The following is a 138,351-nucleotide window of genomic DNA, read 5'->3' on the forward strand; positions in this document are numbered from 1 at the left end:
TCATAGTGCTTCTGGTGCTCCGTAGAAGTGCTTAAACGGCTTGAGGTGTACAGACCATGAAAAACGTGTCCCCTGTATCCCATAATTATCTTTAGAGCAGTCTGTGAACCCTTTTCAGTACGCTCCAAGGAGCCTTTGTGGCAGACCACCAACCACCTTCTGGTCTTGAAATGCAAGGGGCCTTCCAGCCTATTAACAGTGCAAGAACTGGTGGTTTTCTTATTGTTACATGATGGCCACTAGATGGCAGCAGAATATTAGCATAGATTACAAGTGATGTAGTGCAGCTTTATGGGCTCAAAGGCTTCCAAAGAGATGAGCTTTTTGAATGCTACAAAACTCCTTAAGACAAAAATAACTATTGCAGAAAAAAAAGGGGGGGTAAAGTAAGGTCCTGAATGCTAAGATTTGGCTTGCACAAGGAAGGGAAAATACAGGCAGCTTAATAGGGTTATTGTTGAGCTAAAAGGGCATGAGATTTTGATGGCTTCTGCATTGCTCTTGTGTAAGGTATTGCTGTTTGTTCTTTACAAGGGCTGGTCCACACATGAGGCTGGCTGAGACAGTTGCCCCAAGCATTTGACACAACACAACACCCCTCTGTTCAACATGTCCTCTTTCACTCTGCTTTTCACTCTTTTTAAATCCAGGGAACAAGACAAAGAGGCAGCCCTTAGTTGATTTGCCCTGGCAAAATCACACTCAAGCCTGCAGGGAAGAAGAAAACTATACCTGCCTCAGGATTTTATGCTTCCCCCCCCCCCTGGCATTTTGCATCCTCTTCCTCTACACCCGTGGTTCTCAAACTTTTTAGCACCAAGAGCCACTTTTTAGAATGAAAAATTGGTCAGGACTCACAGGAAGTGATGTCATTCACCTGAAAGGGATGTCATGGCTGGCAGTGACATCATCAAGCAGGAAAATTTTTAACAGTCCCATTAGACAAAATCAAATCTAAGTTCAAAATTTACAATAAATCCAAGTTTAAAATGTATTTTAAATAAATAAGCCTCCCAAGCAGTTGCTGTTCAGTTTAAAAAAAAAATCCCCAAACATCCAAAGACTGCAATCCTGTCCACACTTACCCAGGAGGAAGCCCCATTGACTGTCATTGTTAAAAGAATATACATAGTAACCTCTTAAAAGTACAGATCTGTAACATTTTCCCAAATGCAGTCACATACCATCACGTACCATCAAGTCTAATAAGCATATTAAACGTAAAATACGCCTTGAAATGAATGTGGACCCGTCTAAATTGGCTTGCACCCCAACTCACAGTTTGAGAAACACTGCTCTAGGCATCTCATGCTCTGCATGAGATTATCAGGGCGGCTTGCCCTGTTTTTTAACCTGAAAGTGAAATTACCTGAAATAAGAAGGTGAGGATTTTCCAGATAATCCCCCATCACACACCCTACAGTTGTTTGTAATGAGGGTACTATCTGTGAACAAGGAGTAATATAAACAAAAGAGATCCCTGCCCCAAAGAGCATACAATCTAAATTTTAGGCCAGGCAGTAGTAAATGAGGAATTAATGTAAGAAAGAGCTGCCATCTATACTATGAGAAGTAAATTCAAGACTGGGAACAAAAAAAGTGGGATTGGCTGTATGCGTCTGGACAAAAGTCTTCTGTTTTTGGATTCCAGGGCAGCTGATTTTTTTTTTTTTAAACCATCTTACTGTCCAGTCCTGCTTTATTTACTTCTCAAAACTGATTTATTTTTTTTTTGTAGCTGCAGCAGTGAAAGGAGGGTGGTGGAGATCATGGGGCCTGGTGTGAATCACAAGACTTGGCAGCCTTCTGGGAAAGACAAATTTAAAGGCCCTTAGGAGGGTTTCCATTTATTTTGGTGGAGGTCTGTTTTAGTCTAATTGTGAGCTCTCTTAAGACGTATCAGGATAGGGCCCCTTCAGGCAGTGTGTATTAAAAGCATCTTGCATATCTGCTTCTACTTTATAACATGAAAGGTAGCTGTATAGGTCTCTGAGGAGAAGCCTGCCCCCCCCCAATGCTCTCTGCAAAAGGAGTTGGAAAGCTGTGGTGCTGTTCCCAAGAAGGCCCTGCTTTTTGTATCCCCCAAACAGATCTCACGTGGGAGCAGGCCAGGGTGCCAAGTCTCCAGGGCTGATCTCGAAACCCTGGCAGCTATTTAGAAGAAGTCAGGTTTCTGCAGGAAGCAAAGCAAGTGGCTGTGGATTCCTCTTGTTGAACTTGACTGGGTGATCTTGTTCCCATAGCAACCGGCGGCAACTTTTTGAGGAAGTGAAGGTTGCCACCTGGCTCATTGAAACCAGCACGCCTCTGTTGTTGAGCTTTTGAGCGCCAGCTGAATTAACAAGCTCAGCTGTAGGTCACTTGAAGCCTGTCTGGTTCTCTGAATCAGGAGGCATTTTGCAGAGCTGGGAGCATAGCCCCTTCCTGCACCCCCTTGGCCAGCGGTGAGTGAGAGGTCATTCTTTGCCTAGGCAATCAGGCCTGCACCTTTCCTCCCTTGGCCAAATGAGGCTGGAAGTGGCGCTCAGGCTGCCTGCAGGAAAGATACATAGGTTTATTTCATGAATTGCACACAGATGCCGCTCCTCTTGGGATGCTGCCGGCCGGGGAGAAAGCCGTTGCAAAGGCTCACGGGGGGGGGGGCGGGGGAGGCCTCGCTGTTCCCTTGATGGCTTGCTTTGTGGCGTGGCACATTAGAATTGGAGATGCTTGATGTTGCCTGCAGTGACGGCTGTGCCCTTGGAGACAGACGGAGCTGCCGTTCTGCTGGCGCGCTGGGGGCACGGCTCCAGAAGGTGGCTGTCGGCTGAGCAAGGGCTGGCCCTCCTGTGAAGTGGGGACAGCAGGTTGCTGCAGGCCACAGTGACAGCTCGCAGGCCAGATCTCAGCAGCGGGCCCACAACTGCAACTGGTCCCCCCGTCCTCACTGCAGCTGGCCTGAAAAACGGCACCACACTCTTTTCTCCCTTTGTAACAGAAAAGGGTCTGATCTGAAAGAAGGGAGAGAATTTGAGTCTGAGTTGAACAGAAAAAAAGGCAAAGGAGGCCGGGTGCAGCTTGACACTTCATGCATCAAAATGCCAGTGGCTGGGACTGGACAGAGCAAATGCAGCTGTGGAGGATGGAACTTGGCAGGTGCCAGGCTTGTGGGCTAGAGAACCTCTAGCCCAGCCAGTTTCAACCACTGTGCCATGGCACACTGGTGGGCCGGGAGTTGTCCACAGGTGTGCCACAGGAATTTAGGGGAAGGTCATTTATTAGTAGGGCCAATGGGAGATGTGAGCCCCCCCCCCACTGGCAGCAGAGTGTGCCTTGTCAATTGTCAAAAACCTGGTGGAGTGCCTTGTCAGTGTGCCGTGAGATGAAAAAGGTTGAAAATCGCTGCTCTAGCCACTCAGAGCCAGGTGCAAAACAGTAGCTTGGGGGGGCAGCTGTGGTGGACCTAGAATGAAGGATGAGGGTGTCAGAGCTGAACTCACCACCTTTCATGCAAAGATCCAGTCCTGGTTTCCCACACTCTTGCTTGGTTTTAGCAGCCTAATTGAGAAAGAAAACAAGATGGGCATTTTGGGGTCACGCTTTTCTGCATTATGGGAAGTCACCTGGGAAATTCAGATCTCCCTTTTGCCTGTCAGGCACGAAGACAGACTCGGTGGCTGCCTCTGAAGCACACTAAACAAGCTGCAGCTGCCATCAACCTGCAAGATGGCATCTGTCTTAATTACAGCCTCAAGTTTTAAGGTGGCCCAGGTTTGTCTTTTGAGTTATCCATAAGTGTTCATGCTGCATCCTCCAATGGAAGTATGACTCTTTCTCCCACGGAGGTGGAAGGGGCTCATAACAGCCTCTGATGGGGCACCGATTTTGATCAAGGCTTGATGCCAAGCCAAAATGTCTTTGACTTGTAATTGGCTGTAGTTGACATTGAAAGCATTCAGGGGCCAATGGAGGCTCAGGGACTCCCCAATTTGAGTCACACCTCTGCCACTGACTCCTTAGGTGGCCTTAGGCAAGCGATTCCTTCTTGGTCTCTGTCTTCCCCAGTTGAGTTATGAGGATAATACCTTACAGGGTTGTTTTGACTTGAGGTTACTTGAAGCACTAGGCTGGTGCTAAGTATTCATACTGCCCCCTGCTTTGACCAGCAGATGACAGGACTCTACTTTGTGAAGGAGGAACTGCCCTCCTACGCTCTAGGTAATGCATCAAATGTAGCTCCAGTGGACTTCAGCCTAGTGCCTTCATCTTCCACTTATGTGGGGAGATGAAATTAACCTCCTTGCCATGCATGTCCCTGATCTGTGCCTTGGAGGAAACTTGTGTCTTGGAGTCCGGAACTCAAACGGTGTGGACTTCAAGACACTGTATCTCCAACTTGTGAGATAGGAGGTTTCTGTCCCTTTTTGCCTACTTTGTCCAAATAGTCCTGTTGATGTGTTGAAACTGCCTTAGACCTTTCAGAGGCCGATTTTAAAATCTGCAAAACTCCATCTTGCAGATTTTCCAGTTCTTACAATGGGGGTTGGGGGGGGGACCTCCACCAACACATGCCTTCCTTTCTCCTCTCCATCCATTTGTTTACCATCTGCCTGCTGAAGAACTCTCTCAAATTCAAATGCTTTCTTTTGTGACATGGGGTCTAAAGCATCACCTGACCTGGGATACAGGCAGAAAGTGATCTGTGAGATGGCGGATGGAGGCAAGAATTCAGGTCCAGAAGAGCCCTCCTGCGTGGCTGAGACTTGTCAGTTGTGCCAGGTGTGTCCACGGCTCGGCTGACTGCAACCCGCCAGGGATTCAGACACCCTTAAGGCGCCTTTATTAATGAGTGCAGCGGGCCGAGGACAAGAAAAGGCAGTGCGGTCGCCCTGCTGTCACCATAGCAACAGCACTAGATCCAGCCTGCAGAAAGGCAAAGGATGCTTGGACTTCTACGGAGACCATCCTCGCCCCGTTAAACCGTCTCCCAGCCAAAATGGGTCTGTGCAACCCAGCCTGCCTGTAAACCACCAGGGCTAAGCAGGATCTGTCTCCTTGTTTATCGGCTGGCTCTTTCACTGTTTGCCTTTCTGACACTGCTTTTTTGGAAGGATCGAAAGGTCTTAATACAGACCTCACCTTGCCTGCCTTCATGCTAATGGAATTGCTCTGCGTGTACAGGTGGGAGGCTAACTGCAATCCTAGGCATGCCTACTCAGGAGAAAGCCTCACTAAGATTAATGGCACTTACTCACTGGTAAATGTGTATCAGATTGCAGACTAAGGCTGGGAGTGTAGTGTACCCCCCTTCCCCGGTTGGCTTGTCAAACTAGAAGTGGCTTTCTGATGCCTCCGGCAACTCTGTGAAGCCCTCTGCAGGCATCAGAACACCTCCAATCTCAACTAGAAGGCACTTCCAGTTGCATCCAGAGGTCCTCTGAGGGCCCTCCCCCAGATCACAATATCCATGGGTTTGATATCCACAAAGAGTCCAGGAAAGGATCTTCTGCGGATACCAGGATCCAACCTGTATTCCTCTCCTGAGGCCCAGGTAGGGCCAATCCAAGACCTCCAGGTGTTTGAGGAGGCCCATCAGATGCTCTTCCTCTCTCAGCCTTTCCTTCCCTTACAGCACAATCCTATACATGTATACTCAGAAGCAAGTTCCATTTTTTTTTCAATGGCAGTTACTTCCAGATAAGTATGTTTAGGATCCCAGCCTTTGTAGGTCTAACTGTGAATTCTCCTGTTTGGGTGTTGCGTGCGGAGTGTTTTGGATTGGCAAGTATAAAAGCTTAAAAGTATAAGCTTTTAAAAAAACAAAATCATGGTGCAAAGCCAGCCACTTCCCCCACTGACTCACAGCTTGTGGCAGTGACTCATAGATACCGTAATGACTCGTAGATACTCGAGTCAGGATGACTCGTGTTTTTTGTGCTTGTGACTCAGTTTTGTGTCTCTGTGTGCTTGCTAACTTTTTTTGCGCCACTTTTGCTTCTTGTGAAAGACTTCGTGGGGCAGTCCAGAAGCCAGCATTGAGACTGATGCAAGCAGCAGGCGAGATGGAAGGAGGGTAGGTTGGCTCCAGGAGGCAGGAGCTGGTGGGGAGGAGGAGGGCTTAACAAGCTTAAGGGGAGGAACCAGAAGAAGGTGAGAGCAGCCAGGACGGGGAGGGAGCGGGAGCGGGGGGGGGGAGCAGAGCCCATCTAGGACAGGGGTTTCCAAACTTTTTGGCCAGAGGGCTGCATCAAATATCTGGTGTGGCGCGGAGGGCCGGAAAAACAATTTAAATATAAAATTTAAATAAATAAATTAGAGACAGAACTCAGATGAGTGAATAAATGAATCAATGGGCTCATTCATTCAACCTCTCTGGCCCTCAAAACACCCTCCAGACACAATCAGAGCACAGTTCTAGTCATGATCATTTGAGTGGGCCAGAGGCTTTCAGGGGACAAGAGGTTGGCTACAGGCCAGAAAGAGACTTGCTACGGGCCGCATCTGGGCCCCGGGCCGGGGTTTGGAGACCCCTGATCTAGGTTGGTTGGCAACCTTCAGTCTCGAAAGACTATGGTAGAAGCCTACAGCACCCGGTATTCCCAGGCGGTCTCCCATCCAAGTACTAACCAGGCCTGACTCTGCTTAGCTTTCGAAATCAGACAAGATCGGGCATGTGTTTTTCGAGACTGAAGGTTGCCAACCAACCTGATCTAGGATGTCATGGGCAATCCATTGGACGAAGGATGGATGACCTGATTTTTTTTTTCTGGATGAGGCAGGGGAGAGGGAGCTGCCCAATTGGGGGAGGGGGGATTCTTGCAATTGGAAAGTAGGCAAACGCGTGGGAAGGCGTTTCTTATCAATAAAAGAGGAGGAGGAAAACCCCATTGACCACAATGGGATGTTTGAGCAGAGCTGCAAAGGATTGGGTTGTAAGACTCCTGGCTGCTGTGGGCAACCCTCCCTCCCACCTGTCGCTTCTGTCCCCTCCCGCCTTGCCAACCTTGGACACCTTCTGGTTGGCCTGTGGTGTGCTGTTTGGTGCTCCTTCTGAAGGTAGAATAAGGAGTAATGATGTGAATGGGGGGGTCGTTGCAGGGGTTCTTAAGGATCTGATCACTTTTTGTCCTGCTGCACTCACCGGAATAACAGCAGAGCTTTTGTTTACATAAATGAAATGAAAATGGTGGTGGAAATGAAGGGCTTCAACACACTGCTGCTGGCAGGTGGGATAGAAACATCAGGGCCATGTTAAATGGGAACTCTGAGACACGCACACCCCACCACAGCTAGGTACCTGGAGCCCAGGGTAAAGTTAAAAATGATGTCACACCTGCAAGTGATGTCACTTCTGGGCGTGACGCCACACCCATGGGTATCTTTCTTTTTTAACTGGAAAATTAAAAAAGCTGTTGCCTCCCCCACCTCAGCCCCCTCCTGCTTGCTCCCAAGCCCCTCCCCCATTGCCCCCAGAGCAAGGGGGGCAAGTGGCCAGAGACTGTGATTCCTGCTGCCCCTCTTGCAAAGAGTGCCGTTTTTTTTGGCATCTTTTGCAAGAGGCACAAGCAGCTAACATGGGAGGGGGGATGCAGTTGCGCATGCAGGCAGCCAGACTGTTGCCCCCAGGCAACCTGCAGCCCGCTGCAATCGCTACCCCTACACCCCCCTCTAGCTATGCCACTGCCCTACCAGCACCTCTTTTTTTCTGGGGAGCCATGCCTGACTCGTGTCTTGACTCATAAGACTCAGACTCGAGTCAATATGACTCTTAAAAAGGCTCAGGGCAAGCCACAATGGCTGCCCATCATGACTCTTGAGTCGAGTCAAGGGGGAAGAGACTTGCATCCTTGCCAGCTGGCTCAGGGAGGCTGCTGTTCACCATGTGTCGCGGAAACATGAGTGTGGACCTTCCCCACAGCCTGCATGTGGGCTGAGGGAGCGATTTCTCATCCAGCCCTCCAAGTAGTTAATTTTCTGTTTTCTCAAGCGGAACTAGTTAATGTCCAGCAGCAGGAGCTGGCAGAATCACAGCGGTGGTAATTAAAACCCATCGGGCATGAAAATGGTTGCTCCCCTCACCACCCATGGCCCATGAGCCTCCTTGGACACTGAGAACGGTCCCCCAGTGCATTATTACTAATGCGTGGTAATGTAAACAGCCACTTCCTGGGGTGCGATGCTTACAGTGTTGCAACAAGGCCATTAACAGGACAATGGGAATTGTGAGGGACAAATGGGGTGGAGTGCAAAGTACCTGAACTCGGCCCTCTGCAGAGCAGATAATTTTTCAGACAGCTTCTGGCTTGAAGGCTATTATGGATGGGAGGCATGACTCAGGAGTCCTGTTTCCCCCCAGCAAATCTGGACGAAACCAGGACTCCTTGCTGATCATGAAGAAAGCCACAAAATAACTTGTGATCTTTCAAGACTAATCCATTGTTGTTTTTTTATGGTGTAAGCTCTGGAGAACTGGCATCTGCTTCATCAGACATTCCGCTTGGAAGTTTGTGCCACTGCAGAATCTGCTAGACCTCAGTGTGCCTTACAGAGCAATCCTAGCTCATTCCTTCCACTGGGTCCCAAGTGTGGCAAGCGTGCCATAAAGCATATTTGTAGCTACTCGGGAGCAGGTGAAGCCCACGTGAGGATGTGGTAAGTTTGTGCTGCACTGGGTAGGCTGGCGCTGGGGGTGGGAGTGGGTGGCGGAAGGGTGGAATGGAGGGGGCATTTTGGGGCCAGGGCAGGCAGATTAAGGGGGGGTGGGACCAGCTGTTAACAGTGCAGGCTGGATTCTAGCCCTGGCCCTACCAGCATTACATGGACTGCTCAGATGTGTACCTGCAAAATCACGGGTTCAGATCTAAATAGCCCTATAGGGCTGGCTGGTGCGCAACACGGGAAAAGGGGACAAAAATCCCTTTACTCCAAGTTGCACTCCAGCCCGTATCCACTTTGCGTTGGATACAGCACAGGCAACTCGGCCTATCCATTTCAGCGCAAGTTAGGACCGTGCCCTTAGCTGTTTTTGCTGCAACAGACTGCCAAACAGCTACCCTTCTGGAACTGGCCTTGTGCTAACATGGGAACTTGGCACAGAATTTTAGGATGAGTCTGAAACCTTTCTGTGCCGAAAGTAGTAAACCAGGCCCTTGAGAAGTTGCAAGCAGTCGACTAAGACGGTGTTGGATATTGAACTCCACTGCTTCAAAATTTGCAAGCAGACGTGAGATGCACATGGATGTGCCCGCACCAGTTTTTCATTTGAGCCTATGGGTTCCAGTTAGTACAGCAGAGTGGTTGAGAGACTGAGCTGCAGATTGGAATGTGGTTGCTTCTGCAATTAGGTGGCCTTAGGGAAGTCACTCTTTCTTGCCTCGGTTTTCCTCATCTGCACAATGGGGATAATAACTCTTACCTTACAGGGTTGCGATAAGGATTGCCTCATGATAATTAATGTGAAGACCTTTGCACATTCAGATGCACTAGACCAGTGTTTCTCAGTGGGTTGGAACCCACTAGGTGGGTCACAAACCAATTTCAGGTGGGTTCCCATTCATTTCAATATTTTATTTTTAATATGTTAGACTTGATGCTATCATGGTATGTGACTGCATTTGGGAAAATGTTACAGATCTGTACTTTAACAGGCTACTCTGTATTTGCTAGTCAATGATAGTTAATGGGGCTTACTCCTGGGTAAGCGTAGGTAGGATTGCAGCCTAGGATTGTTGAAAATTTTCCTGCTTGATGATGTCACTTCCGGTCATGACATCACTTCCGGCGGGTCCTGACAGATTCTCATTCTAAAAAGTGGATCCCAGTGCTAAATGTGTGAGAACCACTGCACTAGACAAATGCTAAACAGTACTGCCTGTAAACCTGTGGCAAGCGGCTGGTGCTCGTAAAGTTTTAACCCTTTGTGGTCACAGTGGAGCCTTTGCAAGAGGTCATACTGATGGTTCACAAAGGCTCTTTGAGCATTCACAAATGTTCGCTTGGAGCACACACCAAACCTTGGCTCGATTTTGAATGGGGCACTCCTGTATCCCTGATTTCCACAGGAGGTTGGTAGTGTTTTGAACAAGCAATTTTAGTTGCATCCAGTAGAGGTCAGCATTTTTTGCATTTGCCCACTTACATCTGACTAGGCACCATCTGAACCCACCCATACCTGACAATTTTTGAAATCCCAAACAAGAGAGACCCTCCAGTTGTGGTCCCCATCATGGCAATAAAGACACAAAACTGGGAAGGGATAGTTTACGGTCGCTTTACCCTACAGCCATATTCCTAAGCATTTACTGAAAACTATCAAAATGTTAAAAGTGTCACAATGCCAGCTTACTTATAGCTGCTACTCTCTTTGTAACTTTGAATCCAGTGGTCTCCTGTGGAGCAATCAGAGAGCCAAAGGAGAGAAAAGAAACTCTGCTGACATTAAGCTGCAAAGTAGCTCAGATCTCACATCCTACAGGATCTGCTTGCAATCAGGCTGCTTGCAAGACTTTCAGCTGCAATCGGGCTGCCCACACAATCTTGCAGGCTAGCTTAGCTGGGGTGTGTATGTGTTGTTTTGCATTAATCAAGCAGCACACGGTCCCTCTTTTTTTTCTCTCTGAATGGGGCTTTGTTGTTGTAACAGGTGCATGACATGGCATGCAAGAATTTAAAAAGTCTAGCTTTCGCAGGCCTGCAGAAGAAGGAATGAGGAATGCTGCACCTGCTGGCTTTCTGCCTGCCATGCAGTTCTTAAAGGCACCCAGTGACTATTAGAGAAGTGTTTCTCAAAGTGTACTACTAGGAGCCCTAAGGTTCCCTTGAGGAGGTCCCTGAGTACACCGTAGGGAGTCTCTGGGCCTCCCTAAGACTCCTTGCATGCACCGGTGGGGCTCCTCAAGACTCTGTTTAGGAGTGTAAAGGGCTCCAGAGACCACAAAAAGTTCGAGAACTGCTGTGTTAAGAGGAAACCAGAAGGAATTCCATGGTACCTTCAAAAACTAACACATTTAATTCAGGGAATTTAATTAATCCCCTGGGGGCTGGGGATAAGAACAGGCCCTCAGTTTGGCTGTACTTGTAGTAAGAGGCGACTAAACAGCCACCGGGTAGATGGGACTCCTTAGTCTGGGAAGGCAGCTCATCTGAGAGAAGGAAAACTCTGATCCCAAAGCTCCACTGCCTTGTGGCTACATCCAGTTATGGAAAAGGCTTCAGGAATCAACCTCGAGGCAAAATCCGGAGCCGGAGTCCCTGAGGCAGTTCGCACCTGTATACAGTCACGCGCTGGCAACTCCTGCGACGCCGCTGGAACCAACCGTATTGGCCTCTGCCTTTCCATTGGACCATTTCAGCGACGTGGAGAGGGGAGATTTGCTGCATGGGTAACAGCCTATCCTCTATACCTGCTTTACCCAGGCTTCGCGCACTGGAGAGGACACTCTGTTCCAGAGCCACCATTCGGAGCGCGATGCCATGGTCTTCCGAGACTGATGGATGCCAACAACAATAATTCAGCATGAGTTTTCTTGGACTACAGTTCTCTTCATCATGAGAGGAGAGAGAGAGAGATAGAGAAAATGCGTTTCCCTGGAGGAAGCATGGGTTGCAACTATAAATACATACAATGATTTAGTCGCATGTTCAAAGATGGCTTTGTTTTATGCCTACCCAATTGGCCTTAGTCCAGGTAAATTTATCTCAGCACTAACTACTGTACTATACTTTCTCTTAAAGAGTTGGGGGGGGGGGGTTGGTACAGGAGGTGACACCATTGAGTACAACATCAAAATAATAGTTGTTTATTGTAGCATGTGAGAGATGGAATTCTTTTTTTATTTTATTTTATTAGTGCAACCTGCAGAGGTTCCTGGAACTTTAAAAATGTCCCTTTTCTCACCACATGCCTCATTTCCTACCAAGAGACACAGGAAGGACACCCAAGCTTATAAGATTATGACCACACTGTTTATGACTAGCCACTTTTTGTCCTATTCAAATTCCTGTGCCTTCAGCAGTTGAATCTTCCCTTTCATCTCCATGCTAGAGAATACTACACCTGTGAAATTTCATCCTGCCACATAGGAGGCTGGCCCAATAAAAGATGGTAGCCTTATTCTTGACAAAATGTATTAAGGCAGAAAACTGCATGCTACCAAGAGCATCTGGAAATCTGTTTTTTAATTCCCTTTAAAAAAAAAAAAAGCAACTTTCCAGTGTTGTCCAGGAAAAAAAGTACTCTGGTAATTCATTTTCTAAAGTCTTAGAGCCAATTTGGCTCCGAGGCAAAAAGTCTACACCAGTGCTGTGTCTATAAGGTAGTGTCGCTCCATGAACAAGCTCCAGGTGCATGCATTTGATTGCCATAACCATTTGGTATTTCAAGACAATGATTTACGGTGCTTTATGGTGCTGGCATTGCAAACAGGGTTTGCAGACAGACATTGCAAAACAGTCAGGGTGAACTTGCATGGCGAAAGCAAGACTGGCCAAAGACCTGCTGGAGCCTGGTGCTCCAGGGCACTAAATGCGGCCCCACACACACCTGGCAGCACCCCAGTGGCCACCTCTACTGCTCCTCCTTCCTCTCCCTGAGTTTGAGAAGAAAAAAAGAAAAGAGTGGAAGTGTGGCAGAGAGGAGGCTAGAGAGTTTCCACTGTTCCAGTCCACCACTCTCCTCCACACATTCTCTTCTTCTCCATTGCCCTCTTCCTTTTCAAATCAGAAGGAAGGAGGAGGAAGCACAGGCAGGCAAGTGGACACTCCACCCAACCTATTGCCCGAGGTGACTACCTAACTTGGGGCACAATCCTAACCAGATCTACTCAGAAGTAAGTCCTATTTTGTTCAAAGGGACTTACTCTCAGGAAAGTGTGGTTAGGATTGCAGCCTTGGTCTCATGGAGGGTCCAACCCTGAGTAAATAGCTTAGAGCAGTGGTATTCAAACTGGGGTGTCGCGACGCCCCAGCCTGTGGGTCCTGGCCTCTGCCCCTTTAAGGGGCAGGGGCAGCCAGGAGACAGGGGGAAGGCAGCGGTGCTTCCACAGGATCATGCCGCTCAGGGGGGCTGCAGGGGCTTGGGTGCACTTGCCCAAGCCTCTTGCAGCCACCCGGGGTGCGGGAAGCCCTGCGCAACCTTCAGCAGGGCTCCCCAGGTCAGGAAATGTGAAAGCGGAGTGATCGAACCCTGCTCCGCAAAATCAGAAGCGGAGCAGGATTGCTCCACTTTCCCTTCTGATGGTGTTGCAGGGACTGGAGTGCACCCTCCAGTCCCTGCAGCAGCCGTCCCTGTGTGCGGGGAGCCCTGCGCTAGCACCTGCAGAGCTCCCTGGGTCAGGGAAAGGGAGAGTGGGGCGATTGCGCTCCGCTTCCTGGGGATCGCTTCGCTGCCTTCACCCTGCCCCTGCTGCCTCCCCCCCACCCCCACAAAGACTTACTGCAGGTCTCAAACTCCTGGAGAGTTTGAAAACCGCAGGCTTAGAGCCAGGAGGGTGTAGTGGTTCCGGTGTTGGATTTAGACCTGGAAGATCCAGGTTCAAGTCCCCACTCAGCAATGAAGCTTCCTGGATGACCTTGGGCCAGTCACGTTCTCTCAGCCTTACCTACTTCGCAGGGTTGTTGTAGGGACAAAAGGAACTATGTATACCTCCCTGAGTTCCTTGGCGGAGGGTCAGTGTAAAAATGTAAAAAATTAAAAAAAAGATAATAAGGCCATATTTCGGGCCTGGCGTGGAGCTGCCACAGGAATGCAACCCCCACCCAGGACAGCCAGTGGCCTTTGCCCAATGCTGACATATGTGTCACAGTCATGACTGACTCAAGGCCGGTCCAGACTGGGCGAGACTACAGGGGCCCCAGTCAGTTTCCCCCAGCTGTCTGGTTTCAGTTCTACGTTCCTGGGACTGTCTTCCCTTCTCTCTGTGAGCTCTTGGCCCAAAGCCTGCCATACACAAACTTGGCTGAGTGGGCAGGTCTGTTATCTCAGCCTTGTGGCCAAAATGGAAGGCGCTTCTTTGGAAAATGTTGACCGTTATTGGGCTAGGACCCTGAACAGGAAATGAAAGGTCTCTCCCCCCCCCTCCCTGCACTAGGACTGTATCTCTTGGATGCTTCCTGTCTTGCAGGGAGGAGAGAGCGTCTTCTAGCCTTGCCTGGGGAAGGGTGATGGGTTTTGATCAGCTGTAGTCATAAGATGAACCATGAAAAACAGTGCTTTCCCAAGAGGTAGCAGAAGAGAAGCACTGAAGGCAAAGAGAAAGTTTTGGAAAAATGCACCCTCATCCTGATGATGTTCCTTGTCCGACTTTATCAGCTGATTGGCATTGGTTAGCTTGCTGGTTTCCTCCATTTGACTTCATGAAAAATAGGGAGTCTTTTTCTCCCCCCTAGTGCCCAGTAAGCCAGGACATGGTGGGACACTGGCTGCCTGCTTCTGTAGTGTCTCTCCACCATCCTCCGTGATGCCAGCTAGGACCTGATGGAGAGGCTTGTGTAAGAAGAGCCCTATAAGAACATAAGAACAGCCCCACTGGATCAGGCCATAGGCCCATCTAGTCCAGCTTCCTGTATCTCACAGCGGCCCACCAAATGCCCCAGGGAGCACACCAGATAACAAGAGACTGAGGTGCCCTCATCCTGGTGCCCTCCCTTGCATCTGGCCTTCTGACATAACCCATTTCTAGAATCAGGAGGTTGTGCATACACATCATGGCTTGTAACCCATAATGGATTTTTCCTCCAGAAACTTGTCCAATCCCCTTTTAAAGGCGTCCAGGCTAGACGCCATCACCACATCGTGTGGCAAGGAGTTCCGCAGACCAACCACACGCTGAGTAAAGAAATATTTTCTTTTGTCTGTTCGAACTCTCCCAACACTCAATTTTAGTGGATGTCCCCTGGTTCTGGTCCCGCTGGATCAGGCCAAAGGGCTATCTAGTCCAGCTTCCAATATTGCATAGCAGCCCACCAGATGTCTCGGGGTCCTCACAAGACAACAAGATCCCTGCATCCTGGTGCCACCTGGTATTCCAAGGTTACCTACTTCTAAAACCAGGAGGTGGCACATACCCTTCATGACTTGGAACTTATGATGGACCTTTCCCCCAGAAATCTGTTTTCCAAGGCATCATGTCACATCCTGAAGTTGGAGATGTTACTGCTTTAATATGTGTATGAAACATGCACAATTTTCAACAGATGCTAGTGTCATGTATACAGGCCTTTGCAAGTACATTCTCAGCAAAGGATGTCTATTGGCAGTTACTAGCCACAAGAGCTCAGTTGAGCCTCCCTGTTCAGGGGCAGTGTACCACTGAATGCCAGTTGATTGGGAGCGAAAAGGAAAAGGAGAGAAAAAAGAAGTTATTGGTGGTGGTTGTATAGACAAGCAGGGCCTGGGTAAACTGCTTCTATATAGGGATGAGCTGCTGCATTTCCAAATGTCTCATGATGCAGTTGATTTTAATTGCACTTTTGCAGTCAGAGGTGGAATGCACTGCCCCAGCACATTGACATAATGATGATGTCATTGTGATGTCACTTCTCCCTGGAGGAGGGAGCACTCATTATGGTCGCTTTGTGGTCCCCATTCCTTCTCCTGTGGAGGCTCAAATTTGAAGGAGAAGGACGGGGGTGTGTGTGTGTGTGTGTGAAGTTGCTAGCATCTCGGCCCTCACTAAGGCTGAGTCAGAGGGGCAGTTACGTGCCTTCTCTTGTCATAGCAGCCGGAAAAGGTGCTCCTCCAGCTCTGCCCTAGTTCTGCCTCTGATTGCAGTAGGATCCATCTCCGGGCTACCAGGTGGGACTGCACAATTGGAAAAACGGAGTCGAGTGGCACCGTCCCCCTGGAGACCCAGGCCTGACAATAGTCTCTATGAGATCTTGTTCTTTGTCATGCTTCACGCTGTGATGAATCTGCTCTGTTGGGATCCTGGGAGGCTGCCTTCGTGCCTTCCCATTGCTTCCTCATCCCGCCCACCTGTGTGGCAGAAGGTGTGTTCTTGGCGAGCTGCTGAGTAACATTCTCTGACATACGTGGAGAAGGTCATCCAAGGAGAACAAAGCGGCTTGCTTCACTCTGGCTTCCCTGGGGAACAAAGGGGAAGGCCCAGCCCAGCCTGGCTCCTGGCCAGAAGCCAATGCTGCTCAGAGCCACCCTGGCCTCATGAGCAGGGGCTCTGGTGTCACATAGGAAAGGGGCCAGGTTTGAATACAAGAGCTGCGGGAGGTGCAGACGGAGCACATTCCTGTTCTTGCTGGTGCAGCCCCACCTGGAGGCGGTTGCAAGGAGCAGCCTCTGATGAAGAACACCCTCTGGGGAGGCTGGTGAAGGAGCCGAAGGGATAGGCCGCTGAACATCAGGCTCAAATGCTTTCATTAAAATTAGTGATTGAGAGCAAGAACATGTACGTATAACCCAAAGGCAAAAAAGCCATAAAAACAATCTTGCATTTGGGGGGAGCCAGAATGGGCACAAATCAAGCTGGTGTCACCTCTCTGAAACCCACCTTGGTTCACGCCTTTGCTCTGGGGTTGCTGCCCCTCCAGGCAGTGTGTCTTGCAGGAAAACGAGAGCCCTGTGCTGTATATGTAAAAGAAGGTCATTGTTAGGTGAGAATTATACAAAACCACTTCTCTGGACCTGTCTTTGCAGCAGGCTGGCCCAAGCAGTCAGGAATGGGCATGGTTTTGGACCCTCCCCAGCAGTGCTAGAGTTACAGAGTCAATGAAATCCATAAGCCTCCCCCCCCCCCAATTTTTAGTTAAAGTGGGTATTCTGGAAACTGAGAAAATACTCAGAGCCCTATACTGCTCCGGGCCAGGCTATCTTAGAGATTGCCTACTCCCGTACAATCCGGCTCGTCCTCTCAGGTCATCAGAGAAGGCCTTTTTACAAGTGCCGCCACCTAAGGAGGTACGTGGGGCGGCGGCAAGAAATAGGGCCTTCTCAGTAGTGGCACCAACGTTGTGGAACTCCCTTCCCCTTGACTTGAGAATGGCTCCCTCTCTGGAGACTTTTCGGCGAGGCCTGAAGACCTTGTTGTTTAATCAAGCCTTCTGACTTCATGGCCTTTTTAACATCTTTTATACATCTTTTAGTTGCTTTCTACAGGCTTGATTCCTCTAAGTACTGCTGTTTTATGCTCTTTTATTCTGACTTTTATCTGACTACTGTTTTTAGGGGTTCTGCTAATGTGTTTTTTAATGTGTTTTTATGTGTTGTGAAATTATGTTTTAATCTGTTTTATATGTTGTTAGCCGCCCTGGGTCCCTTTGGGGAGAAGGGCGGGATAGAAATAAAGTTTTATTATTATTATTATTAGAATGGGGTCCTTTCTGCCTCCCTGTAATTTAGCATTATTCCCCCTGCAGGCAAGGGCCCTGATCCTCTCCTCCACACTTGCCCTCCTACTCTACCCCCTCTTCTTCTTCCAATCCCTGATGCTCTCTGGCCACCACTGTCCTCTCCTCCACATTCCTCTTCTGATCCCTTCCCTTTCTTTCTTTTCCAATCAAGGGAGGAGAAGAGGGAGCAGTGATAGCAAGCAGGCAGATGGAGGTGGGTATCCTTCCCCCACCAGTGTGATTCCTGAGGCAACCATCTCAGGTGCCCTCAAGGGTGGGCCAGCCCTGTGTGTATCTGCCTGTCTGTCTCACTCTTCTCTCAAGGGCCTAAGCTCATTCAGGATCTACTGGTAGAGTTCTGGATGACTGATAATAGCTTGGCAAAGATCACCGCACCTGTATGAAACTATCTGATGGAAGAACTGCCTGCACTGAGTTCTAGGAATTATTTATTTCCTGATAGGGATCAGTGGTCATCTTTTCATCTTACTGGGTGGCTGACAAGAGGTGGATGCAAACACAGTGGCCATTGGTTCCCGAATATTCAAGCTTTTGTAGGCATGTGGTCTGAGACACAATGCAGACCCAGGAAAGGTAATCTGCATTTCTTCTGATTTGCACTGAGTGTATCATATGGCACCACCTTCTCCCTGGAGCTCTGTCTACACAGGGTGGGGTCCCACCAGTGAATGGAAGCCACTCGATTAAGAGGCCATTCCTCTTGCCTCAACCAGTTTTTCTGGAAATAGAAAAACCCTGGTCATGAGCTAGTTGCCAGTGAGGCTTGGCAATAATAACAATGAGCATTCGCCTAGTATTTTCTGCATGTGAAAAGCACCGCTCATGTCTATCTGCATGGAATCCCTGGATGGGACACTGGCATGGCAGAGAATCTTGAACCAGCCCTAGTTTGAAGCATCTCTAAGGCTGCAATCCGATATACACTTTCCTGGGAAAAAGCCTCCTTGAACACAAGGGGATGTGCTTCTGAATAGGCATGCATAGGACTATGTTGCTGGTGTACTCCAAGTTTGGGGCATTGGAGCCTATACCAATCCTACCCTAGGCAGAATTTTGTCAGCTAAGGGGGGGGGGGGGGTCAAGGGAATACAGTGTCCCAGGAACCATGCCTTGAGGGGGTGTCTTAGAGGCACTAAAAACTGGAAGTGTCTTTCATAGGCATCTAAGACATCCACTCAAACCTTGGTACCCCTCAAGGTGTGGGTGTTAAAAATTTGGAGAGTGTTATGGGGAGTATAGGGGTGTTAAAAATGTTTGTGCCCCCCAGGTGCCAGATGCCTTAGTTATGCCACTGAATTTTGCCCTTGCCTTGTTCTTTTCTCTCTAATTCCTTCTGACCCTCTGCATATGTCCATAAGCTGGGTGTGTGTGTGTTGTGTTTGATCAAAGACAGCAAAGCCTCCAGAGCAATCGTCCCCTCTGTTCTAAAAAAAAATACCAGCAAAGACTGCTCTGAATCTGTTACCTCCTGGGCAAATGTGAGCAAGCTAAGAAGATATGTCACCTCCCAATGGCGTTTCAAGGGACCTGCTGCTTTGGTCTGGTCTCGCAAATCAGAGACGCTCTTTGGGCTTGTTTACACCTGCTCCCCTGGAGACATCCTGACTGTTCCTTGCATTTGTTGAGAACCAATATCACTTGTGAGCCAAGTCATCACACATATGGTTACAGCCATTGCCGCTGTAAGGAGGGCTGGAAAATTGCTGCGTGGGCCACTTCACGCCTTGCCCCTGGGAGGCCCTGGCCAAGGAAGATCAACAGTTCTCAGGTGGAACAGAAAAAAACATATTTTCAGGTGGACTGGTTGGCTGTGACCACCTGGGCTGCTGCAGGGGTCCTTTGGTTGAAAACTCCACCATTTCGGAGAACGATACTCAGGTAGGGAGTCTTTCCTAAGACTTCAGCGCACTTAGGAAGCAAAGAAGGGGGAAACAAGATCTAATCACTTCTTCAGCAAGTGACGGCGACTGCCATCTGCAAACAGCACAGAAGAGAGCCAATTATTTATAATAGTAAAAATAATAGTTCAGAAGTCAACACAGCCGTAGATTCAGCATTCCTTCTGCAGTTAGAAAGTGTGCATGGACACAGCCCTCAAGCCATCCATTTTGGCAAGTGTATTGGTTGGCATCTGTCTATGACAGGGGTGTCCAAACTTTTTGGCAGGAGGGCCACATCACCCCTCTGACACTGTTGGGGGCCAGAAAAAAAAAAGAATTGATTTACATTTCAAATTTGAATAAATTTACATAAATGAGTGTATTAGAGATGGAACTTATATGAATGAACGAAGGTCTTGCAATAGCTCAAGGCCTATAAAAAGCCTTTCACAAAGCAAGGCCGCCCTTTCCTTTGCTGCCACTGCTGTATCAACAGATGTGAAACAGCAAGCAGTCTAGGGAGCCCTCCTCCCACAGCTCATGCAAGAGCTCCCTTCATGCTGAGAGCAGTTCTGTCAGGCCAGTGCGGGCTCCAGCAAGTCATTGGAGACTCCCCAAGGACCAGATTGGGAGTCCTCAAGGGCTGCAAGTGGTCCCAGGGCCGGGGTTTGAGCACCCCTGCTCTATGATGGTGAAGACAGAGGCAACACAAATGTGTATTTGGGGCTTTTGGACATTGTTGTTTCAGTACTATTAAGAGTACTTTGCATTTGTACTTCACCTTTGCTCAGTGGCATTGCGAGCATTTGCGACACCCTCATGATGGACCTCCTCCCATGTAGTAGTGGACGGGGCAACGGCCTGGGCGATAGGCATAGTGATGGACCACTGCCCTGCCCCTCTGGTTTTTTTGGCTATAACTTTTGATAGAATAGAGCTATTTCAGTGTGGTTTATTTCATTGTACCCTGCATGAAATTGCACATAGAATGATATGTAACATAATGGTATTATTCAAAAGTACCAGGTTAAAGTTATAGGCGCTCTGTTCCACTTTGTATCTATGTGGTGTTTCAAGTAAAGACTGCTTTCTGTAGCTGGTGTGTAGTTATCTTGTTTACACCTAGAATATTCTGGTGTTTTTCCAAGTTTTATGGTATTGGGCCTAGAAGGCCGACAACATTTGGTACAATTTTAGTCTTTTCCTGCCATAGGCATTAGATTTTAATTTTCAAATCTTGATACTACTACTACTACACAGACCTACACACATTTTATTGTCTTAAAAGCTAGATCTATGTTTAGGTACATTTGGGGTGCGGAAACCAAAAATGGCATTGGTTTTGCCAAACTGGCTCTAATTTTGGGGTTATGGCACAGCCCCCTTATATGCTGATTCAAGCAGCTTCCTCATGAGGAAGCCATGGTGTCAGCTACCTCACAAGGAAGCTGCTTGAATCAGCATATAAGGTGGCTGTGCCATACCCACCAAACTAGAACCAAGTGGGCAAAACCAATACCATTTTTGGATTCAGCACCCCAAAAATATATCAGCATATAAAAAAGGAAAGCGCCCTACAGGTCGACCACAGCTGTGATACAAGGACATCTGCAAGAGGGATCTGAAGGCCTTAGGAGTGGACCTCAACAAGTGGGAAACCTTGGCCTCTGAGCGGCCCACTTGGAGGCAGGCTGTGCAGCATGGCCTCTTCCAGTTTGAAGAGACACTTGGCCAACAGACTGAGGCAAAGAGGTAAAGAAGGAAGGCCCATAGCCAGGGAGACAGACCAGGGACAGACTGCACTTGCTCCCAGTGTGGAAGGGACTGTCACTCCCGAATTGGCCTTTTCAGCCACACTAGACGCTGTTCCAGAACCACCTTTTGGAGCTCAATACCATAGTCTTTCGAGACTGAAGGTTGCCAGCACAACCCCAAAAATAACTTAAATTTGTTCAAACATCCTTGGCAACTAAAAAAGGGTGTTCTGTTTTTGTTTTCTTTTTGTAGGCTTGTGTTATTCCTACTACAGAACTGTTGCTGCTACGTCGACTACTACTACCAAGAATATTTCTATACCATTTTAAAACCCAAAACGTTTTCATAGCAGAGAGATGTAGCCAAAAGAAAGAGATGATGGTTCCCTGCCCACCTCTCAGTGGCTCATGGTCTGAAAAGAAACACAAGGGGGATGCCACCAAACAGATCCTGGAGAAGATTCTATGCTGGGATGAAGGACAGTTGCTTTCCTCTGTCCTGAAGAGAAAGGAGTCATTATTTTAAAACAGGGGTCCCCAAACTCCAACCTGGGGACCAGATGCAGCCCGCGGCAAGCCTCTATCTGGCCCATGGCCAGCCACTGGTCCCGTGAGAGCCACTGGCACACTCAGCTGAACAGGACCAGAGCTGTTGTGAGAATATGTTCTAAAGGCCTAAAAATCACTTCCTAGTTTAAAAAAGACAACAAAGTAACTTTTTGTGCCCTCTGAAGACCTTAGAAGGCTTTCTGAGGGTGGGGGATGCCTCCCTGGCCCTCAGAACATGCTCCTGGTGTCTTCTGTGATGTGCTGGCTCTTAGGTATTTATTCCTGTATATTTAATGCTACTAGGTATTTAATGCTGCTTGGGAGGTGGGGGGGTGCATTTGAGTGTGTGCTTGATTTCTGTGGTGTATGTTGGTGGTTGGGGAAGTCCTGAAAACTTTCCTATGATGTGCTGGTTCTGAGATATTTACTCCTGTATGTTTAAGTAAGCTGCTTGGGGGGGGGGGGGAATGGAATTCCATTTAAGTGTGTGCTTGATTTCTGTGATGTGTGTTGGTGTTTGGAGAAGACCTGGAAATTTGAGCCCATTCATTCATTCATCTAAGTTCCATCTCTAATGTATTTAAATTTTTTATTTAATTTTTCCCCCTGGCTCTGGACACCCTGCCAGACATTTGATGGGGCTCTCCAACCAAAAAGTTTAGAGACTCCTGTTTTAAAAGATGCCCTTTTCATCCAGGGAATGGATGAACTTCCCAAGGGATGGGAAGTTGTATAAAATCATTATCCTTGCTCCCTGGATGAAAAGGGCATCTTTTAAAACAGGAGTCTCTAAACTTTTTGGCTGGAAGGCCCCATCAAATGTCTGGCAGGGTGTTCAGAGCTTTGTCTGCCAGCTCAGACAAAACTATCTTGCAAACAACATAGTTTTTTGCAAGTACCCTTTTGAAGGAATCAGATAAACTCATCAGTTCATGATGGCCAATAAGCACTCCACCCATGCCCCAAATGTCCTTTGTTCCAGCTATACAGGTCTTATCTCCTTGCCCTGCATGTACTATGATGATTAACCTCTTGCATTCAGATCAGCAGCAATCACCAGTCTTGCCCCATTGTCCATTTTGTTCCTGTGGCCCAGGGCAAGGAGAAGTTGTCAGCCTGACTCCTCCTCACTCAGGGATGCCCATCTCTAAACAAGTCTCCAGTGAATGTTTTGTGGAAAATGTTTTACTTTAAGGGTCTGTCAGTAGGAACATGGCCCTTCCATTCCTGGGAAAGGCAGATTTAAGGCAATAGCAACTCTCATCCAGTCAGGAAGCCTGTACTGCATGACCATTTGAAGACCACCACCATTCTTCTTTGCACTTGGCCTCATATCCTGAAACAGAACTTAAAACATCCTCCTTTTCCCTGTGAGCAGGCAAGGCAGAGCCTTCTTGTAATTCACAAATTATATGTAATAAATTATATAGTAACATAGTTTTCAATTTAATAATAAGTAATGTAGTATTTAAATTAACTGAAAGAAATCAATTTTAGCTTTTATTGTGTCGTGCCCTGCATTTTGCTTGGATATCCCCATTTCGGGGTGCCTGGTTCTCTTTGGTGGTTCTGACATCTGGTCACCCAGGCGGGGTGGGAGGTGGGGGAGGAGAAGGAATGGGGGGCCCTGTGGAGGCCTGAGAGGGCACCCCACTTCCAGAGAGGGCACCAGCAGCAGCCTTCTTAATCTGAGATGGTTGCAGCCAAGGCTTGGTGGTGACACCCCCCAATGTAACACACACACAAAACAGGGGCCACTGAGGGTTGGGAACCCCTGTTTTCAGACAGTCGCAGCCAAGGCTTGGTGGTGACACCCCCCAATATAACACACACACCCAAAACAGGGGGCACTGAGGGTTGGGAACCCCTGTTTTCAGACAGTCGCAGCCAAGTCTGGGTGGTGACACCCCCCAATGTAACACACACACAAAACGGGGGGCACTGAGGGTTGGGGACCCCTGTTTTCAGACAGTCGCAGCCAAGGCTGGGTGGTGACACCCCCCAACGTAACACACACACAAAATGGGGGCCACTGTGGGTTGGGGGCCCCTGTTTTCAGACAGTCGCAGCCAAGGCTGGGTGGTGACACCCCCCAACGTAACACACACACAAAACGGGGGCCACTGTGGGTTGGGGGCCCCTGTTTTCAGACAGTCGCAGCCAAGGCTGGGTGGTGACACCCCCCAACGTAACACACACACAAAACGGGGGGCACTGAGGGTTGGGGACCCCTGTTTTCAGACAGTCGCAGCCAAGGCTGGGTGGTGACACCCCCCAACGTAACACACACACAAAACGGGGGCCACTGTGGGTTGGGGGCCCCTGTTTTCAGACAGTCGCAGCCAAGGCTGGGTGGTGACACCCCCCAACGTAACACACACACAAAACGGGGGCCACTGTGGGTTGGGGGCCCCTGTTTTCAGACAGTCGCAGCCAAGGCTGGGTGGTGACACCCCCCAACGTAACACACACACAAAACGGGGGCCACTGTGGGTTGGGGACCCCTGTTTTCAGACAGTCGCAGCCAAGGCTGGGTGGTGACACCCCCCAACGTAACACACACACAAAACGGGGGCCACTGTGGGTTGGGGGCCCCTGTTTTCAGACAGTCGCAGCCAAGGCTGGGTGGTGACACCCCCCAACGTAACACACACACAAAACGGGGGCCACTGTGGGTTGGGGGCCCCTGTTTTCAGACAGTCGCAGCCAAGGCTGGGTGGTGACACCCCCCAACGTAACACACACACAAAACGGGGGCCACTGTGGGTTGGGGGCCCCTGTTTTCAGACAGTCGCAGCCAAGGCTGGGTGGTGACACCCCCCAACGTAACACACACACAAAACGGGGGGCACTGAGGGTTGGGGACCCCTGTTTTCAGACAGTCGCAGCCAAGGCTGGGTGGTGACACCCCCCAACGTAACACACACACAAAACGGGGGCCACTGTGGGTTGGGGGCCCCTGTTTTCAGACAGTCGCAGCCAAGGCTGGGTGGTGACACCCCCCAACGTAACACACACACAAAACGGGGGGCACTGAGGGTTGGGAACCCCTGTTTTCAGACAGTCGCAGCCAAGGCTGGGTGGTGACACCCCCCAACGTAACACACACACAAAACGGGGGGCACTGAGGGTTGGGGACCCCTGTTTTCAGACAGTCGCAGCCAAGGCTGGGTGGTGACACCCCCCAACGCAACACACACACCACAGAAGAACCCCCGAAGGGTGCTCTTGCGCACGCCTCCTCCGGTGGCCATGCCAGCTGGGCCGTGGGAGCCCCCGCCCCACTCCTCTGCTTCCTCCTCCTCCTCCCCCTGGCTACAGCGATTGGAGCTCCATTGCTCTCGCCTGCTGTGGGTGCGCGAGTGCGGCGGGGGAGGGCCGGGCGATGCATATTGATGAGGCTGCCGGGGCTCTATTGTGCAATCGGAGCTGCGAGGCGAGAGCGCAGGCAGGATGGAGGTGGGGAGCTGTGCCGCCGCTGCCGCGATCGTAGGCTTGGGGCTCCACTAGCGGCAGCCGCAGCCCGCCCGCCAGCCCAGGACCAGCCGCAGCCGCCACCTCCTGCCCCGCGGGGCGCTTTGTTCGCCGCCCACCCAGCAGCAGCCCGCGATGGAGCAGCCCGGACGCGGCGCGCAGTGAGCAGGACGCGCAGAGCTCCGGCAGGCGAGCCGGCAAGCAGCCCCAGCCGGGAGGTCGGCTGCCCGGAGCCCTCCCCTCCCGAGCCGGGGACAGCCACCAGCAGAGCGGCGAGAGAGGTACGTGGCTGGCCGAGCCGGCTCTGGCATGGCGCAGGAGGTGGGCGCACGCTGGGCAAGGTGGATCCTCTGCTGTGGATGGGGAGGGAGCCGGGGGGGGATTAGGATGCCCATGTGGGGGGGAGACACAGAGGGGGGCGTGTATGTGAGTGTGCTGGGGGCCCCTTTAACCCCCTTTCCTCCCCCCTCCCCACTGAAAAATGATCTGTGGTTTCTTCTCCTTGGGTGCCCCTGATTTTCCTGGTGGGCATAGGGAGGGTGGGGGGGCCCTCTGCCCCCTCCTTGGGGCACCCACTCCAACCCAGCTGCCATCTTCCATTGTTGCTGCCAGTTGATCCTCCTTATTGGCCATGGGTGGGGTGGGGGGGCCGGCTTTGGCAAAAGGTGTGCCAAAGGAAGGGGGGAGAAGAGAGAGAAAGTGTGTCTCTATGGCAACAGAAGCAGATGCCATGGGAGATGTGGGCACACGGCGTGTGTGGCACTGAAAGCCGTGGGAGGTGTGGGCATCCTTGGGTGGGTGAGTGGGTGGGTCAGGAGGTTGAATGGGCTTGTGGTAGGTTTTGTCTTTGCCTGATGGCCATTTGGTCTCTGGGATGCTGGGCACAATGGGTGCTGAGTTCCTAGGCAAGACTGTGGAATGGGGGTGGCCTGTGCTTTTTTGGCAGGGGTGTGCTTGGGGGAAGGAGATCCCTTCCTGGGTTCCACCAGTGTTTTGGTACCTGCTGTTGCAAGACGCTGGAATGCCAAGGAGCGACCATTTGGCCCTTGCATTTATTTAACCCATAAACCATGCTCCAGAAACATGGCGAGACTAGAGTGTCTGGGCCTTGCACAGGGGCAAGCGGGTGTTTCATCAGGTCACTCCATTTTCAAGTGGGTGAAGGTGATTCCAGCCTGTTCAAGATGCTCTTCAGAAGACTTCCTGAAATTTTGTACTGTGGTGGCCAAAAGGCTAGAGGTTTATAAGCCAATTTGTGTGTGTGTGTGTGTGTGTGTGTGTGTGTGTGTGTGTTCTTATGTGTTCATCACATTTGGGGGAAGGGGGTATAGAGATGCAGTCCAGCTACCTGAGTGTACAGGGGGATGGTAGTGAAATGAGCAAGATGTGAGACAAGAGGGCATTTGGCCAGTGCATCTGCCTGGCCTAGGCTGATAGCCACACAGTTCTTTCCAGTAGCTGGCTGGTATTTTTATACCCAGTAAAACACAACAGGCCAAAAAAAAAAAAAAAAAGTCTTGGTCTGCCTTTGATTTCATCACAAGCCTGGGGTGGGGGTTGCTCTCCTCTGCTGTTGGCATGCAGATTACTGTCTGGGTTTGAAGGGGGGGGGGCTGATCTGGCTGATACCAGATGCCTCCTGTCCCCATTTTTTGCTTTCTGGCCTTTGATTTTATTGGTCTGAGAGCCCAAAAGCGGGGGGGGGGGGGCTTCTCTAGACACAGATCATTTTTTCTCTTGGTTGCCAGTCACTAGGGACTCCTCTTACCTCCTTGGCTTCTCTAGACACTGCTAGTCTGTCTGGGCCAGGCATTTCCCAGGGTGACTCTTAATTGGAATTTGTGCTCATATCCAGCAATCTATCATTGGTGGCCAAGCAAGGACTATCCCAACCTGTCAGGAAAAAAAGGGGTTTTCTACTGTTCATTTATGGAAACACTCATAACCTTCCCGCTGGTCTCCTTGAAACCTCCAAAGTTACTAGCCGCCAAAATAATAATTATAATATTGGGAGGAAGATCCTGGACTCAAGACGTCATTGGACAAAATAAATGGAACTAGAGCAAAATAAAATAGCTGGAGTACTAAATCAGAGAGAGAGAGAGAGATATGTTGATAGTCCTTCTCACTCTCTTCATGTTCAGCCAAGTTCAAAACTTATCTAAAGAGCAGTGTTTTGACCTGGAGGAGGAGAAGGGAGGCCAGAGGATTTCACAGTCCAGGTGCCAGGAGAAAAGAGGCCCCATCTCATCTCCTGCCTCTGCTGCTGCACCTCAGAAGGTAATAGGACACAAGAGCAGGGCCTATTGCCAAGGTAATGTGATGCTGCCCCTTTGCTTCTCTAGTTGCCTTGGGGAGGTGGGGGGGTGTGGAGCGAGGGAAGGCATGTGGTCCCAGGAAGTCGCTTGCTTCTATAAATATACAAGCGCTCAGACCTCACTAGGATTTGAATGAGGAGACAAACCACAGTGTAGGGATCACGCATCCGCAGACATTGGGCTGGTTTGGTGGATCCTGTAGAGCTGGATAGGCCTGTCCCCTGTTCTTTACCTTTGGGTGTATTGTTTCTTTGACCAAGTTGCTGGTTAATTAAGCCAGTGCATGGGCAAGATTTGGGCAGTCCTCCAAATGCATGGATGCCAACCATCTGGGAGAATTTAGGGAGGGGTTGTGACCTTGCGACTTGCTTGCTTCTTCCCAGCTGGCTGTGCTTTCTTTACAGGGCTGTTGTACAGGATTCTCTCAAAACGGGACACGCCGACGTCTTGCACGCCTCAGTGGCATGCTTATAGCCACCCTATCAGGGTCAGTTGGTATTATTGTGTCCACATCGTAGATGCGGAAGACTGAGGCTTGCCTAAGTGAATTTGTGGCAGAGATGTGTTTTGAACCGATGAGTTCTGATTTGCAGCTCAGTCTCTTAACCGCCATGCTTGTCCTGGTTCACTGTATAGATGTGATCCAGTACTGGAGCTCGATTGCAACTTGCGGAAAGGGCCTTATTGGAAAGGGCTGGTGAACAGACATGAAGGATTGTGACTTTTTTATTGAGTTTGAACAAGTAGAATGGCCCCAATGTATTGGTTTCGATCAATAGCGCTGGCACTGATAAGGCAGTGAGTGAAATGTCAGGGAGGAGAGAAGTACTGTTTTGCTTGCCCCTAGTTCATCTCCCTTGCTATCTATTTACTCTGATCGGTAGCAGATCTCTGTGCTTTCAGAAGGAAATCAGTCCCTTCTCTTCACTGAGCTCTTTCTAACTGGGGATGTTTGGGGGCCCCTACACACACAAAACATGTGCCATTGCTACTGTGTCACTATTTCTCAAACTGTGGGTCGGGAGCCTGCAAATATAGGCATATAGTCTAGAGCAGTATTTCTCAAGCTGTGGGTCAGGACCCACTAGGTGGGTCACAAGCCAATTTCAGGTGCGTCCCCATTAATTACAATATTTTGTTTTTAATAGATCAGACTTGGTGCCAACATGATAGGTGACTGCATTCAGAGAGTTCTGTACTTTCAACAAGCTACAATGTATATGCTTTAAACAGTGATACATAGCAGGGCTTTTGGGCTCTCAGGAAGTTGCCATCGCATGGATAACTGTTCAGGTAGTTTCATGTTGTCAAAGATTCATGTCTTTTTTCCACTTTCTTCCCTCTTCCTTGGGTATCTTAAGGACACAAAGAGAAAAGGGAACTAGCAGGCCTATAAGGGGAATTTTTTCACATGGGCTCCACTGGATTTTTTTTGGATGTCATGCAATTAAATATGGAATGTCATGCAATTAAAGCCTGTTCTACTCAGGCCCCGCTTAGTTCAGTGGGACTTAACTCTCATGTAAGTTTATATGTTATAAGTCGGCAAAAAAGAATTAATTTACATTTAAAACTTGAATAAATTTACATATGTTTACATAAATGAATATATTAAAGATGAACTTATATGAATGAAAGTCTTGCAATAGCTCAAGGCCTATAAAAGGCCTTGCACAAAGCAAGGCTGGCCTTTCCTTTGCTGCTGCTACTGCATCACAGAAGTGAAACAATAAGCAGTGGAGGGGAGCCCTCATCCCACAGCTCATCCGAGTGGTCAAACAGTCGCCCTCATGCTGAGAGTTGTTGCGTCAGGCCAGTGTGGGCTCCAACAAATCTCTGGAGGGCCAGAGACTCTTTGGAGACTGGGGGCTCCCTGAGGGCCGCACTGAGAGGCCTTGAGGGTCGCAAGTGGCCCCAGGGCCGGGGTTTGGGCACCCCTGTTATAAGTTTATATGGGACAGCATCCTTATCTTCCTTAAACTCCATAACCTCTGCTACTCTGCAGGTTTTGATTCCTTTAGGGTCTGTGAGTTTGTGTATTGTTAAGTTTGATAATTGGTGGTGTTGCCTTCCCAAGTTTGTGACCTAGCTGAGATACAAAGACTGTCACCCTGCGCACGCTTAATTGGAAGCAAGTTCCACTGATCAAAATGGGAAGTAGTTCTGATAAATACACTTCATTTTACTTTTGGTGTTTGGACTGAGTCGGGCATGCATGTACATTACTTGTCTTTCATCACTCAGTGGTGTAGCTGGGACCAGCCCATCCTAGAGGCCAACTAAAACGCTGGTCTCAGGTGATGGAGTCCACCTCCCTCCCCCTTGACTTGAAAAGGAAGCCAGGGACAGAGCAGAATAGGCAGTGAGGAAGAGACACTCTAGCCCACCAATCTCTTCTCCTCCACACGTCCTCTTCTGCTCCATTCTTCTCCTTTTGGAATCCAGACAGTGGAAGGAGGTGGAATGGTATATAGGCAGTGCTGGGAAATGGGAGAAGATATATTTAGTGTGTGTGCCAGGAAGTCTTGAACCAGTGCTCAGTCAACAGCTGAAGTTATGAACTACTTCTGTTGAAAAGTATTGTTTGTGACATGAAATATCTGATGAACGAAGGCAGCTTTACACACACACACACACACACACACACACACACACACACACACACACACACACACACACACACACACAGGTCCTCATTTGATGTTGTGCAGTGAGTGACTAACATGCAGGACAGGGGACTTACTCTTGACCCTGCAGAGCTGACATGTTCTCCATTCAAAATATGAGCTGAAAGCATTCCGAACCAAAGCCAGTTGGCATCTCGGGAGGACCTCCCTTATGGCTTGGATTGATTGTGGGGTGGAAGGTATCAATTAGGCTTGTTTTTCCTAGACAGAGATTCATGGCTGCAGCATCTTTGATAGCTAGAGTGTCGGCAAAGAAAATTATCTGCATTCAGTATAGCTGGGGAAAGAACAGCCGTTTCCCAACCAGCTCTGGATTGACGAATCTCAGCAGAATGAGTCTCAAAACCATGAGATGAAATTAACTGTGATCAGTAACTATTTGATTTCATAATTTTTGCCCATTTATTTAAATGTTTAGTACAAATGTGTGGAAGTTGAAAGGAAAGAAAAACAGTGAGGGGGAGGCCTTAGCTGAATGTATGTTACTGTTGTGTCTTTTAAACGATTAATTTCTTGTTAATTTTTCTTCCTTGTGACTGATAATGGAGGTAGGACTTATATGAGTGTAGATGGTAGGAGGCTTTCTTTTGAACTACACCAGTGTCCACAGGGTGATCTCCTGACACAGATACTAGGAATCAATTTAAAACAGACACCCTGGCGATGGTGCCAATACCTTTAAAAGTTTCAAGACTCCCAGAGAAAATGCAACCAGGTAGTTGCACAGCAGCTAGGGGAATGTGTATGCAATGAACAGAGTGGGAGGTGTGGCAGTTGCCACTGTGTTTTATGGACCCCCTTCTCTAGTGCCTCTGTTGACACAAAGAACTACAGTTTGTGATGCTTTTGCTGAGATGGGGATAGTTTCATTGGTCATATAAATTTCTGTGGATTGGGCAGCTGTTGTACCAGTAAGCTAGGAGACCACTTTGGCTATGGTCAGGGTTGCCAACTGACCAAAAGAAGCCAGACTCCAGCTGGCTCCTCTCCGCTTTACAGGTCTTCGGAAATCAGCCAACATTAACCTGCTGCTAATTAGTGCAGATCAAACTTGTTAAAGGGACAGCTGCTGGCATTGGCTGAAACCTGCAGCCCTGCCTTGTGCCTGGAAGAATTTGGCAACCTTCACTGAAGTGGTTAAAAAGGCACAAGGATTACATTCCCCCCCCCCCATCTCCCTTTAGGTGTAATCTGATTCTTAGTGATGTTGGAGAGATTGTGAGTGCCTGAACCAGGAGGTGGTAATTATTACAGATTAATTAGTCTTTAGGAAAAGGGAATGATCCTGGATGTAAGACAAAGACATATCCCAGGAGGCTTAAACAGTTGTTTTGTTGTGACATTTTAAAGTTTGTATATAACATTTAAATTCCCCACTCTTGGAATACCACCTAAAAGGAATCCCCTGGGGCAAGGTTGGAAAAACATTGTGGAATTCTAGGCACTAACCACTTACAAAATAATTTGCACAAGCCTCTGTTTACTCAGAAGCAAGTCCCAGTGTGTTCAGTGGGCCTCACTCCTGGGAAATGGTGTCAGCCTTTTTTAAACAAGCACCAGTGCTTTGGGCACCAACAGAAGGGGTGTTTGTTTCCGGTGAGTAAGATAAGCTATAAACCTCAGTCTTAGTGAACGCAATGGGCTTGCTTCTGAGTAAAGTAAATCATGCCCATTTCAAACACTTCTACCCATGAGACAAAGGATATTATTGCAAAGATATAGTTATAATCGACTTTTCAATTTTTTTTTTTTTTTAAAAAGGCCAGGAAGTAGTTTACATAGCAAAACAAATGAAGAGATGGTTTTGTACTCTACTGGGACTTGCAATTGAAGGAAGGCATAAAGGAGACAACAGCAAACAGCCTCTGGAAAAGATGCTGTTTGGGGTGAAGAGGAACAGTTGTGTTCTCCTTGTTAAAAAGAAGAGGGCCATCATTTGAAATGCACCTCTTGGTCCAGTTAGTGGAGCCAGCCCAGTTGGCAGGGTAAGTGCTTGTGATCCCCTCCTTCCCCCTGCCCAGCTACCTCTGTGCAGTCCCATTGTAGTGGAGACTTTATCTGGGTATGTGTGCCAGTTGGTTCAGTGTTTATTTTTCTCTCTGCATCTACTGAGAGTCCGCTCTGGTTTCAATTGCTCTGGGGAGGAGCTTTCTCGAGTTGACCTGTGACTCAAACACTGTGCATGTCGATGTCTCCCCTTCTTCCCCCCTTCCCAGGATGTGAAGCACCTACATGTGGGTTGAAGTCGGCCAGAGCCAGGTCTGCCTGGCTGCTGCCTTCCATCTGGTTGGGATGCTTTTGTTGTGGGGTGTCTCGTCTCCCGGCAGCCCCAGGAACTTCTGACCTCGCTAAGTTCTCCGTTTGCTTGAGACTTTGGACCTCGTACTCTGGTGCTGTTGAGAAACTTTCCTGATCTCGAGGCAGCCTGTGAAAATGTGAGGGACTGTAGCTCAGTGGTGGAGCACATGGTGGGCAAAGAGGCACCTTTTAAAGGGGTGTCCTGTTATATTTAGTAAGGGGAAAGCAATTATCCGTTTTCACCCCAGCATGGTGTCTTTTCTGGTGGCTGTTCCTGGTGTCTCTTCTATATATTTTTTTGTTTTAGATTGTTTAATCTTGCCATGTAAGCTGCTTTGTGAACTACTTTTTGTGGAAAAGTGGTGCAGTTGGACCTCGGAATCCATGGAAGGGGTCAATTCTCAGATCCCCCCATGGATACAGGAACCTACTGATAATTGAATCTGCAGGTGGGGGCCATCTCCGGCATCCTGGAGGCTTTCTGACGCCCAGGAGGCCACTCCCTGGGCCTTAGAAGGCCTCCTGGAGGTCTTGGAAAAGCACTTTCAGTTTCTGTGAAAACTTTCTGAGGCCCAGGGAGACAAAGTTTCCCAGACGCAATTGCTTCTGGTCCCTTCTGGGAGGAAGTTGCTTCTTGTCCCATCTGGGAGGTCAGATGATGCCCTCCAGCATGGGTTCAAAACCCACAGGGAGTCAAATCTGCTGGTTCTGAACCAGCTGATATAGAGGGCCCACCTAGATATAGGTAGGCTCTATATAATAGTTATTATTATAATTATTAATAATAATAAAATCCTCCCCTACACTCCCTTCCCCCATTTTCAGTTACATGGATCTCCAGAACTGGGGTTGAGAGGGATATATGCAAGGGTCTTCTTCTGGGAGACTCTGAGGCTGCAATCCTATGTATACTTACCTGGGAGCTGGTCCCATTCAGCTCAGTGAGACTTACCTCTGAGGAGACATGCATAGGATTGTGCTGTGAGTCTGCACCCATTGTCAGTGGCAGCTCAGGGGTCCACATGATTCCATAGTGGGAATAGAACTTGGGAACTTTTGTATGTAAAGCTCACCCACTAGATTACATCCTACCTGGTACCTTGGAGAGGTTCTTCCAGTTGCCTGGATGAACCAGTGATTTGACCTGATGCAAGGCAGCTTCTCCTGTTAGTGCAAACCCGTCTTTGCACTAAGACAGTCTTTCCCTGTCTTTTGTCAATTGAAGACAGTTTTGTCTCTGTGTCAGATCACCTTCTCTCCACCTGAGAGTGGGTGGAGCTCTTTGGCCTCCTTTAAGGACCTGTGTGATGCAACATAAAGAACAAGTAGGCACACCTTGAACATCCTTTTGATTTCAGAAATGACAGATCCTCTCTAGAAAACTTGGTGGCTGATCTACTGTTCACAGCTGGGTGTGAACATGACAACAGGGCAGGCACAATCACTGCGGTCTCTGAAGCAGTGGGGGACAAAGTCCAGTTGCAGAAAAGACAAGCTGGGGCACCAAAAGTTCAGTCCACTTCAAAGATCTCGAGTAGTAGGGCTGTGGAGTATTTCTGCTTCAGACCTTGGGAGGTGGTATTGGTCAGAGTCAGTGGCACACCTAGGGTGTCTCATACCTGGGCTGGAGCACTCAAAGGTCAGGTAGACCTGACCTCTGCCTCAAGACCCCTGGGGGAGGCTGGGTCTACCAGCTACTCAGTGGTGCATTTGACACCCCAGAAATATTTGACACCTGGGGTAGTCCATTCCCACTCTTGGTACATGTTGAGGTCAGAATTGATGGTATGAGGCTAGATCAGTGCTTGTCAACATTTTTTCTTCTCATGGCACACTGTAGTCTTTGCCTCTTGTGATGTCACTTGCAGCTTCTGGGAGATTCTGCCAGCAGAGCCGGACAGAGGAAGAGGGGCAGACAATTTGTTACCACAGACAGTTGCCCTAAAACAGAGCCACAGAATTTGGAAGAGTTTTTTTCAGTGGTTTTTCCAATCACTGTCTTCCAAACTCTCCCGGCACACCTGCAAATCTTTTGTGGCACACCAGTGTGCCGCAGAGCAGTGGTTGAAAGTCGCTGGGCTAGATGGACAAATGCTCTGAGCCTTTGATGGCAGCATATTCCCATGTCCTTGGAAGCAGGCTTTTGCAACTGACAAGGTTTTCTTGGTGGGAATGACTTCTAGAAGAGTTGTGGGAGAATCTTGTCTGCCTCTCCTTTGTTTTCCTGCAGTCCCACTGTTTTTCCCCGCATTGGTCACGGCCACTTTATTGCTGCTTGACATTGACTTATATTGGAAGACGTAGACTTGCCCTTGCGTGTGGTTCTACCTTGCTTTTCTATAAGGGCAAACCTTTATCTCTTGTCTTGCTCTTCAGGAGCTGTGACTGTTGACTGGCATGGGCTTTCCTGAGGCTTTAGGGGACATTCTAGAGATCCTTCCACTTTCTAAAGAGAGGATTTTTCTGCAGTTGTGTTTACACCGGGTTGACTGGGGAATCCCTCCTGGTCTTCCTTGGAACAGTGAATGCAAAATGCCAAATTTTTTTTTAAAAAAAAGTTAAATGAGACATTGAGAGTCCAATCCTGAGCTTTTTCACCACCAGTGTTGCTGCTCATCACCAGCTCTGGGTGTCATAAGTGTGCTGTAAAGCACGTTTATGGCACTCAGGGAGTAAGGAGCTCCAGGAGGATGGCCAGGCCGTGCTGCAGCACTGACCGGTGGTGTGTGTTTTTGCGGCACACCCAGTTGAAAATCTCTGCGATCATCATGTTTCCCTCGGCTAACTTGCAGAGAGTTGGGGAAGAGGCAGACAGACGTGCAGGAATCCAAGTTCTCGGTCACTGAAGTTTTGAGGTCCCACAAAGTATTTTTCAGGTGTGGTGGTCCTGTCGCATTGTATGTTCCTAGAAGCATGTGCAGAGGGCCTTTCCTTGAACCCTGGCACATTTCGTGTTTTATAGCCCAATAAACAGAAGTGAACCTGCAGTCCTCTCTTTTCCCAGGGAATGATTTGGGGTGGTTCTCTTCTGTCCCCTCCCACTCTGGGTGCGGCACCATCTTACCCTCTGCCCTATGGAGATTGCCAGTTGCACTGGAGCCCTGAAATGGATCACTAGGTAACTAGGTTAAATACTGAGTCATCTGACCCACTTGTTTATGTAACGGGAGGCGGGCTTTGGATGGGCCAGGTGAGTTCCCCTGCAGCCGCTGCCCCCATGCTATGAGGTTGAAGCCGTGGACGTTCTGGTGGATGAGCTGCTTCCCATGACTGCAAAAGGACGGGAAGCAAGCTGAGATAACTGGTGCATTTTTTTTCCCACCCAGGAGCACCTACCTTGCTTTGGGGCCTGCCCACTATTGTATTGGCAAAGCTTACTTGTTATTAACTTGGTTGCCTAGCAAAGCCACCCAGTCTGTTAATTTCAAACCCGGAAACCTTCTCACAGAGTCCTGAGAACAAGTTGCGGTGTGCCAGTGATCGCCCAGCAGGTGCCTGGAATTGGTAGCCCCGTTGACCATGGAAGGAAAGAGAGGCACTGCTGCTCCTAAGGAGATAGTGTGCAATCAAATGTGTTTGCATGCATTTAGTATGTTTAACAGTACACCTTGGAAATGCTGAGGATGAACTAACAAACAGACTCTTGAACCCACCACTCTTAGATGCACTTCCTCTTACCCTGTGACGCCCTGTTCCTCCTTAAATCTATGGAGCAGGAGGAAGAATGGAGGAGGAGGCCAGAGGAAATGGGCACACCCTGTTGCCACTGCCTGAGGCGTCAGGCTCAGTTGACCTCATGAATAAACCAACCCCATCTGTGATACCTAAGAAACTGGGACATGACCAAATTTTCGGTGGCTGTGTACAGTAGATGTGTTGATCCTAATGTTTCCTTGTGTCTCAGTCCAAAAGGGTCCCTTGTGTAGGCTGTTGTGTTAATGAAGTTTGCATCTTTGTAGATGGAGATGTTGTTAGATATTGGTTACAAGTTGTGACGATATACCTATGGTTGCAATCCTGTACACAGTTGCCTGAGAGTAAAACCCACTGAGCACAATAGGGCTTACTTCTGAGTAGACAGACGTGCAAAGAATTATGTTGTAAGAGGACTATTTACGGCACCTGCCCAGAAGCTAACAGAAGTTTCATCCTTGGTATGCACTGGGTGTCGGAGGCATAGCTGGAGGGGGGGGCGGAGCAGCCAGTCCGTATGGCTCCGTTTTGCTCCCCCCGCTGGGAATGGCTCCGAAGGGAAGGGCCGCTTGTCTGCCCCACTGAGCCTCCTCGCTGGATTGGCTGCTCCGCCCCCCCCTCCAGCTGCGCCACGCCGGGTGTGATGGTCTCTGAGACTGAATATCAGGCATGAGAGAAACTGTGTAGGACCCTCAATTCTTTTAGTTTCTACAAGCTTTTGATTCAAATGCTGACATTTTTATAATGAAGCATTTAGTGATATGACGATGTGTTAGCGCAGATGTCTGGTTTAAAAACATGTGTGTGCCCCCATTTCATTATGTTTCCTTTATTCACCTTTGGGGTGGTGGGATTTGTGGTTTCCAATAATCTCTTTCTCACATTTAATTGTACCTTTGTCATCTTATTAAATCCTTTTAGTCTTGTTTTTAAAGGAGAGCCTCTGTGATCTTGCACTTAGAGCAGCAATTTTCAAACACAGCATATTGGTGGGCCATGGCAGTGTGCCGGGGGAGTTTGGAGCACAGTGGTTGACAACTGTGGAAAAACTCTTCCAGGTTCTGTGGCTCTGTTTCTAGGGCAGCTGCCTATTGTAAAAAATTGTCTCCGCTGGCGGAGGAAGTAGGACAGACAATTTGTTACTAGACAGTTGCCCTTCAGACTTAAGATGCAGAACCTGGAACAGTCTCCCGGAAGTGGCATTTGCAATCAGCAAAGAGGTCAGCGTGCCATGAGAAAAGAACCATTGAAAATTGCTGAGTTGGAGGATTGGGGAGGTGAAGATTGAAATCCTCAACCCAGCCCTGAAGCTTGTTTGGTGACTTTGGGACAGGAAGGAAGATTCAATTTCTGAGTCCATTGAAGGAACCCCACATCACTGTTGCCGGAGGTGTTTCCTGCCCCCAACTCATTGCCAGCCCCCCCCCATCTAGACAGAATGTTCTTGCATTCCAAATGGTCAGAATTTTTTCAAGAGCAATTTAGAATAGAATTGTATAACCTGGGACTTTTCTGACAAAGTTGAATTTTCCTCTTAAGAACGTAAGAGCAGCCCCGCAGGATCAGGCCATAGGTCCATCTAGTCCAGCTTCTGCTGGCCCACCAAATGGCACCAGGATTCCCGTGAGCTCCCTGGGGCCAGATCCCGTGCATCTGACTCTCTGACATAGCCCATTTCTAAAATCAAGTTTCGTTTTAAATGCCTAGGTCAAAATGCAGATTTAATTGGACTGTATCATTAGTCTGTGGACTTCGCCACCGCCAGGTGCGGGGAGGGCCTCTTGCTTTAAATGGTTTGAAAGGAGTACCGGACAAATCCGTGCTGGACAGGGCAGGTCCATCAAGAGCCGCTAGTCACCATCTGTTCGTGCCACCAGCGGGACCGTCTATTACATCGAGCTGAACCTGCCCACATGCTCAAAATGTGGCAGAAAGCAATGGGCTTCTGTGTATTAATTGTGGCAGAAGAAGACTTGCTTCTTTGAGCAATTTTGGCATGCTGCTTGCCTGAGTTGTCGCCATTTTTATGCTCAAACTTTTAGGCCTGCGGCGTCAAAGGGAAAACCACAGAGCCTGGCTGCTTTTTGTCCTCCCGGTGCGCATTAAAAGGATTCCACGCCGGTTGGTTAGACATCCTCTCCAGGCACTCCTAGGGTGACCTTAATTGGTTCCTACTGGGCCGGCTGCCCTCATCCTTCAACACAACAATTTTGTTCATTGCTCTTATTCCAATTTGAAATGGACTCCAAATTCTTTTGGTCTGTAGTTTTTGAGCCAACCTCTTGAAGTCACTCCCCAGTTTGTTGTACTGATTGTCATTTTACATGGGATCTGAGGACTTGTGTTTGTATTCTAAACCTGTAGTGAACCACCTCGGGGGTGAGGGTGTGGATATGTCCCTCAAATAGAAAGGCAGGGTATATAAGTACTGTATGTAAATAGACATCTGAAGGGCAGTTGCAAAGCAGCCTCTGCTGATGCATATGGCCTGAGTGGCCTTCCACACCCCAGTGGACCCACAAAGATCCGCCGGAGCACGTTGTAAGCCCACACAGGGGGTTGGAAGAATGGGGTTTAACAGGGGGTGTGCAGAAAGGGGAAGGGAGTGGGCTGAATGGGACAGTGACAGGTGCCAGGAGGAGGGCAGATCAGGCTCAGGAGGGAGGCAGGATTGTCAACGGTGGTGCACACTGAATCCTGACCCCCTTCCCTGACCTAATCTTCCTTCCTGGGTCAGTGTGGACTTGTGCCAGCAATTGAGCTGATGCAGGTCCAAGTTGACCCATAGCAGCTGCTGGGGCTTATCCAGGGGCAGGAGAACAAATTTCTCCTTACCCCAAGGAGACCTCCAGCAGCCAAAAATCCCCCACGGGATACAGCCGTAACTGTGTCAGTGCCACTGCATTGCCATACCGGGATTTAAATAGGATTGGACTGCTCTTCCTCTGTCCTAACATGTAAGCTAAATATTTTCACGTACAACCAGCTCTTAGCTGGACATCATTATGTTAACGGCATTTGGCTTTTCACTTTTGTCTTTGTATTTGATAAAGCTTGAGAATAAAACATGTCAATAATTTATTTTTTAACTACGTGCCACTGAAATTATCTGACAAGCTCTCCTTGTTTTCCTTTCCCTCTCTTGGTTTCTCCTGTTATGACACTATGATTTGTAAGCCCCTTGGGGCAATGGCCTGTTTTTTTCACTCTGAGTCACAAGCAGTCTAACCTCACTTTGTTGGTGGCTCTGGAATAGCCCAAGGGGGTTGGGTTCAGTTGGGAAGCTTTTTTGAAATCACCTTTCCTAAGAAACTGTTCTAGTAGTCAACAATAACTGATGAACTTGCATTTTAAATAAAAGGATGGCATGCTGACTATTTACATTCTTTCCCCTTTATTTGAAGGGGAAGATAGTAATTAAATGTTGGGAAGAGATTAAATCCACTGTCCCAACAAGCATAATGTAGAGTAGATTATATACCTATTGAAAATTGCCCCCCCCCCCACTGTAAATGCCTTAGGCTGCCTATATCAAAATGCTTCATTTCTTACAAGCTGGCAAAAGTGTTATGATATATATTTTTCTCTGAGAGTCAGGACAGGTCTGAACTTTTTCAGAAAAGTGACTTCCTGGTTTCTAATTCAGCCTTGTCTCTGCAGAAACAATCCTTCCATGGGCTTGAAAGGGGAAAGTAAAACCTGTTAGGCGAACGGATTATATGAGTTTCAGTGCACTTAGAGACTCCTTTTGCCGTCTTAGTCCTCTGGATTCTCTTCTCAAAATCTCCTTGAAGATCCGCTTCATTCTCCAACTGTTGTCTCCCTTCTCTGCTTGTGGTCCTTCCTGTGGGGCATCCATCTGATTTCCATACAACTTAACAATGCCACTTTACACCTGGAAGTTGCCCATATACATTGAAAGATGTACATGTATATATGTAACCTACAAAATTTTATTTGACTTGGGAACAGAGTATGCAATGGGCCCTCCCCCCCCCCCCCCACGTGGACCTGGCTACAGCACTGCATTCGTCATCTGGGCTCTGTTCTGCCACCCAAAGAGACATGATTGCAGGGGGTGTGAAACAGGGCCTTTTTGGTGGCAACTCCTCACTTGTTTAACTCCCTCCCCAGTTAGTCCCGACTGGCTCCTCCACTGCCTGTTTTTTTAAAAGGGCAACAAAAACATCTTTTGGTGTTTATGTTTACTTTTCTTTGCTCTTTCTCTGCTGCCTGGACTTATTGCACAGTTCAACATGTGGGTCATGACTCAATGGGGTCATGAAACCCCATTTAGGGGGGGTCGCAGCAACCTTTCAAATCCTGTGCAAGAGATGGATCCAATCCAATAATGGTACTGCCTTATCAAAACTGATACACTGCACGGCCTCTTCTCGCTGTCTTGTCCCGCAGCTCTGAAGGGCGGCTCTGCTCAGATTGCTACCTCACAGGGATGTTGTGAAGCCTCAAGAAGAAGGGGAAACAGGGTGGTGATGGGGGCAGGCATGAGTGGATTGGTCCCTGTAGGTGGATGAGATTGGCAGTGGGTCCCCAGTCTCCCCAGTTATTTATGGAGTTGCGACATGAAAGAGGTTGAAGACCACTGACTTATTGGTTATGGGCTATTGATATTTTGATTGAATGTTACTGCTTTACATGACGACCCTTTAAATGGGGCCGAAAGGTGCCTATAAATCTCAATAAGAACAATTAATCATAATAAGAACAATTATTAATTGTGTAATAATTGTGCAATAAGAACAATTATTGTGCAATAAGAACAATTAATCATTCTTTCTTGTTCAGTGCTGCCCTGCCAGAGTAGCAGGGTAACTTTTCAACCCATGTTGCTGCTTGTGTGGGTGGCAGCAAAGGATGGTAGTTATTCTGGAGTGGGATGATGCTTTTGGAAGCAGCTCAGGCCACAGGCAGGATCTGTGTGGGGAGGAGAGGACAAGAGCCTATCTTGGCTGGCTTTTTGGCTGGGTGTTGTCAGGCCAGCAATAAAATGCACAATGCAGAGGGGAAAGGTCTCCTGGCAAGGCTTAAAGGTCCTTTTCCATGACAAAGGAGCCTCCAGGATTGAAGCTGTCCTTTTTTATAACCAGAGTGGGGCTCCTGCACCTCTTCCAGAGTTGTAAGAGAAACTGGTTTTGGTCCTGAGATTGAATTGTCTTCTCCTAGGGACTGGCTCACACTTTAGGGTGTGGGTATCTCCTTACAGTATAAATTTACATGCCTCTTTGTGAAGTCTGTGCACAAGGAATTAAAACCTGCCTTTTGTTAAATAATTGAGGAGGGTAATAAAAAAAAAAAGGATTTGGGGGTGACTTGCTGCAAGGTATACTAAAGAGGCGGTTTATAGCTTACAGTGTGGCATAGCGGTTAGGGCTTCAGGCGTGGATTCGAATCTATGCTTGCAGGGCCAGCCTATAGGTCTTCCCGTGCCTGAAGTGGCATGTCAGATATCACACCCATCCCTCTTACTGCAGGGTGGCAACTGCCTTCTCTGCTGCTCCGTTTACCTCCAGGAGTCTATGGCAGGGGTATCAAACACAAGGCCCATGGGCCAAATACAGCCCTTGGAAGCAATTTATCCAGCCTCCCCGTTATAATTGGGTTCTCCCAGCTTCATAATTGGGCTCTCTCATGTCTTGAAAATATGAACAAGATTGTTGCATTATCTCTCCTGTCATTTGCAGCTAATGAGTTTCTATGGGAGAACACAGTGCTTATTTCTGGCTATCTGCTGAGTGATGTCACTTACGGCCCTCAGTTGGCACCCTGAATGCTAACTTGGGCCCTCTGTATGAAATGATTTTGACATCCCTGGTCTGTGGAATAGAAGAGGAAGTGGAGAGCAGAGTGGTGGGCTAGAGCAGGGGTGCCCAAACCCCGGCCCTGGGGCCACTTGCGGCCCTCAAGGCTTCTCAATGCGGCCCTCAGGGAGCCCCCAGTCTCCAATGAGCCTCTGGCCCTCCAAAGATTTGTTAGTGCCAGCACTGGCCCGACGCAACTGCTCTCAGCTTGAGGGCGACTGTTTGACCTCTCGCGTGAGCTGTGGGATGAGGGCTCCTCCACAGCTTGCTGTTTCACGTCTATGATGCAGCAGAGGCAGCAAAGGAAAGGCCAGCCTTGCTTTGTGCAAGGCCTTTTATAAGCATTGAGCTATTGCAAGACCTTCATTCATTCATATAAGTTCATCTTCCCCAGGCCCCGACACAGTGTCGGAGAGATGATGTGGCCATCCTGCCAAAAACTTGGACACCCCTGGGCTAGAGCATCAACTGCGCAAATCCAGGGAGGCAGAGGTGGGGCAGCAGGCCCCCCCATGGGCTGCCTGAGGCAACTGTCTCAGTTCCTCCTGCCAGTCAGTCTAAGCTACCTCATAGGGTTGTTGTGAGAATAAAATGTATGCTGCCCTGAACTCCTTGGGAACAACAAGGATTGAAGAAAGAAGAAAAAGATTGTATGCACACTTCATAGTTGAGGTGAAGGGTGTAGGTCAACCTTAACCAGGTATTGCAAAGTTAAGTAGCTTATGGAAGAGATTTGGATGTTGTAAAGAAGGTGGGGTGGGATGTATATGGAAGGAATGGGAGAGGCTTTGCTTCCTGTTTCATTCTTATGTAGAGTATCCAAATCTCTTTGGAAGGCTGCTTCCAGTATTTTTACATTCACTTGGGATGGGCATCTATCTTCATAAAAGGCTTGTGAATGTAACTTTTATATAGTGTCATGGGTACATAGCTTTTAACATAGAGACAAAAGACAGATTCCTGCCCCAAGGTGCTTACAATCTAAATATTGGCGCAAGGGAAACAACAGAGGATGGGAAGGGAGGGATGGAGTCTGGGGTCAAAAGCTGCAAATGTGATCCTTTCAATGGGTTTGTTGCAAAGGATTCATGAGAAAAGGTGAGTTTTAAGAGGGGTTTTGGAGGACCTGAACAGAGGGAAGTGATCCTTTCAAAATGACAAGATTATCTAAAACAATTAGATGTCCTTTTGTTGGAAATGGCTCCAGCTTTCAGGACAAGTACTGATTTAGAAAGCCCCAGTGAATGGTGTGTTCCTATGGCAATGGTGGCTTTTATTTGCATATACTGATTTATTTAAATGTATGCAGTCTGTAAATTGCCCCTTTTCTGGCCTTGCAACTGAATGGCAAATAGGGTGAAAATCCTTTCTCTCTAAACAGACCAACTTGGTACCTGATTTGGCTTCCTTGATGGGAATACCCCAAGCTGGGGGATTCCCAGGGTGAGTGAGTGTTGTCTCACTCCAACAGGCTGTTCTCCACCCACCACCTCTTTTCCTGCTAGGGGAGTGCCCTGCCTATGTTCTTCTAGGGGTAGTACCCAGAATGATGGGGAACTTCTAAGCCTCCAAACTGCTGGTTCATTCTTGACATGGCATAATACAAATTAGACACCCATTTAACCACAAATGTCTTTTGATTTGCCAGTGTGCCACAGATGACTAAGAAGTGTGTGGGGAGGGGGCGGGCGCAAGGGAGGGCACCAGGGTGCAGGTCTCTTGTTATCTGGTGTGCTCCCTGGCGCATTTGGTGGGCCGCTGTGAGATACAGGAAGCTGGACTAGATGGGCCTATGGCCTGATCCAGTGGGGCTGTTCTTATGTTCTTAAGGCTGTTTGAACCAGGCTGCTGAAGGGATCCATTTTGGACCCCCCCCCTCCAGTGCCTGCTTTTGAAGAAACTGGGCTTTCCAACCGGCAACGTGAATAACTGCATTTCACAGCCAGAAAGTTTAGCTTTGCCCTGTCGAATCTGCAGTGATCACAGAGGAGCTGCTGAATGGTGGTTACTGTGAATTAATTAAATGTACAGTTAATTGCTGTTGCAGGTGGAGGGAAGATTGCTCTCTTTTTTGGAGGGTGTTTTTCCCCCTTCCCCCTTGCTGGGGTTTTTGGGGGGGATGGGGGGGTGGATCAATTCTGCACTGAGTATTCCTCAGAAGAGGCTGCCTGTGGGGTGCTCTGTGGCTCGGTAACTCATTCTTTCCCTCCTGTCTTGTCAAAAGCTAACACAATGTGAGGGTTTTAGAAGGAGAAACCAAAAACTAAAATTGGAGGGGGGGGGAGAGAGATTGCTGCAGAGAAGGAGATTGCTGCAGTGCTATGGAGGAGAGGAAGGGGGCTAGGATGAGAAAGAAGAAACTGGAGCTATAGACAAGCTGGGGGGGGGGCATCAGGAACTCCAAGGCCAAGAGGCTGGGCTGGGAGCAGTCCTGGAGAGTAGCATTATCAGATCAGCTGTGGCCTGCCAGGCTTTTGAAAATCTGGGTCAGAGGAGCTCTGGATTCCTTGTGCTGGGGGGATGGGTCCTGCATTCGCTGAGCTGATCACAGCCACTGCCAGCTCTGTGCTTCCCAGCCACAAAAGGGACGAGCAAGCCAATGTTTTTCGCTTGCATCAATCCTAGACAAATTGCTCCGGTCCTTGGGGTGCAGTTTCAACTTGCTCCAGGGAAGGCCGCTCCCCATAACATCACTGGTGTCACTAAGCGGAACAACTGGTTCAACTTAGTGTGGCGTGAATGCCACCTAAGAGTTGATTTACCCATTCTTCAGAAGCGGTGAGATCCAGATATGTGACTTGGTATCTTGGGAAGGTGGAAAGGAGTGATTGCAAAGGAACTGGTGGGAAAAGTGCCACCCCAAAAGGGCACTTGGCTTCCTGCTTAGATGCATAGAGGGTTCTGGAATGCAGGTACACTCCGCGGAATGATATAGCTGGGGAACTCTGGGAATGCGTGACCCAAATCCTGCTGCTGGGTCCTATATGTGGGCCTCATTTTCTGTTTCTTGCAGAGGAGGGATGAGCTGGTAGCCAGGATAGGTTGGGATTGCCATCACGCAATAGAGTGGAGCACTTGTGGTTGGCCGTTGCTACTGGCTCATTGCAGTTTCATTCTTCATGATGTCTTGTATTGTGAGTGGTGGAGCTACACAAAGTTCACTTGTGCAAGGCAAAAAGCATCCCAAGCTAAAAGTGGGGGAACCAGGAATATGTTTATAGCTTCCAGGGATCACATTGAACCTAATCCCACGCATGAAAGATACAGCAAGTTTGCATGTTGTTGTGTCACTTGGTGGCTATGAAACTGAGCTATGAGGCAGGCTGCCCCTGGCTCAAATCTCACCTCTGACACAACCTCACCAAGTGGTCTCAGACAAGCCGCCCCCTCTCGGCCTCGGTCTTCCCCACCTGTATTATGGGGATAATGATACTCTCCACCTTGCAGAGTTGTACTGAGGGCAAAATCATGATAGTACATGTGAAGTATTAACATTAAGGCACAAAATAATCGTAGGCCTGGAGGATGCAAGTTAGAATTCCTGCTCAGCCATGAAGCTTCTTGGGTGACCTTGGGCCAGTCACTATCTCTGCTGCCAAACCTATTGCACAGTGTCCTTTTGAGAAGAGGAAAGCCTGTCTCAGTATAGAAGTAGAATAGTTATATTTAAAAAAAAAAATAAAATTCTAAATTTAAACAAAAGGTGCTAACAGATACGTGACACTCCTTCATTGGGAGAGTTACACTGAATTAAAGCAGCCAAAAATAAATGAAACAGTCTCCCTTTGCCACACCGAAAATATCAAGCACCCGGGGTGGGAGAGCCCTAATTATGCCATCTGGCTTCTGCTCCTGCCATCTGAGGTTTCAGATTTCTCCACCTGGGCTCAGTTGCAGCACTGAGATTCTGTTTTGCATTTGGAAAGAGATCCACATATCAGTGTCAACACAACATCCGTGCATGGGAAGCCCATCATACGTCCTGCATCTTAGACGAATGTAGTGTGGGAGTTTAGTAATGGGTTCCTGAAATGAGGCATTGGGCTTATTCAGTGGAGATTATAAGAACATAAGAAGAGCCCCGCTGGATAGGGCCAAAGGCCCACCAATTATTATTATTATTTTTTATATCCTACCTTTCTCCCTGAAGGGCATCTAGTCCAGCTTCCTGTGTCCAGCAGCCCTCCAGATGCTTCAGGGAGCACCCAAGACAGCAAGATATCTGTTGGCATCCTGTTGCCACTCCCTTGCACCTGGCATTCTGAGGTAGCCTGCTTCTAAAACCAGGAGTTTGCACATGCCCATCATGGCTTGTACATGCGATGGACTTTCCACCATAAATCAGTCCAATCGCCTTTTCAAGGCACCTAGGCCAGACACCATCACTGCATCCTGTGGCAAGGAGATCCACCCATTAAAAATCTCCTAGATCGTGTCTGAGGTTTGGACTGATGCGTGTTTCATGCATAGTTGTTGCTATAATCACCCCCACATCTGGACCGAGAGACCTGTTTGTGATCAGGAGCCCACAAATATGGACTTGGTTTCCTAGCCAGCGATGAGTTGTGGTTTGCCACTGACTCGTTCTCTTACCCTGGGATTTCCAGCATGTGTAGACGGTGGGGTCTTCTCTTGTTTGCATCGAGAGATGGAGAATCAGGAGGAGCCTCTATGTCAGCTCCAAAGGGGACTTGTTGTCTTCCTACAACTTCTCAGATGTGGCAGTGGAAATGAGACATTTTTGTGATGCCTTGAAAAGAGCCCCTTGTTTCACTCCAATCTTGGAGACTGAGACAAGATCTAAATGCAGCTTCCAAGTATGTGTCATCCTTGCAAAAGAGACACATTATTTGGGATGACAGTTCCCTGACATCAGGTGGGAAGGCTATTGTGTCTGAAGCAGCCCTAGCATGATCGGTGGCTAGGAAGTGAACATATCGCCCATCCATGCGTTGCAGAAACTGAATATATATTTATTGATTCCCTGCCATGTGCTGCCTTTATGAATGAAGAGCAACCACCCTGTTCTCTTTCCATGTGCGTTCCCCTTTTTCTTGGGTTCCTGCCTTTCCAAAAGCATTGGCCTTCTCCTGCGCCCCACCTGGCCTTCTCAAACCCCTCTTCTTTTCTCATTTTGTTACTTGCAACACCTGACTGTAGCAAATCGCAAGCGGAGGAGCAAACAGAAGCATTTTTCTGGATGAGCTGTGGCTGCAGAGAAAGGTAGATTGAGCTTGTGGGGCTGTTTGGAAGCTGCCCAAGTGGCTGCCTGGAGAATCGTAGTTTTGAGAGATGGCGGTAAAACCTTTAATTCTTGGCCAGATTCTTTACCAAAGAGGCCAGTTTTTCTCTCCTCCACTGCTCTCCTTCAATTATTCTAAGTCGCACCATATCCTCCTCTGGGGTTTCTATGATTTCTTCTGTTCACACTTATTTTTGCAGGCATGCAGTCTTCAGAGGTGGATTGGAAAGTGGCCGCAATCAAAAAAAAGTCATGAATTGTGATGATACACATCTTTGAGATGTACAAAATTATGCAGGGAATGGAGAGAGTGGATAGAGGGATGTTCTCCCTCTCGCACAACACCAGAACCAGGGGACATCCACTAAGACTGAGTGTCTGGAGAGTTAGAACAGACGAAAGAAAATATTTCTTTACCCAACGTGTGATTAGTCTGTGGAACTCCTTGCCACAGGATGTTAACAAGGTGGGCCTTTGACCTGTTCCAGCGTGGCTCTTCTTATGTCTTAGCCCAGCTTTTGGAGAGATGTTCCAAACACCACCATCTTGCATGTTTAGATTTTGGTGTGCTCCTGCAAATGGAGGTGGTGCAAGGGTTGGTTGGATTGGTCAGTGCTCAAGGGCCAGGCACATCAGAGGTCCAACTCAGCCAACCTGATCCCTGAATCACCACCACCACCACCCCTATATCAGTGCTGTGAGTCGACTCACTTGCTGGTCATTGCACTGCATCTACAAATGGAGGTGACCTCTGCATCATCACCAGACCTGTAAGAGATGGTTCCCTTGCCCCTGGGGAGGTAGAATCCAGTGGCAGCAGTTGTGGCACCTCTTCTCATTGGCAGGCAGTGTCACCTCTTCCCTCCTTTGAAGGGCAGAAGGGGGAGGAGCTTCTTCCAAAGGTTTTCTCCTTCCCTGTTCAATAGTGGGAAGAGTGGGATGAGCGACTGCCTTTCCCATTGCCACGATGGCATCCGTCAGCTGGGGGGGGGGCAGTGCAATGCTTACACTGACATTGAGCAAGCAGCTTGTTGGAGAGGATGTTTTTCATGGTGGTATCAAACGTAAGGCACTTCCTTAGTGATTTTGAGATGTGTGGACCAAGCTGTTGTAGCTGTGAGGGCTTTTGAGGCTATCTTGAATGAGTTAATGAGTTAGTGGATATTGGAATAATGAATAAGAATGATATTGGGTTGTAGCGCTCCATGGAATTGTTTGTTGGTCTCCAAGCTGGCCCAAAACTCCTGTTCTCCTGAGATGGTGTCCCAACTTGGTGATGCATCAACTTCTGTTCCACCTGCTCTCAGGATTGGACAAGGTAGAGGGTGACAGAGCAGGAGAGGAGAGTGGTAGGCTAGAGTGCTGGAGACACTCTAGCCCTCTCTTCTCCTTTCCTCACTTCCCTTTTATCTCTGTCCCCATTCCTTGCCCAAGGAGCAGGAGAAAGAGGGGAGGGGCAGTGGAGGCAAATGAACAGATGGAGGTGGGCACCTCCCACCAACTTCTTGCTTTAGGCAGCTGGCTCAGTTAGACTTATCTTTAAGTGTAAGTTGGCTTTGGTTGGTCTGTTTTGAATTGTGTGCTGCTGTGGGTTGCAAATGTCAAGCCAGCCTGGGGATTCCTTGAATTGAAAGGCGAGATGAAATCATCTTTTAAAAAAATAATAATACTTGAGCAGTAAAAACAGATGTGTCTCAGAAAATGAGCAGGTTTCTAATTATTATGTGCCATCCAAGTACATGACACTTTTTACATAGGGTGAGAAGCAGTCTCTGCCCCAAGGGGCATGCAATCCAGATACTGATGGGAGGGAGAAAACCGAAGGAGGGAAGGGATGATGATGGTGGTGGTGGTCGTGGGTAAAGAGATGAAGATGTGATTGAGCTGCCAACAATCCTTAACTGCCAACTTCCCTGCAGAAACTTAACAGGGACAAGTTACAAAGGTGTGCATCTCTTCACCTGCTACCCAAAATCCAACTAGGAGCCCAATCCTATGCGTGCCTACTTGGAAGTAAGTCTCATTGTAGTCAATGGGATTTACTCTCAGGTAAGTGTGGACAGAATTGCAGCCTAAGGAATGTATGTCAGGAAATGCATCATGAGATTCCCTGGTTGCCTCAAGCTTCTCAAGTGCTTGCATGAGCTGGTAAGATCTGGATTGGAGGCCACCAAGGAGGGGATCTCAGTGTCTCATTACACCTCCCCATCTCTGCAGAATCCTTGAGCTCTCTGCATTTCCTGTTGACCTTGGGAGCCATTGCATGTGCAAACTCAATGGAGGGTGTGGGGGAGATGGCAAGGCTCCTGATTGGAGGATCTCTGTCCTTGTTCAGAAGTTGAGCTGCCCTCATGTTGTTTTGTTTTGAGTATTCTGCCTCTGTAAACCCAACACCCCCACCCTCCTTTGTACAAATATGGCTGGGGTGGGGGAGAGAGATAGTGACAGAATTTCTGTTGTGTTGCAAAGAGAGGCAAGAAAAAGAAGCATGCAGCCTACAACTTTTTGCATTTCAACTTTTTCCCCAGCATGTTTTCAAGAACAGGTTTTCAAGTCCCCTTAATGTACTGTTACCACAATCCCTTTGAACCACCTTGAATGCTCCCAAAACAATTAGACAAAATGATTTTTGTTGTTCTCTGGAACAGAATCCCCATCATCATCTGTGTGGCTGGCTCTGTGGCCTGGCCCCTGTCTTTCATGCAGAGGGTCCAAGGTTAAATCTTCTGCATCCCCAGATAGAACCAGAGAAAGAAACCCCTCCCTGGACCGCTGGAATACCCCGGAACTGTGGTACAACAGGACCTAGATGGACCAGTGACCTGAGTGCATAAGGCTGCTTCTTCCATCCATATGCTCAGATTTAATGGAGCTTTTGCTGCCTGCCCTCCACTTGCAAAAAGTCTTGGCCTCTGGCAAGCCACAATCAGACTATGTACATTTTGACCCACACGCTTTCAAATTCTTCAGCCACTTATTTTCCATGTTTCACACTCATCCCACCATTCCTTGTGAGAAGGAAGAAGAATAAATCTGGGCATGCTGCTTGGAGATCCTTTGGGGGGGGGAAATGGGTAATAAGTGGGGTTAAGGTATTTGAAAGTGCGTGGGTCAAAACTGTAAAGAATTATTTGCGTTCAGGTGCCCGGTTCCTGTGAAAGGGGTTGCGGATCCCCCCTGTTTTGCACTGTTTAGCTTGCAGCCCTGAAATTTGTGGTGGTGTCGCTTCTGACATGCTCCCAAGTGCAGATCAGATTGTCCACCCTTGAGTTTAAAGGGGGGGGCAGGAAAGCTTCAAAGCCCCCACTGATAAGTTTCCCTGCCACTTACAAAGAGTTTATGTATGGTGCATTTATCTGAAATACGCAAGTCACTCCATGCTTGTAGTGAAAGAGGTAAGTCCCTTTTCTCTCCAGGTCCTTCCTTCCTGGGTGAGGTGGGGATACCAGCAGCGGGGGGGGGGGGAAGAGCAGAAAGTGGCTTTTCTCATTCTTGACATTCTTGATGCTGATTAGTGTTGGTCCACTGGGCTGTGTCATCTCCCTCCCCCCCCCCCCGTGTGAGGGCACTGCGGCACCTGGAGAGCTGCTGGGAGTGATGACTCTACTCACAGCAAGATGAACTGGGCTGGAGGCTGCAATCAGCCTGTTCCCCTTTTTATGTCAAATAGCTGAGTGCTACTAGCAAACGGGTGGGTGGTGGGCGTATGCTGTGCTGGGGAAATAAAAAAAACCCAGCCTGGACGCTTTCGGAGGTGTGTGTGTGTTCATGAGAAAAGCAGCAATCTTTTCTCAAATAAAAGGGGTTCAGACGTACCTGGCACATGGTGATGGAAAGGCACTTTGCACATGCTCAGAGGCACCAGGTGACTACAGACAACCAGTTGTCAAGGGGTTGTGTGCGCGCGCGTAAGTGTAACTGTTTGACAACCTGGTGGATTAATTGTATTGCCCCTTCCTACTGATGCCTTCTCTCCTATTTCTCCCCCCGCCCACCTCTGCCCTGTTGGCATCCTTCAGTCTCGGAAGACTATGGTGTCACGCTCTGAATGGTGGTTCTGGAACAGAGTGTCCTCTCCAGTGCGCGAAGCCTGGGTAAAGTAGGTATGGAGGATAGGCTGTTACCCATGCAGCAAATTCCCCCTCTCCACGTCGCTGAAATGGTCCAATGGAAAGGCAGAGGCCAATACGGTTGGTTCCAGCGGCGTTGCAGGAGTTGCCAGAACGTGACTGTGTTCAGCCATGAACTGCCTCAGGGACTCCGGCTCCGGATTTTGCCTCGAGGTTGACTCCTGAAGCCTTTTCCATAACTGGATGTAGCCACAAGGCAGTGGAGGTTTGGGATCAGAGTTTTCCTTCTCTCAGATGAGCTGCCTTCCCAGGCTGACGAGTCCCATCTACCCGGTTTCTGTTTAGTCGCCTCTTACGACAAGTACAGCCAAACTGAGGGCCTATTCTTATCCCCAGCCCCCAGCCCCAACCCCCAACCTCTGCCCTACTCCTAGGTTATCTCTCTCTGCTAGAACCAAGATCCATTGTCCTGTGCAGGTTTGCAGTGATGGTGGAATTCTGGGATGTTAGACTGCAAATGGGGAATTATCTTCTAGAATCCACCCCCCCCCCCGGTGCAAAAAAAAGTCTCATTCTGTGTAATAAACCAGCAAATCAGGGAGACATCTGTGCTAACTGTTTTGCTCTGGCATGCTCATTGACTTACATGCAACGAAGGCTCTTTTTGCATGGGGAAAGATACAACAATATGACCCCCTCCCTGCAGTCTGAAATAGAACAGTCCAGAATTCTGTCACCTCACTCTACCTAATCTGTAGCTTGGGTCTAAGCCTAAATGCATATAACTGATCTAAATATGTGTTCTTTCCCTGTTTATTCATCCTTCTAACTTCCTTCCCTAGCAGTGTTGAACTCCAGGGCCAATTTTTTCATTGTAAGCTTCTTGGGGGAGGAACCCGCCATCGTCTTGTTATTCTGCAGAGTGCCAAGCATGTTAATGACGCTTTGTAGGTGGTATTTAGTATTAAATGGTATGGGGATAATCGGGATGATCTGATTTACTGATGATCTGGTGACAGAAGCATGGTAAGATTATTTCCACCACTTGGCAGCTTGATATATGACCAGTTTACCAAATGGTTATGTACATACTTTGGTCAGTTACCACTTGATAACTGGTTGTTTGTATTTACTACACATGGTTTAACTTCTGGGTGTTAGGTTGTTGTACTGTCCGGGCAGTGGAGAAAACACATTTCCTAATAAACGTTCTCCAAGCTAAGATGTGCTCTGGGACTAAACCCAGGTGAAAATTAAACTGTGTGTGAGATAGTAAACTGGGATAGTACTGGGGGATTTTATGCCCAGATCTACTATAACACCGTGTTCTATGCTTTGACCTGGTTCACACGCAGTCTTTGCCCTTAATTTTACTGTGGGGATAACTATGGGACATGCTTGTTCTTGACGAGTTTGCAGATTGCTGCTTGGGCTGTTTCCGTGATACCTGGGGAAATGTTGCATTAAAGAGAGAACATTGGTGTTTCTGCTGGACGATCCAGCGAGACTTTGGAGGATGTAGTGGAACTAGAAAAGGTGCAGAAGACAGCAACCAAAATGATTACTAGGCTGGGGAATCTCCCTTAGGCTACAGCATTTGGGGCTGTAAGGAAAGGCTACAGCATTTGGCTACAGCATGAGGAAAGGCTACAGCATTTGGGGCTTTTTAGTTTAGAACAGGGGTCTCCAAACCCTGGCCCGGGGGCCAGATGCAGCCTGCGGAGTGCCTCTAACTGGCCCGTGGCCAGCCTCTGATCACCTGAGAGCCTCTGGCCCAGTTGACCAAACACAGCCAGAGTTGTGCTTGTGGGGTGGGGGGGTTGGGGGTTCATTTAAGTGTGTGCGCTTTATTTCTTGGGCTGTGTTGGTGCTTGGAGAAATCCTGGACACTTGAGCCCATTCATTCATTCATTTAAGTCAATCATCTAAGTTCCATCTCTAATGTATTTATTTAAATTTTATATTTAATTTTTTCCCCCGGCCCTTGACACCATGCCAGATATTTGATGCGACCCTTTAGCTGAAAAGTTTAGAGACCCCTGGTCTAGAAAAAAGGCGCCCGGGGGGGGGGGGACACACATGATTGAGACATACAAAATTATGCAGAGGATGGATAGAGTGGATAGAGGGATGTGCTTTCCCTCTCACACAACACCAGAACCAGGGGACGTCCACGGAAATTGAGTGTCGTGAGACAAAATAAAATACTACTTACCCAGTGTGTAATTATTCTGTGGAACTCCTTGCCGCAGGATGTGGTGATAGCGTCTGGCTTAGATGCCTTTAAAAGGGGATTGGACAGATTTATATCACAGGTTACAAGCCTGAGTATGTATAGTCTGATGGGTATGTACAGTTTGAAATTAGCTGGTCGCTCATCATGAGGGCTCGGCAGGAATTTTTTGGCCACAGAAAATTGGTCACTTGTGTTTAATAAGATTTCTCATGTTAAACCCAAGCCACAATCTGGTGTCTTCCTTGCGGGGTGCAAGGGTATATAGAATGCCGGATGCAGGGAAGTGGCAGCGAGTATCTTGTCTCCATGTGCCCTCTGAGGCATCTAGTGGGCTACTGTGAGATGCAGGAAGCTGGACTGGGTGGGCTGTGGTCCTGATAGCAGGGCTGTTCTTATGCTAATATGATGGGCGATGATCCTACATGAAAGAATATGCCTGTGGTTCTGGGATCTGGAGCATCTGCAAGTGGAAACCAGTATATGCAAGGACTGGTTATGTTGAGGTAATTAACCAGGATGGTGTAAGGGTTTGGGAGTTGGACTCATCCAGGTTCAAATCCTTAGTCAGCTTTGAAGCTTCCTGGATGACCTTGAGCTAGTCTCTCAGTCTCTCTCTCTCTCTCTCTCAGCTTTGCCTACCTCACAGGGTTGTTGTGAGGACAGAATGAGGGGACAAATGAACTATGTACACCACCCTGAGCTCCTAGGAGGAAGTTCGGTATAAAAATGTGAAAAATAAGTAATGCAGAAAGTCAGGGGAAGCGAGGGTGGAAGTTTGATCAGGAGAATAAAAAGCTCAAGATTGGGGGGGAGGGAGAATTTGTCTTGCTTCACCTACCAAGATAAATTGCCTCCTCCCAGTGGGAGAGTTTAGGAATGGCGCATTTCATGGCGAGGTGGTGAACTTTAGATCATGGCATGACTTGATTTCAAAGAGGGAAGCCACATTTGAGGAGTGAGTTTCCTTTCTTCAGCAAAAATGTTTCCACTTTCCCATTTTGTCCTGCCAAGGGCATCTCCACTGAGAATCACTTTTTGTCAGTTTCAGGTCTTTAGTACTTTTATGCAGCAAACATGGCTCAGGTGTTTGTGTCACACCCAGGAGCTCTTTTGTAATTCATGCCAGACCACCTCTTGTCTTGGCAGCTCTCAAGAGGATCAAGGATTTCCTGGCCCTATGAACCAGCCCGTTCCTGTTGGGGCGAGTTGAAGCTTGCTTTGGGCAGGTAGGAAAAGTGGAGGAAGAGAGGGCAGCATCTGCATAGTCTGTCCCAGTGCACCAGGACAGGCTATCAGCTGACAGAGCGAGAGAGTTATCAAAAACAGACTACACTGGTTTGTTTCACATCCTGGCTGTTTTAACTCTGTAGAGCACAACTTTGTAATTGGCAATTTTATGTAACTGCAAAATCAAATTTTTTTAGTGCTCATGACTGCTTTGGCTTCAGAAGCAACATTTACTGAGACCAGCTCAAGTAAGGTGCAAGCTTTTGAGTTCAGCATAACTCTTTTCGAGGCTGGAGGCTAAGCCAGAAAAAGAAGGGGGGGGGCAGGAGATCTGGATGTTGGTGGACCTGATGAAAAACCCCAGCCTACAGTTTGTAATAGTGTTGAAGGGGGTACTATATAGATGATCTTGGACATGATGGCTGGGATGAAGGAACAATGGTCTCCCTCCCTTTGAAAATACAGACAGTTCTCTTCATATGCAAATTTATATGCAAATATCACCAAATTCACTTAACCTTGATGGGCAGAGTTGCCACCAGCTCTCCTTATCTGTGACTCTATTCTTGTTATCTGTTATGCAGAGACCTTCAGAATGGTGCCTGTGATCCATCCTGACCCCTTTAAAATAGCTGGCAGAAGCTTCCACTGGTCATTTTAAAGGGGCCCTTGCTGGTCCTGGGCACCATTCTGAAGGTTCCTGCAACCTCTCTAAAAGATCCCTGAAGCGTTCGGAGATCTTATTGCTCTTCCTGCTGCACTCTGCTGGCTTCCTGTCTCTGCTGGATCCTTCTGAAGGCAGGTGAGGTACTCCCCCTCCACCTCTTGCACCTAACCCCATTGATCCCATAGGATTAATGGTTTGCTATCTGCAAATTCGTTATCTGCTAGGGTTTCCAGGAACCTAACCCTAGCGGATAACAAGAACTGACTATAAAAGTGCCAGCGGATATCTGAATCGTAGAGGTGCGCATTGCAGGTGAGTGTGTTCAGTGTACGGTGAACTCTACATTTTTTGGATATCATTTATCAAGCATTTTCTAGGCCAGCATAAGCCTCTACCTTGCCCAAGGTGGTGAATAGCTGTCCCTCCACCCACCCCCCCTTTGGCAGGCATGCACACATACCTGCGTATGCTTCTTCCTCACCCTTCTTTGCATTTCCCATTTGAACAAGACAGAGCCTGGGCACTAGGTGAGGAAGAGCATGTTGCAGAGAATAGAGAAGTGGCCCAGAGCAGCAATTTTCAGCCGGCATACCGTGACACATTGATGTGCCATGAATGGCCCACAGGTGTCTCATGGGAGTTTGGGGGAGGGTCACTTATTAGTACAGCCATTGGGGGATGTGGGCTCCCCAATGGCAGTGCAGTGCGTCTTGTCAGTTTGTCAAAAAAGCAGTGGTGTGTATTGTCAGTTTTAGCGCCTTGTCAGTGTGCCGTGAGATGGAAACGGTTGAAAATTGCTGGCCTAGAGTGTTGAGACATTCTAGGCCAGTGCTCTAGTCTCCCCACACTTTCTCTTCTGCTTTCCAGGTGCTGCCTTTATCAAGTGAAGAGGGTGGAGTTGAGGAGCAACTCTAAAACTCTTGGTTTTAGAGGCAGGATGCCTCTGATTGCCAGATGCAGGAGAAGGCACCAGGATGCAGGTTGTGTCTGTTGTCTTGTGTGCTCCCTAGGGCATTTGGTGGGCCGCTGTGAGATACAGGAAGCTGGACGAGATGGGCCTTTGGCCTGATCCGGCGGGGCTCTTCTTATGTTCTTATGAGCAGCCTAGTGCCAGGAGAAGTGGTACAGTGCACCCATTGCCTCCTGCCAGTCCACCACCTGAATTGACTGCTTCACCCAGCCCTTATCAGATGGCCAGTCTTGCCAGCATTTTATCACCTGCAACTCACACAGTTCAGCAATGGTTGCTTTGTTTCAGGACAGCAAGTGCAATGCAAAGTTTCTCAAATCCTTTTGTGCTCTTTTACACTGATTTGTATCCTGCTTTCCTGGTGTGGTCAGACTGCAGAGAGTGAATGCTTTGGGGGCCAAACACTTTTTCAGAGTTAGCAGTTGCCCGTGTCACCTAGGGCGTTACTTCGTGGCAGTTGTCATTCCTCTTCTGCACATGTACTCTGGGCCTAACGTGCAAAAACACGCCCGTTACAACTGTGTATCCAGGTCAGCATATTTGGCTATGGAGCGATCCAGTCTGCCAATCTGGCACATATACACCTGTCGAGCCAGCTTCACCCTGCTGGGATGAAATGGGTTCTAGCCTGACTCATCATGCCTAATGGGAGGAATTGCCTAATTTGGAGCTGGCTGGGGACAGATTTGGGTGTCAGGACTTGATTGTTATAACAAATACAAAAGTGACGGGGGCATGTTCTATGAATATGAGACAACAGCAGTGGCAAAGCAGAACAGGAACAGACTGATGGGTTTTCATCAGAACCTGTTCCCGATGTTGGCGACTCGGCTTGTAGGTTGCCTAAGACTTGAGCAAAGAGATTTGAGTCTTCTTGAGGCAGTAGCATAGCTGCAAGGGGGTGGTAAGTATTGCAGACATTGCAAGGCTCTGTGTAGGCATCCTCTCCCACTCTCCATCAGAGCCATATTGAGCGGGAGGGGCTGCATGTGAGCAAATAGGAGGGACAATTACAGTCGCATTGTGGCACCTGCGGTACTTACCCCCGCTGTGGCCACGCTACTGTCTCAAGGACTTGGTATCTATTATATCTATTTACTAAATTTCTATCCTGCTTTATCTCTTCGAAGGGCATTCAAAGCAGCTTACAACATAAAATCACAGCAAAAACCATAAACATTAAAAAATCTATTCAGAACGAGGCAGCATTAAAAATCACATGAAAAGACCAAAGGTGAATCATAAAACTAGCAGTAATCAGTAACAAGGGGGCAGACCCATAAAAAAAACAAAACCTAGCCTGCATAAAAACCCACACAATATGCAATATTAAAAAAACCTGGACTCGGAAGGCTGATCGGAATAATAATGTCTTTAGGCCCTGCCAGAAAGCCTCTAAGGAGGGGGCAGTTCATAAACTGAGAGGGAGGGAATTCCATAAAGTTGGTGCCACTGCTGAGAAGGCCCCATTCCTTATGGCACTTGTGCAGGACTACCTTTCCCAGAGTCTTCTCAGCTTGAAGTGAAGATCTCCTAACTGGGAAAAGAGCATATGTGCAAATTCAGTTTTCTTTCTTGCTACGAAACTGGAACCAAAATGTCAAAGGGGGAAAAAAAAACTGTCGTTCTATTTCCAGTTGGCCAAGAAAGTCAGATCTTCCCCTCTTCAGATAAGGCGGCCTTTCCACTGCTCACTAGCTAACCTCTTTCTTGCATTTTCTCAATGTCATTCCTTCTGTTAGCTTTCAGATGGAGAGGAAGTCAGGGTGGTTGCAGTGGGTTGTGACTTCCACCATCAGAAATGACAATCTCGCCCTTGGTCGTTCAGGGCACGTTCCTCTCTCTCTGTCTAAGCCTGCAAAGGACACTTGGTTGAATAATTAGAGAGGAATTAATGTGTGAACAACTGTTGGCCGTTGAGGCTATTATTAATCATTGTAGCCGCACTTTATAGTGGGGAAAGTGCACTCTTGGTTCCTTATGCAACGTATTGTCTTCGACCTGTGCAGAGCACCATGGCTGCTCCCATTTTATAGGCTGAGTCACTGAGACAAAGTTGGCGGCCCTTGGCCACAAAGTGGAAGACCTTGTTGCATCTTTCCAGTGCAGATGGTCCAAGAGTCCTTTCCTGGCACTGCCAGGCTTGGCAGAGAGAAATTCCTTTCTGAAACCCTGGAGAGCCAGTGCCATGCAGTGTGGTGGACCCTACCGCTACAATTCTGAACTGGTGTGCTGCGGCACATTGGTGTGCCACTAAAGCTACACAAGGTGTGCCGCTAGAGCAGCGTTTTTCAACCGCTGTGCCATGTCACACTAGTGTGCCGCGAGGCTGCCTCAGGTGTGCCACGAGATCAGAGCAGACAGGCAGGGGCTGGCCACGGCTGTTGTTTGCTCCTGCGCCAAACGAAGGCTGCAACCCAATCCTGATCTACCTGGGAGTAAGCCCCGTTGACTATTATGGGGCTTATTTCTGCGTAGACACGCCTAGGATTGGGTATTCCTTGCCTCCTCTACGTGCTGATTGGGCGACCAGAGAAGCTTGGAGAAGGTCCGGGCGGATGGAGTGAGTGAGAACGAGGGAGTCAGGAGCTGGCAAGCAGGTATGAAGCCAATGAGTCTGCTGAGGCCACCAGCCTAAGAACTGGCTGACTCAAAGGGTCCTGGATAGTCCCTTTTCCTTGCCACAGTTTGCCTGCAACTCCCCAAAGCGGCCCTCCATGCATTGCCTTTTGCCTTTTAGGGGAAGGGCATTGGGCCCCAGTCCTCTCCATACTTACCTGGGAGTAAGCCCCATTGACTATGAGGGGACTTACTTCTGAGTAGACATGCCTAGGTTTGGGCTTTTGGTCACACTTTTTTTCTTAAATACAGGAGCAGGTAATTGGCACTTCTCCCCACCCCACTCCCTCCCACAGGCACTTGCCCCCCAAATCTCATAATTGCAGTCAGCACCTCTCTTACTGTCCCTCCCTTCACTCCTCTGCACCTTCCAAAGGTTCAGAATTACTTGCTTCAAGTTCTCTCTTCCCCCCACTCCAGCTGAATCCTGTAGGTGTTTCACTCATGTCTCTTCATTGCCCCTCACCCCCAGCTCTCCTATGTGCTGAATCTGACCTCTCTTTGCCAGCACTTTTAAGAACATAAGAACAGCCCCACTGGATCAGGCCATAGGCCCATCTAGTCCAGCTTCCTGTATCTCACAGCGGCCCACCAAATGCCCCAGGGAGCACACCGATAACAAGAGACCTCATTCTGGTGCCCTCCCATTCTGGTGCCCTCCCTTTTAACACTTTAATAACACTTTAATAACATTTTTCATCCTTTTCACAATCGCATACCCTTTCCTCTCCAAGCTTGTGAGTTTCTTTGTCATGTAATAATATAATTGTATTAATTACATTAACAATTAATTGTAATGTAGTGATTTAATGTAAGTAAAAAAACTGGCAGTGTGCCTTGACAATTTTAAGGTCAAGTGTGCTGTGACCGTGTGCCGTGTGCTGTCGGTGTGCCGTGTCGGTGTGCCGTGAGCTGAAAAAGGTTGAAAATGGCTGCGCCAGAGTTTGGAGCACAGAGGCGGAAAAACACTGCAAAACCTTTCCGGGTTCTACGGCTCTGTTTCTAGGGCAACTATCTGTAGTACTGAATTGTCTGTCTGAAGTTGCCTCCCTCCAACTCCCTACAGGGTTTGTGCATGGGACATGGTGGGACGGGATGCTACGCTGGGCACCATGCGTCTTGACCACAAGGTCGGCACAGGCAATGACTTGGTGGGGTGCACCTGTCTGCCTCTTCCACTGTTCCTCCCACCCTCTGGATTTGATGCAGAGTAGTGTGGGGAGCTTACCCTGAACAGGGCCTGTCTAGAAAACCTTGGAGTAATAAATGAGACCCAACCTGGGAGGTGGTTTGTGTGCGGAAATGTACTCTGGAAATGATTAGCTTGCCTTTCTCCATTACCTTCTCCCCCTCCTTGGCAGTGAACTGTAGCAAGCACAGAATCTCACACTGGGCGGTAAGGAGACACAGAAGCCCAGGTGAGCCAGGGCCAATACAAGACTCTCTGATGTCTGAAGGGAGGTGCCGAATGCCATCTCCCCTACTTGTCCAGCAGTGTGCCCGCTGTCCACTTTCCTCCTCTTGCTCCCTGGCTTTGAAAATAGTAGAAGAGGAAGTGTGGAGGGGGAAAGCAAGTGTGGAGGAGGAGAGGCAGTGGACTAGAGTGACTCTGATGACATTCTAACCCACCACTCTTCTCTTCACTGCACTTCCTCTCCCACTCTGTCGCCCTCTTCCTTTTCAAATCCAGGAGGGGTAGAGGCAGCTGGTATGCCACTGGGTAAAGGGAAGGTTGGTATTCCCCATGCTTCTTGAGATGCTGGGAGAATTTGGACTGAATTTGAGCATCTGTTTGTTGCTGTCAGAGCTGCATGGGGAGGACAGAGACCCACGATGACAAGGAGGAAGTTGAGGTGTAGGAGAAATGTCATTTATCCCGAGCCGCTGAGCCACTCTCTGCAGGGCTGCTAAGTTCACAGAGTTGGTCGGTGGAACTGATCTCACTTTCAGAATTAGCCAGTGCGCAGCATCTGTGGTTATGATTCTCTCCCTCTCTCTTGCTGAGTTTTTTGGTTGTATTTTGCATGAGATTTTCTTGCTAATCCCTTGCTCATGGGTGGGTTGGAGTTGATTGCTGCACAAATCTCTGACCTTTCAGCTGGGTGGTGGGAGGATGATAGGTGGCCCAAATGCCACCAGCTGTGTTCCCCCCCCCAAACTGTGCAAACCACTGCCACCCAGGTTGCTCACCTTCAGCAGCGAGAGTTGCATGTTGGGACTTGTAGTTGCCTGGGCCGGCGCCTCCATGTTAAACACAAGGAGAGCTGCCATCTGCTCGTCACACAGCCGAAGAAATGCAAAGCAACGCTGGCTGGTCGGGTGCCAGGCTGCCGGATGAGCTGTTGCTGGAACTGCGCTTGGGTGTGTCTGTGCCAAGCCTGGGATGTTGCTCTGTTCCTGGGATCAGGTGACTCTGAGCTGCTGTTGCTTCTGCGGCAGCCACCACACACTGAGGTGTCACTGCTGCTTTCCCAGTAAGAAACCACAACTGCCTCCTTGCCGAGGTCAGCCTACAGGGGCCAGAGCTCTGCGAGGAAGCCTAGCTGGGAGGCTGGAGGTGGAGATGCTCCTCTCCCCCCTCCCCACTCCACATCTGTAGGATTTCCCCTCTTGCTGAGCTTCCCCATGCTTTGGAAGCAGTGTGTTGTTGTGTCATCTTGTTGGAATTGATGCTTTTTAAGCTTATACTCAATTAATTAAATTTGGTTTTGTCATATGGGGGGTGTTAACAATTTTTCTGCTTGATGATGTCGCTTCTGATCATGACATCATTTTTGGTGGGTCCGACAGATTATCATTCTAAAAAGTGGGTCCCCAGTGCTAAGACGTTTGAAAACCACTGACAGAAAGGTTTATGGCACTACAACATGGTCCTGTTACTGTCCTTGCAAACTAACCCTATGAACACCCTACGGACACAAACATGAAATAATCCACTTACTCTTCCCCTGCTTATCCTGGCTCCACCAGCTCCTCTTCGTCAGCCATTTCCCCATGTGTCGGTTTTTAGATCAGGTGTGTCCAAACTTTTTGGCAGGAGGGCCACCTCATCTCTCTGACACTGTGTCGGGGGCCGAATTAATTTATATTAGAGATGGAACTTGTATGAATGAATGAAGGTCTTGCAATAGCTCAAGGCCTATAAAAGTCCTTGCACAAAGCAAGGCTAGCCTTTCCTTCAAGGCCACTGCTGCATCGCAGACGTGAAACAGCAAGCAGAGGAGAGAACCCTTGTCCCATAGCTCATGCAAGAGATCAAACAGTCATCTTCACACTGAGAGCAGTTATGTCAGGCCAGCATGGGCTCCAGCAAGTTTCCAGAGGGCCAGATGCTCATTGGAGACTGAGGGCTCCCCGCGGGCCAGACCGTGAGTCCCTGAAGGCTGCAAGTGGCCCTCGGGCTGGGGTTTGGACACCCCTGTTACAGATTGTAAGCTCCTTGGGGCAGTCTTCTTTTCTAGTGAAAAGCACCATGCACACATTGATAAATTTGGAGACTCGTCATCATAAATTTGGACACTCGTCATCATAATCAGTTGTGTGGTGCTTTGAATATGCAAAACACATTACTTGTTTTATCTTGTGGCCTTACAAGTATTATTAATTAACTTGTATTAATTCATACAAGTACAGCATTATTTTCCCCATATTGCAGATGGGTAAAATGGAGGCTGAAGCTTGCCTAAAGCCACCTATTGAATGGCCTTAGGGCAAGCAACTCCTTGGCAGAGACTATGCTAGCTCTCATCTACAGTTTTTGTGTACCACCCCCTTCACTCCAGCTACAGTGGCACAAACAGACATTTGTCTGAACCAGGCTCCAGTTACTTCCTAATCTAGTACTGACATGAGGTTCATTCTGCCCTGAGCTTTCCTAGAACACCTTATTACAAGGTTCTACTGGCATTGAAAGTTACAGCAAACTACGGGTTAATCACAGGGAGTAAGTCTGCCATGCAAATTCATAGTGCCCCTGTTAGAAAAAGGATGAGTAGCTGTGAGCTTTGCTCACAGGAGCCTTAAAATATCTCAGTAGCTATCTCGAAAAGGAATATAGCCTAGTGGTAGTGTTGGTGTAGGACAGTGGTCTCCAAACTGGCCCACAGCACAAGCCAGGATTAGCTTTCCAGGTGTGGCGTGGTGATGCCAAAGCCTTACTGTTCTCCGCCACAGCCTCTTCTGTTGCTGTTCTTTGCAGAAACTCGCACCAGGCAGCCACTTCCACTGCCTATCGCCCCAGAAGGCTCTGCGCCTTGATTTCTGGGAGGGAAGTGGCATGAGTTTCTGCAAAGAACAGCAGTGAAGGAGTCTGCAATGTGGAATGGTAAGGGGTCACCACTGCTGTTCCCGGAGGACTAATCCTGGTACAACTGATCCAGCCCACGGGCAAGGGTTTGGAGGCCCCTGGTCTAGGATCTCAAAGGCCAGAGTTCAGATCTGTGACTCTAGCTCACAGGACTGCCTTGAACCAGTTCACCACACTCAGTCTAGCCTATCTCATAGGGTTGTTGTGAAGAAGCGGGGAGGGAGAGAGATGTAGAAAGCAAGTGACTGGAGCTTTGTCACTGCTAGGGATGGAACAAGGGTCCTTCTGTATGCAATGCCAGGAGGAGTGGAATAAATAATGATAAATAATTTGAAGACAAACTAGCAATATTCCTACGTGAAGACTGGAGCACACCTGATGAGTGTGTGCTTCACATTTCATATGCAGGGTGCTTGATGACACTTAACTGGCTGTCTGCAAGTCACCTTGGACAGTACTCAGCCGAAAGGCAATAGGCAGATTTTTAATGTAGATTGTCATTCTAAAAAGTGGGTCCTAGTGCTAAAGGGTTTGCAAATCTCTGCCCTAGTATAGTTGGCAATCAGTCTGGACCCACTGGACGTGCCTTCATCAATTTAGGCTTCAAACCTAAGCCAGGACCAGCCATTACACAGCCTGCTCATGCTATTATTTTGCATAGCTTGAAATTCAAACATTTCCGCTTGGAAGGCTGACTTGGATCCCTCTCCAACCACACAGCCCTCCCCCCTTTCCAGCGTCCCCACTTATTCAGGGCAAAGCATCATGCCTTTTTTCCCCACCCACAGCCCACCCTGCCAGTAGCTCGCACCCTGTATTTTCAGCTCCGTTTTTTTCAATGATGGCTGAGCTAGGTGCTATGTGACCCACCTGAAATTGTCTCGTGACCAGCCTAGTGGGTCTAGGCTCAGAGTTTGAAAAATGCTGTTTTATGAGAAAAGGTGGGTTTTGAGGAGGTGATCTAGAGGGAGTACCAGGCACAAAGGGCAGCATGGGAGAATGGGCAGAGCTGTTTGAGCGAGAGACCTGACCATGGTCTTGGAAGCAAAATAAATCAACTTTGCTGTGCAGGCCTGGGGCCGTTTCTTTGGGGTTAGCAAGAAAGGAGAAAAAAAAAAGCCTCCCTTCCAGTTGAGTAGAGGAAACAGCAGCGTACAGTATTCAGAGTGTCTGGAAACAGACAAGAACAGGAAACCAGAGCCAGCAAGGGGGAAGATGGCTAGAGATGAGTGCATGCAAATGATTGCTGGAGCTGGCTTGAGAGCGGCTGGGTTAGTTTGTCAGATGAGATTCTCCTCCGAGGGGATCCTCCTTGTGAAAGGTTATCTGGGCTGTAGAAAGCATAATGGATGTTGCTTGTTCTTTACTGGGCCAGGGAGACCTGGCTGTTCTCCTACTGTCCTGGAATCTCTTTGTATGCTCCCGCTGCTGTTCGGAAAGTCTCTAGGCAAGCCATCGGTTTCCTACTTCTTCTTGGTTGGCTGCAGCTTGGGAAGGGGTGGGGTGGGGGGGGTTTGGATTACAGCGGTGGAAGCTGTTCACTGCCCCAGGCATGGTACACAGCCTAAGTAGCTGGTCACCTCCTGCAGTGCCGTCGTTCCAGGGCTGCAGTTCTGGGATGGAACAGTCTGTTTTCCTTGTTCTTGGAACATGTTCCAGAGAAAGGCACTTGGCGTGCAGAGCAGAAGCGTGAGTACTTGCTGTGTCACAGACCGGGTTGGCGTTGGACAGGCAGAGGAGGTGCAGCTGGACTCTCCACCGTCTCCCCTTTGCTACTGAAGGTGCTAGCAGTGGCTGCTGCCAGAGTCCGTACTTTTTTGCACCTACTTATCCTTCCAGCACGCTGGGTTCCTCAAAGTCTCCCAAAGTGCAAAGGATTTGACGAGAATATAAAGATAGGCTTGCAGCACCTTAGAGAGGCTAACAAATGTAGTTCACCACAAGCGTTTGTGGCCTTGCAGCTGATGAACTGTTATCACCAGTGGACCACTGTGTGTTCTGTAATATTTAGAGCAGCGGTTTTCAATCTGTGTGCCTTGGCAGACTGATTGAAATGTCTACAGGTGTGCCGCACGGGTTTGGAGCACAGCAATTGGAAATCACTGAAGAACTCTCCCAGGTTTTGTGGGCTCTGTTAGGGCAACCATCTGTAGTCACAAATTGTCCATCTCTCTTCCTCTTCCGGTTCTAAGAACTCGGATGAATCTTCCCGAAGTGGCATCACAAGAGGTGAAGATCAGAAAAAAGACCATAGAGGTCTGTGTGCTGTGAGAAGAAAAAAACATTGAAAACCACTGGTTTTGAGTGTGCAAAATGCTCAGTTCCTTGCCAGAGCCAGCGCTTGGGTAGGGCAACTGGGATAGCTACCCTGGGCCCTGTGCTTTCTTGATCAATATATGGACATAAGCATGGGGGGCACGCTGGTTGAGTTGCCTTGGGTCCACCCCCTGCCCATACCATTCCAGGGTTGGCTCTGATAGGCGGAGTAGTGTTATCCTCATAATGCAGATGGGGAAGACTGAAGCTAGGAGGGAGTGTCTTGGGACATCCTGATTTGTGGCTCAGGGCCCAATTCTATCCAACTTTCCAGCACTGATGCAGCTGCAGTGCAGCCCCCCCCCCCAGGCAAGGGAATAAACCTTCCCTTATACTGAGGAGTCCTCCATGACTGTTCTCCAGTGGCAGGATGCAGCACATGCCCAGTTGCCATGGCTGCATCGGTGCTGGAAAATTGGATAGGATTGGGCCCTCAGTCTTTTAGCCACTAAGCTGATTATTAGGCACTAAGCTGATTATTATCCCCATAATGCAGATAAGGAAGACTGAGGCTGGGAGGGAATGGCTTTCCTAAGGTCACCGGATGAGCTTGTGGCAGAGGTGAGGTTCAAGCCAGGGCAGTCCTGATTTGTGGCTCAATCTTGTAGCCACTAAGCCAGCCATTTTCAACCACTGTGCCGTGGCGCGCTGGTGTGCCGTGAGTGGTCTACAGGTGTGCCACAGGAATTTGAGGGGAGGTCATTTATTAGTAGGGCCAATAGGGATATGAGGCCCCCACTGGCAGCATGGTGTGCTTTGTCAATTGTCAAAAACCTGATGGTGTGCCTTGACAATTCTAGTGCCTTGTCAGTGTGCCGTGAGATGAAAAAGGTTGAAAATCGCTGCACTAAGCTATACCAGGGCTACAGAAATATAGGAATAGAGAAAGAGGGGAAGAAATGATCAGAGGTGGGGGTTGGATAGAAGCTGTACAATCACTGAACTTTACACAGTAAATATCAATAACTAGATACTACAACCATAATAGAGAGTACTCCTGGGTTTGTGGAGTTGCAATGTTGAACTAGGAACAGTAGTTTCCTATTAGAGGTTTCTCATGTGGACCCAGACTCTGTGTGCCACAGAATCAACTGGCATGGAAGAGGAAGCTGCCTCGTACCAAGTCTGACCATTGTCTGGCACACAATTGCCCTCACTGACGGTCAGCTTTTCTTCCAGAGTTTCAGATAGAAATCTTTTTGCTTCTCTCTAGAGATGCTGGAGCTTGAATCTGGTAATTTCTGCATGCAAAACAGGCGGTGCTCTGCTTTGTGTTGTGTCCAGATGTGTGAATCAAACACACAAAGATAAACACCCGTGTGAAGGAGGACACCGCTTCCTGAATTATCCCTGATTCCTGAGGAATCCAGTGGGCCAATATGAAATGCAGGAAGCTGGACTAGATGGGCGTTTGGCCTGATCCCGCAGGGCTCTTGCTTACATTCTTAGTCTGTATTCTGTCCTGAAAGAGTTGCGTATGCTTCCCCACCCTCGATAGTCTGTCCATATCTAAGCCTCTCCGGACTTGTCAGTTCACTCTAATGTGCTGTGCCATGTTCACTGATACTTCTGTGTATAAAGGAAAAGAAATGTCTCGCAGACCACTGTGATAACTCCGGGGGCCTTTAGGAGAAAGCTCTTGGTGGGGAGGGGGCGAAGGTTTTAGCTGTTGTTGCCACGACTCAGTGAGGCAATTCATGGGGAAGGTGTCCCCTGGATCCACACACCATGGGCACTAGCACTTGCCCCAGCACCCCAAGGAACCTGACCTGGCGAGTGTTGGCCAATGAGACCAAGTGTGCACCAAGCCCAAGCCAGCTGTCTGATGCCTTCCTACCCTTCTCTCTGGTTAGTGCCCTCCCTGATGCTTCCTTACACCGGAGCACACTTAGTGAAACCAGCCCCAGCACAACAGTTGCCTCTGTGGTGAGCAGTTTCCTGAAGCGGGGGCTGCCTTCTGAACAGCCTATTGATTGTGTGTAAGGAACAAGATGCCCTTGTGCCTGCAGGGAGCCTGGCTCGAAAGGCGGAGCCCCGGGAAGCAACTTGGGTGCTCAGGTAAACCTGGGGGAGGTCCTTGCCCATAGAGATGTGGTGTACATGTTCAGCAGTCAAAGCAAGAAGTAGAGTGAGGACCTGCTGCTAGTCCAGTCCCAACCCATGTGCAGGGGGGTCAGGCTGCAGGAATCTATGTGGAACATGATGACCTTATGCTGAATTGCAGGGAGTAGGAAAATTCTGGAGGGTCTCCCTCCCTGGTGATAACAGATTAATAGTGTAGGCATGGCTCGGCACTGCAGAGCATGAAATCAGTGCACCATGCAGCACAAGACCTCTGTATTTCATGTTTATACAGCCATTGTGGAACCCAGGAGGGTATATCTGCATATTTGGCATGGTGTAAGCTCCCCTCCCTTTCTTTTAAAGAATCAAAGTGCCTGGTCCTACCAGGACCAGCCCAAGACCCCCTGGCGCCTGTTAGATTCTAAAAAAAGGGAAACAAAACGGAAGAGGATGTGGAGGAGAGGAGAGCAGAGGGCTAGAGCTTCCTCACTTTCTCTTCTGCTCTATTCCGAGGAGCAGTGAAGAAAGGGAAGTGGACAGAGGTGGGCTTCCCCTGGTAAATCCACCACCTAAACAGACTGCCTGACTTGGTGTCATAGTCCTGGGCTCTGTTGAGCAGATCGAGGGGACAGGGTGCCCTCCTCTCCTCAAACACAACTGAGCTGGATGTTGACACTTAAAATACAGCAGTGCGTGGTAAGAACTGAAACTGAACCAAGCCTAAGATGCTTTGTGGGAAGTGTTTTGGTGCACAGCTGCTGATAAGCCACAAATCTTCAAGCTTTCTGCAAGGGAGTGGGGACAGAAGCCAAGTGCTAAGAGGTGCCCCAGGGCCAAGGTTGGCGTGCGAGTTCGCCTGTGCACCAGACCTGTGTTGATGGTCTGTTGATGATCTGGCAATAGGTAGCAATGCTGCCAGTTCTGCTGTGCTCCCCCCCCACCCTTCTAGAACTGGGCGCATTCGGTCTCAGTCTCTCTTCATGTTGAATAGTGGAGCCCATGTGGGTGGCAGGTAGGGAGGGTGCCACGTCAGACAGACCCACAGCCTGCTGCTTCCTCTGTGCCTGGGAAGCATCTCAGCTGCTGGGCTTGAAAGATGGGTGCCCCGAGCGCATGGCGATGTCCTTTCGTTATAGTGGTTGTGTGTTATATGTGGTTGGTTATGGTGCAGGGCTTGTTTGTTTGCACTTAACTGGAAATGGCTGCAGTTTTGGGCTGAGTTGTAATTGCACTCAGCTCTGTTGTAATAATCTCTGGGATCCTCCCTAGCAAAGGATGGGTTGGCCTGTCTACATTCTGCCCTGCTGCAACCCTCCCCCCCCCCCCGCTGCTTCCCTAGAAAACTCTGCATACCATGGCCAACTCTCTTCCAAAACTCCCAGCCTCCCACACCCCACAGCCTTGCCAATTGGAAAAGATCCGATTTAACTCCTGCAGCACCAGAGGTACCTCGCAGGGCTCAGAGGAAAGGCTGTTGGATGTGCGTGGAGGACCTCAAAGGGGCCCCCTTTGTTCAGAGGGGAGTGATTTCCATCCAAGCAAGCCATCTCCCAAAACACATGGGAAAAAAAGTCCATGCAAGCTGAGGGCTTTGCAAGCCTCTCCTTTCCGTGTGCACCCCAGAGTCAAGAAGGCTGGCGGATCCTGGATCTGTTAAAAGTGCCAAGTTAAAATGCATCACACGGTGCCCCAGTCTGCATTTCTGGGTGTTCTTTGTTTAGAATTAACTTTCATGGAATCTGTTAACTCTGACTTCCCTACATCCTGTGGTTAACTGTTCCATGTCATCTGCAGCCCACTGACTTGCTCCTAACCAGCTTCTGATTGCCACTTCATGGGGGTCCTGTACCTTTTAGCAACTGCAGACATGGCTGAAATTCAACAGGTGCAGCATGCCCTGCTCAAAAGTGTGGTGCATCAGGAAGCAAAACACTAAATTTCTGCCTGTTCAGTGCTTCATGCATAGGTGTTTTTGAAGATTAGTGGGTGGCAGGGAGGGAATCTATAGGCTTGGCACCCACCTACTGTAGGATGCCCGGAGTTTATTGTGGGATCTTTCTCTGCTTTTTAAGCAATGCAGTCAAAAAGTGATATCTGAGCTTGACACAGGCAAGTTCACTTTCATAACAAGAGCTGATGCAGTGTAGTGACTAAAACACAGAGCTTTGAACTGGGCCTTCCCTGGTGCAAATTGAGCCTTTGCCTTGAACTTGCTTGATGGCCTTGGACAAGGTTTTGCTTTTCAGCCTCCCGTCTTCTCTGAGCCACAAATCGGGATGTCCCTAGTTTGAATCTGTCTGCCATATCAAAAGAATAATATTCCCAGGTAAATAACAAGGTGTGAATCGAGATAGTACTTGAGAAGTAGTTTGCACACCCCAAAAGCACCAAAGAAAGGCAAAACAGTATTAATTTCCACCCCATTTTTTTCACACCAACCCTGTGAGGTAGGATAGACTGAGGGATGGTTCCAGGATCATCCTAGGAGCTTCTTGACCAGGAATGAATTTTGCACCCAGCTGTCTCTGGGTTCTCGTCTGTCTCTCTGACTTCACTGTCAGATGTTTTCAGCTCACTTGTGCCATTTCCTACTTGTGGGTGTTTTCCTACAGCTGGCCTGCACAAGATGTAGCTCATCGGGCCAAACACAACCCACCAGCCTTGGATCACAGCATGACAGGTGCTTGAGAACCAGTGTTTGCTGCCTGCCACAAACCACCAAAACAGGAAGTGTTTTATCCAACCTCTGCTGGGACTTCACAAGTGGTTGGTGGACTGTTTTTAGCCCGATAGGTCAGGTGCTCTCTCTCTTTCTCTCAGACACAGGCATACAGACACTGCAAGCGTTGCATTTGACTAAAAGGGCATTTGAGTCAGACCCCACTGAAAGGGAAAAGGAAGAGAAAAGGATTTGCACCAAAATGTTACATCCGAAGCAGAGGTTTATCAATGAATGTGTTTATCAATAAATCTGTCAACTTTCATTTGCCTTTTTTTTTTTTTTTAATGTTGACTTAATTGGGGTCAGGTTAAAGTGCTTTTTCCCAGTTAAGGTGACTTCAAGCCCAAGCCTGGGAAAACAGTTGCAACTGGGTTAAAAGTCACAACTGACCTTGGATAGTTTTTAGGCCCAAGGCACTCAATGGGAGTTTACAAACTGAAAAAAAAGGAAGCCATTGCTACAGATTTGGGTCCAAGTTTGACAGGTTCAAAGGGGCGCTATCCTGCATATAAAGCAGGCAGATTCATAGAACGATGCGCTTCTCATCAATCCATTAATTAGAGAAAGGGGGGGTTCTTTGCTAGGTAGTACTGACCCATGGAACTCATTGCCCCTGAATTTCAGCAAGGAAAAAGAGAAAAGCCAGGAAAGCCAAGGAGTATCTAGGTAGATACTCTGGGCAAACATTTCTACTTGCAGTGATTCTGTCATCTACTGGTTCTCCCCCCCCCCCCCCTACAAACAGAAACCTCCTATTCTCCACCCCCTGTGCATACAAAGCAGCTGAGCCTGTTTGCTGGATGAGTTTCAGATGCCAGAAAATCTCAGGCCTTTTAACTCATTCCTGCTTGGTTAGCATTTGACCCAGAAGCCTCTAGTGTGGAACATTCAAATCAAATCTGAGTTTCAGTGGCCTTTGGAAATATCGCTGACTCTCACCCTCAATTCTCTGCCTGCAAAATGGGAATAAGCGTCTGCCTTTAGGGGGTTGCTGCAAGGCTAAAATGAGAGCTCATGCCGCCTGATCCAGCACATGTTTACTCCAGAGCACGCCCACCTTGCTTAGTGGGGCTCATTGCTCAAATAGTTTAGCATTACAGCACATCAAACCCAAACTAAACTGGTTCAAAGCATCCAAACCTCTTGCAAAGGTTAACGGACTGAACAGGAACTGTACTAGAGAGTGAGAGTGTACTGATGAAGCTGTACTGGAATGGGACTGTAATGTTTAATGATTCAACTTCCTGGTCCCTAGAGCTGCAGCTCAGATCAATGGGTGAGCAACTGCAAAATCAAATAGGGCTCCTGTGCTTTTAACAGCTGTGTAGAAGAGGGCTTTCCAAAAGCTGCAACCGTTTCTTCTTTTACATGTTAAGCAACACCTGCACTCATTATCCTTTTTTACATATCCTTCTATATAGATGACAGAAGCCTGTTCTCCTTGTGTTTCTGGTTACTGTAGCTAAGGTTGCAACCTGCAGGCTAACTAGAGTTGCACCTTTTTCCTTGCAGGGCTCCCATGCATCTCCCAGCTAAATGACAGGCACACAGGTGCAGCTTTTCTTGGCAGTACTGGAAAACCATGAACTTCTGGTTAAAGTCACCAAGATCTTGCTGAGGGAAAGAAAAAAAGAAAAAAACCCCAGGGTGCAGGGGCCTCAATGGGTCCCCTCCATTCTGTGCCGCTATCTTGCTGCTGCAGAGTGGAGGAGCTGTGTGTTGGGCTTTCCAGCCCACCAGAACACAGGATCTGTGGGGGGGTCCACCCCCTCTTGCCCCATCTCCTTCCCCTCCCCACTCTCCCCCCACCCCAGAACGCCTCCACCCCCAAAGTCCTCATTGCCACACTGGAGCTCAGCGCCTGCCCTGGGGTATGTTAGGATTGGGCCCTCAGTCTTCCCCACCTGCAGTATGCGACTAAGAATCCTGAGTCTACCTTACTGCGTTGCTGCAACAAGGTAATACAGAACTAATGTGCATGAAGTGCTTGGATTCGCAGAAGCACTATACAAATGCAGCCTTTTGTTACTTGAGATTCAAAGATACAAAGTGGCAGCCCTGTGAAGCAGAGGGCAGAGTATGGTGCCTTTAAGCCTTGCAGAGTGTTCTTGCCACCCGTGGTCATAATCTCCTGTTAATACAGCTTCCTTCCATGCTGATCTTCCCTGGCTGTATCCTCTGTGTAAATCCGCAATGACTTTAGTTTCTCTTTTCTAATAAGATGGGTTCAAATGTGTGGCAAGACGCAAATTGTTTTTTTCCCTTAAAAAATTTTGTTTGAGCATCTACAAAAATAACATTAAATAATTCAGCAGGTGAAATACTTCCAGTTTTGGTTTGTCACAACACTGATTGAAAACAGGGCTAGTAAAACAACCATTGTTAAGACCAACCAACAACAAAAAACACCCACAAAATGACATGCAAGGTTTTGAATTCACTGGAGTGGTAAGCAATAGAGATGTTGGAAACTGAGAAACTTGTGTTGTTAGGCATAAAAGAAACTCCAGTTTGTAATGTCTTTTTCAGTGGTTTTCAAACATTTTAGCACCAGGACCCACTTTTTAGAATGACAATCTGTCGGGACCCACCAGAAGTGATGTCATGACCGGGAGTGACATCATCGAGTTGGAAAATTTTTAGCACCCCCACATGACAAAATCAAATCAATAAACTAAGTTCATAAATTAAGAGTTTACAGTAAGTATAAATTTTAAAAAAATTATTTAAAATAAAGAATAACCCTCCTAAGTAGTTGTTCTCTTTAAAAAAAATAACCACCTAAACATCCCAAAGCAGCAAGCCCATCCGCACTTACACAGGAATAAGCCCCATTGATTATCATAAGCATAAATGCAGTAAATGCAGTCACATACCATAGTGGCATCAAGTCTAATATATTAGACTTGCATTTTAGGTTGCAATCCTAACCACACTTTCCTGAGAGTAAGCCCCATTGAACAAAATAGGACTCGCTTCTGAGTAGACCTGGTTAGGCTTGTGCCCTTAATATATTAAAAATTAAATACCCATTGCAATGAATGGGGACCCACCTGAAATTGGCTTGTGACCCACCATGCGAGTTGTAGCCCACAGTTTGAGAAACACTGCTTTAGATGAAATGATGGCTGTTTAGAGGAAGATGATCTAGGAGCTCTTTTGCAGAATCCTGCCCATGAAATTAAGACCAATTGATTTGGGTGGAATTTAGACCAGGTTCTGCACATTAATTGGAGCAAGGCTGTAAGGTGAGGTGGTAGCATTTTGGACTATTCCAAAATTTTGTAGAATTCTGTAGACAGTTCCAAAATCCAGACTGTAGGTAGCCATATTTTAAATGCTTCCCCATGTTTAAAAAAATAATTGCACGGGCACATTGGAAGAAAGACTTAAGGCTGACTTCTCCCCAATGTTGTGGTTTACTACCTACAGTGACTGTTTGTTTGCATGGGGAAAGATATGACTCCCCACCCCATAGTCCACAGAGGAACAGTTCAGAGTTCTATCACCTCTGGTTGCCACTTCAGCCTGTGGCATGTGCAGATTGGATCTTAGACCCAAACTTGAATGATCTCGGCATCACGCATGATCAAACCCCACAGAATACCGTAATTACTGATATATGGAGGTGGATTCCTGGGGCCGAACACCATGGAAACTGTGCCCAGTAAGGCATTTCGGCCACCCAAAATTTCATGTCAATCATCCACCCATAGACCTATAGTACAACCCTGGCCAAGTCTACTCAGAAGTAAGTTCCCTTGAGCATAATGGTGGTGATTCCAGGGTACATATGCATAGGATTGCAGCCCTAGTCTGATAGGGCAAGTCTGTGGCAGTTGACTCAGAGGTTAGTCCCATTGTGCTCAATGGGACTTACTCCCAGGTCAATGTGCATGGGTTTTGCTCTGCAAGTAAGTGCTCATCCCACTGTTGCCTCAATTAGGCTGGATTGCGCCCTTGTACGAAAAGACCTCCCAAGGCGTGCTGGGAGCCAGAAGCCGTGGCCATGGAAGTATACCAGCCAGCAGTTATTAGGGTCTGCATTCATGAATTCAAACGGCTGGGTCTTTTTTGTTGTTTTTTTGGCCAGCCGGCGAGCTGACGTAACTCGCTACACGCCCAGCAGTGGCCTGGTGGTCCTCTCTGTTGGCAAGGCCCGAGATGGATTTAAAGAGGGCGGCCCCGGGGTGGAGAATTGCATTTCTTCCTGTTTGGGGATTGTAAAAGCACCACCCAAAAATGTGCTCATGGGGGATGACATTGCAGGAGTGGGAGTTGGGAAACCCACACCCAGGCTTGGGGAGGAAGATCTAGGAAGCTCTTTCTCTCTGGCTGTATCTGAGTATTTTAACCCCCCTGGAATGTCCGGGTCAGGGAGAGGCAAGCTGTGTTTTCCTCCAGCCGACTGTCTCCCGCCCTGCCCTGCCTGCTTCCAGCCCTTGCCATTTTGTTCTGCGCTGGACACTAGGGGAGGGGGCCAGAGCAGGAGTGGCTTCTGGGTGCTGCTCCTTGTGGTCTGTTGCCGGTGCTGCCGGCTGGCTGGCTGGCTGGCTCCCTGCAGCTGGAGGAGGCTGAGCGGAGAGAGCGAGCAGGACGTGCTGTTCCAGAGTCCGCCTGACGCTGGGGCCTGGAGGGGGAGTGGATGACACTGCCGTTGCTGCGGAGAGCTGTTCCACCTTCTCCGCAGGGCGGCCAGATGCACACAAGGCCGGGGCTCCTTTTTATAGTGGCACAAGCAGCAGGTAGCTTTTCTTGAGCGAGTTTCTCCCCCTGTCCTTATTTTTTCCTTTCCCAAATAAGAACACTTCAGAACTGAGCCCCATCATACATCTGGTTATCCACTACTTCCTGCCCCCAAGAGGTACCCGGCTACCCTCCATCAGCAGCTACTGCAGAAATGATCTCTTGTTCTCAATCTCACCTTGATTCTTAGGTTACTGGTTACCTTTTTATTCTGATTTTGCACTGACCTGACCCACCTGCATGCTCAAGGAAATGCACCTGGTTCTCTCCCATTTGATCCTCGCAAAAACCCTGAAGTAGGTGACTAGCTCAAGGTTACTTGCTGAGCTGAGTGGAGGATTTGAATCCAGGGCTCCTGTGTCATTGTCTCTGAACATGACATGGCACTGGCTGCCGGGATGCATGGGAAGTGGAGCTTGCTGTGCGGGGCTGAGAAAACTGGCACTTGCTGAAATTTCCTCTTTTTAAGGTGGTCCACTAAGGGTGATGCCCTGAGCCTGCCCACCCAGACACTCTGTCAGCTGGTCCCACTTCCATCTTTTTGCACTCGCTCCCCAGGAGTGGAAGAGGAAGTGAGGGTAATCAAGTGGTGGCCTCGAGTGTCGCCTAGGGAACCCTCTGGACTAACACTTGACTGTTCTCACTTCATCTTTGACTCCACAAAATCTGCCAGCCTTTAAATGGGGGAAGAGCTGGTGGAAGGTGAATACAGATAGCTGTCTTATACCAAGTCAGACCATTTGGTCTATCTAGTTTAGGATTGTCTGCATTGCCTACCAGCAGCTCTCCAGGGTTTCAGATGGGGGGACTGTCTTTCTCAACCCTATTTGGAGATGCCAGTGATTGTGAACCACCGATCTTGAACCTTCTGCATGCAAGGCAGGTGCCCTTTCACGAAGCTACAGCCCCAGCCCTCACTAGGAGATGATGCACTCATAGAATCATAGAGTTGAAAGGGACCCACAAGGTCATCTAGCCTGTTGCAGGAAATCCACCTAGAGCATCTCTAGCAGATCTGCCTGTCGAGCCCCTGCTTGAAGATCTCCAATGAAGGAGAATCCACCACCTCCAGATCAATCTGTTCCATGGCCTAACTGCCCTGACCATCAAGGATTTCTTCCTGATGTCCAAGCGGAATCTCCTTTCTTGCAGTTTGTACCCATTGGATCTAGTTCTACTCTCAGAGATAACTGAGAATTAAATGTGTTCCTTCTTCCATATGACACTGTTTAGGTATTTGAAGAGCACTATCGTATCCCCTCTTGGTCTTCTCTTCTCTAGGTTAAACATACCAAGTTTCCTCAACCTTTCCTTGTAGGGCTTGTTCTCCAGCCTTCTGATCATCCTTGTTGCTCTTCTCTGAACCTGCTTTGGGTTGGCTGCATCTTTCCTAAAGCGTGGTGCCCAGAATTGGACACAGTGCTCCAGGTCCAACCCCCTGACCTATACCTGGAACCACTGAATCTCAGTGGAACCACTACTTTTTGCAGCTTGGAAACTACAAGCCTTTTGTGCACTGGGAGTAACTTGGCCTAGTGTTGTTCTTAGCAACTAATCACAGTGCAACTTTCAGAGGGGTGGTGTTTATGGGGGAATTATTGCACCTTAAAGCACCTGATCCACATATGTGTGTGCCCCAGTAAAATGTCTTTAAAATGCTGCAATAATCTTTGCTGTTCCCAGGAGGAACTGGAAGTCCTCGAGACAGACAGACAGCCAGAAAGGGAAGGTCTTCCTTTGCGCTGAGCCTCAGTCAAAGAGGAAATTCCTTTTCCTGGGTGGGAGATATGTGCCCCTTTTTCATGTTACATGCATAACATGAGATAGAGTGATAAGAGTCCCCTGGGGTGATAAAGCTGGTAGCACAGGGTGGGGGATGAGACCATAAACAGTTGTGTTATACTTTGGACTTCAGAGTTACTTGTCCCCAATTAACTCTGGTTGGCTTTGTCTCTTGGGAGTCAGCCAGTCTCGAGCAGGAAAAGCATCTTATTATTGGAGTGAACAACTCTCTTCCATTAAGCTTTTTGGAAACTAGCTGGGTTTTGCTGCAGGCAAAAACAAGGAGTGTTTGAGATGCAGTGTAATCGGCAGTTACTTGGAGCCAGGCACGGAGGGAAGAGACATTCCCCCTACTACCTCGCATGCCTCTTCTAAGGTGTCACCTCCACTCACACACAGGTGAAGCAGGCACATTGGAAAAGAAGGTGAGCTGCAGGCCTGTCCAGTGGGTCTGTGTGTTGAGATGTTTTGACTTTGTTTGATATATAGTATATTTGTTAAACTATTAACAACCTAATCCTATCCAATGCTGGCACCGTAGGGCCACTAGGCCCATGCTGGATCGAGCATTGGATTCAAGCAGGCAGGAGGTCTCCTCAGAGTAAGGGAACATTTAATAATAATAATAATAATAATAACAGGTATTTATATACCGCCTTTCTTGGTCTTTATTCAAGACTTTATTCAAGGCGGTTTACATAGGCAGGCTTTATTTAAATCCCTTATTAAATAGGGATTTTTACAATTTGAAAGAAGGTTCTTTCTTTCAAGAACCACTGCATTCAGGTGTTTCATTCCGATCTGGCTTCACATTCTGGCCTCCATCCTCCCATGCTCAGAGCAGATGGAATAGGTCGGCTTCAGCTTGTCAGCTGCTTCAAGGTCGCACGGTGCCGGTGGCCTTGAACTGGGGACCTTGTGGATTTTCAGGCAGACGGAGGCTCTACCCTCTAGCCCAGACCTCCTGCCCATTTGTTCCCTTACTCTGTGTAGTGCCCCAGCCTGCTCAATGGGGTTACTCAGATCTAGCTATTTAGCTGGCCCAGGAGTAGCCCTGCATAATACCAGACCTGGGACAGGATGCGAAGGAGGCCTGATCTGTTGTCCCTACCCTCCTCCCAGGCCAGTTCCACCGTCCTCCTGCCCTGCAACACCCTTCTCTCCCTCTAGAACACCCTCCTACCACCCTCTCCACGCCCCTCCACACTCAGCACATTGTGATGGCCGCAGGGAGTGAATCTTGAGACGATCATAACCTTTAGGCCCTGCTGGTTGGCAGTTTTACTTGCATAGTAAAAGACATGGGTGGGTGAGGGGTGTAGAATGTTCCCTACTCTTGTGTGTTCCCTTCCTGTATCATATATGTAGCAATTGAGGTGGAAAAGAGGGCAGAAGCATCTGTATTAACCAGTGGAAGTGTGTGGGGGAGAATTTGGTACTCTTCTGCCCTGCTTTTTCTGTAATTGTTAGTAATGGGATGCACACGTGAAAAAGAACTATATGTAGGGCACTTTCTTGTTTCTGTTTTCAAATTTTTTGCCCCTACAGTTGAACGGCCCCTACAATTTCCTTCTCGGACATGTGCGTTTTGTCATATTTGTGATCCAGGATTGTTGGCTTTAGGGCAAGGAGTGTATTATTGAAGGGGAAGAGGAATTAACTTATTTTAGTTGCTTCCATTTGGGGAGGGAGGAAGAGGAGGGGAGTGTAAGCAAGAGTTTTCTTGGCAAGTTTTAACAGTTAGCGGAGGGTGCCAGTTCATCTTGAAACCACTTGTGGTCTGCAGCCTCCCTGAGCCTGATTGGGTGAAAGCATTTGTCGAAGCCCTGGTTCTTATCGAGATGAAAACGTCTTGAAGGGGCTGTGAAAACAACATGGTTAACTTTTCATTTAGCGAAGGAAGCTCAGCAAAGCGTAGGTTCCCTCTGTGCCGTGTGTTTCTGATGAAATCTGGCTTTCTGCGTAAATAAAGCAGTGAATCTTTTGTGAATGTTCATTTCTGTGTAACTCTTAGCTTGTTTCAAGCATATAACACCTAGCAGGGCTGGCCCATACATGAGGGCGATTGAGGTGATGATCTTAGGCAACAGGGGGGCACGCACTGCATGGAACGCGTCATCCTCTACCTGCTCTTTGGATTGAGAAAAGAACAGGGGAACTAAGAGAAAGCTGAAGTGTGGAAGAGAAGAGAATAATGGGCTAGAACGTTAGAGACATTCTAGCCCATCATTCTCTTCTGCACACTTCTTTCTTTTTGGAATCCAGGGTGTGGGAGGAGGAGCGGTGAAGGCAGCAGCTGGTGTAGCAGTGGGCAAGTTGCCACCTGGGGCCTTACCCTCCCGGCCTGCAACGGACATGTACTGATTCTTTTGGTGGATCCTGTAGAGGACATGTCTTGGTTGTAACAGTTGGCACAGCAGATGGGGTCCTGCAGACATGAATGACCCTTGCCACACCCCTTGCATGGTGTGTGCCCCACTTGATGAGGAACAGGTTCCGAAGCCACCTATCAGATTGACAGCACCTTGCTAGTTAATTGGCAATAAATGTAAGGGGCATGCCCAATGGCAAGCTGAGGCTCCAGACTTTAGTGTGGGGGCCATGATCTCTTTCTTTATTATATATGATGCTTTGAGGAGCTCAAGGCACAACGTAGTATTCCATTCAATCCAGACCTGGAAATGAGCTGTAGTTAAGTGGTATACATCTACCACATATTCAACAGGTTCAGTCCCCAGCATCTCAATGTAGCACTGGGAATTCTCAGGACAGGAGCTACTGGAGAGGTGGGTGGTATTGAGCATATAAGCAGTAGTGGCTGGTCTCAGTTGCAGGCAGCCTGGACTTTTAGGATGGCTGTTGCATCCTGTGATTTCAGAACCTCACTCTGGTTCATTTTTGATTCCTCCAAAGAGATCCTCACGGATTGTTCACCCTGCCTAAAATATTTTAGGGGAGTGAGAATGAAAGTAGCACTAAAGCAGCATGCAGTTTGTCACAAGATGGATGGGGTCACTGGGTTTGGGTGTGTTGATGACCAGGGCAAATCGCTTTCACGGCCATTTAAGCTGCCAAAATCAGCAGGTAAAACTCCTTTACTTTCTTGGCATGGGCTTAAGGCATCTTGGCATGAGGATTAGGATCTTGGCACAAGGATCTGGTCCTGTCTGCCAGTTGAGCCATGAATCAAAGTAGAGGAACTGGTAAAAAAAAAATAAGAATAAGATAAAAGTTGGCAACCCAACAGCAGGGCAAATGTCACTTGCCCCAGGCAAGCAGGTGAGTGTTTCACCTTGGAGTTTGCCAGTGCACTTAAGTGACAGGGATTCACAAGGCATAATACACTGGGGAGGTGTTGTGGTTTGAGAATTGGACTTAGACCTGAAAGATCTGGGTTCAAATCCCCGCTCAGCACAAAGCTTCCTGGGTGAATTTTGGCCAGTCACTCTCTCTCAGCCTGGGCAGTATAAAAATTTGATAAATAAATAGATAAAACCCCCAGGAGGCATTTTTCCGACTGACTTTGGTGATCCCCTGTGGCATGAATTCTTCCCGTGCTCTCAGAATGCAGCAGATCGTCTGCCTGCTGTGCACCGCGCAGGAATCAGTTGGGTTGCCTTTGCTTCCTCTTTTGTCCTTGTGCCTCTCCCATTCCACTCTTCTTCCCCCTTCTGTTGTTGTCCCAGAGGTCTGTGCACCCGGCCTCCTTTGTTCCAACTGTGGAGTATGCAAACTGCTCCTGTGGCTCTTTCTCAGTCCCCGGCCAGCGCATAGGAAACTTGTGCTAGCCCTGTGAGCAATATAAACCATATGACAATGACTTTCTCTTTGTTTTTGTTTTTTTTGGGGGGGGGAGAAGGAGGGGGGAGTAATTGGGGCTGTGCCGTTGTACAATAAGACTTAGTTTGTGGTCACTCCCAGATGACTGGTGGCTTTGTTGGGGGGGGGGGGAACACAGGTCTTGCAATTGTGTCAGGTTATATGCTGCTTTTCATCATCATCATCATCATCTTCATCATCATCATCATCCATCAACAGCAACAGCAACAACAACAAAAGTTTTGAAGAATGATTTGTATAGCCAAAGAAACAAGGAGGAGATGGTTCCCCATCTCTAAGAGGCTCAGGGCACAATCCTAACCCACTTTCCGGCACTGACATAAGGGCTATGCAGCTGCAAGGTAAGAGAACAAACATTCCCTTACCTTGAGGAGGCCTCCATGACTGCCCCCCAACTGCAGGATGCAGCACATGCCCCATCGGCACAGTTATGCCAGTGCTGGAAAGTTAGGGTTTGGGCCTCACAGTCTTAAACCAAACAACATTAGAGAGGCATCAGCATGTTCCCATAGGAAAAGAAACTCTGCTCGGATAAAGAGGGACAGTTGCACTCCCCCTGCTCTGATGAGAGAACTGCCATTTTAAAAGGTGCCTATTTGCCCAGTTATCAGTGATAAACATTATATGATATATTAAACATATGTAAACAATTGTATCAATACCCAGGTCAAGCCTCAGTCAGGTCTCGTTTGGGCCCTGGACTGTTGATGGGCTTCCAGGGACTGCCAGGCAACCTCAGCAGCCTGAAGGTCTCTTACCCCCGCCATGACTCTTGCGAGTGCCACCCAGACTGTTCACCTGATGCCACCTCTCTACATTCCTCCTTGAAATTGGTCTTTTTCATGCAGCCTTTGCCACAAGCCCTGAGTCCCCATCTCATCCTGCAGCCGAGCCCAAGCAGGTTGAACTGATGAGCAGATTCTTCCCTGGTCTATTGCTGCCTTCATTTCCGTCCCTTTCCACCTTGTGTCAAATTCTAGATTATGTTTCTCTGCGCCTTTCCTCCCTTAGATTGTAAAGCACCCTGGGATGGTGCAGTGGTTCAGGAGTTGGACTTAAGACCAGGAAGATCTGGGTTCAAATCCCCACTCAGCCATGAAGCTTGGGTGACTGTGGGCCAGTCACTTTCTCTCTCAGCTTGACCTACCTTACGAGCTCCTTGAAGGACAGGCAGAATCAAAATGGGAAAAATCAGTAAAATTGTTGGTGCTGTACAAATAATAACAATCATAGCCCCTTTGAACCTGCAGGTGAATCTTGCTGTATACACAGTAGGTACCCCCCCCCCCCAAAAAAAAAAATTATTGGGAGAGTAAACTCTACAACCGATAGATGCATTTTGCAACCTGAGCGCTACCCTTGCAGAAGGAACTGGTGTTTAGCATGCATCTTCCCTCTCTCTGTCCTGTTTGCACCAGTGTCCAGCATCTTGCCCCTGGAACTCTTTTTTTTATTAATCAAATAAACCATTCAGGGTAGGGTCTGTAGCTCAATAGTAGAGTTACCTGCTTTGCATGCAAAAGGTCTCAGGTTCAATCCCTGGCATCCCCAAGTAGGGCGGTGAAAGATTTCTACCTCAAAACCCTGGAGAAATGGCTGCCGGTCAGTGTTGGCCGTAACGAACTATTTTAGGCCACTGTCTTGACTCAGTGGAGGACACATGTGAAATAGCGACAAAAACCCCTGAAGACCCTCAAATCTAAGCCCTTCCGATTCCAAAGCAGATTCCAGGGACTTCCCTTTCAGCCAGCCGATAGCAGAATGGAATGTTCCCTCTGCCTCTACTCTGGGGTTCTGGGGCCATGTCAGGCTGGAAAATGTTGCTGATGTGTGTTTAGCATAGGGGGTGAGGGTGGGTGCGAAGCAACTATGGCTAGGCAGTGAATTTCCAAGTTGGTTACAGCAAGCAGACGCAGCTGGGAGTTCCTGTCTCGGGCCTGGTATAGCCAACCACCCCGTCTGGGCAGAGAGAGAGCTTTCCATGTGCCATCCTTTCTCTTTCATGCCTGTGGCCTATTTAATCTGGGAGGTGGACAGAACAGCAGCAGTGAAAGAGAGAGATTCCTGCTTTCCCAGCTCTCAGCCAAGGGCACTTGGCTCAGTAAGGCCATTCCAACCCCTGCCCCTCCATCTTTCAAAACAAGATCCAAAACCTTTTGTCAGAGTAGTTCCAGCCAGAGACACATTCCTATCTCATTCAGCAGCAGAACAACACACTCCTGCAGCAAAGGAGGAGATTGGGCAGGCAAAGCAAAGACACCAGAAGCAGACAGAGAGGTTGCATTTGGTCACTCTGCCACTGCTTGTCTGGGCGGCCTTGGGCAAGTCTGCCAGTTGCCTCCTGTCATCTGGGGGCTGATGATTTGAGCCCAGATTCACAGGAAATGGGGTGTCCAGTTGAGCTCCCCGAAGATTGTCTTGCTTGTAATTGAGAATTTGTTACTCTGCAGTACTACCTCTAATAATAGCGTTGACTTGGAGTGTAGCTCCATGGTAGAGTTTATGCTTTGCATGCGGAAAATCCCAGGAACAGTCCCCAGTGCTTCCAAATAGGGCTGTGAAAGTCTCCTGCCTAAAATCTTAGGCAGAGCTGCCAGTCAGCACTTGATAACCCTAAGTCCTTGGACTGGCAGTAGTTCTTCAAGTGGCAGAGATCCTTTTGCAGTGGTGGTGCCTGGGATGAAACAAGGGGTCTTTTTAGCAAGGGTTCTTCCACTAAGCTGTGATTGCATAAGAACAGCCTTGCTGGATCGGGTCAAAGGCACTTCTAGTCCAGTTTTCTGAATCACACAGTGGGCTACCAGTTGCATCAGGAAGCACACAAGACAGTAAGATACCTGCATCCAGGTGCCATTCCCTTGCACCTGGTATTTTGAGGTAGTCTACTTCTAAAACCAGGAGGTTGCAAATACCTATCATGGCTTGTAACCTGTGATGGGCTTTGTTTCTAGAAATCTGTCCAATCCCCCTTTTAATGGCGTCCAGAATAGATGCCATAATTGCATCCTGTGGCAAGAAGTTCCACAGACTGTCCAGGCTCATGACAACTCATCTTCTAGCAGCTAGCCACAGTCACATGTTCTCTTAGTCTCTTCATGGGCAGACATGCTGCTTCTCCGAGTGTGATCAAGCAGCCCCCTCCAGTTCCATTTCCCAGGGAGCAGCCTGGGCCACACAAAGAGGGCGCAAGGCTGGATGCATGGCCCAGTGATGTGTTGGTTGACTTGCGTTGTGCCTGTCTGGGAGCCGTGGGCAGCGGAGAGTTAATCTGGTGTAACTAGGCCAACCCTCCAGCCCGCGCCTGCCAGGACCTTGTTTTGCCAGATCTGGGCAGTACGCCAAGTTCCTTCTGGCCGCTGTATAAAGTTGACGTAGTCAGAGCAAAAAGCCTCTGCTGAACAAATGTGGCCACTTCCCCTCAGGAAAACTGGGGGAAGGTGTCACTGGGGATGGGGGCAGAGGCAGGCTGTTGGGTTTGATGGTCGCCTGGGCAAGCTGGAGGTTGTCTGGGTGGGCACAGGGATCCGGGCAGCAGGCAGGGGCCAGGTTGGGAGGAGGCAGGGAGGCTTTTCCTGCTCTGGGACAAAAGGCTGCTGGAAGGTGACACCACAACAAGAGTGTCAGGGCCACCACCCATTCCTGGCCTTGGCGCTGGAGTAGGACTGTGGCTCAGTGGCCGGTACCCGCCCAGGTTCAATCTCTGGCATCTCCAGTGATGGATAGGAAAAGCCCCTCGCCTGGAACTGAACCCAGACCCTCCTGCATGCAAAGCAGATGTGGTGGTTTGGAGTTGTGCGGATGAGAGGTGGCAACAGTAGTGTAGCTAGAGGGGGGGTGGCATGGTGTGCAGACACTGCCATGTGCTATGTAAGCGGCCCCTTCCACTCGCCATCAGAACCTTGTTGCCATCGCTGTTCAAAATGGCTCTGACAGTGAGTGGAGGGGCTGCTTACACGGCATGTTACTGTGCCCCCCTCCATAGCTCTGCTATTGGGTGGCAAGCTCTTTGGGCAACAAACTGTATCTGCATTTTGGACGTGTGGAGGGTGAAGGGGCTGAGAAATAGGGAAGCTGTTCATAGCCATATTGATGTTGGGCTGAACGTTTTGCCCCACTTGAGGGCAAATGTAATGTCTGAATACCTGGCTAAGTCCAGGGAGTTCTGGGTTCCAGTTCCTGTGCAGCCATGAAGCTTTGTGGGTAACCCTAAAGCAGTCACTTCCTCTTCCTCTCTCTCTCCCCTCCCCCACCCTGCAGCCTGTCCAACCTCATAGGATGCTTGTGAGGGTACAGTGAGAAAGAAGAACCTCATATGCCACCCTAAGCTTGAAGGACGAAATGCAGGAGAATAATGAGATGCCATAAAAGAAATAATGAACGGCCGCACTTGTATGGAGCTACAACAAGGGTTGCCATAGTGTGACCTGTGTGTTCCCTCTTGCCAGTCTGCCTTCCCAGTTTACAAATGACTTCCACCACTTGGGGATACGGCTGGGGTCCTACGGTGATAGCAAGTGTGCATATGTAGATCAGAAGGGTGATTTCAGAGGTGGCTTCTAGTGCAATCCACGCCCGGAAGGTTTCTGAACATGGAGCAAATGCATTGCAGCCTGGCTCTCTAGCAGCTGCACCAGCTGAGCCGGGCATCTTTCACATGACTTGGTGCTGCCTTTGGACCCACTGGTTGCATGCGAGCTCCTCTCTGAGCATGGAAGGAGTGTTCTGCCTCAGCTGTCAGCTGGGAGCCACGAAGGCAGCATTTAGCCGGGAGCCTGCCTTTCAATTTGCAAATCCCCTGGTTGTCAGGTAGTTGGCCGTTAGAGCTCTGCTCGACTCACGTTTGTGTCTCTTCTTCTGAGTGCGCCTTGACTTATTTTTTGGTTTAGCTCCTGCTGCTGTTTGGCAAAGCGTTTGCTTTGTTGCCCCTCTGCATTGCTCCCAGCTATAAATCACTCCAAAATGTGCCCATGCGCACATGTCCACAAAGCAAGGTGAAGAGCAGGAGTGGAGGGGAGGGGGTGCCCGAGGCTTGCCGGGCAGAACTACAGGCCGGCATTGAGAAGCATCTGGCAGGGTGGGAGAGGAGGGAGAAATGTGGGCACCCGTTGCTATTGGGTGATATTTTTAGCGTTTTATCTGCTATGCGTTTGTCACTGTGTGTCTGTTTGCCAGGCGGGTCAAGGGGAGAGACTGGAGGGGTCTTGCCCATCGGCTGGAGTCTTGATGCGCTCTCGCCTGTGCTTGCCTTGTTGAATGTTGATATGTGACCACCTTGGGTGCCGTGGGCTTCAGGCACAGCTCTCTACCTCTTGTGGAATAGCGTCACGTTGACTGTAGTGCTGGTCACAGCCAGAAATGACCATCTGTCTCCTTTATGGAGCTGCTGGGGGGGCGCTGTGGGATGGGACTGCTCTGACAGCCAGCGCTGGCCTCATTCCCACCTTGTGCTTCTGGCGAGCCTCCTCTCCACCCTGGTGCAAAGCCTGGGCCTGCAGTCATCATAGGGTTTAATGTTTTGCTTTCTTCCTGCTTCTTTCTAGCCCAATTGGAGCTGACAATCAAAGGCAGCCGCTCTCCTCGTTGCCTCGGAGGATCCCACACCCAACCCCTCCGCTTCCCTGTAGCCAATGAACTCAATGAACCCAATGAAACCATCCCTCCCGCCCACCCCGCATGGGTGAGTATGACATTCTCCTGGCACTTACTATTTGCTTCTTTGTCCGCCCCGGGGGAGTGGCTGGGTGGGTTCTGACCAAGATTGGGATGCTGAGCGCAGAATTCGGCAACCCAAACGCCACAGTTTTTGCTTTTCTTGAAAAAGCAAGTTTCTAGCCCTCATGACTCCAGCAAAGAAGTGGATGCTGGAGTGCCAAAGCCGCAGGGGCCTTCCACGGGCAAGGAAGATCTGTGTAGATTTCCTTGTCAGTCCCCATCACGAGCAGAAATTAAACCTAGCCTGATGCAGAAGGACAGCTACACTAGCGTGCTTTTTGTACCTGGCACACAGCTTAGTTTTGGGGACAGAATTTGGGTGTAGTGGGGTAGTTAGGGCATCCGGCACCAAGGGCCTGTATATTTTTAAGACCCCCATTCACACCCCCCTTTCCAGGCCTCAGAAGACCTCCTGGAGACCTTAGAAAGGCAATTCCAGTTTTTGCCAAAAACCAGAAGTGCCTTTCTAAGGCCTCCAGGTGGCATTCTGAGGCTCGAGGTGGCCATGCATGGCCTCCCCAGACCTCCGAAACCCCCTTGATATCCCCTCGTGTGGTACCCAGGGCCATGGACCTCCCCCAGGCCCCCTTTGGTTAAGCCACTCATTGGGTGCCTTGGAGAGCACAGATTTAGTTTTCCATCAACGAGAATATGTTCAGGCCTTGGGCTGGGCTCCTTGCATTCACAGCAGGTCCAAGGTGGCCTTGCTCCAGCCATTGGACTATTCAGCCCTGCCACCAACTGGAATGGCTTAGTGCTGCTGTTCGACCTGGGTAGGCAGAACAGCTCCTCCCATGTAGTTAAAGAACCACAAACTCTCATAATGACAGTGGAGCCTCTTTCCCAGAAACAGACATCCAATGTCCTAGCCTGCGTTCCCCTTTTCAGGCTACCTCTGGCTGTCAGTAGACACCGGACCAGTTCAGTTGATCCCTCCCCACCTGCCATGTGATTGGAGAATAAAGTTATGTTGAGTATCCCTTCCTGTAGTATTTACACCCTTCCCTACATGGGAAGGGATGGTGCAGATATTCTGCCCTCCCTATGATTTTGCTTAGCGTTTAATATTTATATACTGCTTTTTTTTTTTAGCCCCCAAAAGTTTTCTGATTGGCTTACGTAGCAAAAGTAATTAAAGCCTGGCTCCCATCCCCAAAAGGTTGACGCTGTAAAAAAAAGATACACACGGGACAGTGGCAGTATCTCTGCATCCTGGACAACTGTGTCCCAGTATTAGACATTTGCATCTGTCCTTTCTGCTTTGTGGACAGTTGGGGCCCGATAAATGTATATTTATATTAGATGAACTTTTTTTTTATTTTTTAAATGCAAAGGTAGGGTTTGGGATGGGATAAGAGGCTTAGGATGTATAACATGGGGTTTGTTGCACACACGCGCACACACACACACACACACACACTCTCACAAAACAGACTCAAATGTCCAGGGATGCCAATAACTGAGACACATTTGACTGGGACACAACCGTCAAGGACGTAAATACCCCCGTATCAGACATTCCAGAAAGAGCCACCAGAAAGAAAGCAATGCTGGGAGGAGTAGAGACAGTTACTCTCCCCCTGCTAAACCTGAGAGTCTTCTTACTTTAACAGGGGCCTCCTTACACATCTAACAGAGATTGTTCTTGTTCCGATCATTCAACCTCATGCTGAGGAGGTGGAAAGTAGGAAGGAACCAATGACCTGGTTTTGCCTGACATGCGCAAGTCCTTTTCGGACATTGTGGGTCACGTGTAGGGCAGGGGAGGGTTACAAGGGAAGCTCCGCCCCTGCGATGTGAACATTCCATTGGCCTGCCTGCAACATGGCTAGGTTTCTGTGCATGCCAGCGCATTGTGGATTCGCTGGTGCACATGTATAGGGCAGGATGGGTGGGCCTTGTCACCGTGACGCTGCCCTCCTCCCCTGCTCCTGAACAGGGAGATTCCATTTGATGACCCCGGTGTCAATCATCTTTGACAGGGCTTGATTCTGTAGCCCTGGAGGGATCGACATGCTCATGTGGATCCATTCTGCTTTCCCCCTCCTATGCAAGCCCCTACATCTCCTCCCCAGCTTCTGATCAATCACCCGCTACTCCTTCCTCTTGTCTAGCCATGAGTCTCCCTGCCTTTCTCAGGCACAGCTTTCCTGCCACGTCCCCAAAGGCTCCTAATTAAATTGTTGTTGTTGTGTGTGTGTGTGTCTTTTTTTCCCCCCTAGTGATGGTTCATATGCCTACGAGTCCGTTCCTTGGCAACAGAGTACCAATCAGCCTGCAGGATCTCTCTCAGTGGTAACCACTGTGTGGGGAGTCAGCAACACATCCCAGAGTCAGGTAGCTTGCACAGTCTTCCGAAGCGATGGGCGAACTGGGAGTCGAGAGGGGGGCAGGGGCCGGCTCATGACATCTCCTGGCACGTGAGATGGCACCCCAAACATTCACCCTCTATCCAACGGCACACTCTCTGTTCCCTCTCCTGTTCCTACTCCCTGTACTGGAAAGAGAATTAAACGGAAGATGGTGTGTGGCGGAGAGGAGAGCAATGTTCGGACTGGCCCACCACACTCCTCTCCTCTGCACTTCCTGTTCCACCCCAATCCCCTCTTTTCGAATCCAAGGCGCAGAAAGAGGCAGAGGCAGATGGGTGGTGGGTGGAAGTGGGTTGATGGGTGCACCCTGCCAATCTGTCCCCTGGGGTGACTGCCTTGATCATCTTCACACATGGGCTGGCCCTACAGGGGAAATGGGTCACCTGGACTGAATGCACTTGGCTGTCCCATTCTGCTTTCTGAACAATGGAGAGCCCAGTACCGAAAAGTCTCGTATCTGTGCACCTCTTAGTATTATTGCTCTGTAAGCCTCTTTGATTACTTCTTGTTGAAAAGCAAGGCATAACTAGCAAACTAAACTCGTTCTGAGTTCTATTGTGTCCTTCCTGGAACTGTATTGCCCTTGCAGCAGTGAACATTTTCTGGGGAGGTTTCCTATCCCCACTTAGGGAACAAGGCATCCCTTCCTTCAGCTACCCCCTCACAACTCCCTGCCTTATTCTCCTCTCCATCACACTGTTCCTTTGTGCTGTTACGAACTCAGTTTCCACTCAAACCCTCCTCCCATTGCCGACATCCTCCCCACAAATTCACGCCCCTTTTCTCATTTCTCTTGGGTGTGTGTATATTTATTTATTTTCAAAATTATGTCTAGCCATTTCCCCCTTGCAAAAAATCTTGACATGCAGTAGAATGATGTGGTAGAATACAGGTTCTACCCAAGTGTCTTGCCTGCAGAGCTTTTCTCTGGGAAGGAAAGGGCACTTCTCCTGCTGGGATGCCCCTCCTCCTGGGAGGCAGGATCGGGACCTTGATGAATGGATACTCCTCCCATGTTGGTGGGGGGCGTCCCTTCCGGTCCCCAGTTTCGGTCCTGCCTTCCAGGAGTTAGGACGGACCTCTGTTGTGCTCTCGCACTACCTCAATTTTTTGTTGTTGTTTTTCCTCTGAGCCGGGGGGGGGGATAGATTCCCCCCTTGCCTTCCTTTTAAGCTACAGGCTCTGAGCATCAGCCAGAGCTCACTGGCTGGCATGACACAGCGCTGCCCCCCCTTCCCTTATATGCTAGCTTTCTGTTTGCAGTGAGTTGTGGTTTTTTTCAGCACAGAGGAGCATTTGAAAGTGCTATCTCCCCACACCTGTAGTGTGAAGTGGTACAATCCATTCCTTTGCCACATTCCCACCACTTTCTGCTTTATATTTATAGACACATCTTCAGTATACCCTGTTCTTCCTTCCGAAAGCTGTCATGTAAGAGGGGAATTCCCCTTCTGCTACTGAGCTTGTAGAAAATAAGAATAATTTACATTTCCATCCCATTTTAACTTTCTGCATCCGAACATTCTTTGCGTATGCTGTTGTTTGGGCAGTAACCGGGGTGGATGGACCAAGCTGACGTGACAGGAGGGATTTTCCCTCCTAAGATTCACTCTTCTCCAACCTCTGCTACTAAGCAAGCAAAAAGTTAAGGTTTATTTGCATATACCACTTTGAGACAGACCGGTTGCTTAGGGAAAGAGATGCCTTCTTTACGATTCATTCTCCTCTCTCCCTCGGTAGTTTTGTTCAGATCAGTTCTAAAGTTCAGCCTGGTTTCCTAACCAATATTATTTGTCCTTTTAAAGTGAATTGCTCAAGACCTGGACTGAGCACGCTAGATGAAAACAAATGATTTATTTTTTTTACGCAATGCCACAGCTCAGCCTCTCTGCAAGTGAATTAAGGCTACTTTCCTTTCCATCTGGAAGTAAATCCCATTGAATGCAGTATTTCCTTCAAAGAAAACACACACATAGGATTGTGCTATAAAAGCCTTTAGTAAACCTGAACTAACACTTCCCTTAAATCTAGCCTTGCAAAGACTACTTGCCGAACTTTTAGAATTGAGCTGTCGTGTCAAAGTGTTGCAAAGTTCCTTAGTTAAAAAAAATATTCTTCATTTGGCTCCTTTTACCAGTGACCTTAACCCATTTTTGCTTGACCACAGGTGTACATATCTGGTCCCTGTTGCATATATACAACATTGGGGGCAGAAATGGCTTAAGGAGATACTTCTATGAATTTATTCCAGCAGTATGGAGCAGTGGTGTTCAACCTCTTTCGTGCCACGACCCCAATAAATAAAGTTTGAGACTGGGGACCCACTGCTTCCCCTCCCCCCTTCCTGGGACCCTATCCACCCATCCTGCCCCTGTTATTGCGTACTCCCCACCCCTGTAACGCCCTCCCAGCACTATTCACTGTGCTCAAATATTCTTATGAGAGGAGAGCAGAAAAAATTACCCTGAAGTCTGACACTAAGTGAAAGCTATTTTAGCACAATTGCTAAGAATCTGAGCAGAACTGGGACACTGTCTCCTGGTACCTGAAGGGATACACCAGATGCCTCCCCCTTTACCTGGTGGTGCTCTAGTCCAGTGGTCTTTAACCATTTTCATTCCTGTAAGTTGCTGCGACCCCACAACTGAGGCTTCGCCACTCCACTGGGCTCACGACCCCAAGGCTGAAGAACACTGCTATAGAGCCATGCTGTTTGCAACTAACCTTAATGTCTGGAAGTACAAATCAAAGAGTTTTGTTTGCTTGCTTATGAAAATGTATAAAGAGCTTGAAATGATGCAGTACAGCCAATGATGATCCGAAAGCAGCCCAATTTTCTATTTTTGATCAGCCTTATCAATGAAGTGGGGACCAAGGTTGGGGGCCGAGGCTAATGTCCTCCTATCAGTACCCATGTATCTCCATTCACCTTCCCAATTCCGTTCCTCTTTTGCTTACTCTCCCCATTTGACTCATCCATGGAGTCAAGCCAAGTACCTGATTACTGAACGACCGATCACTTTTTTGTGTTTTGGAGTTTGGTTCAGGACAAGGTCGCTGACAGGTTTGAGATTCTGGCTTCGTTCTAGGTCATGGGGAAAACAAACTCTCTGAACTGGTTTTTGGATTTCAATTCAGATCCGGTTTGACACCCTGACAGTAGCTATAGGGGTCCGTAGCGTGGTAAATATTGCAGGTGCCATAATGCGCCATGTAAGCAGCCTCTCCCACTCGACATCAGAGCCACTTTAGCTCCAACAGCAGGTGGGAAGGGCTGCTTACACAGTGCTCTGCAGTACCTGCAATACTTATAGCCCCCCTCCCCATAGCTACACTACTGGCAGTTTCCTGGTAGTCTCCCTGCTGCACACACTCTCTGCCTTTTTGCGTACAGGACTGCCACCTTCAATGCCAACACAAGACTTTCTGGTGCATGAGGCAACAACCAGTCTCTGTTCCGCCCACTCCCTGGATTGAAAAAGGAAAAGGAGAACAGGAAGAAGAAGTGTGGAGGAGAGCGGTGGGCTAGAGTGTCACTCTGAAAAGAGCAGTGGGCTGGAGTGTCGCTCTGTTTCTCCCACATGGTCTCCTCCACTCTGTCCTCTTTCCTCTCCAGTCCAGGGAGTTGGAAGAGGAGGAATAGTGGAGGCGAGTGGGTGGTCAGCGGTGGGTGCCCACGGTTAATCTGCTGCCTGAGTTGCCCACTCATAGATGGTCCAGCCCTGGAAATGCAGCTAGTGAAGCTTTTCTGTGCGTGGGGAAAAGCTTCATCTGCACAATCCAGAGTATCAGGCTGAAGTTAAAAGCACAGGAGCAGAGACAGAAAAAGAACGGTGGCAACCCCTAACTCTGTCTTCATGCTGTTGCCCGTCAGGCTAGGTGGTGCACTGGGGAAAGATCTGTGCTTTTAATGAAGTTGGCACTCGAACGTTCTGCGATGCTTTCTCACACTGCTTCTCTTGGGCTCACACCTTTTTTTCCAGGTTTTTGGCAACCCCATGGGCCCTGGGGGAAACACCTCTGGCAACCCCATGATGCCCAGCATGGCCAGCAGTGGCTCTGGCATGAACTCACCTCAGTTTATGGGACAGCAGCCTTTCCCAGAGGGATCCACCGGCAAGGGCTATGTGCAGCAGGCGATGTATAGTCGCAACTCTTACCCCGGAGGGCCAGGCTTCACTGCAAGGTAAGTGTCGGCGCTCAGTTGGCTCCCGTGTTGACCTGGGGAGGGGCCACAGCTCTGTGATTTGCAAGCGCATTCAGTCCCTGGCATCTCCGCATAAGGCTGGAGAAAGAGTCCTGTTGGAAACCCTGGAAAGCCACTCCCAGTGAGTGCTGACAGTACTGAACCAGATGGGGCCACTGAACTCTCAGTCAGGTTTCTCTGCTGCAAAAGAAGCTTATCCTTCCTGCTACCTGAGTACCTGGAAGCTGGTGTATTTTTAGGCTTCTGACTGATTGCTGGTGCAGCCCAGTGGCCAGGAAAACTAGCAGGGAATGAGGAAGTCCCCGGTTCAGATCTTACTCCTCCCATGAATCTCTTAGATGTTCTCAGCCCAGCCCCCAATCTCATGCCACTAGTCTACAGTGTGGGCATGATCACACCGGTGATCTACCTTGCAGAGTTGTTGTAAGCATTGCTACCAGGGTATGCGCGTGAAGCAGGGCCTTGGAGAGGAATTTTATCAGGGGGCACAAAGTTTCTTCTGGGCCCCTTTGCAAAGGGGGAGGGGTGAAACAGAACAGGGGAGGGTGGTGATGGGCGAGCAGAATAGGGGCAGGGAGGGGAAAGCTGGGTGAGGGGAGGGTAGAGACCACTGGGAAAGTCTTTGGAGCCCAGGTCTACTCAAGCGGCGTCAGTAGTGTTCCAGCATCCCCAGTCACAGTAATGTGCCCAGCATTCCGTATGGACAAGTCTGAGTAGATAGGAAAATGTCAGATCCCAGGAAATTTCTGGGCCCCTTACTTTGGCTCCTGGGCCCCCCTTTTGACCCTGGGCCCAGGTACAAATTACCCCCTTTATCCCCCTCTCCTAGGCCCTGCAAGAAGCATTTGCAGCACCAAAGTGGGATATAATTGTGGCATGTTATTATTTCTTATTGCTCCTATATTTGGGGCACAGAAGGGATTTTACCTCTGCGCCTGGTGGTAGGGTGGCTTTCCCATGAGGCTTGGCTCACTCGAGCTGTCAGGAGCTAGTCTCTTTCTTTGATTTGTCACTTTCAAATGTCTTACCCTCTCTTTCTCTCTCTCATTCTGGATGAAAGCCAGTGAATTGAAATGCTCGTTCAAAACGTTCTTTGAATGTTAAAAATCCCCCAATAGCCACTTAACCCCGGCCGTTAACATCCAGCCCAAACAAGGAGGTCTCGTGATGCTCTGGAAAACATTTAATCATGGACTTTGGGACCAGTCCAGGCAGTTTTGCAGTTGTGAGGCAGCCGCGTGGCCAGCCCGTCCGTGATAGCAGGTTGGTGAAATGCCTGCCATGGCCACTCTTCTTCCCAATCCCTGGATTTGAAAAGTAAGAGGGGAAAGGAGCAGAATGGGAAGTGTGGAGGAGATAAGATTGGTGGGCTAGCAACAGCATCAGAGACACTCTAGCCCACCACTCTCCTCTCTTCCTCTCCTGCCTCCTTCCCTTCCAAATCAAGGGAGGAGGAGCAATGGCAGTAGCTGGTGTGCCACCAGGTAAGGGGGTCAATATTTGTTTCACCACTTTAGGTAGCAGGAAGTCTTGGGCTGCGCCTGGGCAGCCACCAGGCATGTCTGTTGATGCACTCTTGTGGCCCAGACCTGACCTAGATGCTCGAGGACGGCATTTCTCAAACTGTGGGTTGTGACCCACTTGGTGGGTCTTGACCCAATTTCTGGTGGGTCCCGCAGAGCCTCCAATGAAAACACAGGTGATGGAAAGATCAGAAAACTAGTTGCCTCAAACCGTGAAACTTGTGTAAATGTAGGGAGATAAAAGTTTGAGGGTGTTTTTTCCTGGTGTATTTTTCTCCCAAGTCCATCAATGACAGGTCTTGGGGGCAGGTGAAGGCTGGGTCACATAACCAAGCCTTGGCCTCAAGCCTTGAGGCTATTCATTAGGGCTGCCTCATTACGAGAAATGGATTGTGTTTTATTTATTGGCAAATAAATAAAAGAATAAAATATTACTTGTAAGTAAATTGTTTCTTTCTAGGTGACCATTTTTTAAGTCTCATAAAGCTAGGTGGGCCTCAACAGAATGTCATTTTAAAAAGTGGGTCCCTATCCAAAAAGTTTGGGAACCTCTGCTTGTAGGAGAATTTTCTGCTACAAACAGGGGGCCAGAGCTGATGACCTTGTGGGTTCCTCCCAACTCTGTGGTTCTATGATAGCCTCTGTGCAGCGTAATCAAGAGGCCATTCTGGGTGCATCTTCAGTATCTTATTTACTCAGGTCTGGAGGCAGCTGTGTGTAGAGAATTTGCCCTTTAATAGTAAGGGAAAAGCAGCTGCTACCAGAGCAAATGAGGTCCTGTTATTCTCTAACGATGGTGAGTGGACAGTTCCTCCCCCTCGCCCTCCTCTGGGAACATAGTGAGAAGCGGCAAGGAAGCCGCATCTAAGAGCGTTTTTCATCCTCCTCTGCTGGTTCTTGTTGCCTGTGGGCGTTTGCTGCCTTCTGCAGGGTTGTGAAACAGACCAAGTGGAGCTGGGAAAGAAAGGAAGAAAGAAAGAAGGAAAGAAAGAAAGAGGAGGTTTCATCTTAATATCACTGGGAGGTTAACCTGTGAATCAGCCCAGTGTGTCATGAGAGAGCACACAAATAATAGTAGTGGGTGCATGACGAGCTGAGCTATCAGATGCAATTTGCCGGCTGTGTGAAGAGTCATCCCCCTTCTTCCTGTCATCTCTGATGCACAAGAGGGGGAAAGAGTGAGAGAGAGAAAAAGAGAGAATAAGGACAGCCACCAACTCATAGTCACCAGACCAGCTTGCGTCATCTCAGACACTTGTAGGATCCATCCTACTACCCTGTTTAGGCCTCCAACTCCTTTGGGACCATTTCCCCCCTCGACCGAAGGGACACTTGGAGCTCTTGCCCAATATCGATGCTCTTTTGTAGGGTTACCAAAATTCCAGGAGCCACCAGGGGAGGGAGGACTAAAAAAAAAAAAGCAGAACCTCGCAATGACTGTCTGGAGATCAGGAAACAGGGTCATCTTCCTGTCTCACTTCTAGAAAATCAGGCCAACTCCCTACATTGAACTAACCTGATTCAGGTTATGTGCCCTCTGCTTGCGCAAAATTAACAATTGATTAATTTTAAAACATTCTGTTCTACTCCCTGCAGCAGCCACCCAAAAAAGTTAAAACAATTTTAAAAAGCGTTGCAGTAATGACTCAAGCTGGACAAAAGCTAGCAGCAGCAGGAGCAAATTAAACATGAAAAAGGCTACCGGAACAGACAGGTCTTCGCTGAACTCTTAAGTCTCCGGTGTCTGGGCTTCCCAGGGGAGGGAATTCCACAATTTGGGTGCAGCTGCTGAAAGGGCCCTGCCCTTCATCCCTACCTGTGAAGCCTCACTGAGGCAGGACATGGACCAAGGGCACAGAGGATGTCCAAAGCACATGGGGAGATACATGTGAGAGGAGGCAGTCTTTGAAGTAACCAAGTTGTTGGGCTTGAAAAAGAATTCAGCACCTTGGATTGGGCATGGACACACAACTATGAGATCGTGCAGACCTGGCCATGGTGATCCATGCCACGGAGACGTTGAGGTTAGATTATTGTAACGCGCTCTATGTGGGGCTGCCCTTGAAGACGGTTCGGAAACTGCAACTAGTGCAGAATGCGGCGGCCCATGTAGTTACTGGAGGTGGGCAGTTCGACTGTCTGTCCGCTTCTCCAGCGGCTGCATTGGCTACCCCTTCGTTTCCGGGCCCAATTCAAGGTGCTGGTTTTGACCTTTAAAGCCCTATACTGCTCTGGGCCAGGGTATCTTAAAGATTGCCTACTCCCGTACAATCCGGCTCGTCCTCTTAGGTCATCAGAGAAGGCCTTTTTACAAGTGCCGCCGCCTAGGCAGGTACGTGGGGCGGTGGCAAGAAATAAGGCCTTCTCAGTAGTGGCACCAATGCTATGGAACTCCCTTCCCCTTGACTTAAGAATGGCTCCCTCTCTTGAGACTTTTTGGCGAGGCCTGAAAACCCTTCTGTTTAAACAAACCTTCTGAGTTCTCAGCCTTTTTAACATCTTTTCAACATCTTTTAATATTTTTTACAGGCCTGATTCTTTTATGATTTGCTGCTCTATGCTCTTTTTACCCGACTATTTTTTATCTGACTGCTGTTTTTATGATATGTGTTAATATGTTTTTATTTTGTTTTAAATTATGTTTTTAATCTGTTTTAACCTGTTGTAAGCCGCCTTGAGTCCCTTCAAGAACTTCAAGAGAGAAAGGCAGGGTAAAAATAAAGTTGTTGTTGTTATTATTATTATTATTATCTAACTGTTGTCAAAAAAGCAAAGGGGAAGTTACAGATGTGTTGGAGAAGTGTCTCTGTATGATCACCAGGGCTTGTGTGCTCTAAACTAAGGGAGTCGACATTTTATTTCTTCATCCTATTTCTGTTTACAAGGAATGCAGTGAGCCCTGCTGCTTAACCTCTTCCTCTCTCCAGCTATGCAGGCAGCCCAAACGGCCCTGGGGGAATGGGCATCCCTTCGCATACAGGGAGACCCCCTGCAGATTTCACCCAGGCAGCCGCCGCCGCCGCTGTTGCCGCCGCCGCCGCCACGGCCACAGCCACTGCCACTGCCACAGTGGCTGCCCTGCAAGAGAAGCAGAGTCAGGAACTGAGCCAGTACGGAGCGGTAAGAAGCAGCCTGTGATTCAGTCGGTGAAGCCTCCCACCATTTGGGGGTGAATAAATGTGAATCGGGCGATGACTGGAAAATGCTGAAGGGGTGTCATCTGTTTAGTTTGATTGCAGAAAGGTCAAAGGCTGGTGGCTTTGTTGAGAGGTGAGAAAGAGGCAGTGAAGCACAGAGGAAGGGGGAAACCTTTCTCCATCTGTGATGTATCCAATAAAATACAAGTCTAAGGTGGAGATGGGGAGAATTCTCCTCTTTGAATGGCAGATCAGGGCGTCCTTTAACACAGGGCTCTCCAGGCTCTGGCCCGCGGGCCAGATCCGGCGCCCTATCTAATCCTCCCCTGCATGAACAGTACTTACCGTTCTGCAAGTGAGTCTCTTGTTCCAGATCACCCCCAACCTTCGCGCTCGCCAGTTGCTTCCAAGGTCTTTTGCCCCAGCTAACTTTGTGCCTGGATTTCCGGGCACGCACATGTGGCCAGTGCAAAAGTTGGGGGCGATCTGTGGCATGAACGGGAGCGCCCCTGGGTGGAGTAGTAAGCTCCCTTCATGCCAGGGACTGCATTACCAATGCGCAGCGATCTCCACTTTGGAAACCCACTACAACTGGGCAAAAGACCACATGTTATATATCCTAAGCTTCTTATCCCAACTCTAACTCTACCTTTGTTTGTTAAAAATTTAAAATTACATAATAATAATAATAATAATAATAATAATAATAATAATAATAATAATAATAATAATAATAATACAGGTATTTATATACCGCCTTTCTTGGTCTTTATTCAAGACTTTATTCAAGGCGGTTTACATAGGCAGGCTAATTTAAATCCCTGTAGGGATTTTTACAATTGAAAGAAGGCTCTATCTTTCAAGAGCCACAACAATTCAGATGTTTCGTTCTGATCTGGCCTCCATCCTCCCATGCTCAGAGCAGATGGAATAACTCAGCTTCAGCTTGTCAGCTGCTTCAAGGTCGCATGGTGCCAGTGGCCTCGAATTGGCGACCTTGTGGATGTTATCTTCAGGCAAATGGAGGCTCTACCCTCTAGACCAGACCTCCTGCCCCATATACATCTAATATAAATATGCATATACTGGGACACAAATGTCCAGGGCGCAAAAAAGGACAGATGCAAATGTCCAATACTGGGACACATTTGATTGGAGCCCAGTTGTCCAGGGTGTAGTGGTCCTGTCCCTGTTCATTGGTAGGGATGAGCCCTGGGAATCCATTGAAGCATATGCCATTCTTCCAGTTGCTTTCCTCAGTATCTACTGGTTTGGTGTTGTGTTGTACTAAGATTTTCCTTCTTTCTTCTCTCTGAAGATGGGGGCCGGGCAGCCCTTCAACAACCAATTCCTTCCTCACTCGGGGCCCCGGGGGCCAGCTGTCCCTCCTGGAATGAACCCTGCCAATATGGGCGGCGTGATGGGAACTTCCGGAATTTCTTCCATGAGCATGAACACCGCGAGGGCTCCTACCATGAACGCCTTGTATGCTGGACAGCGGATGCCCCAGCATGGATACCCTGGCCCTCCACAAGGCCAGCAGATCCCCAGGCAGGGGGTCAAGAGAAGCTACTCTAGTGAGGTGAGCATAGAGTAGGGGATGTTTTAGGAACTCGGGGCAACCTTCAGCTTCTTGAGCTGTTTTAGGGTCTCAAACATATTATCGGTAATATTGATGGGCAATGTATGTGCCCAGCTTGTTTCTCTCTGGTTTTCCTGGGAACTAAGAATGATGAAACCATGGTGGATGGTAAACTGGTGATTAAATCTGACCAAACACAGATTAGAAGCCTATTTGCAGGCTTATTCTGTGGCAATGGTGGTGACAAATTAATCCTAATTCTTCACCGTCATTGCCGCAACACAGACCAATGAGACTTGCCCAGGTGGTAAAATCCTTACTGCAACCTTGGCTAAGTTCTGATCAGACTTCACTCTCGGAGGGCCACTATGACATGTCTGCAAGACACGATGGATGAAAGCTCTTGTGTCTGACTTTAAAATGCTGTGTTGGTGTTGCCATGCAAGGAATGCCCATGGCTTCCATTTGTCCTTTTCCTCAAGAGTTGTTGATGGCCATGGGCTTAGACTATTTTAAAAGGGGGTCAGACAATTTAACGGAGAGACAAATCTTAACAATAACTAATAGTTATGATGACTACTTGCTAGCTCCAGGTTTGGTACAGTCTGCCTCTGAATGCCAGTTGCAGGGGAGCAACAGCTGGAGAGAAGTAGGTTTTTTTGTCCTGCTTGTGGGCTGTCTGTGGAGGAATCTGTTGGGTCACAGATGGCCTGATCCTGCAGAACTTTTCTTTTGTTCTTAAGTCGTTTGGATGAGTTTCAGTTGGTGTAGAACAGTGTTTCTCAATGTTTGTCCCCTGCTGTACCACTTTGCATGGTCCACCTATTGGAAGTACCACTGGAAGTGACTGTCGATGATGTCCCACATGAACCGCGACACCCACCTCAAGCACTATTGGCGGTTCGGGTACCACTGATTGAGAAACACTGATGTGGAAGGAAGGCAATGCAGTAACCCAAATGTGGAGGCATGGTTAAATTCTCCCGTCTCTCTTGTCTCTTCCAGGGCTACCCAGGGCAACAGTACATGCAAGGTGGTCAGTACCCCACCCAAGCCGGACAATATGCCCCCAGCGCACTTCAGCCATCAGCTCCGTCCCCCTCCTACCCTGGCCACCGGATGTCCATGCAGCAGGGAATGAGCCAGTATCTCTCTGCCTCTGGCACAAGTGGCCCATACTATAAGGTACCCAGTTTCTATGGTAACAGCTTCCAAGGCTCTCTGTGGATATGTGTGTGTGTGTGGGGGGGAATTATTCTACCTGTAAGAGGAGAGAGAGAGAATTCTCAGTAGTAATGATGAATATGCCCGGTGAGAATCCAGCTTTGTTGGTCTGAGCCATTTTCATTCTGCCCTCAGAGTGAGCCACGGGGAGGCCGGATGCATCCCACTGTAGTTTAATCTGTGGCAAGGGACCGCTTTGTCACTGCTGGCTCCAGTGCCTTTGCCCCTTCCACCTGTGCTGCAGTGTTGATGCATTCAAGATGCAAGGTGGTGATGGCTGCCTCTCTCTTTGTCCACTTGACTCCTCCCCCCTTCCCTGGAGAGAGGAATGGCATGGGAAAAAGAAATGTGAAGGAGAGGAGCATAGTGAGCTAGTTCAATGCTCCAGACCAGAGGTGTCAAACATAAGGCCCAACGGCTAGGTATGGCCCACAGAAACTTTTTACCCAGCCCTTGTGATATCTCGGCTCTCCCAGGACCACCATCAGCTGCTCTCAGCTGCTGAGCTGTGAAGCAATACCTTGGCAGAAGCAGCACTGCTAAAAAGGCAGCCAGCGTGATGATTGGGCACTCCCGTATCTTGAAAATATGATCAAGGTTTGCATATTTTCTCTTTCAGCTAATGAGTTTCTATGTGAGAACAAGCTGCTTATTTCTGACTGTCATCTGCATAATGACATCACTTCCTGCTTCATGATATCACTTCTAAGTCTCAGCAGACACCATTTGGCCGATTATATGAAATGAGTTTGACACCCCTGCTCTAGACCTCCATGCTTTGTCTTCTGCTCCATTCCATTTCCCTTTTCCTTTTTAACTTAGGGGACAGGATGAGGAGCAGCGGCAAGTGGAAAGGGGGGATCATTGGGCATGCTGCCCATAGAGATCCTAAGAAATTAACGCACCCACCCACCATCGCCAGCTCACCAAATGATAGCTTATCACTGTTGTGCAAAAGGGACCAAAGAAGAGGACTTCTTCCTGGGTGAAACTGTAAACCAGTGGCAGAAACAGGAACAAAAATCCTGAATCTTTTGGGGGCGGGGGTCTGTCAGTGCTGAAACTGTCTTCTCTGGGTCACTGAGTCAGCTATAAGAAATGGAGACTGACCTGAAGGTGTTGAGAGTTTTCTCACTCGGCCCTCTGATGTGTGATAAATTAGGTTGGCATTTGAATTTGGGGGGGAGGGGTGGCCCCTCACCTTTTGGGATAGCAATTGTTTTTACAAGGTTACAAGGGCCCTTCGGTTGGGGGGGGCATTTAGGGCTTTCTACCTTCTCCCTTGCCTTCTTAATTTTGACTCTGGATTAGACTACAGTCATGCCTGTTTTGAGAGTGAGAATGGGCCAGGGGATGTAGATGACTCCATCAACGTTCTTTGGGTTTTCCCCTTTCCAGCCTTCCGATCAGTTCAATGGTCAAAATGCCAGCTTCAACGGGGGCAGCTTCAACAGCTATGGACAGGCTGTGATGAACGGGGTGAGTCTTACTGTTTGCTGGCTTCAGAATTAAACTGGGGTGCCTCACTGTGATGGAGAAGCCAAGTGAGCGCTCTGGTGAAACTGTAGCTTCCTTCTGTATTAATCAGAGGCTGTTCCTGTGTTTGCTTATTGTTTCCAAGTCCCTGTTCAGTAGCGAATACAGTTCTTGCTTGCCCTGTTTCAACCACATCATATCATTTAATGCCTCTGTTAACCACATAAGCCTCTCCCTTCAAATAATGTGTGTCTAACTGGTGTACCGTTAGCCTCATGTTTGGTTCTGCTTTCAGCCTGCAAGATCCATGCCCGGTTACCCCAGCTCTCCTCTACCTGGTAACCCCACCCCTCCAATGACACCGGGAAGTAGCATCCCTCCATATATGTCTCCGGGGCAAGATGTGAAGTCACCCTTCCTTCCAGACATCAAGTCCAATATCAATTCTTTGCACCCCTCTCCCTCTGGTAAGTGTTTGGATTAAAGCCCTGGGACTGTGATTGGCTTGCCATTGACACACAGGGTCATCGACTGAGGGCTGGTGGGGGTTTACACGTGGATCTGAAGAGCTGGAGGGGTTGTGGCCTTGAATGCCCCTCCTGATTATCCTTATCTCAGGCAAGTGCTGTAGGCAATCTTGGAGAGATCTTGCTCTCTGTGCACACGCGCTTGTGAGACGCTTCAGTTTAGATGTCTGCCGCCAGTCTGGCAGGCTGGCCCATTTGAGTTACTGTCTTGCTCGCTTCCATACACTTACATCATTCCTAGGAAGCACTGCCAGTAATCCCATCTCTGCCCCTTGGTCTGTTCTGACCCAGAAAAGCATGCTTAAATTGTGTGCTATCTTAGATGACGTTCCTTTTTCTTTTGGTGTCTTGTTGCAATCCCCAGCATCAGTTGAAGATCTGTTGCCATCTTTGCCTTTTTGCATTCTTTCTCCATGGCTGCTGTTAGTTGCATAGCTGAGGGGGGCAGGGGGGTACATTGCCACAGGTACCATGCCTTGAGGGGTGTCCTAAAAGCCTCCGAAAGGCACTTCTGGTTTTCAACAAAAACTGGAAGTGCCTTTCAGAGGCACCAAAAATGTTGTATGGGGGGAGTGTTAAAAATTTGGAGAGGGGTTTTAAAAATTGTTGTGTCCTTGGGTACCAGATGCCTTAGCTATGCCACTAGCTGCATACTTTTATGGAATCCTCTTGCTTGGGAGGTTCTCTGGAGCCCTAACCCGAATGCGTTTCTCTATCATTAGAGATGTTTTAACTTGAGCTGATCCACAAGGCCGTGGCATACGACTGCCCTTGCAGCCCCACTGTTGACAGTACATATGTGAACAGTGGAAGCTACTTGCGGGGCTGAAGGGCTGGGGACTTCTTGTATTTAGCAGTGGGGAGAGCAACTGCTTCTTTTCAGCCCAGGACACCATCCTTCTGTTGATACCAGCGGGATGATACCACCATACTCTGTTGACACCTGATACCAGCGGCTGTTGCTGGTATCCCCCTTCTGTCCCATTTTAGACTGCAAGCCCTTCTGGTCAGGGAGCCATCTTTTGATTCCTTTTTGTTATGAGAGCTTTTGCATTGTAAAACAGTATATACATTTTTTTACTCCCCAGTTCACGCAGGAGGCAAAAGGAATGTCCTATGTTCTTCCTACCCCTGAGGATATTTTTTATTTGATTATTAGGAGTCCTTTGGCAGAGCAGGGGATCGGTTTATACGTTTTATCGGAAATAAAATGGCAAAGGGTTCTCTAGGAAGTATGGCTTCAGGCGAAAGGTGGACCAACCTGGATATTCTCTACAGAAAACACAAACTCTTTCCCTCTATATAAAAAATAGCATGTGAAAGTTGAAAGGTTCAGCCTAGCTCTCTCTTTTACGTTTATTTATTAAGAGATTGATGCCGTGCTGTTCAGTCCCAAAAGGACAGCTCAAAGCACAGAATGACATAAATAATGAACAGGCTATGCCAGCCTCCCAGAACAGAGACTTCCCCGAGCTGGGGCTGCAACCGATAAGGCCTTGTCCTGGGTTAAACTTGATCAAACCTCTGATGGTAGGGGAATGAGTCGCAGAGTCCCAGGCAACCAGTGAAGATGGTGGGCAGATTCATGTGGGAAGAGACGCTCTCCCAGATATTCTAGCCCCGAACTGTTATGGACTTTAAAGGTTAAAACCAACACCTTAATTTGATCCCAGAAACCAGTGGTAGAGTTGCGTCAAGTACTGGCTCCCAAAAGAAGCTGTGTCGCCCAGTTCTGGCCCAGCTGAAGTTTCTGAATGCATTTCAAGGGGTGACAGAACCATTGTGTCCTGGCCAGATGCGTCCCCGTCATTTTCATCCCTGGACATTTGCACCCATTGTTTTTTGTGTTTTTTTTTTTTGGCATCCCAGACATTTGTATCCCAATATATGTATATTCGTATTAGATGTACTTTTTAAATTTTTAAAATGCAAAGGCAGGGTTAGGGTTAGGTTTAGGACTGGGATAAGTGACTTGGCATACATATCTTGGGGTTGTTGCCTAGTTATAGTTTCTTTGTCGCCCAGTTATAGTAGGACACAAATAACCGAGACACCAAAAAAAAAATAAAAAATGGATGCAAATATACAGGATGTCAATGACCTGGATGCATTTGACCAGGGCGCTGACCCTAGTACAGTGTTTCTCAACCAGTGGTACCTGTACTGCTGGTGGTACTTGAAGTGGTGTCCAGTGGTACTTGCGTGACCCCCAGACCCCCACCACCTGGCAGTGAGACCAGCAAAGCAACCCAACAAGCTGCACTAGGCGATTTGGCTCAGTGGGCAGAGTTCAAGTGTGCACTTTTTTCACAATTGAAAAAGCCCTTCTTTCCACCATGAGCCTCTTACTGGGGTTTGTTGTATTCCATCTAGCCTCCCAATCTGGAATTAACTAGCGATGACATCATCACCAGTTACTTCCAGTGGTACTTCCAATAGGTGGATCATGCAAAGTGGTATGGCAGGGGGACAAACATTGAGAAACATTGCCCTGGTACCATTTCAAGAGAGCGCCCTGCAGTCCTCTCCTCTTGATGGAACCAGGACATGCGGTGGCCTGATCTGCTCTAGAAAGAGGCACAATTGGTGCCCCCATCCCCCCCATCTGTGGAGCGAAGTGGTACAGTCCCAGGCAAGCTTTGCCACTCGATTCGAGACGGCTTCAACTGACTTTGGACTGGGCCAGGAGATGCCCAGTTGCAGATTTGGGGAACTCTGGAATGTTGGGGGCCTGAGGGATCCTTGGCAGTTGGAAGCTACAGTTGAGCCCTTTAGCCCCAACTGCTAAGGTAGTGGGTTGGAGGGCAGCAAGGACCCCATTAGGATTTTATGGATGCATTTGTTCAATGCATAGATATAATAGATACTTGTGCATTTGCTCAACAAAGCAATAGTCAAATAGCAGCACAAAATCAGCATCCCAAGAGCTGAAACGGCAGAGTCATCGTCAAAAGCGAGCAGCAGAGCCCAACCCACCATATGGCATCTGGAGGCCACTCAAAAGAGAGAGGTCTTTGGGCCCCTCTTCCGGAGGACCTGAGGATGCAGTGGGTGCAGTCTGGAAGGGCAGGTGCACAGAGAGTCCCTCTTCCAAATATTTGGGAAAGAGTGCACCATGCCGAGGAAGGAAGAAGCTGCGGTCCCTGGCTGAACAGGGGAGGCTGGGAGAGAAGCTGGGCCTGCGCGTTGCCCTTCCCAGTGCAGTTAGCGGGCCCTTTGGTCTCTCGCCAGATGCACGCTTTCCCTTCGTATGTCCCCTACTACCAGACCAGGCTGGCCCCTCTGCCTCCGTACGCGTACCTGCAGTGCCTTCCAGCGCAGGTAGCCCTAAGACCTCAGTCGATCACCGGCAAATTCTCTCCTCATGCCCCCTCAGGAAACCCATGTGATGAATTGCGGTTGACCTTCCCCGTGAGGGACGGGGTGGTCTTGGAGCCCTTCCGCCTCCAGCACAACTTGGCTGTCAGCAACCATGTCTTCCAGCTCAGGGACTCGGTTTACAAGACTCTGATGCTCAGGTGAGATCATTTTGCTTTCCTTGTATCACCCCAGGCTTATTTTTCCACCAACTCTAGCGAGAGCGGCATCATAGCCGCCAGTGCCCTGGCGCTGGGCGCTCCCTCCTCTCCCGCACGTGCTCTGATTCTCTTCCTTACTTTCCGCTTCACAGCAACTCTGATTTGCCATTACATCCAACTCGTAGTTTGCCTTTAAACAAGAACAAAATAAAAACCCTGTGCATAATTTCGTTTCCCCAGTGCTAATGTGGAGGCAAACTGGTTTGCAGTAACCATAGTTTTGGTGACTAACCATGGTTTGCCCATATACAATAACCAGAACAAACGGTAACTTGATGTGAAGCAGGACGAAATCTTGGGCAGCCATTTGGTGTACTTTCAGAGCAGATGGGACATTATTTTATGCTGTTGATAATGAATTGTTGTCTGTCCTGTGTTCCCTGGTTCATCTGCCCCAGAGGCCATGTGCCAAAAGCTGCACCTTCCTAGAGCATCTCAGACCAAAATGCCCCATGACATCTGACAGTCACATTTGCAACTCCAAGAGTTCCTTCTACGGATGCTGGGGGGGAGTGGAGCATTAGCAACCTGAGTTTGGCCTGAGCAAGGTTAAATATTCAACCTTCTCCTGACATACAGCTCAGGCTTTTGCTCCTTAACCTTCAGGCATCATTCTCAGACCGCTTTTCCAACTTGTTGAATGGACCTGCACTTTTGGTATTGGCCAGTGAGAGCCTGCCAGATTACTGCTGCAGTGTAAAATTCTTGCTTCTTGGGCTCCTGGATCCTTGTTCTTTGATCTGGCTCCCTCCCACCTGCTCCTGGGGAACTTGTGCCTTTCCAGAGGCATTATCTTTGTTTAAAAAGGAGTACTCAACCGTTTCTCCGCTTTTAATAGGCCTGATTTGGAGCTGCAATTTAAATGCTACCACCACGAGGACCGACAGATGAACACCAACTGGCCGGCCTCGGTCCAGGTCAGCGTGAATGCAACACCCCTGACCATTGAGCGAGGGGACAACAAGACGTCGCACAAGCCCCTCTACCTAAAGCAGGTGTGCCAGCCGGGGAGGAACACCATTCAGATCACGGTGACTGCTTGCTGCTGTGTAAGTTCTTTTTTTCGCCTTCTTCGTGTTTCTGAGAGATCCCTTGTTCACTCTGCTGCATGGAGTTCACTGTTGTGTTTGCCTCTCTCTGCCCTGGGAAAAGCCCAGAGTGATTTTCACCCCCTAGTCATATCACTCCCCTTCTTATTTTTTCCAAAAGCCACCCGGCATCTCATTAATCTAATCCCCCTTCTTTAAAAGCTCCTGTGGGCTATGGTGGTGTGACCTCTTAGGTGGTGTGTCCCAAACAATCAAAACATTTGTACCCAGAAGGCCAAATTCTATGTGCTTCCATATTCTTTGTGCTTCCAGGGCTGTCCTGTCTTGTCGGCACACAACCAGATAAGGAGAATAGCAGTGCTTTGTGTGCTGCCTGAGGCACCAAAAAGTCCTGAGCGCTGCCTGTACACCCCCTCAGTAATTCCTACAATAACTCTGCAAGTTAGGCAGAGTATTGTCCCATGGTATTGTCCCAGCATTGTAGATGGGTGACCGAGATGGGGAGAGAGCAGCTTGTCTATGCCCAACCAATGAATCTGTGCCGAGCTGAAATTTTTGGCTAATGACCTCCTGGTTCCTACTCTTATTCACAATGTGACAGCAGCCGACACATGGAGCAGGAAAGCAGGTCCCAATCCTTGGAGCAAGAGGGAGAAGCAATTTGCTGTGTGGAGTTGGTAACCCCTCCTCTTTTCTTCTTATTCTTTGTAGTCACACCTCTTTGTCCTGCAACTGGTTCACAGGCCCTCTGTACGGTCTGTTCTGCAAGGCTTGATAAAGAAACGCCTGCTGCCTGCTGAGCACTGCATCACCAAAAGTGAGTAGGTGCACCCTTCCCTACCTGGAAATGGGGCCAGGGAACTGGGGTTCTCTGTCCTGATTCCTTAAGACAGTGATGTTCATTTCCTGTGGAGTAGAAATGAGGAATCAAGTCTTCTGGGACGTTCGTATCACTAGAAAAAAGGCGTGCAGTAATAAAGACCCATGGCCGACACATCTGTGGGACAACTGAGGCAGTTGTTTCAGGCAGTGACTTGGAGTGGGGTGCCAAAGGCCTGCCTCTTCAGCTCCTGCTCTGTGACTTTTGAAAAGGAAGTGGGGAACAGAGCATTACAGCAGCCATTTTCAACCGCTATGCCGCGGCACACTGGTGTGCCGCGGATGGTCTGCAGGTGTGCCACAGGATGTGAGCCCTTGCTGTCATTGGGCGTGCCTTAACAATTGTAGAAAAATTAATGGTGTGCCTTGTCAATTTTAGTGCCTTGTCAGTGTGCCAGGAGATGAAAAAGGTTGAAAATCACCGCATTAGAGACAGGTTGGAGGAGAAGAGGGTGGTGGGCTAAAGTGTCATACTCGCCTTCCTCTTCTGCTCCATCCATACAGGGAGCAGGAGGAAGAGCAGATGGGCAGTCCTTGCCACTGTGGCTCTTGAGTCAACCTCCTGGATGGAATAGTCCTCTCTGATATTGTTAGTCCCAACTAGAAGCAGCTCATAGTATCTCTGCTGTCGGCTGGGTGCTTCCTGAGTTCAAATGTCAGAGAAAGAACCTAGAGCCTCCTGTTGCAAGCAGCCTTTCAGTCATCAGGTTGCAACATCTTTCATCCTTCCTAGCAGAGGTCACAGCAGAACCCTCCTGATGAGAAGTGTAGGAAGTCAAGCCCCCTTTTGACATACGAATAAGGATTCTGCAGATCTTGGGTTGGGACAACAGGGGGCAGTGACATGGATTCAGTGGGCTATGACATGGGAGGTAGGGCAGGCTCTCTGCAACTGGAGTCTTGTCAACCCAGTTGTCAACCCTTGCTGGAACACTACTTGGTCCAGTAACTGGCGCCATGTTTAAGCTCCCTGGGTCAGCTCCAGCCACCAGTTCCCATTCTGGCTGCTCTCCCCCCCCCCCACCTCACTGCTTCCCTCTCTCTACCTAGTCAAGCGGAACTTCAGCAGTGGCACAATCCCCGGAACTCCGGGTCCAAACGGCGAAGATGGGGTGGAGCAGACAGCCATCAAGGTATCCCTCAAGTGTCCCATCACTTTCCGGAGAATCCAGCTTCCTGCGCGGGGTCACGATTGCAGGCATATACAGGTGGGTGCCCAGTCTAAACTGCACTTCCCATCACTCTGCAGGGACGTTAGACTTGCGTCATTGAGCCCCACCAACTGTGCCCTTGGTTGATTGTAGCCTGCTCTTGTCCAAGAAGCACAGCATGGCTTTGTGTATGTTTTCCCAGCAGTACAGAGCATCTGAAGCCTTCAGCCGGTTTTCACTAATTGGCAGGGACTGCCCAAATTCTCCTGGCCCCAGGGGCAATGTTCTGGTAGTACACTATGCGATGGCGTAGCTGGAGGGGGGGCAGAGTACCCAGCCTGGCAGGGTGCCTCAGTGGGGCGGGCAAGCAGCCCCTCTCTTCGTAGCCATTCCATTTTGCTCCCCCCGCCAGGAATGGCTCCAAAGGGAGGGGCCGCTTGCCGGCGCCACTGAGGCTCCCTGCCAGGCCGGGTGCTCTGCCCCGCTCCAGCTACACCACCGACGCTATCCATTGCTGCTGCTGCTCCTTCTCTTGTCCCTTGAACTTGAAAAGGAACAGGGGGACTGAGAGGCCCAGGAGAGTGGTAGCCTAGAGTGTCTGATTTCCTTTTCTCCCTCTTTTCTATTCCGTATCCAAGGAGCAAGAGAAGGAGGAGCAACGGGAGGGGCAAAGTGGGTCCCTCATGTCAATCTGCTACCTGAGGCAACCGTCTCAGTTGGTCTCATGGACAGACCGGACCTGCTAATTGGAACTTTTTTTTTATTAAGGCTCAATTGCTTGTCCTCTCTCCAGATTCTCCCTGCCAGTGGAGACCAAGCAGCTTCCAGGCTTGGCAAGCCCGTGGATTGATCATTCAGTATACAATTAGACACACATATAATAAGGGGAGGTAAACAACCGTTCCCCGCCCCCTAAATAGAAACTGATATATGATACATCAAATGAATGTCATCGCATCTTGCATTGTCATTACTGATACTCTTTTCCTTTTCAAAAAAAAAATCAAAGCAAAATAGAAGTTCTTTCTATTAAATCCTTACAGTGCTGTTAGAATTGGATTATTCACGCCGTCTCGTATATAATGAATAGTACCGGAGTTTAGAAATGTAGCCCTGTTTTGAACCAGCATTGTGACTGCGTTCATTTTTCTCTCCCTTAAACAGTTTCCGCACAGTCGGTTCATTCATAACTGTCGCCCACCAGTTTTTTTTCAACGCCACTCATCTTTTGTGGGATGATATCAGTTTCCCATTATTTAGCTACTGGCTTTCTTGTGGCTGTAACTGCATTAGGAACCAAACGCTGACCTTTCTTGGGTACTGTTTCTCTCTCCAAGCATTAACAGTGCACAAATGGGAGAGGATAGAATATTCTTTCCAAGAATACCCCATGCAGACAATCACCCGGGATTTAGTTACAAAGGCACATTTTCCACCTCTGCCTGTAACCTCCATTCTAATGATTGCTTCAGCATTGCCCCAAAGCTATCCTATGAGATGGTTTTGATTTTTGAGAAGTTTGCCAGTGGTTCTCACACATTTAGTACCGGGACCCACTTTTTAGAATGAGAATCTGTGAGGACCTGCTGGAAGTGATGTCATGAATTTTCAAGCACGGAAATTTTTAACAATCCCAGGCTGCAATCCTACCCAAACTTACCCAGGAGTAAGTCCCATTGACTGTCATTGTTAAAAGAATATACATAGTAGCTTGTTAAAAGTACAGGTCTGTAACATTTCCCCAAATGCTGTCACATACCATGATAGCATTAAGTCTAATATATTAAAAATAAAATGCTGAAATGCATGGGGCCCCCCCCTGAAATTGGCTCGTGACCCACCTAGTGGGTCCCAACCCACAGTTTGAGAAACACTGCCACAACAGTAACATCTAATGTGAATTTTTCTTGATTGGATGAGACTTCACAGGCAAACCCACCCACAGAATTTCACTATTCTTGAGTGGTCCTATTACCAAGCTCCCTTGCCCATGTTCATCTCTGTCATACTCCACATTTCTTTTTCTCAGTAGGTTGTCAACTTTTGACAAAAGTTTTTTGTTGCTTTCCCTCTCCTATCAGAAATGATGACTTAGTCTTTGACCACGGCCAAAAATTCCATGAATCCAAGAAAGCAACTGTGACGTGGCAGTTTGTTCCTGAAAAGAATAACATCATCACAACAGCTGCCCCCAAACTTATCACAGTCACGGAGCCCTGTCACGGCTGTGCCATCACTCAGTTCTCCTGGGCGCTACCATCTTGAATACTGTGAGATCTCGCACTATTCAAGATGGTGGCGCTCGGGAGAGCTGGTCACTAGGGATATCCCATGGTGCCTCTGTGAATTGGCTGTAGCATCCATAGATGCCTCAGTACACAGTTTGGGAACCACTAACGATGCTCGTTAGGAAAGGCAGAAGACCAAGCTGACCTAACTGACCTATTTTGTTTTTGTTATTAGCAGAAGTGTCATACTGATGGATTATTAAAAGTCTCTCTTTGTTGTTCTGATAGTTTTAAAAATCCTTGACTGTTAGTGGACAGCCCTGTGCCTGGTCAGTTGTCGAAATCTCAGTTGACCAGTTCCACGCCAAGCCAGCTTCCAGTGCTTTCTCTCCATCACACCTCTCCTTTTTGTCTTTGCCCAGTGCTTTGATCTGGAGTCGTACCTGCAGCTGAACTGTGAAAGAGGAACGTGGAGGTGTCCAGTTTGCAAGTGAGTATTCCGAGTTTTGGAGGCGGGAAGCTTAGTCAAGAACTCAATGTAAGGCAGTGAAACAGCCAAAGGACTTAAATCTGTACTAAGAGCCCTGCTGGATCGGGCCAGAAGCCTTATCTAGTCCAGCATCCCACTTCTTGCATTGCCTAGTCAGATTCCCCTGAGAACCCCCAAGCAGGAGACGCAAAGCAATAGCCCCACCCACCCCCAGTGTCTGTCATCTCTAGCAGTGTACAGACTGGAAGCTCAGCTGGACCAGTCGCCTGCAAGGGCTTCCTCTCTCTGCTGCATGTATTTCTCCATCATTGTCTCAAGTGTCTGCTGAAATCCAAGAAAGGTGCATTCATTTTTGGGGCTTGCCCGGGGCACAGTGAAGGGAAAAGAAGTTGCAAAGAAGCCAAGCCGGAGTGTATCCATAATGCAGAACGAGCCCACAGCCTGTTGGCTTTTCAGTGCTACCTCCTCACCCCGTTCTTTGCTTTGTTCCCAGTAAAACGGCCTTGTTGGAGGGGCTGGAGGTGGATCAATACATGCTGGGGATTCTCATCTATATTCAAAAGTAAGTCTCTGCTTTTGCTTTGCCCTCTTTCCTCAGTGAAAGTGTCTGGACCAAATATTTTCCCACCCCCTGCCCGGTTTTATTGATTTTTATTAATGATTTTACTCATTCTTTGCACACATTGTACATTTTATTACGGGGCTTTGTGTGCCGCCTTGGGCGTTTGCTTCAGTAGGGGAAAGGCAGGATAGAAATTCTTTAAATAAATAAGTAAAATGCAAAGCATTGGTCAGGGTCACAGTGTGCTGGTGCTGTCTGCTCGCCAGAGGCAAGGCCAATGCTGGAATTGGACACGACAACTCACATCCTTTTCCTATATGACGTCACAACTAGGGAAGGCTATTCTAGTAGGAGAAATACAGGGCAAGGACTCTCGAGCACCTAGGCAGCTCTGGGAAATGGCCTTCAACAGAGCTCTTGGCTGATCACTGTGGTTTTAAGTGTGAAGGAGCAGTGAGTGAACACCCAGTTTGGAAAACATCTGGTGGATGGAAAATGGAATCCAGTGGTGTAGGCAAGGGATCGTGCCTTTCAGAGGCTTTAAGGTTTTCTGAGGCACAAGGAGTCCTCTCTGCACCTCAGAACTCCTCCTGGATGCTTCGGGATCTGCTGTCGAGGGTGTGGGTTAGCACCCCCTTAAGGTGTGGTATCTGGGTCAATGTACCCTCTGCCCCCCCTTAGCTATGCCATTGATGGAATTATTGGTGGGAGGAACATATTTCCAGAGAACTGTGGTCTTTCTATGGGCTCTGTCCATTTGTTGAGCTTAACTTACAAGTGCTCTTTGGATGAGATCACCTGTGCACTGCGTGTATCCATTTCTCTGCTTTGTAGTGAAGTTGGGTGGCCAAGTACCTATTGTTCACAGGTGACCCAGATCTGCCCGTAAATAGGGCAGAGCTTTCTACGTATTTGGGGGGAGGAGGAGGGGGGAATTTGCTACGTCCACGCATTAGACCATATGTTTGTAAATGAGAAGACACAGAATGTTTTAAAAGCTATTTAAAAACTAGCCCTGTGAGCTTCCAGAAATACTGAAGCAACTTCTTACTGGAGAGAGAACATCTGGATTCATGTTGAATGCAAAAGACTTATCTTTGCAGTGAGTAGGGGACGTGCTGCCACCCAGTTGCAGCTGTGGAGAAATCCAAGAAAACTCATTTTCTGTGGACAACTCTCACTTTCCCTCCAGCCACCTGGTCTTATAATAATAACAATAACAATAACAATAACAATAATAACAATAATAATAATAATAATAATAATAATAATAATAATAATAATAATAATAATAATAATAATACAGGTATTTATATACCGCCTTTCTTGGTCGTCAGATTTCTCCTTAGACTTCATTCAAGGCAGTTTACAAAGACAGGCTGTTCTAAATCCCCATAGGGATTTTTACAATTGAAGAAAGGTTCTGTCTTTCAAGAACCACAATATTTCAGATGGATCTTTCTGATCTGGTATCACATTGTGGCCTCCAGTTTCCTCCCATGCAAGCTGACAAGCAGCTCCTTCATCTCTCACATGGAGGGCAGCCAAGACGCTTCTTCGCTCACACCAGTGGAATAACTCGGCTCAGCTTGTCAGCTGCTTCAAGGTCTCACCATTCTTGGTGCCGGTGGCCTCGAACTGGCGACCTGCGGATGTTATCTTCAGGCAAACGGAGGCTCTACCCTCTAGACCAGACCTCCTGCCCTGGTCTTTTACCAGCCCTGCTTGGAGACACCAGGGATCAAAGCTCATTCAGAGCCTGTGAATGGGCAAGGTCCCTCAAACACAAGGCAGTCCAATGAGGATGCAAAACTTCACTTTCACCATCTGAGGGCACACACTCCCCATTTTCACTGTTGGGGAAAAAAAAGGACAGTAGTGCTTGTCGTAAACAAGAAGGAACCAGATCAAACCTGCTGGGCATTGAGGCAGAGGCATCCTGGCCGTGGTGTGCAATTTGCTGCATCACTCTCTCCCCCACCCCTGGGTCTGATGCTCCCAAGGACAAATCGTTTCACCGGAAAGACCCAGCTCAAGCAGGCTTTCTGAGAAGCGCCAGCCAAGAGGGCTTGTTTGCAGGAGGTCTTCTCCTGAGACAGTCATACCAGACCTCAGTGCGGCCTTGGGTTTCACACAGTGCGGGGATCATCCTGAAGTGGGAGGGGTCCAGAAGCACCTCGTTCATCTCCATATAACAGAGCTGGCCAAAAAATAAAAAAAAGGCAGGAGGCCAGCTCTTTCCTGTTGAGTGGTTTAAGAAAGGATGATCAAACCTGTGATCAGCAGTGTTCCTGTTTTAATCCTTCTGTGGTTACCCCAAGAGTCCATGCATTCATTTTCTCTTTCTATGCTGAAACAGTGGCGTTGCTAAGGCATCTGGTACCAAGGGGCACAAACATTCTTAACACCCCTCCCCAGATGCCAGAATTGCCTTTCGGAGGTCTCTTATAGGAACTCCTGTTTTTCATGCCCCTGAGGGCCTTCTGGAGGCCTCCAATAGGCACTTCCAGTTTTGGCGAAAACAAGGAGTGCCCTTTGGAGACCTTTAAGACACCCACTCAAAGTGTGGTACCCAGGGCAGTGTACCCCTCTGTACCTCCCTTAGCTACACCATTGTGCTGGAATTACCCACGCAGTGGCACGAACACTTGGAAGCCTTGGAGCCAGGGACTCCTGCGCAGGGCCTTGTGTTTCCCCTCTGGCATTGGCAGCCTCTTCGGGCCTTTCCCCTGACCTGCCCCTTTTGTTTCCTTGCCCAGCTCCGATTACGAGGAGATCACCATCGACCCGACGTGTAGCTGGAAGCCAGTGCCCATCAAGCCCGACATCCACATCAAGGAGGAGCCGGATGGCCCCGTGCTGAAGCGCTGCCGTACCATGAGCCCCACCCACATGGTGATGCCCAACGTCATGGAGATGATCGCCGCCCTGGGACCCGGCCCGTCCCCGTTCGTGCCCTTACAACCTCCGTCCGCTGGCAGCGGCAGCAGCGACTACACCAGCCAAAGTAAGTCAGCATCTGGGGACACATGAGGTGGGCAGGCTCAGGGCTCTCCTATATTCTTTCCCGAACCCTCAAAACCCATCAACCGGTCCCAGATGCACAGTCTGGGCTCGGGATGGAGCCAATTACCTCCTGCACCCCATAAGTACTGAGTCAACTTGCATATACAAGTACAGATCTATATTTGAGTTATGGAAGATCAGAGAGCATAACTCTAAAACTGGCCAGCAGTCTTGCACAAAGGCCTGGTCCAAAACAATCAGTTAATATTCCCATTTCACCAGTGAGGAATGCTGAGGCTGGGAGAGAAGTGATGAGTGCAAAGCTGACCGTGGCAGACAACTGCTTTCACTTGCCATTTTACTTTACTAGTCTTCGTTCGTGCTCCTCAGAGTTAAAAACCTTTTACCAGCATACTGGAGATCATCCAGAGAGCTGCCACTAGAGCAGTGTTCTTAACCAGCTTGCAAGCATGGTTCTTGTGGTCGGTCTGTCTGTCTGTCTGTCTTATTTATTTATTCATTTATTTTTGCAGGTTCAAGCTTTTCTGGCCCTGCCACTTTCCCAGATTCCTTCCCTACTGTGAACCCCAGTACTCCAACGTTAAATGAGTTCAACCCAGGGCCTCCACCCATCTCATACCAGTCCGACATTCCCAGCAGCCTGCTGACTCCTGAAAAGCCACCTGCTCCCTCCCTCACCGGACAGGTCAGTAAGAAGTCTCTCCTCAGAGGCGTTTTAGGAGGAGAGTGAGTAGGTATCAGCACCAGCTGTTCCTTCTAGAATCTCTGCCCTACAGTTCTGTATCCCTTTTGGCTTAGTATTAGAATGCCAGAATTTTTTTTTTTTTACCACGGCAGGTAACCTTGTGCTGCAGTCAAGTGAATGAAACTACATTGTACATTCTGGAAAGATTTAATGGGGTTTAAGAAATCTGGCCAAGGAGAGCCCGATAGCTAACATTTAATAAAGACTGGAGTGCATTTACCATCTCTTCATTTGGCCATAGGCACCATGACTGTAATAAAGCGTGAGCCTCAGAAATGGCCTTGGCGTGCCTAAGAGGAGACCTCTCAAGCCTGGTTTCTAGAGGCACTGAGCACACAGCCGTCAGTGTTCCTGCATTTCATGTGACAGTCATGCGTTTTGGCTGCAGGTTCTAACCACAAATGCAAAATGAGAGATGTCCGCAGGATTTTCTTTTGCAGTTTTAGAGATTCACCACCAGAGGGCATTGCAGCTCTTGCCGAGCCAATGGTGCATCCTCACCCTGCAGCTTTGTATTGATTCAAAACGTATTTTGGGGGATGCTGGGGATTCTCAGAAGTGTATTAGCGGATCCTCAAGAGGCGATCGATAACAGCAGAAAAGCTTCCCTGAAAAGCTTTCCTTTCCTTCCCCTGAAATGAGCATTAGGTGTGCTGTAGGGTGTGCTCTTGATAGCAAGCATGAAGGAAGCACGCTCCCTAAGGCGTGTTCCAGAATACCTTGCAACGCGCAAGGGTTCCACAGCAGGAGGGCGGAGGTTCAACATTTGTCGGGTTGACGTAGAAACGCTACTGCATGCCTGTGTGTGTGTGTGCGTGTGTGCGCGCGTGCGTGTGTTGGGGTGTACACTTCATGCCTCTCTCCCCTCCCCAACTTCCAGGTATTGTGTGAAGAAGGGAGATGCACATCCTCCCAGTGCACAAATCCTTTCCTGGAGGGACTTGGGCAGCGACTGCGGGAAGTGGGACACTGGACTCGAAGGACCCTGCTGGTCTCCCCCAGCAAGGCTCTTCTTAAGTTCAAAGGCAGAGGCAGGATCGACATCTCCATTTTGCATGGCATCCAGCAGCTGAGGAGAGGCACCGATATTTGCACCGCTGCCACCCCCCTTCTGTGCTCATGCAAAGTGACACTGAGTTGAGCCATGAGACGTGAATGAGACGCAGGGTGTGGGAGGGACATGTTTGGCAGGAAAGGAGCAGGGTGGAGGAGGGGGACAAGACAGCTGGGATGTACTACTCTGTGCAGTGGCAGCTGCGCCTTGGTTGTGCAGTGTCGCCCCTTATTGTTTTTGTGTCCTTTATTGTCCTTAGATGCCCCCATCGAGCAGAATGGATCCTTCCCACAACCCTGTGCAGCAGGGGTTGAACAACCCCAACCTCAGCAGTCAACCGGGGCAGCAGCTCCATCATCGGAACTCGGCCCCACCACAGTCGCGGCAGCCCATTGGCCAGTCGGGGTCTGGAGGGCAAGCACATGGAGGGGATCTCTCCTTCAATCCCGGTCCCGGGATGCAGGGGCAGCCAGGGATGCCAGGAGCTGGGGAAGGGGCAGAGCCTTCCCTTGATGTAAGTAGCATGACTTCCCTCCCCCCTTGCCCCCCATATTAACCTCTCATTTCTCTTGCCTTGGCAGTTGGAAGTCTTTTTAGAATAGATCAGGGGTGCCCAAACCCCGGCCCTGGGGCCACTTGTGGCCCTCGAGGCCTCTCAATGCAGCCCTCAGGGAACCCCCAGTCTCCAATGAGCCTCTGGTCCTCAGGAGATTTGTTGGAGCCCGCACTGGCCCAAAGCAACTGTTCTCAGAGTGTTTGACCTCTTGCGTGAGCTGTGGGATGAGGGCTCCCTCCACTGCTTGCTTTTTCATGTCTGTGATGCAGTAGTGGCAACAAAGAAAAGGCCAGCCTTGTTTTGTGCAAGGCTTTGTATAGGCCTTGAGCTATTGCAAGACCTTCATTCATTCATATAAGTTCATCTTTAATATATTCACTTACGTATATATATGTAAAATTTACTCAAATTTTAAGTGTAAATTAATTCTTTTTTTCCCCCGGCCCCCGACATAGTGTCAGAGAGCTGATGTGGCCCTCCTGCCAAAAACTTTGGACACCCCTGGAATAGATTATAAGATTAATGCAAGTTTGATAGGAGCAAAACAACAAGAGATAACATTTGCCATACACAAAAGAAAGACAATTAAGTTGTCATTAAAATACTTCTGAAAAGCACATAATTTACTCCACAGAGCCTACGATACAATCTTTATTTCTTTTTGGCTTGAACTTCTGGCTGTAATCTTCACAAACTTTCTTGAATTGAGCTAATATACCCTCTCCCTTAAAACAACCTAGTTTCCAAAGATCTGTTTTTCTCTTCACTAACCATTGTTCCACACAGCCCTCTTGCTTCTTAGGCAGATAACTTGTTTTTATTTTTATTAAAAGAAGACCTAAAGTTGTTATGGACAGCAGAATCGATGTGAATTTGAGGCAGGGGTACAGACTGGGGATCAACCCTACAGTTACAAAATAGACCTTGATGGGAGGAAGGGGGGAGATTTCCTGATCAATTATACAGATGATCAGGACCAGAGGACTTGACTAGACTGGTAGGTGACAGGAGGGATGGAACGTCTGGAGACCTCTGTTTTGTGTGTGATCACCAACTTTCTTTTATTTGGCACTTGTAAAGGTATCACCTTTCCCCAGTCAACTTTCTGCTTTAATGCCACATATGGATTTTGCTCATTGTGCGGCAGTTGTGGGGCAACGTGTGAATGATGATTTTGTGCTTTATCCTCAGCTACTTCCTGAGCTCACAAACCCAGAAGAGCTGCTGTCCTACTTGGGAAATTCCGATCTCCCCAATAACAGCAACGACGACCTGCTCTCTTTGTTTGAGAACAACTGAAGACACCCCTTATGGAACGCAGTCACCAGGCTACACACACACACACACACACACACACACACATATGCACGCACGTTGAACACACATCCATCCCATAGCTTCCTAGGCTCTCGTCACAAAATAAGGGTCTTGCCATGTGTGGAAAGGCAGCTCACTAGACTGGATCTTGCCCATGAGACAGAACAGTGGTAAAGCCACCCCAGACCTTTGGTCAGGCAGCAGCCCCCTGTTGTCAGAACTGCCTCTGCTCAGAAGAACAGGGCCTGTGGACGCTGGGGGCAGCTTGTCTGAGCTGTTCTGGGAATTCTGCCCAGCCAAGGGAGATGGTGGTGCTGATGGTGGCGGCCCTTCTTGAAGAATGAGCTTCGTCAAGATGCTGAGACCAGGCCACAGTGCTCGCTCTAGCATATAGCAGCAGTGTCACCCCTACCAATCGGTCCAAGAGACGTCCTGAACCTGCAGCCCCCAAATTGGAGGAGGGTCAGTGGAATGGCTTCCCGAAACATTAGCAGAGCTGACGACTCTCCCCGTCCCCAGTTGTGTCATTCGGAATCTCAGCTTCGGGATCGTCCAATCCGCCTTGAACATGCGAAGCTGTGGAGTGAAACTGGTTCCTCCTTGTTTATACGTGTCCTGGTGTTCTTAACGCCACATGCTGCGATGAGAAACCCATGGTGTCTGGAAGAAGCAGCCTGCTTGCATGTCCCTGCACTCGGAGGCCTCCTGGCGCCAGCTCTGCCTGTCCAAGCGGTCCTAAGATGGACGTCAGCAGCTGTTGGTCCTACAGCTTCCAGTCTCCAGTTGTTGCGGATGCGCCCAAAAGAAATTGAGATCAGCTCCCTGTCCCCCCCACACTCCCTGCTCTTCTGGTCAGAGAGCCCCCTCAAGAGCTTGAGTTTCCCCATTGCTTCCCCATGGACCCTAGCAGCAAATGGAACGTCACCTCTGGCTGAAAGAACTGACAGTTCCCTGGACAGAACCTGACAGACTGTCTCCATCTGCTGATGGATCGTCTACAAGCACAACAATGTAAATACTGTAGAAACACTAAAAGGAAACAAAAAAAGTGAGGGGGGGAAAGGGGGAGGGAAAGAAATATTTAAACGCAAACGCATCACTCTGTTGTATAGTCTCCAGGGCTTCCCAGCCTTGGGGCAAGAGTCCTCTGTATAAATGTGCATAAGCTTCTTAGTTTGTAATATAGACCATTCCACATGGGGCTGCGCGCACCACCCGGAGACGATGCATTTAGCCATAGCTGGGGCCTTCCCCCCTCGCGTTGGACATTTGTGCGTCCCACCAAAGTAGGATCTGGATGCCGAGAATTTAACTCATTTTAATCTGGAGCCCCCAGAGATAGGCGCACCGAGTCAGTCCTAAACAATGTGTGTGTTTTTAACCTGCCATTCTGCCCCCCAACCCACCCAGCCCAATCCCACTCAGGAGCCAACCTGAGGTTACGTTTGGGATGGCAACAAAGTGGTCCCAAAGGTCACCTGTCCACGAAGAACCAAGCTATTGTTCGTGGCCAGGGTTCCTGAGCTGGAGAGTCCCTGTGTCAAAAAAGTGCGGACAGCTCTGTTGAGTTTTTGTGTATCCTGTTTCATTATTGCTATATATATTAAAGGATTCATTTTGGTGGGGCTCACCAGATAGCCTGTGTACTGTTCCGTCTTAAAGGGGGACTATTTGCACACTCAGGAGAGAAAGTGGGAAGTGTCTGATCAATTTTATTTAACGTATTGATACCAAGGCAACTGGCAATCATTAAAATGCCAACACTAAAACAATCACAGAGACAGAAACCACTGAAATGAGCGACAATTGAAGCAGCACAGCAACACAGTCCAAAGAGCAGTGGAAAACACAATAATCAACCCAGAAAAAAAACTAAACCCCAAAGACAAACGAAATGGGTCTTCTGCTGTCATCAGCAGCAATACAGGCAGAGCAGGGGCCAACCTGATCTCAGTGGGGAGGGCAAGGACCACCGCCAATAATGCATTATGTGTCGCTACCAGCTGGACCTCCACTGTGGTGGAATGTGGGGGGGGGGGGGGAAGCTGATCTTAGGAGGCAGGCCAGTTCACCTGATGCTCTCTTTGAACCTGACAGTGAAAGGTCTTGGACATCTTTCTTGCTTCAAAAATGCACATGTCCATTTCATGAAGAGCCCACTTTAAGAGTCCACTTCCCAAGCCAGACATTTAGATCAGCAGATATATCACAGGAGCCAAGGATTAATTGGGAACATGGTTTTCATTATTAGAACATATCTGTGAGAACCTGCATGGGTGACCTGCCAATAGTCTCAGTTGGCAACCTTCAGTCTCGAAAGACTATGGTATCGCACGCTGAAAGGTGGTTCTGGAACAGCGTCTAGTGTGGCTGAAAAGGCCAATTTGGGAGTGACAATCCCTTCCACACTGGGAGCAAGTGCAGTCTGTCCCTGGTCTGTCTCCCTGGCTATGGGCCTTCCTTCTTTGCCTCTTAACCTCAGACTGTTGGCCAAGTGTCTCTTCAAACTGGGAAAGGCCATGCTGCACAGCCTGCCTCCAAGCAGGCCGCTCAAGGCCAGGGTTTCCCACTTGTTGAGGTCCACTCCTAAGGCCTTCAAATCCCTCTTGCAGATGTCCTTGTATCGCAGCTGCGGTCTACCTGTAGGGCGCTTTCCTTGCATGAGTTCTCCATAGAGGAGATCCTTTGGGATCCGGCCATCATCCATTCTCACAACATGACCAAGCCAATCCAGGCGTCTCTGTTTCAGCAGTGCATACATGCTAGGGATTCCAGCACGTTTCAGGACTGTGTTGTTAGGAACTTTGTCCTGCCAGGTGATGCCGAGGATGCGTCGGAGGCAGCGCATGTGGAAAGCGCTCAGTTTCCTGTTGTGAGCGAAGAGTCCATGACTCGCTGCAGTACAGAAGTGTACTCAGGACGCAAGCTCTGTAGACCTGGATCTTCTTGTTGGACCAGACTCTCTTTATGAGTCTGGAAAACGTGGTAGCTGCTTTACCGATGCCAATAGTCTACTTCACACTAAAGGCACCCATTGGAGTATAGGAGGGTAGCATTAAACAGGGCATTGCAGGAGTATGACTGAAGGGAAAAATTCACAGGGCTAGGTCAGAAGAATTTTTCATGGAGCAACAAGAGTGGGAATTGCAAGGGTGGAATCAGAGATGGTAAGCAGACCCCTCCCTGTGCACTCAGGAACATTTAAAAACCCAACATGTTGGATATCTTGTGACCCCGAGGAATCAGCTACTGATGGATCTATCTGGAAGAGAGTGTTCTCTTACAGTGCAGGCCTAGGCATCTACGCAGAAGTGCAGTTGACTATAATGGGACTTACTCCCAGGTAAGTGTGTATATGATTGTAGCCTTAGAATTCCTGGTTGTTTTTAAAGAGGATGGAAGAGAGAGCTGGCAGGAGAAATGCTCAATGGTCAGAGTTGTCCCTCACCATCTAGATCACATTTCTTCCTAAGGGGTCTGCAGGTGAAAACCACTTCACTGCACCCTTAAGGTTCTGCTGCTGGTGTTCCCAAGTTCCCTTGTGGGAAGAACAGTCAGGCAGGTCCCCTTCAAAAAATCCTTGTTTTGCTATTTGGGGCAGAAGAGGAGAGTGTGGGAGACCCTGTGACCCGTGATTCTCCTCTCTGCCACACTTTGACTTTTAAGTTCCAGGAGGGTTTTTGAACAAGACTAAAATAGCTGTATATTGTTTATTTGGAATGCATAAGGGAGCAGGTAAAGGGGGACCCTGGCAGCCAGACCTGACCCATCTCTGGGGATTTGTAAGCAATGAATACTCAGGGCCGTAAGATCACTAGCTGGAAAAGGGTGTATGAACCCCAAACATGCCCAAGCAACAATAAAAGATTATCCTTGAAAGAAGTGGTATGATTGACATTATAACTCGTGCAGATCAGAACGATCAGGCCTCTCTGGTTCCATTTGTGGTTCATCTCATCACTACTCTGGAGACATTCTCCACCTTGACATTTAACTGCTTTCATGCACAGCCTGTGAGTAAAGAAGTAAAGCCATTTGATGGATGAGCTGACTCATAACTCAGAGGTTCTTTTTAGAGATTTATCTTTTTAGAGATTAGGTAACCACTGAGGATCCTGTTGGATACCCATTACGCTGGCGACCAAACGTCCACCAGTTATGAATGCATTGGCTCCCTTGATTTGTAACTGCTTTATGTAATCCAGGATAACACCATCCCGAATTCCATATTTGTTTGTGTGAACTCCTGACTTTCATTGCTGGGACTTCCAATGACCATCTCATCAGATGACCACAAAGTTCTGCAGCAGGAGCATTTAAACCAAGGCATGTCAACAAACCAGGTAGCCATTTACCCGCAGCGCCTGTGATTGTGCCAACATATATATGCTGTCTTCCATGGGACCATGATAAGCCCTAAACCAGGAGAAGGTCTCAATCTCGGGTTTCTTTGAACAGCTATTCCCCAGAAGAATATGGAATGCCTCCCCTGCACTCTCCTTTTATTACCCTGTAAGTTCTGGCCTGTAAAGCTATTCAAACCAAATAGGAGTTAGTCACAACAGATGCAAACGCCTTCTGTGTAACATGCACCATCTTTCCACTGGGGGACATTTCAGTTCTCCTTCCTCCAGGTTGTCTATGAAGCTGGTAATTTGGGAGACATCTCTCCCACCCCCAGCACACAGTGCAGGTGCGGGACACATTTGATCTGTCAAAGCTGTACCGACACCACTTTAGTCCACTGGATGAACAGACGGACGGACACACACACTCTGATTGGACATCTGCTGCACTTAGGAGCTCGTTCCCACCTTTCATTGTTGAGTTCTGGCTCATTCCTCCCTCCCCTCTCCCTCTAGAAAGAGCAGATCTAGGTCATTCACCATACACACACCTCAGGGCACGAGCCTCGCTGAGGGATTGTTCGCTCATGGTCACAATGTCCAGCAACTTCCTACAAACAATGCAGAAGTCCTATCAGCTGTCTCTGGAGCATGAGAGAAAATTCTCCTCTCCCTGTAATTCAGTTCCCGGACGTTCAGTTGTCAGAGGAGCGAATCAGAGAGGTTTGCCAGAAAGAGGGTCACTATGGAAGGGGAGAGGCACCCACCAGAGGAATAGGCTCCCTCTTTGGGGTCAAAGCTCTCTGGCCATTGTCGGAGTGCACTCTTGATCAAAAACCCAATGACAGCATCTCACTTTTCTTCTGCGGCGAGACAGAGTTTTGCCTTATATCCGATGTGAATTTGGTTAAATTGGGATGCAATGGCTTGTTTTCATGCCTTCATTTGGGACACGAGAGTAAAATAGGCCTCCATGTGGGTGTTTCTTTTATCAAACCAGCTGCAGCACAGGGTGGGTTTTGTGCCTTTCCATTTCACCGTATCTGATTTGCCATCAGGAGCACTTAGTCTTTGACCTGACATGTCATCTGCAGAGATAGCCGGAGACAGCAAGGAGGTTCGGCAAGGATACAAGCAGTATTGTTGGCAGCCCAATCCTAACCTGCCCTGGAGCTGGCCAGCCTGTGCTGCATGCAGAGCAGGTTTGGGGCTGCCCGTGGCTCAGCTGGGGCCAAGGGGAATTCATTCCCCTTACCTTGGGTAATGCTGCAGCAGCCCCAATGGGGCTACTCAGTTCTGTACCACCTAAAAAGGTGCTGCAGATCTGAGCAGCTTGGAGCCAGATCCTGATCCCAAACCCCCACCCCCACTCAACCATGTCACAACACTGCTTGCCCTCCCCCTGCCCTGGAACACCTCCTTCCCATCCTGCCCCCCAGACCCCTGTGCTGACTCTGCCGGCACGGGCTTACCTTTTGCGCCCTTACCTTACAGTTTGTTTCAATGCATTATGCGTGAAATTACTCATTGAATGATATATAACATGATGGTATTATTGAAAAATACCAAGATCTTAAAAATTTTGGCTAGTAGTGGTGTCGCTACCCCCATGTGTGTCACCTGGTACGGCCCGCCCTAGCAATGCCACTGGGTAGCAGCCACTGGAAATGAGAAGAGAGCCCAGACAAAGGCCACAAGGCTAAGTGGTGAAGTGCGATGCTGCTTTCAGGTTCTCCCATGGCCCCATCGAAAAGGCCTCTGCCAGGGATCCTGCTGAATGGAATTGGAGCCCAGCCATTCAGCTGTCTGCCGGTCAGTCACATCATAAAATCTTGGCAGCTGCTCCGCAGATTAAATCAGAAGCTCACTCATCACATACTCCGGCTGCTTTGTATGCCTGGTTGCAGTGAGAAACACTCCCCCCCCCCCAACAGATGGCTACAACTCAGCTTAAAGTGACAGGTACAGGGAAAGAACCCTGGAGAACAGGTGGGGGCCATCTGCCCTTCTCACTTCAGCCAGGTCTAATCACTAGAGATTATTCCAACTTCCTCCCAAAAATCCACCAAGCAGGAGCTCTCTCGCAGTTGGAGGTCACGGCGTTAACCTCCCTAGTGCCTGCTTGCAGTGCTGCTCCCACCTCATTTGTTTGGAGGAAATCCTTCAGGCCATGGTGACTTGCAACACTTTCATATTCTGCAACAGATGACAAAATGGGGTAGAATGTAGGCTTCCAGGAAGGTCTGCTGGCTGGCATGTTCATCAGGGAAGAACTTGGGAAAGTTTTTTTACTTGTTCAAACCATGAAACCACTTTCGTGTGTCTCAAACCAGCGTTTTGCAACCTGTGGGCTAGGGCCCACTAGGTGGGTCGTGAGCCAATTTCAAGTGGGTCACGTAGCACCTAGCTCAGCGGCCGTTGAAAATACACAGTTGAAAATACAAGGTACAGAGCTGCTGCACAGGGCAGGCTCTAGGCGGGAGAGCGGGCTGGTGCTTTGGCCTGAAGAGGTGGGCAGATGGGGCGCGAGAAAGGGAGGAGGGCTTAGTGGTTGAAGAAGGATTCTGCATTCTGCTTTGACCTCTGAACTGGAATGTTTGAATTCCGAGCTACGCAAAATAACAGCACAAGCAGGCTGTGCAATGGGACTTTTGGCTGATTGCAGCTTAGGTTTGAAACCAAGACATCATTTCTAAGTTAATGACATCACTTCTGGTGGGTCCCGACAGATTGTCATTCTAAAAAGTGGGTCCAGATTATCATTCTGAAAAGTGGGTCCTGCTGCTAAAAAGTTTGAGAACCACTGTAAATTTAAAGCCATTTAAATTTGAACCCCAGGATCCACAGATTCCATATCCGTGGCAGGTTCTGAAGTTCCACTGTTCCAGGGTTCAGACTCTTAGCCATTGTCCTCAGTGATGGTGAAAAGTTGCTCAGAACCCTTGGGCAAAGTCTTGCACTGCTTCACCCAGTGTCCTCCCACCTGCCTCCAATAGTACACTGGGTACTACTTCTGCACAGGCTGGCTTAGTTTGGTGGTCTCCTAGGACCTTGGCTCATGCCCTACCTGGCCAACCCCTGACCTTATTCCTGACTATGCTAAACCAGCTCTCAAAAATGGTTAGATCTGGTACCCCAAAAAATGAAAGCTGGATGAGAAGTACCAGAATTCAGCAGAAACTTGGAGCCCGTAATTGATATGCAAAGCAAGGAAAGTAGGAATTGTAACTAAAGAGGCACCTGTGGAGAGGTACGTGGCTTCCATGCAGTAAGTTTGAGGTCAGACCTAAGAAAGAAGCGTCTGATTCCTTTTCACTTATCCTCAATAACCAGACTGGTTTCTCAAGGAAAAAAAAATACCAGTAAATTCTGTGTCCAGATTCCTTCTTCCTGACCCACCTTAGAGCCTCCCCTTCCAACTCCCACTATGCCTCCATCTTCTCAAGTGTGATCTAAGGACAGCTGTGTGGAAAGCGAAGCCCTGCCTGGGCACTTCGACAACTCGGCCCAGAGGCCCCTGCGCTGCTGAGAAAGGCTTTTAGTGTTTCTCACATCTTCCACTTTGGCTAATTAAATCCCCACAGCTTGACTGACCTGGTGAGTGCTCCAGTCTCACAGAGATGGATATTCGCTCATGGGCCTGGCAGAGTAATACACTTAGTGCTTGTACCACAATGCTACAGTCAGAATCCCCCCCGGGGGGAGGGGATGCTTTCCTACCATGTTCACTTTCCTTCTGTTTTGTGCATAATGCACAAGATGATGCGTAGCAAAAGGCAAAATCAAACACAACTATTCTCCCCAGGTCCCCAAAGCAGTCTTTATATTACTACTGGATCCAGAGTCGGCCCATCCATGAGGCCAACCATGGCAGTCATCAAAGGCAGCAGACTGGCAGGGTGGGGCACCCATCTCTGTCCACTTATTTACCTCCACTGCTGGTCCTTCTCCTTCTTCCATTCTCTGAATTGGAAACAAAGGGATGGAGTAGAAGAGGAGGTCAATGGCAATCTAGTATCCCAGTCCCCTCTCCTCCATTCCACCCCCTTCTTTTTCCAATTCAGGGTGGGGAAGGAGCAATGGCTAGAGCAGTATTTCTCAATCTGTGGGTCAGGAGCCACTAGGTGGGTCACAAGCTGATTTCAGGTAGGTCTCGTAGCACCTAGCTTAGCCACCATTTAAAATGCAGAGCTGAAAATACAGGGTACAGAATGGTTGGGCTGGGCTCCCAGTGGGAGAGAGGCAAGGTCCTGAATAGGTGAGAAGATGGGATGCTGGAGAGGGGCAAGAGTCTGTGTTTGGCTTTGACTTCTGGGCTGGAATGTTTGAATTCCGAGCTGTGCAAAATAACAGCACAAGTGCGCTGTGTAATGGAACCTTTGACTGGTCACGGCTTAGGTTTGTTACTTCTGGCCATGACATCTTTGTTGGCATCCTTCAGTCTTGGAAGACCACGGTATCGCGCTCTGAATGGTGGTTCTGGAACAGAGTGTCGTCTCCAGTGCACGAAGCCTGGGTAAAGTAGGTATGTAGGATAGGCTGTTATCCATGCAGCAAATCCACCCTCTCCACGTCACTGAAATAGTCCAATGGAAAGGCGGAAGCCAATACGGTTGGTTCCAGCGGCGTCGCAGGAGTTGCCAGAACGTGACTGTGTTCGGCCATGAACTGCCTCAGGGACTCTGGCTCCGGATTTTGCCTCAAGGTTGACTCCTGAAGCCTCTTCCATAACCGGATGTAGCCACAAGGCAGTGGAGGTTTGGGATCAGAGTTTTCCTTCTCTCAGATGAGCTGCCTTCCCAGGCTAACAAATCCCATCTACCCGGTGGCTATTTAGTTGCCTCTTACAACAAGTACAGCCAAACTGAGGGCCTATTCTTATCCCCAGCCCCCAGGGGAATCACTTCCCCCATGACATCACTTCCAGGTTAATGACATCATTTTTAGCGGCTCCTGAAAGATTATCCTTCTAAAAAGTGGGTCCTGATGCTAAAGAGTTTGAGGACTACTGGGCTAGTGGATTGCCAGGTAAGAGGGGGCAGCATTTGGCCACCTCAGACATCAAGAGGTGTCTCTTGGGCTGGCTGGCTCTGGTTGGAGTGGATCAAAATATGAGCCACCATAACTTTGCAAAGCAGGTTATTGGATGCAGGATGGAAGTCTGGTGACACAGTAGGGGCCCACAGTATATGATTATTGGTAACAACATTTTCTTGTACAGAGTGCTTTCAAGTCCTTGCGCAATAATGCTCAAAGAATCTCTTTGAAACAGGGTGCTTGTTCCCTTTCTTTAGGTGGGGAATGATCATGGAAAGACCCAACGAGTGTGTTGTTGAGCAGGAGCAGATCAGGATGAAGGTGGCCAGTCCATGTTGTTTATCCTCAGCATCTGGTATGCAGAAGTGCAGTGCTCTGACCAGGGAGTCGCTAGCTCTTATGTCCAACAGCCACCACTGAAAGACCTATCCTCCATTAATTTGGCTAATCCTTTTTGAAAAAGATGTCCCTGTGTGTGATCTTTATGGCTCTCCCTTTATTGGAGGACAGAGTCCTCTCTCACTCTCTCTCAGTATCATAGCTATCCCATCTGACTTCTAGAGGCAAAAAAAACTTTTTTGACACCCCCCCCCCCCCGAGCCTTAGAAAGGCACTTCCAGTTTTAATGAAAACTGGAAGTGCCTTTCCAAGGCACTGGCAGACCTTCTAAGGCTCAGGGAGGCCATGCTCGACCTCCTCAGGCCTCAGAAGTCTCAAAAAGGCACCCTCTGATACCCTTCTAGGCATGGCACCCTGGGCAATTGATCCTTCAAGTCTATGCCCTTCTGCTGAGAACATAGGAGGCCATTAAGCTTGCGTGGCATGTAACTGATGCTTTTAAGAAAAGAAACCATTCAGAGATGAAGTGTGAAGGATCGGTCTGAATCTGAGACCCTGTCACATTAAAAAATCCTTCTTGGGAACACAGTGTCTCCAAGAAATTTAGAGCATAATTTCTGCATGCCCCTCTATGACGTCTGCTCTTCTTACATAATGTGACAGCCATGTCATTCATAATGCATTTTTGACTCACTGAGAAACATCGGTGTTTGTGATTCTTTAAAGAGAAATTTCAAAAAATGGGACAACCCCAAGCTCCTTGAAGAAAGGGGAGGCTGTCTGTGTAATAAACAGCTAAATGAAATTCCAAATGCGAGGTCTCTTCCCTTCTTGCTCTAAATCAGGCACAACACTGTGTGGGCAAGTATCAACTCCCACTGCTTATTCCCCAAATACAGGTTCTGACTCAGCTTTGAGATATTGAAAAAAGACAACTCAGGAACTTAATAACGATGAAATGCAGGTTGATTTCCTAGCTGACAGACGTTCCTTTTTCTTGCACTGAGCCAGAGCTACTGAAGCTTAGATGCAATGCAGCACAGATTAGGAAGTGGCTGGAGTGCAACTCAGAGTAAGGAGAGGATATTTTTCCCTTTACCCAGTGTCGCGCCCCAGCCACCCCTATCGGGATACTTGAATCTGTGCCAACAAAATTGGTGTAACACTGGGCTGGTTGGGAGCACGGGTTAGGATACAGCCTACGGTGTTGCAGCCAGTACCTCTGCTCAGTGTTCTGCCCCCCTGCCCAAGAACAGCCCTTTCCTGCTTCCAATCTGCTCTCCCACCACTCTCTCCAACCCCCCACGCTGGCCTCCCTCAGCCAGCATGAACTTACCCTCTCCCAGTCTGGATCCGATGTGGGGGAGCCAGTGCAAATCCTTGCACCGGCCTAGCCTGCTCACAAGGAGGTGCAAATGTGCTTTACGGAACGTTTGCAACACTCCTTGGCTGGCGCAAGGGACTTGCGATGGCCTATCTGTCAGTTGGGATTGCACTCTTAGTTGTATTTTGCAACGGCCCAAATTCTATCTTAAAATCTCAGGAAACATGTCAAGAGACAGGTTAACATGATCTATGTGGGTACATTTCCACAACATACTGTGTGAAAATAATGTAAATCTAGTCGGTGTGTGTAGTACTGCTTTAATACTAGCTTGCAGCTGGAAGAGCATGAACACACAGAGCATTTTTTTGGTCAATGGTGATATGATAATGGTCATTTAGCCACTACTATTATCCAGAAGCAAGTCCAAACACCCCGGGAAAATGAGGAGAAATGATTCTGAGGTTCAAAGAGAGAAAATCAGAGGTGCAGTGTGGTGTAGTGAGTGGAATGTCAGACCTGAGCTTGGAAGACCTAGGCTCAAACCCCTGCTCAGTTATTAAGCTTACTGGGTGACTTTGGGCCTGGCACTATCTCTCAGCCTAATCTACCTCCCAGGGTTATTGTTAGGTTGAAAGGAACAGGAGGAGTCATGTACAATGCTTTGAGTGACTTGGAGGAAAGACAATCTATAAATGTGAAAAATAAATCACGGATAGTCTAAAACCCTAGCCATCTGGGAGAAAGCTCCACTGAACACAGAACTTCCTCCCAAGTAAATCTGATTAGGCCTGGTCTGCATGTGTCACAACTACTCCTCTCTGCGTGAAACTTGCATACTAGGTGGCCTCAGCAAGCCTCAGTCCTTCCATCTGCAATATGGGGATAATATTCCTTGCAGAGTTGTTGCAAGACTTAAAATATAATAATACACTTGCAGCACTGAACACTTGAGAGGGATATTTTTGATTCCTTGTTTTAGTTACATGGTTGCTGCTGGAGAATCAATCTTACAGTAACTTGCTATACAAATTAAGAGCCATTCTTCCGGAGCCTTCTAATGAGTCAGGCCTTTGATACATCTTGCTTACTTTGATTGGCAGCAGCTCTGCAGGGTTTCAGATGCATAAACATAAAAACTGTGGCATTAATTAGAAAGCTTGGGGGAAAATAGGACAGTCTGCAGCTTCAGCGCCTAAACAAGAGTAATTATGGAGCATATGGAGCTTATGCAGAATCAGATTTTGGTTCATCTCTAGGTTTCAGACACAGGTCTTTTCCCAACTCTACCTGGAGGTTCTGGGACAGGGATGTCAAGTTCATTTCATACAGAGGTCCAACGTTAGCATTCATGGTGCCCGCTGAAGGCCGCAAGTGACATCATTAAGCAGAATGTGAAATCATTCAGCAAATGATGGCCAGAAATAAGCACTTTGCTCTTACATTGAAACTCATTAACTGCAAATGACAGAAAATGTGCAAATCTTGATCATATTTTCAAGATATGAGATGGCCCAATTATCACGCTGAGGGAGCCCAATTATAACGGGGGCTGGATAAATTGCTTCTAGGGAGCACATTCAGCCCATGGGCCTTAAGTTTGACACCCCTGTCCTAGGAAGTGAGTCTGGACCCTTCTGTGTGCAAGACATGTACCCCTCCACAGAGCTATACTCTGTCCCCTAAGCCAGGGGTGCCCAAAGTTTTTGGCAGGAGGGCCACATCGTCTCTCTGACACTGTGTCGGGGGCCGTGGGCAAAAAAGACGTGACCGTGCACGTCACCTGGTGTGCTCCCCCAGTGATGCCACTGAGGGCGCAATCCTAACCAATTTTTCAATACTGGCATAGCTGTGCCCGTGGGGCGTGTGCTGTGTCCTGCAGTTGGGGGGCAGTCATGGAGGCCTCCTCAAGGTAAGGCAATGTTTGTTCCCTTACCTTGGAGTTGCATTGCCCTTATGTCAGTGTGGGAAATTTGGTTAGGATTGCAGCCTAAACGTATCTTCTGTATTACTATTTGAGACCCGAGAAGGGTGCCCTGCACCTCTTGTCTGCCCGCTAGGTGAATTTGGCATGCCTAGTTGCCACCCTTTACCCGTTTGAAAGAAGTGGGTGGTAAATTTTGGCTCTCCTTTCTACCAAGGCAGCCATCATCACCACCTTCCCTGCAAGGCGCTAGGTCACCTGTGTGTAATTGCTGCCCATGCTTTAAAAAAAAATCCCTTGATCAGCAAGGCAGGTGGAAAAAAAAAATCAAAACTCAAAGATAATGAAACTGCTAGACCAGTAACTCGTAAAATAGCAACAAAGTCACAGGGAAGAACAAGACCAAAAAAAGAGTGTGGTTAGCAACCGTTTAGATAACTGGAAGGTTAGTCATTGACTTCAGTAGTCTATGGATTGCACTGAAGTATGGATATTCAACTAGGCATGTCTAGTATAACGCATTGTAAGGAGATGCATTTGCTCCAGGGGCTGATGCAAAGGATCTGTGCTTCGCCAATTCCTGAACTCTGTGGGGCTGGAAGGTCTGACATGAAGTCTCTCAAGTCTGCACCAGCAAAATAGCGCAGACTTGAGACATTGTGGGGCTTGGGGCTCTCCCTGAGGAAAGGGGACGAAAGTCTCCTTCCCCCAGAGACCTCTGGCGGTCTTGGCGGTGCTGCAGGATGCAGTGGTAGCCATTTTGGTGCCAATGCACACAATGGAGCTGCTGGTTTTAGGATTGGGTTAGCACTCCCCACTGCAATCTAGAGGAACTTTCCTATTGAAATATGTGAGGTGGCAGACATATTCAAGGTCGATTGTGCAGGTGATAGGTGAAGTGGATTGTATATGGTGCCCAAAGATTCTAAATGCTTTGCTAGTCAGTGACAAATGGAGGAATGTTTTCCCAGATCTCAAAAATGTTTACCAGTGTGCATCCATTCCTGTCCACTCTGACATTCAGAAGCACTGCAGTAAGAGACTGTGGCTCCCATGTTACAGGGGAAGTTAAATAAATCAAGAAAGCCCACACTCAAGAAACAGTCAAGAGAAATTGTGCATACAATGTGATTCAGAAGGAAAGTGCATTTATGTGTCTACTGTCTTCAGCCAGGGTTCCAAAAATGGGTGGTGGGCTTGCTTGAAGAGGTCTCAGCAGTTGCTATGGGAACAAGGTTGGCTCAAATCTTCTTGATGCCCAAGGTGGCACACCCCACCGTTAGGCTGCAATCCTAAACACGCTTATTTGGAAGTAAGTCCCAAAGAATACAGTGGAACTTGTTTCAGAATAAACATGTTTAGGATTGCAGGCCAAGCGAGAAACTGAGAATCAGGACTTTTCTGGTTCAAATCTTGCCTCAGATACAAACTCAGCTTGTATGCTACATTGGTTCTAATGTTAAGAATATCTCACAGGTGGATTTATTTATTTAAAAGATGTCAAGATCTTTTGATCTCAAAGTTCCCCAAGGAAGCTCACAGTAAGTAGGACAGTAAAAAGTTGTACTGCCGTGGAAACATGGTGTTGAAGCTTCTCCCTAGTCCTCTGGTGTTCCTGCCATGCTGCAGTAGTGCTGTTGTCTTTAGGGGCCACAGCAAGTCTAGGGAAAAGAGCCCCCCTCCAGGAAGTGTGGTGGAAGAGCCCTCAGGAAGAGCCTCCCTCCAGGCACCATCAGATGATTTATTTATATATCTGGGTAACTGCAGCCCAACTTTCCACCTCCTAAGGTAACTCATGTGCTCACCCACACCCACCTTGTCAGGTTTCACATGCAGGGAGGCATGTGAACATGCTCAGGCATCTGACACAGAACTTCCAATGTCAGATTTGAAACTAAAGTTGCACAACGCAGAGGGCAAAAGAATGAAATAACCTTAAGGCCTGATTCAAGCATTGTGACAAAACCAACTGCTGTTGTCCAGGGCCTTTCTCCAACATAATCTCAGTTTAAATAACCAGGACTCCTTCAGGAGCAAGTTAATCTGATTCAAAAATGTGTGAGAAATGCCTGACTTCATGCCAAAAATACCACCAGAAGACGCTGTGCCTATTTTGGAGCTAGAAAGGGAGGTGGCAGTAGGCGATGCAGGACAGCAGTCATGAATGAGCAATGACTGTTATGTATGTGCTGGTGATAAATGAGCTGAAAGATGCAGGCTTCAAAAATATATCCAATCCCAAGAAGCAGATGCCTGAAAGGAGGGACAACCAGGTGGAACTTAGGCAACACCTTAAACTGGACAAAATCAATGCCACCAAGTCACTCCCAGTCTCAGCCATGATATGATCATACACCCAGCCCTCTCATCCTAGCTGCCCTCTTATCTGAGCTCAAGCTGCAACCACAATATCCCAGATATGCCTCTCCTGCAAAGCCACTACACTCAGCGGGCTTTCTCCTGAGTAAATACATGGAGGGAGAGGCCACAATTCTATGCTTGGTTGCTTGGGGGTAAGCCCCACTTAAATTAAACAAGGTTTTCTCCTGAGTAGATATGCGCAGGGAGAGGCCATGATCCTATGATCAGTTGTTTGGGGGTAAGCCCCACTGTATTAAATGTTTTCTTCTGAGTAAATATGTGTAGGGAGAGCAGAATCCTATGCTCAGTTGCTTAGGGGTAAACCCCATTGAATTAAACAAGGCTTTCTGCTGAGTAAATATGCAGAGAGAGATGCCATGATCCTATGCACAGTTGTTTGGGGATAAGCCCCATTGAATCAAAAGAGGCTTTCTCCTGAGTAAATATGTGCAGGGAAATGCCACTATCCTATGCGTAGTTACTCAGGGTAAACCCCACTGAATGAAGTGAGGCTTACTTCTGAGTAAGTATGTGCAGCCCCATTGAATTAATGAGCCTTTCTCCCGAATAAATCTGTGCTGGGAGAAACCACTACATGATTCTGTGGTTACTTATGTGGGGTAAGCCCTATTGACTTAAACAAGGCTTACTCCTGGGGGCTGGGGCTAAGAATAGGCCCTCAGTTTGGCTGTACTTGTCGTAAGAGGCGACTAAACAGCCACCGGGTAGATGGGACTCGTCAGCCTAGGAAGGCAGCTCATCTAAGAGAAGGAAACTCTGACCTCAAACCTCCACTGCCTTGTGGCTACATCCAGTTCTGGAAAAGGCTTCAGGAGTCAACCTCGAGGCAAAATCAGGAGCCGGAGTCCCTTAGGCAGTTCATGGCTGAACACAGTCACGTTCTGGCAACTCCTGCGACGCCACTGGAACCAACCGTATTGGCTTCTGCCTTTCCATTGGACCATTCCAGCGACGTGGAGAGGGGGGATTTGCTGCATGGGTAACAGCCTATCCTCCATACCTTCTTTACCCAGGCTTCGCGCACTGGAGAGGACACTCCAACTTCGCCATACGGCGTCGGCACAACACGGGAAGCAGCAGTTTACCGGTTATAAGTCTTTGCTCGATTGGCGTAGAGCATGACGCCAGGGGCTGCTTCCGACGGTGGGAGAGATCATTGCATCTCATTGGGCAGCTACCGCCTGCCTTAAGCTGGGCAGTCCCCAGCCAGTAAGGTGTTGCCTCGCCACGGTCCGTTAACCTCATGGGGTGCGTGGGGTTTAGGGTGAAAACCGACAAGCGGATCGACAACTCTGCACCATGCAACAGAAAACAGAAAACTACTGCCCTAAAGCTGGGCACCTGGAACGTTAGGACAATGACGCCTGGCTTCTCTGATGACCTGCAAGAAATAGACGACGCACGCAAAACAGCTGTCATCGACATGGAGCTGAGCAGACTGCAGATGGACATCGTCGCCCTTCAAGAGACTAGGCTGCCAGATTCCGGATCTGTCAAGGAGAGAAATTTCTCATTTTTCTGGCAGGGAAAACCACCAAACGAAACCAGGGAACATGGCGTTGGCTTTGCGGTCAGAAATACCCTGCTGAAATCCATCATCCCACCTACTGTGGGAAGTGAAAGAATTTTGTCCCTGCAGCTCCAGTCATCAGCAGGACCTATCACTCTCATCAGTGCTTATGCACCGACTCTGTCGTCTCCAGCAGAAGCCAAAGACAAATTCTATGATGACCTGGCCACCACTGTCAAGAAAATCCCTGTAAAAGAGCCATTGTTCATCCTCGGCGATTTCAATGCTAGAGTTGGTGCTGATAACAGTTCATGGCCCACTTGCTTAGGTCAGTTTGGCACTGGGAGGATGAACGAAAATGGCCAACGCCTGCTAGAGTTTTGCTGTCATCATGGTCTCTGTGTCAGCAACACGTTCTTCAACACGAAGCCCCAACATAGAGTCTCTTGGAGACATCCAAGATCAAAGCACTGGCACCAGCTCGACCTGATCCTCACCAGACGCTCCAGCCTTCCCAGCATCAAGATCACACGCAGTTATCATGGTGCTGCCTGCGACACTGACCACTCCCTGGTGTGCAGCAGAGTGAAACTGCAAACAAAGCGACTGTATCACACGAAAAAGGAAGGAAGACCTCGCATTGATACCAGCAAGACCCGGGATCAGAGAAAAGTGGAGGAATTTGCACAAGCGCTTGAGGAATCTCTTCCAGGCCCGGCCGACGCAAACGCATCCAACAGATGGGAACATTTCAAGAATACCGTTTACAACACCGCCTTGTCCATATTCGGCAAGAAGACCAACAAGGCGGCAGACTGGTTTGAAGCCCACTCTGAGGAGTTGACACCAGTCATTGAGGAAAAGAGGAGAGCTCAAGCAGCATACAAGGCCTGTCCCAGTGAGCGCAACCTGCAGGTCCTCCGAACTGCTCGCAGCAAAGTCCAACAGACTGCCAGGAGATGTGCTAACGACTACTGGCTCCAGCTCTGTTCCGAGATACAGATAGCAGCTGACACGGGCAACATCAAGGGGATGTATGTTGGTATCAAGCAGGCCCTAGGTCCAACACAGAAGAAAATTGCCCCTCTGAAGTCTGCCACAGGCGAGGTCATCCAGGATCGGGCGCAGCAGATGGAACGCTGGGTGCAGCACTACTCTGAGCTATATTCCAGAGAAAATGTAGTCACCGAAGAAGCACTGAACAACATTGAGTGCCTGCCTGTGCTGGAAGAGCTTGACAGTGAACCAACCCTAGAAGAACTTCACGTGGCCCTGGACTCCCTTGCCTTTGGCAAGGCACCTGGAAAAGACAGCATCCCTGCTGAAGTCCTAAAATGCTGCAAAGAGATCATCGTCACTGAGCTGCATGAAATCCTCTTTCTCTGCTGGAGAGAAGGTGGAGTACCTCAAGACATGAGGGATGCAAACATCATCACGCTGTACAAGAACAAAGGTGACAGGGGTGACTGCAACAACTACCGCGGCATCTCTCTCCTTAGCGTTGTAGGAAAGCTGTTTGCCCGAGTTGTACTAAAGAGGCTCCAGGTACTTGCAGAGAGCGTCTATCCAGAATCGCAGTGTGGATTCCGAGCCAACAGGTCCACCACTGATATGGTATTCTCCCTTAGACAACTGCAGGAGAAATGCAGGGAACAACGACAGCCACTCTTTATAGCCTTCATAGATCTCACAAAGGCTTTCAACCTGGTCAGCAGAGACGGCCTCTTCAAGATTCTCCCCAAGATTGGATGTCCACCCAGGCTCCTCAGCATCATCAGATCTTTCCACAAAGACATGAAGGGCACTGTTGTCTTCGATGGCTCCACATCAGACCCTTTTGACATCCGAAGCGGAGTGAAGCAGGGCTGTGTTCTTGCACCAACCTTGTTTGGGATTTTCTTCGCTGTCCTGCTGAAGCAGGCCTTTGGAACTGCAACAGAAGGCATCTATCTCCGGACCAGATCAGACGGAAAGCTCTTCAACCTCTCCAGACTGAGAGCAAAATCCAAAGTCCAGCTGAAATGTCTGCGTGACTTCCTCTTTGCCGACGATGCAGCTGTCACTACCCACTCTGCCAAAGATCTCCAGCAGCTCATGGATCGTTTTAGCAAGGCCTGGAACGTGCTGGAATCCCTAGCATGTATTCACTGCTGAAACAGAGACGCCTGCGTTGGCTTGGTCATGTCGTGAGAATGGATGATGGCCGGATCCCAAAGGGTCTCCTCTATGGAGAACTCGTGCAAGGAAAGCGCCCTACAGGTAGACCACAGCTGCGATACAAGGACATCTGCAAGAGGGATCTGAAGGCCTTAGGGATGGACCTCAACAAGTGGGAAACCCTGGCCTCTGAGCGGCCCGCTTGGAGGCAGGCTGTGCAGCATGGCCTTTCCCAGTTTGAAGAGACACTTTGCCAACAGTCTGAGGCTAAGAGGCAAAGAAGGAAGGCCCATAGCCAGGGAGACAGACCAGGGACA

At 48.7% G+C, this 138,351-nt stretch overlaps 1 protein-coding gene across 4 annotated transcripts; it reads left to right on the forward strand.

Moving 5' to 3' along the window:
* Positions 1–24,960: 24,960 nt before the first annotated feature.
* On the forward strand, positions 24,961–120,652 carry ZMIZ2 (zinc finger MIZ-type containing 2). Of its 4 annotated transcripts, none has more exons than XM_066639763.1 (19): positions 24,961–25,278; positions 86,160–86,296; positions 88,554–88,668; positions 92,687–92,889; positions 97,361–97,553; positions 98,889–99,152; positions 100,158–100,337; positions 101,775–101,855; positions 102,148–102,319; positions 105,756–105,897; positions 106,796–107,006; positions 107,718–107,823; positions 108,936–109,093; positions 111,687–111,754; positions 112,248–112,316; positions 115,076–115,323; positions 115,856–116,028; positions 117,402–117,656; positions 118,890–120,652. In XM_066639763.1, the coding sequence occupies exons 2-19, from the start codon at positions 86,247–86,249 to the stop codon at positions 118,995–118,997; spliced, it is 2,796 nt and encodes a 931-aa protein (XP_066495860.1). In that variant the 5' UTR covers positions 24,961–25,278; positions 86,160–86,246; the 3' UTR covers positions 118,998–120,652. The 4 variants fall into 4 exon arrangements, with proteins under 4 accessions (XP_066495860.1, XP_066495862.1, XP_066495861.1 ...); XM_066639765.1 differs by lacking the exon at positions 24,961–25,278 and adding an exon at positions 64,777–64,838; XM_066639764.1 differs by lacking the exon at positions 24,961–25,278 and having other exon boundaries at positions 85,820–86,296.
* Positions 120,653–138,351: the final 17,699 nt, after the last annotated feature.

The sequence above is a fragment of the Tiliqua scincoides genome, chromosome 11 (assembly GCF_035046505.1).
Source record: "Tiliqua scincoides isolate rTilSci1 chromosome 11, rTilSci1.hap2, whole genome shotgun sequence".
Taxonomy (NCBI): Eukaryota; Metazoa; Chordata; class Lepidosauria; order Squamata; family Scincidae; genus Tiliqua; species Tiliqua scincoides.

What these genes read in the sequence shown, in the direction of transcription:
- ZMIZ2 (XM_066639763.1), top strand. Translation starts at nt 86,247, where the DNA reads ATGAACTCAATGAACCCAATGAAACCATCCCTCCCGCCCACCCCGCAT. An exon ending in TGAGCACTGCATCACCAAAA is followed by an intron (nt 107,824 to 108,935) that starts GTGAGTAGGTGC and finishes CTCTCTACCTAG; the next exon opens with TCAAGCGGAACTTCAGCAGT. An exon ending in CTCCCTCCCTCACCGGACAG is followed by an intron (nt 116,029 to 117,401) that starts GTCAGTAAGAAG and finishes TATTGTCCTTAG; the next exon opens with ATGCCCCCATCGAGCAGAAT.